Below are 122458 nucleotides of genomic sequence, written 5' to 3'. Positions count from 1 at the left end.
CCGGTTTCCTCCCACATCCCAAAAAACATGCATGAATTGGAGACTCTAAATTGCCCGTAGGCACTGTGAGTGCGAATGGTTGTTTGTTTCTATGTGCCCTGCGATTGGCTGGCAACCAGTTCAGGGTGTACCCCGCCTCCTGCCCGATGACAGCTGGGATAGGCTCCAGCACGCCCGCGACCCTAGTGAGGAGAAGCGGCTCAGAAAATGGATGGATGGAAATGTTGTCTCAGGATGCTTATAATTTATGCAATTAGTGTATATTTTTGAATTTGGATTATTTGAAATTCCATCGGGGCGATCAAAAATGTCCAAATCTGGAATGGCCCGTACATCGTGTGGCTTTACATCCTGTTCTGCTGCAATGTCAGGAAGGGTTCCAGAAGCTTCCATATGTCATGTGCACGGAAGTATCAAGACATTTTATGTGGGAAAGGTAATAGAGTTGGACTTTTACATTTAAAATTAGCCTACTGAGGCAACAGTACTCAAGGAAAATGTTCTATAGAGTCATGCCACTCACTCACAGGACACTTAATTAGGTGCACCTGCATTGATGTAATACATATTTACAAAGATAATTGACAAACACACTGTCAGAGAGGTACTAATTTAACAAACTGTAAGGTAAATGTAAACACTTTTGATGCAGTGCAGTTCTACGACCCCAAAAACTAAGATCTGTATTTACAATATTTCCTTTGTAAAGGCAGCAGATTTTCATCTGGATCCCATATTGGATCCAAATAGATTGTGTCAAAAGCAGTATATGTTCATTGTGACTTACTGGTAGTGAGGAGAAGCGGTACGGAAAATGAATGAATGAATGAATATAGATGTTTCTGTAATGTAAGGCAAAGAGTTGGTGAGAGAATGCAAGGTGATGAATGGATTTATTTGTTTATTTATTTTATTTTTTGCATGGACAGCATTATTACTATTAGCTTTGTAACAAAAACAGACATGACAATATGGAACACCATCAATCAACAATTATTCAAAAGCACTTCAAGCCACTTTTTATCAAGATGTAACAAATGTACTAAAAAAATATACTTTTTTATGGCTTGTTGACAAATAGAAGTGTCTGCCCAATCATTAAGTGAGAAATTAAACAACTAAGTACACTTTTTTTTAAATCTATCTATTTCTAAAAATGTCCCTGTGAGCAAGCTGTTTTGAATTTCAACAAATTATGACATCACAATAGGGGTAATTCACTAAATAACTAACATAATAATACAATTCTTCCACATAGTTATTTAAAATGTCACATTAGGTCAAACTATTATACTACAGGTATGTTGCACTAATTGGTCATATCTGATTTGAGCTGCAGCTAGATTTAAATCATTTGATGGTTATCTGACTATATGCCTCATCTCACCACAATAACAGATTGTTAACTTTAGCACAAATGTTTAAGTAATAATAAACTCAATGCTAAAGGTCCTTTAAAAGAAAAGAGACAAAAGAAGTTTGCTTATTGGCTCCATTCTTCTGGAAAATCACAGGAATTCTTTAATGGAGGAAAATCAAAACAAACGTTTCTTTTGGAGTGTTGATCGATGAATTCCCATCATTTGCATTTTAGTAATGGCTTCAGCAGATAAACCTGCTCTTTAGTTCAGCTCAGGCCAAAAGAGAGCAGAAAAAAGAGGAGTTGTTGGTTAAAATTGAAGTGCTTACATGCACTTCTCAGAGCAACTTAATTTTTTCCACTAAAATCCCATTTCACTTACAGGAATTAAGTAAAACATTTTCCTAATGAAGGTGAAATGATTTAAAAATAGAGCATGGAATATAGTTAAATCCTTTTTATCAGTGTATTTAGTTCACAAAGTCAACACACCAAGTAGATGGTCGTTTTCGTGTGCTCCCTCACCCTAACTGGTGATGGTCATGTGGCGCGTCAGTTTTCCCTCCTTTCATATTTGCAAGCTGTCAGTCAAAGCAGGAAAAAGCACAACTGTAATTACATTATTCATGGCCACATTCCATTTAGGGTGCAAGCAACCTTAGCTTCATGGCTTCCAGCAGCACTTAATGGAATGGAGCCTTCGCTTACGTGACTGTGCAAAATATCCAAAGGGAACAGGTTCTTTACTGTGGAGCCCCAGACGCCCATGGGGTGGAAAAAATGGGACACAATACATATATAACGTGTGCACAAAATGCTAATTGCCACGAAATACAAATTTGGGACCACAAAATGCAAAATTGTGGCCATGAAGTAGGTGTGCCCAAAATACAAATTAATAATTTTAATACCATCCTTTGACAGTTGAGTAAGCGATTTGAGTGCAAAAAGTATTTTGTGCGCACGACATACCCATTTCATGGTCACACGTTATATTTTGGCCACAAATGAGCATTTTGTGCATATGTTTATATCTACATGGTGGCCAGAATTTAAAACATTTTACCCCCATGTCAGAAGTTCAACACTATAATACAACTAAAATAAAGTAAAACTAATGGAGTGGGAACAGGAAGGTGTTTGTAGAGCAACATTGTAAGCGAGAAGCAATTAATAGGTTTAAATGTTGTGCATAATAGGTGCATTTATGTTAGCAACCGCTTGGTAAAATGAGTTTGTGTATTTGAGCTTTTATTAATTGTATTGCTCATTGTACTATGGGTCTATATGGTTTCATCCCACACTCTTTGCCATCACACAAAAAAACACGGAGCCAAAGGGGAAAAAAAAAAACTGATTGAGACTATACAAGATCAGAATAATTTTACCTCTTGACCCCATCCAAAACAGTACTTTGTTGTTTACTACTAAAAGAAGCCCAACAAGTGTTCAGTTTCAATGTGCATTGGATTGTTTCATGAACAATGTACAATCATGAGTGGTTATGATAGCAATGGACACCTGGAAGGCTGGAAAAAGTCAATATTGATCGTTCTGGTTTGATTCCAACAGCAGGACTCGGCCCCAAATGTCCTGGAGCGACACTAAAGCTCAACCAAATCCCTCTGCATACTCAAACTCATCTGTGTGCTACTTCACTCTCACAGAACTGTAACAGGAAGAATGTTGTCCTATAAATGGTAAAAGGACAACTTGATTAACTTGACACATTATTGCCATCTACCTAGCAGAGGTACTGAAAGCAGTGGAAATAGGAGTGTTAACAAAAATCAGTTTCTTTAGCCCGCAGGCACTGGAAGAAGGAAGAGGGGAAGAAAAAAAAAAAAAAAAACCCAACCATTAACATTGATAAAAATATTTCCAAACGCTAATAGAATTTAATGAAGTGACAAATGACTTATGTAACAGGAACATTTTACAACTGCATTTCTGGAATTTCAGTAATTAAAGTAATTGCTTGATATGAAGGTTACTTCGCACTGATGTGTTCAGACTACAGGTGTTAACGTGGCATAATTTCATGTACATAAAACATTAACAGAGATTCACAAACATGATGTAGGTCAGCGGCACTGATTAGTTAAACAAGTTAAGGCCGTGAGGCTGTGAAGAAGTGTTTCTCGTGGACGAAATTGCACTCTCACTCATTGATAAGAGCACTTCTCTTTCTCTCTCTCTCACTTGAACATGGCATTGAAGGATCGTCCGATAATAAGGCGGCGGATTTCACTCGTGCCTGCGCCGATTTCATATAGCTTTGCGTCCCGCAGGTAGCGTCCCACGGGGTAGTCATTGATGTAGCCATTACCGCCTGGTGACAGAAGAGTGACACTGATACAGTTGGAAAATGTGGCCTTGCTCCATGGTCGTGGAGAAGTTGTGTGTAATAAAAGAGCTTGAGATGTTTAATTGAATCATTGCATTGCCTGCATTGGCTTGTGTCTGTTCGTTAGGCTGTTTGATATGCCGCTTTTTCATTGCACAGTACTGGCACGGCTCGGTTGTTTTCCACTTCAAAATATAGCATTCTTCCCAGCTCCTTCCCTATTCTGGGTCACCCTTTTGAATAAAGTTTTGGCCTTCCCATTCATCTGGGCTTGGGAGGAGCACTGAGCTGGGCTGGCTTGCGCCCTCGGAGGCCAGGTAAATTTACAACGCCTGGTATTCCAAGGTGGTTTCCCATCCAATTACATTGAAGCCCCAGACCAAGTAGTATAAATGTATCTTTGGCCAATGGAAAAACTTCGATAGGAGAGTAGGTACCATGCAGTGGAAAAGCGTCATTCCTGGTTTATAGATGGCGATGTAAAATGTTATGAAAAGATAAGTGGTCTTCCAATCCTCACCATAATGTCCTTTATCAATAATGGAAGAAAATACTGCAATATTGACGACAATTTTCCTATTAAATATTTATTACATTTCAATAGCTTAGCTCAAAATCAGCCCACACCCACTTTTCTCTCCTGTGTGCTTTCTCTCTTGATTTGTATGGAAGGCCATTAAGGCATGAAACTAGTTAGTCTGAATTCATTGCACCCTCTGCTGGTTGTGTCAACTAGTAAAATCTATTATGCCTCTTTTGCAGTAAGACAAATAACACACAACCTCATGATATGAAGGTTCAATCAATTCAATTCACCATGAATTGATTAAAAGATCAGGCCCATCGCTTGCTTGTACATAGCAATACGTGTACAATCACTCTGTGCATAAGTTCTGTCTCTTTTTTTTTAACGACAACCTAAAATGTCAGGTGTGAAATGTCATGTTCATCTTTCTACCAGCTCTAATCTATTAGTTGCATGAAGAGACACACCTCCCCGCCTTCCTAATCAAGTCACTCCGCAATCATTCATTCATGTGCACAATATGCTTAACTATTAGAGCAACCAGCATCTGATTGACGCAATTGTTTTTTTTAATGTCAGTCGCAGTCCACATGTACTGTATGATTCTCATTTACCTTGAGTTCCTATTGTTGTAATATTGTATGGTACTTGATGGTTAATGATAAAGCAGAGGTCTTATGACTCACCCAAACACTGAATGCCATCCAGCGCGACCTGGGTGGCGTTCTCGGCACAGTACAGAATGACTCCGGCGCAGTCCTCCAGTGGCAACACAAAGCAGAAAAATCACTGTCAGTTGTCAAGTGTTGTTGTCAGGTGACGATATTAGCCAGACCAAGGCTAAAATGAATGTCAAGATCTAAAGAAAAACAGACTTTACGTTTGAAATTAAATATTAATATTATATACACACAGTACACTATGGTATGGTGACAGAAAAAAAACAAACCTTATTGTTTTTTGTAAGATGATGATGGTAAGAAAACCGGTAACACTAACACCAGTTGCAACCAAGCAACATTCTCTGGAAAAAAATGTGTCTCAAAAATCAAACAAAACTTAAGTTCAACACATCATTCTGACATGACATTATGAAACCTCAGCTCAGTCAACATCTCAAAGGATTAATGCCATGATGCCATTCTCTGAAAACAGATATACACTGTGACCCCAATGATTATGCACATAGGATTTATGTAAAACATTTTTTTTTAAATGAAATAAAAACGTACTTTTTCTGGGGAAGTTTTCACATATGTTGTTTCTCCAGTCTTGAGATTAACGATATTGATTTCAGGTTTGATAATTAGTTTCCCTGATGAGCCTAATCCGCTCTATGCGGAATGTCACGTGACCAACGCAGAACACGGAATAGCTGACTTCCTGTGTATGCTTTGCTAACGAACATAACTAGGATTGATGACATGATTGTTTGAAACCGAACAAAAACTTTCTTTATGGCTGGTGTCTTCGGACAAAGTTAAGCACATGCATGTAAACATGAACGAAGCCCAAACACCTCTATTGTCATATTCGGTGGCTCTGTGGTGACCAAAGTAACCTATGTAAAATATTTGGAGTTTCTAACTGACCATTTTGTGCCATAGTACAACAAGAAGAACCTTGCCTTCCACAGTAAAATCATTCTCATCCAAGACAACACAGCAAACCACACTGAAGAAAATACCATTGGCGCTGTAGCTGCTAAAAGGAGAAAACTTATAGTGTGGCCACCATCATCCCCTGACCTCAACACTATTGACAAACCCATGGAGCAAAGCGAAAAGAAATGTATATAATGGTGGATAGCAATATACCACCAAACAGTGATTCTGAGAGGCAATTATCGTATCCTCAATTGATATTTTGGCAGAATCTATCCATGGATTTAAATTCAACAGATGAGAGTAAAGGTGAACACATTTAACTTGATTTTGGAACAGAACTTGGTTTTCCAATTAACTCAGTGACAGAAATGCGCAACTTATCTACAACCCTTTTTTTTTTTTTTTTTTTGTGCAGAATACATTTTTCGTAATTTCTTCTTGTCAACGTTGTCATCATTGTAGTTTTGTTCCATAAAATCCCAAATACAGTATTAAAGCAAATAAAATTGTTAATAAAATAAAAGGAATTATCTGTAAATCACACTGACTAGGAAATAAGCAAAAACAGCATATGTCTAATAATTTGGACTCCAGTGTAAAGTTGATTCATTTCAGTGGTACCTTTAAATGCAACCTGGTGAAAGTATTACATCACTGTGAGGTGTCTTCAAAGGGTGAGTAGTTCTACTCCAATTTAGTGGGATTATATAGAGTTAACTTCTTATACTTCTATGACAGTTAAAAATGTTACAGTTAATAAAGGTTTTATGGTGACGACTGTTTGAGCCTGGAATTAATTCACTTCAAATTATATCTAATAAAATGTACAAAAAAAAAAAAAAAAAAAATAGTGTTTGACTTCGGTGATTACATTGTAATTAAGAACTTCTTTTTCCACAATATTATGTACACATGCATAGTCTAATGAGAGCCAATACAAGGGCTGTATTACAAACTACTTTTTTTAACGATAAGACTCATTCATGGTTGACATAGTAATTCAATAGTTTGTATTATTGTAGTTTGCAGTGGTATAGAATTCTGGATTTTATTATAATGAGCAGGGGTACCTAATATTGTGGATGGTAATTGTACAGATGCTCAAAAAGAAGTAGATGAGAGGCTGACCATGGCACTAAAGTGTCCTTTGTCACAGGCCCGGGCCACGTTGTACAAATATTGCCGACAGGAGCTCAACCTGGTGTACATGTCAGCCATCTTGCCTTGCATCAGCTGTTTGAAAGACAAGCATTAGGTTCATTTCACTCAAGGGCAGATTCCAACAAATTCTTATGTGCTCATTGTAAGTGGTTTTTTTCCCTTGTATAAGAAGACAAAAAAAAACAAAAACATAAAAACCTGAAAGTGTCCAATCTTCTCTCCGAAAGCTTCTCTAACATGTAGGTAGGGAATTGCAGAGTCCAAAACAGCTTGCATGATGCTGAACAGAAGCAATTCCGTTCAAGGCTACCATCTACATTTCAATACACAAGGTCAAAGCCAGTCAGCGTTAACCCATTGAAGTACTGACCCAACAGGTCCAGCTGCGAGTACCAGCCTCTCCAGATCTAGACCGCTCATCATCACATAGACCCCTTTGTTTAATGGACCCAGGATGTTCCCCTCTGAAAACAACAACAAAAAACATGCATGATTAAGAACCAGAAGCTTTTTTCTCTCTCCTCCATCACACGTGCTTCTTGGACGCACACCTGGGACTTTGCAGTCCTCAAAGATCAGCTCACAAGTGTTTGACCCCCTCATACCCAGTTTGTCCAGCTTCTGTGCTGTGGAGAAACCCGGCATCCCCTACAGGACAGGAGCACATAGAAGTGTGATGTGTGATGATCACATCAATAAGAATAGTTGCACTAAAACGTCATTCGACCCACCTTCTCAACAATGAACGCAGTGATGCCTTTCTGATAGGCCTCTACGTCTGTTTTAGCGTACACAATGAGGACGTCGGCGTCTGGTCCGTTTGTGATCCAGAACTTGTTACCGTTCAGAACGTAGTAGTCACCTGGAGAACAATACAGATAGAGATAAACAGTGTGGGTCACAAGGGGGAAAAAAACCCCAAAACAAACAGAGTGAACCCCCGTTCGTCACTGGGGATACATTCCTACCCACCCGCAAAAGGTGAAAATATCTTATATGAGTATGGCCATTGTGTTTGTGTTTTATTGTTCTCCCAGTGTTCAATAAAGGGCTGAAAAGGGCATAACAGTAAGTGTTCTGTAAAAACCCATGAAAAATGATCACTATAAATCACAGATTTCTACGATATCATGGGAATTTCTGCGATAAAAAAGATACATTCCACTCCCCCCCCCAAAAAAATCTGTGCTGTAGCGTGCTGGGATATAGAATGGGAACACTGTACAGTGGAACTTCTGACGTCAAATACCCTTGATGTCGCCCAATTTCAAAACATTCGAGAATGCCAAAACTTCCGTTTGAACCACTGTTATACATTACAGATGATGTCAGCATATTGTGCAAAACCTGAACTCTGAAAACATGAAAGTGGTTCATTCTTGGTACAGTATGTGTTGTGCTTTTTTTTTTTTTTCCCCATAGATGGATCGCCATCATGCATGCGTCACACAAGAACACTCATGAGAGCTCAGTGCGGCGAGTATAAAAAGGATTAACTCTGCCTGTTGTGTTTTTTTTTCTTTTTTTTGTGACACTTGAATATACATCAGGGGTTACATCAAGTCAACAGACTCACTTTAAAGCAGTAAGACTCCTTTACAGTGTTTTTTTATGTGATTAATTTTTTTTCTACACATACACAATACGAATGAGAATGTTAAAAAGTGAGATGGCGTGTTGCATTTGTAACTATTATGCCTTTTTTAATGCAAGACTTGAGGTTTAGTTTTAAGCCTAAGGAAGAGTGGTTAACTTTGACACTTGCTGACAATCAAAAGTGTTAAAATAAGACTTCAAACATTATTTGGACAGATAATGAAGGTATATGATGAAAACAACATTTGTTATAGAAAAATAGAGGTTCCACTGTTATGTCAAAGACTAGACTCTGAGGAATCCTACCTTGCTTCTTCGCCTTGAGTTTCATGGACACGACATCAGAGCCAGCGTTAGGCTCACTCATGGCCAAGGCGCCCACATGCTCTCCTGTCATTAACTGCAAATAAACCACAAATCTCAGATAAACATTAACTTTCTTTTCCTACTCCATTCTTTAACCAGTGTACGAACCTTTGGCATGTACTTCTCTTTCTGCTTCTCGTTGGCGTGGCGCACCATCTGATTGACGCACAGGTTGGAGTGGGCGCCGTAGCTGAGCGCGATGGCCGCCGACACACGAGATAATTCCTCCATAACGATGACGTGTTCGAGGTAGCCCAATCCAGTGCCTCCGTATTCCACTGGAAGACATACAGAGTGGAAAAACTCACTTATTAACAACAGTAAAAAAAAATAATAATAAATAAAAACACAATGAAGTTCCCTTCATGATTGGTCAGTATTCAAACTGTTAAAGAAGCTGAATAAGAATGGATGTACCAGGTGCAGTAATGCCAAGCAGCCCCATCTCACCCGCATCTTTCCAGAATTCCTGACAACATAAGACAATAAATTGCAATATGCTCATCATCATCGTGCCAACCTTCTTGCACTATAAAAGCGTTGAAACTCACCCGCATCCCTGTAAACTCATTCTTCTTGTCTATCTCCTCAGCATGGGGCCCAAGTTTTTCTGCACAGAATTTACGAACACTGTGCCTGAGCTGTGCAAGACAAAGGGAAAAAACATTAATTTATGACATGTTTATCAAAAATTATTAGGATACCACATTTTCTGATTAAGTGCCTTTATTTACTCAAAAGCAGAGGACCAGGCAAGGCATTTATTATGGGGGAGGGGTTTATTTGTACAAATGTACGCTGTCAAATTAAAAGTATGTGTTTCCAGATTTTATGAGGTTTTCCTTTTCATCCAAAACTCAAGAAAAATGATTTTTCAGAACCAAAACAAACATCCATCCATCCATCCATCCATTTTCTGAGCCGCTTCTCCTAGCGAGGGTCGCGGGCGTGCTGGAGCCTATCCCAGCTGTCATCGGGCAGGAGGCGGGGTACACCCTGAACTGGTTGCCAGCCAATCCCAGGGCACATACAAACAAACAACCATTCGCACTCACAGTCATGCCTCCGGGCAATTTAGAGTCTCCAATTAATGCATGTTTTTGGGATGTGGGAGGAAACCGGAGTGCCCGGAGAAAACCCACACAGGCACGGGGAGAACATGCAAACTCCACACAGGCGGGGACGGGGATTGAACCCCGCACCTCAGAACTGTGAGGCTGACGCTCTAACCAGTCTTCCACCGTACCGCCCCAAAACAAACAAACAAATTAAAAAAAGAAAAAAACAAAACAAAAAAAACATTTTGGGGAGACCATGTTTTGCAATGGACAGTGACGAAATGTTTCTAATAAATTTTCAACAAAAATGACACCCGATTGATTAAGTGTACAAAACAGCAATGGAACATGCAACAATAATTACAATCAGAATAAATATCTATCCATCCTCTTACTGCTTGCCCTTAGGGTGACGAGTGACTTGGAGCCTATCCCAGCTGGAGCATAGATTTTAAGCCCCGACCTCAGAACAGTTAGGTGGATGTGCTAACCAGTTGGCCATCATGCCACCACTTACAAAGAAGCAGAAATATGACTTAAAAGTGATGTTTTGGCAATAGTGCCTCAGTTCTGAGGTTCTGGTTTCAAATCTCACCTCCGGTCCTCTTGTGTGGCATTTGCATGTTCCCCCCATGCTTGTGTGGCTTTTCTACAAGTACTCTGTCTTTCTCACGCATTTCAATAACATGCGTGTTAGTTAGGTTCACTGAATTTTCTCAATTGTCCATAGGTGTAAATGTGAGTTTGAACGGTTGTTTGTCTTAGGACAAGCGCTACAAAGGATGGCTGTCTGTTTGCAACAATTCATCCAAGTGGAGTCTGTGAAAACAAAGGCATGTACTGGTGCATCGCAATAAATTAGAATATCATACAAAAGTTCATTTATTTCATCAGTTTAAAAAAGTGAAGCCCGAGTATTGAGATGTACCTGATTAGAGGATACAGTCTGCTGCCACGACATTAGGTTATGTACACATGCATCTAGGATCCAACAAGTATAACTGTATAAAATAAAAGATAAGAATGCTCACTTTTATTAACAATGTTATAGATTATTTTGCAACATTTAGAGGAAAACCGCCTCTTACTGTGATGCAAAGATAGGAAAAAGTGCATTCTACCACCATGAAATAATTATGATTTTGAAACAGATGCATTGTAATCTAATTTTAAATGCCTTGCGAGGAGCAGGGCAGACTGTCATCCAATCAAATGCTAGTTATGAAGCCCACCCACTCCGTGTCACCTTGCTGTAAATGTTTTTATGAACATGAGCTAGTTGGCTATATTTTAATACGTTTCCCCACAACGACACAAATGAGCAATAGTGTTGTGCTAGGACGGCTACTCTCCAAGGTCTCGAATGTTAGTGTGTTTAGCAGTTATGTCACCTTGTCACGCGTTCTGCGTTCATAATTCGTCTTCTATTGCCAATAAAACTCCTCACAAGCAGCCAAAAGTTAAAAGTGACTCATATCTTGCAGCAAAATTACGATATTTGTAGTGCTAGCTTGCCCCATGTGGCTAACCTGGATCTGCTCGTCTGTCAGCCCGTTGACCACATCGTCCACCGGGATAGCAGCCCCGGCGCACCCGCGCCTCGCCAACGCGGGAATGAATAGCTTCGGACCCAGACGGAGAGCGCTTCTGACGGCAAACATGGCGTCCGTTCCCCTTTGACGTATGAACGGATCGAGTGATATCAACGCGAGCGTCCCCGGAGAGAAGTATTCTCGTGCGGGAACACTGGAGGTCTCACTTTTTCAACAGTACATCAAACCTCAGTCGAAGCGGCTTTTCTTCTACGGTACATAAAGATAACAGTTGGGTGGAACAGGTGGATAGCAGTCAATTACCGCCATCTGTAGGATGGGATGGGTAATGATTGAAAATTGGGTTGTTCCCCCCACCCCCACTTGCATTCTAACTAATACTATTAATAATGTATGTTTGCATTTTTTAGTAGTAGTAGTAAAAAAACTAGGTATTTATGAAAGTATCTATCTATCTATCTATCTATCTATCTATCTATCTATCTATCTATCTATCTATCTATCTATCATTTGTTTTTATATTATTATTATTATTATTATAGTATTTGTATTAGTGGTTATATGAATACAGTCGGCCTGCTCCGAACTTTGATCCAGCCCACAACCGAGCATTTACATGATTGGTGTCAAACTCAAGGCCGGGCGCCACACATAGTATGTGGCCGTTGAAAGGGAATCATGTGCGTCAACTTCCATGATTCTGGCTAAAATCTACAAACATTTAAAATTGTCATATGTAATAAATGATAACGTTGAGGTGTAAGTATTTTTTTGTTACCAAACCCAATAGTTAAAAAAGCGATTATCCTCGACTTCTGATTTAAAAAACTAGTTATCCATCAATTTGTTTTGTATATGTAATAATATGATGAGGTGATTAAACATTGTATATGTTTTCAGTCATACCAGCCCTCTGAGGAAAACTGTAACAACAATGGGGTCTGACACCCCTGAGAGTCATGTGATATTTGTTGCATTAATTTAGCCCCCCCCCCCAAAAAAATTGTTTGTTAAAAAATGTATTTAATAAAAAAAAAAGTGAATTCATCATCTAAAAATAATAATAATATAAAATATTTAAACCAATGAACAATTATATATATATACCTTTAACATTTTGTTTTAATTTTATTAAACAATTGTTCAATTAATTATAATTAAATTAATTATTAATAATAACAAAAACGAGAATAAATCATCTTACAACAAAACTATTATTTTATGTTCTATTATATTGTTACGATTATAACTACTAACTAAAACTATAAAACGTATTTTACATGAATATATTCGTTTTGTTCTTTTATACTTTTAACATTCTTTTTATTTATTTATATTCATTTGTTTTGGTAAATGAAGTTATTGTAATCAGTAAAATATAAAATAATACTGTAAATAAAAAATAATTTTGTATGCGTTTCTATTAAATAATTGGCAAATTAGTCATGAATTAATTATAACAAAACAAATGCTAATAATAATTTTATGATTCAAATATCTGTTTACATACACATTTAACCATACATTTTTGTCTTTCATCTACGAATGGCCAGTGCCTGGCCCATCTACCCGTTTTCAAAATGATATGCGACCTTTGAGCACCGAGGTTCGCTCACCCCGACTGCACACAGTCAGTGGACTGAGTGCGCAGGCGTGAACCACAAGAACGCGCGTCGTGCACCAGCACAGTGAGCAAACGGCTCAGTGGCGGGGATGCTTGCTCGGAAGCAACGAGGAAGTTGTGTGGACCGTTCGAATATTGGAAGTCTTCGCACAAGCCCGAAGCTCCTGAAGGCAACACGAGCCTCGAGCTGGTTATTGTCGTGCTCCGTCACGACGCGTTCAACGCCACCCAAAAGAGCGCAGGAACTCCCATGACTTCGGGCTGACTTTTTTGACAAGTGATTCCCACAGAGTTGCGATGAACTCCCACAGTGGGTCTCGCGAATCGAACCGGCGAGCGCATCCGGAACTGTGATGGACGCACCCCGGGTACCGCAGGTGACCATCACCCCGGATGGGGGCGGCTTATCGCGGGAGATGCAGCAGCAGGACTGGGTGGAAGCCGAGAAGGTGGACGGCAGCCTGCGTAGAAAGCTATCCACCTCCTCGGTCTCCTCCACCGGCTCCTCTGCAGTGGAATCAGAGGATGACCTGCTTAGCGACAACGAGAACAAAAGTAAAGGCATCATCACTCTGGAGCCCCTGGTGGACACTGGAGAGGTGAGTCCACCATTATGGATTCTTCTTAGTAAAGTGCAAATAGTTTGCCTTCTTTTTAGGAAATGGAAAAAGAAAACAGTTTGATCAGTGTGAATTATTATGTTAAAAACAAAACTAATAATTACATTTGTTTATTACCTAAGCTTTATCTGTCTGGTTAAATGCTCATAAAATTGCATTTGTACATGTACCATGACGTCTACTACAGCTAGAAGCTGAGCTGCACTGTATTTGTTCACTTACTAGGTGTGGTGCGGCTAGTGCGCAAGCCAGTTACATGCCAAATATGTTCTCCTTTGGAACGATTAATCATATTACATAATAGCCCTTGCATTTGGCTTGAAATGTTATTAACCCCTTGTGCCCTATACTGGCCACTTTGTCCACTTTGTTAATATTGATTTGCTTTACACCGCTACTGTAATTCATCATCATCATCATCATCATCATCAGGGTGCAGCACTAGTTTAAACTAGGGATGAGCGAGTATAGACACCAGGTATCGATATCAGGACGATTCGTGTATTCGTGAAGGCTGGCGATACCAGCCTCCGACACTTAAGACAAAAAAAAAAAACTGACATTGACTCCTAGCAAGTTCTCAGCGCTACCCTGCGGCGGTTCGACACATCAGTGAATCTTCGTGTACGTCAGACAGAAAGAAATGTCTTTGTTCACAATTATATGTCATTGTTTTAATTTAACTTTTATCTATCAGTGAGCACTCGAGTGAATACGCATACCGGTATCGGTAAAAAAAAAAAAAAAAAAAAGTGGTATCGAACATCCCTAGTTTAAACTCTTAATACAGGCAACTGTAATCAATTTTAGGGGTGCGTCAATTATTTGCGAATATTCTCTATTAATGGTCGGGTTTGGTCCCTATGTCCGCGAATACCACGGATCTACTTTCCTATTAGCAATATAAGAAAAAATGATGGTACTGAGAATATACATATGAAAATGTCACTTTTTGAGGGTGTATTACAACCTGCAAATTGCATAAACAAGCTGGAATTTAAAAGGTGAAAAAATACAAATGAATGGATATTTTCGTAAGTTAAAAACTTTATGCTGTAAAAGAAGCAAAAAACATGAAAAATCTCAATTTAAATAACAGACAATGCCAAAAATGTCCATGAACAAGTTGAAAGGGTAGTAAAGTCGAACAAGGCCTGCGTTAAAGTGTTTTGGAATCAAAGTTTAGGGTACATTTAGTGTATCGTTTAAACCATTGATATTGGCAATTACAAAAATGTTCATGTTATTCCCAATTTTTTTGCTATGTGGGTCTTGGTCGCTAACCCCTAGAATAGCGAGGGTTCATTTTTATGCCTCGTTTCGAACAGAGGTCAGCAAAAAATTGAGCCAAGCTTTCGCGGGCCACATAAAATGACTTGGGGGGGCCGAGTCTAGCCCACGTGCTTTGAGTTTGAAGCGAGTGACTTTTATGGTAATAATATGCATTTTTTTCACGGCCTAAAAAAAATAATAATTACACGAATGGGCAGATAAAATTCATCTCCATATGTAGGTGTGTATGTGTGTGTAAGTGTGTGTATCTGTGTGTCTGTATTCATATTACTAAATGTATGCTTTGGTGAGGGCACGGTGGCCGACTGGTTAGAGCGTCAGCCTCACAGTTCTGAGGACCCGGGTTCAATCCCCGTCCCCGCCTGTGTGGAGTTTGCATGTTCTCCCCGTGCCTGCGTGGGTTTTCTCCGGGCACTCCGGTTTCCTCCCACATCCCAAAAAACATGCATGAATTGGAGACTCTAAATTGCCCGTAGGCATGACTGTGAGTGTGAATGGTTGTTTGTTCCTATGTGCCCTGCGATTGGCTGGCAACCAGTTCAGGGTGTACCCCGCCTCCTGCCCGATGACAGCTGGGATAGGCTCCAGCACGCCCGCGACCCTAGTGAGGAGAAGCGGCTCAGAAAATGGATGGATGGATGCTTTGGTGAGCAGATGGTGCTTGAAGAGTTATTTTATTTTATTATTTTTTTTAAATCTCCAAGTAAGTAGCATCACAGAAGTAGGGAGAGCGTTCCAAAGATGGGAGACTGCCCATCTTTGACATGTCCAACTGTTCCATTGGGATTTTCCTGTTCGAGAATCATTTTACACATGTAGATTGATATATCTTCATTTCATTTCACGCATTAATCAACTGAAAGCAACAGTGCTAATGAATTGATTGAGATACTTGACCTGTGCTGTCATTGCTACGATTACTCACACTACAGAGGGCTTAATTTGTGAGGCTAACCCCAGAATAAGTGAAGCACATAAATAGCAGTAAGCAAACAACATCCCCCTGAAGGATCTCTTTCAGACAATAAACAAGGGGCCAATTACACAGTGATACAAGTATGTTTGCCTGCTTGATTTCCAAGTGCCATAAAATGTCAATGTGAGCGCTTCAGCAGAGGTGTCATGCAGGAAATAAACCACTTCTACAATTTTGAGGTTCTAGACCTCTGTCCGTCCTGTGCTTATGTACGTTTTGTCTTGTTTGACGTCATAATATAGACATATTGGACAAAGGCGGAGATACTGTTTCCCATTATAAAAGATAATCATCTAACAATGTCATTAGGTCTTAGCGAAGGCTTTCATCACCTTAACGAGCCGAGCAGTGCGCATGAACTGAAACAACAAGTTTTGTTCACCTCGGGGCACCTTTTGAGGAGAAAGCCACTTCATGACAATACAAACACGTCCTTTAACTTCTTTTTTTGGAAATACAATGCAACCTTTCAACTCAAATGCCCCTGATTGTTTTGGACATTTTAAGGACAAATACGCATCAAAATCCATGTTTACACTATTTTACCGATGGCCAGGGGATCCCCGCTTGCCCGAAATGTTGTGAGCCAGGGGATTTTGGCCATTTTTTTACATATTCAGGTCTTTCTAAATTGTTGCACAGTCTAGGAGGACATCTGCGACGGCTGAGCCAGAGCGTTGTCTTCCGGCTTGTCAAACTCTGATGTGGTACCTCATGTTTCTCATGTTCTTTCAAGGCTTTCCACAGATGAAATGTGGACCCCAGGCAAGTTAGAATCGAATGAAGCACCCTCGGCAAGGCCCCAGAGTCTGCATCAGTGTGGCGGGTGCTAAAATGCTTAATTTCTGCAGGGGTCTAGATGGAGAAAAGTGGTACACTGTCCTGGCTGCTCAGTATGGCTAAAGTAACATTTGTGACAAAAAAGAAGAATGTCCATCAATCCATACATTTTCTTGAGCACTTGTCCTCATTAGAGTTACAAGTGAGCTCGAGCCTATCCCAGCCAGGATACGAGTTGCCAACTCCTTTGATGTATATTTATTATTTACTTCTCCCGTTCAGCTGCATGGCCATGCGGATTGGTTGATTTGTAGGCCTTTTGTGCTGGAACAGTTTTGCTCTGCAAAAGGGGAGTTTGAAATACTCCCTTTGCTTATTTTTTTATTATTCTGATGTTTATTGAAAATGCAGCCGGACAGAAAGAGTTGTAGGGGACAGATGGATGGACAAAACGGACAAGAGGAATCGTGGTGCGAACCGCTGCAGAACAATAGTTAAACGGTCTAAACATTTGACTACAAGTAAACGTTACATAGTCAAGTCGCGCTCTTATTTGTGGACGGGGGGGGGGGGGGACACCCGGTGAGGACATATATAGGACTTTACACCGATCTGATCGGCTTGAACGGTATCGGACGATAATTAGCATTTTATGCTGATCGGCTGGTCAGCTTTAATGTCATAATTCGCCGATCCAATCAATGACATCATTGATCTGCTCCGCAAAAGACATTTACTCCACGTCGCCTTCATGTACAGGATATTTGAATCCAAAAACGAGTTTATTTTTAGTCTTGTCGCGTGTCTCTTGACATACTACTGTAAATGTCTGACGGCCAATAAAGTTATTTAAAAAAAAACATGTCAGCGGTGTGGGACAGACAACATGTCGGAGACAAACAGCATGTAATGCCTGGATCAGACTACAAGACAAATTGGTCAGATTACTGCAATAAAATCTTCGCATCCCGTCTTTTACGACCACGGGGCTTAATCTTATCAACTCAAATGTGACCGGATACACTCGTTACCATGGGAACGACGTCGCGACGCGTGGATTATAAGAACAAAATGGGGAAAAACGTGTGGTGGTGGTCACCGGTGCTTGGGAAAGGACTTTCATTTAAGGCTTGCTTGAGGTATGTTCACGTACTTTTAATACGATACGGCTCACAAGCAGGCAACAAAACATTATGTAGTCTAGCAAGCTAGTGCTAGCACTAACGGTTGTATATAAACATGCCGGCGTTATGTCAAATCATGCTGTAAAGTTTGTGTGTGTGAAGTAATTTAATTACAATAAAGTACTTCAATTACATTAAGTTAGCACCCATTATTTCTGTCATGTTGTAATGTTGGTTTTACCTGACTGATTAGAATGCATAACCTCACTAGAGCAGTGATTTCAAACCTTTATGGAGCGAAGGCACATATTTTACAATTGGAAAATCTCATGGTACACCAACAAACAAAAATGTCACAAAATGTAGTTACACAGTAATTACTGTATGTACTTCCTGCCATGTAATAGAAGAGCATTTATTTGTTCTGTCTGTCACAATGCCTCACTGGCATAAATACAGGAACAAAGATGCATTATTTCTTGTAAATGAATAATTTTTTGAGCAGTTAAGTAAAATTGGATAATTTCCCAGAGCACACCTGAAGAGCGCTTATGGCACACTCATGTGCCACGGCACACTAGTTGGGAATCACTGGACTAGAGAATACTTTTGAAGTTACTCAGTATACAGTACACAAGTATATACAGTAATTGAACAAGTCATTTAAATAGACACATAGCTCCATCTTGTGATCGGATCGGTGATCGGTTATCGTTTTTTTTTTTAAACTCGCTGATCAGCCCCAAAAATCCTGATCGTGTAAAGCCTATTATATATATATATATTTTTTTTTTTTGGTTTTGTTTTTCTATTGGTAAGAAAAAATGTCCAGCAATTGTGTTGGACCTAAGAGGTTCCACGCTAATAGAATATCATCAGCCTTTTGAAGTTTAAATGTTCCTTAATTGCTCCCCTCCTTAGGCACACATGCTACAGGTGTTGAGGGCGTGGCCTCAAGTTAACAGAAGCCGAGGGTGGAAGTGTGTTTATGTTAACGTTCTTGGTCGAAGAACAATTATTTGTAGACGCATCTTAGTCAGACAATATTTGCTATGAAGAGTTAGGATTTCTCTCATAATAGTAGTTCAGACTCAGAGAATTGTGAGGTAGAGTGTGCTAATAGACACTGCAGTGTTTCATCTTCTCTATGTCAACACTGTCACCACTAGACTTTACCCTTGCACTCATTCTCCTCGCTTCTCCATAAAAAGGTCTACACTTGTCATTTTCTCTTAAACATAGTCAATACAAATGACATTCACACGTTACTACCATCCAACATTCCTCAAAATTCTATAGAAATATCGCTTCAAAGGGAATTGTGTGGATCAGCGGATCTATTCAGTGGCCTTCTCCACCCACACAAATTCGCACAAGAGAACACTAACATAACATTGTGTAATAATGCCCCCCCATAAAGCAAATGAGCGTTGACATTTAACAAGGCACCACTACAGGAAGTGAATATTACATACACATCACTATTAAGCTGCAGTATTTCACAAGTTCAGCAATCAGAAGAGACTCGTCATTTCTACTGCTAACATGCTAATGAGTTTGTATTACCTCCTCAAACGTGCCAGCACACTTTGATATGCCAGGTATTAGTCATAGAGTGTGTCTGTGTGTCTGTCTAGTACCTGGCTGTTCACTTCTCTCCTTGGAAGTGAGAGCCTCTGCAGCCTGTGCTGGCAGTATTGCCATGGGCAACCGCTTGGATCAGCTTTGCTTTGTCAAACTTGTTGTCCCACACGCCAGGAATCTCTGGCCAAACACAAAGAGGACTGCAGTGCTGACTGAAAAACATGCCGAGCACACCATATTTACCAACATGTCGTAGAATTATCGCATGGTTGTAGTGTATCGCATGGAAATCTTTTGGCTTTCGTCATCCAATTCCAATGTGCAAGTTGGTGAAAACAAAATGTCAAATTACAAATAAATAAGTACATCAAATTGTGTTTTGAGTGTACAGTAGTTGCTCTACCTTGTGGAGTTACAATTGCACAGAAATCCACAGTGCAGCCCCATCTTTTGGCTTTTTTCATTACATTTGCAATGCGCAAGTTGGTAAGGCAGGATACACCCTGGACTGGTTGCCAGTTAATCACAGGGCACATACTGAGAAACAACCAAACAACCAATCACACTCACTTTCACACCTATGGGCAATTTAGAGTCTTCAATGAACCTGACATGCAATGTTTTTTTGGAATGTGGGAGGAAGCCAAAAAAATGCATGTTAGCCCTTAATTCCTTGTATTATTGAAACATTTTGCATATGAATTACTCGACAAGTAATTAGTGTAAGACAAAAGTCCCTGTTTCATTTCCTGTTGCCATCACTTCATGTAGAATAACATGACCTCCCCAATATGTCAATAGAGAAAGACAACATGTCAAAAGTGCATATGACCTTATCTACCACAGTGTGTTTGTCATGTTTTATAGAAGTGTGATAATGTCACTGTTTTAATGTATATATCAGATTTCAGCTTTTTCCGCTTTTATGGCGGGGAAATAAAAAAGCGCATTGAATAATGCGCTTATGAAATATTTTTTTATATGTGTTAAAATGATGCAAATGACCCCACTATTGGAACAATTAGGCCAATTCCTTTATTTTGGATGTAGACTGAAAAGCTTTTAGGTTTGACATTAGCATATGAATGAGAGAAGAGAGCACCAGCTCAGCTTCTATTTCCAGGTATTTACATCTGCATCTAATACACAATTTTTGAGGTTTCTTCTTCAGTACATTCTCAATGGTTGAATTGGGTACGCGCAATGTTTGCCATGATTCTGATATATTTTTCTTCATAATCTCTCAGCCTCACAATTGTTTGGCTGTCTGGTTACACAGCTGTCTGGTTTTCATGTTGTTTACACCTCTAACTATAGCATACTTGGAAATGTAGTCTTCACAGGCAAAACCCAAATCTGAACTGAGGATAAACCATCCATCCATCCATGTTGTGGTTTGGAAATGTCCTTTGCCTTCAAAAAAAAAGGAAAAGAAAGAATTTAGATATTTTGATGACATGACATCTTTTTTTGTAATCATGCATGTGTTCATCAGACCAAGACATGGTGGAAGTTGAAGACCATTGTCCACTGGCCATTCAGCACCGTCCAGAGAAGAAAGCTAAACTGGGTGCAGCTCGCTGGTCATAAAGGTAAGGTTGGCCCACCTGAAATTCCCCCCCCCCCATCAGTTTACTTCATAATCATAAAACCAGGCTGAGTGAAGGCTTAACGTGTTATCTCAGGCAACTTTAAATCGGCAGACGAGGGCAGCATTCTGAAGAAATTTTCCGAAAATGAGGTGCAGTGTTTTGAGAGGCTGAGAGGTGACGCGCTGTTGCCGTTCGTGCCTGTATACCATGGCGTGGTGGAGAGAGACGGGGAGTCTTTCATCCACATGGCTGACCTGCTGGCAGCCTTTGACCTTCCAAATGTCATGGACTGCAAGATGGGAGTGAGGTAGGCTTTGCTTTGCAATGTATTGGTTATTTTCCTATAAGTGAGAAATGTCTAAAGGGACAGTTATTTTCTCATTTAAGATTGACATTTTATCAAAGCATGTTTATACTAATAGTTCATGCTAATATGTGTAGGAGGTCATCAGTTTACAATGGTCTTCTGCTCCTACGGTAACCCGAATTTGTGCAAAGTCAATATCCTCCAAAACACAGTAGTATAGCCTTAATTACAGTAAATATTTATTCGAAAAACTTAAATATAAAACAATCAAAGGAAAAACAGTTTAGTGGTAACTGAGCGTGCCGTCTTGTGCCGTGTGACGACGCATCGTACAGTAGATCATTGCGTGCCGTTCGTAACCTCAACGTCGAACCCCTGTTAAACCAAAGAACCCCGGTGTTTTGTTATATTTCAAGTATTTTTCGACTACAATTGGGAGAAATCATGTAATTCTATTGACTTACAGTCAGATGTGGTTGTCCAGCTTGAACACTCATGTATCCTAGTGCTAATAGGAGCTGTAGCCTGGCTGGTCCACTATTATAGGCCACTAAAGTCATTGATACATCCATCCATCCATTTTCTGAGCCGCTTCTCCTCACTCGGGTCGCGGGCGTGCTGGAGCCTATCCCAGCTATCATCGGACAGGAGGAGGGGTACACCCTGAACTGGTTGCCAGCCAATCGCAGGGCACATACAAACAAACAACCATTCGCACTTACATTCACATCTACGGGCAATTTAGAGTTGTCAATTAACCTACCATGCATGTTTTGGGGATGTGGGAGGAAACCGGAGAAACCCGGAGAAAACCCACGTAGGCACGGGGAGAACATGCAAACTCCACACGGGTGGGGCCGGGGATTGAACCCCGGCCCTCAGAACTGTGAGGCAGACGCTCTGACCAGTCGTCCACTGATACAAGGTTTCTTAAAATCCACCATCCAGCCATCCTTCCATTTTCTATACTGCTTGTGTTCATTAGGATTGCGTGTGAGCTGAAGCACCTCTCAAGTGATTTTGGGCAAGAAGCAGGCAAAACCCTGGACTGGGAAAAATAAACAACCATTCACACTCACATTCACTCCTATGGACAATTTAAAGTCTTCATTTAACCTGCATGTTTTTAGAATGCGGGAGGAAACCAGAGTACCCGCCGAAAACCCACACAAGCACGGGGAGAACATGAAAACTCCACACAGGAGGACCACAGCTTAGACTTGAACTGTGAGGCAGACGTGCTGCCAAAAATCCATCATACTTTGGAAGTTCAGATTGTTAGGTACACTGTTGTTGCTTTAAATGAGATGTAGAGACTAGCGATAGTATTTATTGCTTAAAGTTGAGTGCTCTTTAAGGGAACACCTGTTATAAGTGCACACTTTATGCTTGACTTCCTGGCCTGCCACAGCATCATGTACACATACACGTAAATACGCACAAACAGATTGGCCTCTCTACTTCCCTTTTCTTACAGAAAACACTTCATGAACAAGGTTCCTGTCCACACACTAGCTGTATGATGGCATGCTTGCATTATATTCACAAACTCGGGGTGTCCCTGGAGACTCCCCTTTGTTTGTTAACCGCATACTTTAAAAACTGCTCACTTGCACAAACGCTCTCTGCTGAACAATACTCGCTGGAGTTTCGTCTCTGCTCCCCTCTGCAGAGAAGAGGAAGTGGAGCTCAAAAACTGAAACTGAAAAGTCACATGCGCTTGTTTATAGCTATCGAGTGTGAAAACACTGTCAATGTGCCAATGTAACAAAGCATCACTAGTCTTGTCAATAACACAGGGAGTGAAAGTAATGCACGCCCTGAATGTAAACAGCCTCTGCCATTTTGGACTGTTGCCCCTTTTTAAAAAAAAAAAAAAAAAAAAACTGCCGACGGCATGTAAACATACTCCTCCTGTCTGCAGAACTTACTTGGAGGAAGAACTGGTTCGAGCACGGGAGCGGCCCAAGCCGAGGGAGGACCTGTACAAGAAGATGGTGGAAGTGGACAGCGAAGGCCCGACCGCCCAGGAACACTCTCAATGTGCCGTCACAAAACCTCGCTACATGCAGTGGAGGGAAAGCCTCAGCTCCAGCAACACCATGGGCTTCAGGATAGACGGCATCAAGGTACAGACAGAGGGCCACAATATAGTCCCTCTTAAAACACATTGACATAATTAACCTTGAATTCAGAGGTGCTAAAAGTACTCACCCTGTATTTAGGTAGAAGTACTTGTTTAAAAAATGACTCTGGGAAGTAGTAGAAGTACTGATTTAACTCTCAAACTGAAAAGTAACAAAGCACAGACTCTGAAATATACCGAGAAGACAGGGGGGTTGAATTACATGTCACGTTACATGTCACATGTTGCTTTTAAGCGCTAGCTAGCATTGGCTCAACTTTTATGCTATCAAAACAAAGTGCTCCCAAAGCTTCGCTAACATTGTTAACAGAGTACAGTTGAACCTTGATTTGTAAACAACACAGTTCACGAACATTTCGGATTACAAACTTAATTTTTCAAGGAAAATTACCTCGGTTCACATGCTATTTTTGCTTTACAAACAGTCTTGGCATGGCTGTGGAAGGCTGTTGTTTTTCGCACATAACGTAAACATCACATTGCAGGTATCTTCATTTTGTTTTGCTCGATATTATGAAAAACTTTCACTCCAAGAAGGAAGCACCGGTCCCAGCCAGCGAGTGTGACCCCGCACTGAGAGAAGTAAAAGTGTGCCCGGGTTCCACCTTCGACCACAGTATGAGAGCTCGCTGGTGATAGTGTTAGCGAGGCTTTGTGGTCTAATGTTACCCTGTAATTCCCCTCCCCTTGCTGCTACACGGTGTTGTTTACATTCGCTGTGGAAACTGCGAGCGATGCGGTTCCTAAGTCATACAGAATGTGACAAGGCAAGATGTTGAAAGGTGATTTGCGAGGGAACGCACCATGTTATGTCCCCATAATAAAGTTTGTTTTGACTTATATCTATATTTTACAATATTTTTTTTTTTTTACCACACAGCAAAGTATAACTTTGTTCTAGGGCTGCAATGGATTAATGGTATTTCCATTCATTTCAATGGAAACATTACCTCAGTTTGGAAAAATTTGGGTTCACGAACGGAGTCACAGAACAGATAAAATTTGTAAACCGCGGTTCCACTGCAACAACAACAACAACAAAAAAGCTAATTTAGCTAATAATAACAACTGAAAAAAATTACATCACATTAGACGGACAATTTTTGTACGCCAGAAGTTGGTGGTTTTTAGGTTAGCACAAGACATTCACCAGAAATAATTTTATAAGCCGATATCAAACAATTCTCTTAAATAAGGCAACGGATGGGAAAGAGCTTTCTTCTCCAAATCTTTTGGCATCGTCGTTAAGTCGCTTTGGCTCATGTTACTCCACATCCCCACTGTCCGTTTTTTCCTCCTTATAAGACCTCAAGATCATGACTCGAGTTTAAAAAAAAATAGTTTTTTAAAAAAAGCCAATTTTGAAAAAGTAAGGAGTGAAAAGTACAGATATGTTTTCAAATGTAGGCACCAGAAGTAAAAAGCCATCAGTAAAATAAATACTCAAGTAAAGCACAGATACTTGAGAATCAACTTAAGTACAGCAATGAAGTATTTGCACTTCGTTACTTCCCACCACTGCTTTACTTTCAAAGTGAGAGCCTTGAGTTCAACTGTGTCAAAAATCTATTAACAAAGCTCATTGTGTCATACCTCATATGAAAAGGTTTGATGCAGGCTTTCCAAATCTGTAATCAATTTGTCAATACACCATCATATTATTAAGTTATCAGAAAAAGTGTTTTTGTGTTTCTCTTAGGTCAAGCCAAACAAAGTTTCAAGTTTGCTTGACATGATCGTGTTCATCCTGACCTTATTGTGTCCCGTTCTTGTGTTCAGAAATGTGACGGCACATGTCGGACCGACTTCAAAAAAACCAGGTCGGAGCAGGAGGTCATGGAGTTGTTCAAGGACTTTGTCGGAGGCAACGTCAACATTATAGTATGTGGCAGCCGCACAACTGCAAACAAAGATGACAACATCAGAATCTTGCACGGAATGACGAACACATACAAGGCAAACCTGCAGGCTTTTATGCTTGCTGGAAAGTAGGACGCTTGACAAATGCTAAAGAAAATGGGAATTTACAGTAGTAAAATGTAACTGCAGTGAGAAGAAAACATCTTGCAGCATATACTTAAAAGATAACCAGGCAATAAGAGGATTTTTAACTTTTCAAGTTTTTATCTTTTTTGAAGTACAATTTGACTCCATTTGGGTGAAGTCCGTGATCCTGGTATATTTCTGTATGAAAGTCAAACGTAGCTACAGGTGGAACACATAATTAGTGTTAAAGAGCTTAATGTATTGGAGCTCATTTAAGTTTTTCAAGTGTACGTAATGTTGTGGGTGGTGAGTGTGTGTATATCTGCAGGATGTGGTTGCACATCTGCAAACATCTGTCAGGCTGTGGAAGAAAGTTAAATAAATGAAGCCAAGTCATGCTGTTTGAACTGCGTGAGCAAAACCCCCGAAGGATTCCAAGCACAAAGCAAATATAGATGGTGTCCACATCTGCTTCTGTTTTATCAGATACAGCGATATATAATATCTAATTACCGTTGACGCTCCAAAATCCAACACAACTGTAACACTGATTTACTTCCAAGTTGTTCTCATTTCAAAATAATTTTCCCATAGGGAAAAATGTAGTGGCGGTTCATTTGTTTCAGCCTCAACCTTCACAAATATAAAGACCACGGTCACAAAAACACAGATTTGTTCATTAAGTTAAATACATTTTGTGGACTCATTATGTGCATATCTGGATTTCTTTTCAACACAGAAGTCCTACCTGAGCAGACTGATGGAGATCCAACAGGCGCTGAAAAAGTCACAGTTCTTCAAGCAGCATGAGGTGATGATGATGAAGACGATGATGAGCACAAACATTTTCCCCCTCCTGGTTTACATGATGACTGGCACAATCTAATAAGATGCAATACAAGAGCAGTTTACAGCAAAGCTCTTTTCCTACGGCAGCGGCGTGACCCGAATTTGCACAAAGGCGGGAACAAGTGCCATAGTCGTTAATAAACCTACGCCAACGCAGTAGTGAAGTCATAATTACAGTAAATATTTGTATGAAAAAACATTTGTAGGTCATAAACGTGAAACTACCTTCCTTTGGTATTTGTACGGGCTGCGAAGCGCCACCCTACACGCCAGCATCTTTGTACTTCTGGTGCATTTTTTATTTTTTTAGATTCAAATATTCTGTAAATTGCTTAATTTTCAGGGTGATGATGTAAAATGAGTTTGAAATTATATGAAAGTGTTTTGGGTTATATTTAGGGCTTCAACTATTACTTTAGGCAGTTGTTAACATTTTAGGAGGCAGTCAATTTTCCCCATGGGGCTTGGTCCCTATTCTTGCGTGGGGGTCAGTGTATATCGCTTAGTTTTACACCACTCATTTAACAATCTGTTTATTATTGTGCTGTGGAGCTGCACTGTGTGATACCGAGAGGTGTCGTTTTCCCTCCTCCAGGTCATCGGCAGTTCTCTGCTTTTCATCCACGACCACACTTGCAACGCTCAGGTGTGGATCATTGACTTTGGCAAGAGCACGGCGCTGCCGGAGGGCCACGTGTTGAAGCACGACGTTCCCTGGCGAGAGGGCAACCGCGAGGACGGGTACCTTTTGGGCCTGCAAAACCTCATCCGCACCCTGGAGGCTGTGAGCAGTGAATAAGCCTGGCTTGGACTGTGGACATGCAAGTGGGGGAAAGGTCGCCAGGCTTTTAATGAGCAATGAAAGTGGAACAAGTGGTTTTTATTTGGAGGAAAGCAGGAGTGCACACTGTGTGGACAGAAATATTGGGACACCTGGTCATTACGCATCCAGTGACAAAATACAGCGTTGGAAGTATACAATTTTCCTAAAGGGCTGTTAAGGGAACTAAGGGGATTGCGTAATTGATTATTGTGTCTCAATAATTTTGCAAGTATGGTTGACCAACATTCCCCACGGTCATCTTGACCTTTTACATTCATCTAATTGACCCGTTTATGTAAACTGTCATGAAGGTTACTGAGAACAATTTACTGAGCAAACAATGTGACACTTTCAGTTCAGCCTTTCATAACATATGAAAAGTACAAACGTTTGCTGTTCATTTTAAAATATGAAGGAATCATCTACTAATATGAGCAACACGTGACCACGACACTTTGTTTTTACAGAGGTGCAGTGGCATCCACCGGAGGGGGTGGGGGGGTCATGACCTCCCCGCACCCCCTACCATGTTAGAATGGCTCAGACAAATGTTTGTGTAACTACAGTATAAAGGGAAATGCTGTTGATTTTTACCTTTGAACAGTAAAACACTATTGTGGCATCCTGACAGGTTTAGTCGCCTTTATTTTCAGCCTCTGGGTGTAAAAAACGAGTTATTACACGCAACAAATACATACTAATAAGGTTGTTATACGTTTATTTGGGCACATTTTGATTAGATGTGTGAAAGACAGGTACATTGCATAGAGTTCACACTCAGCAAATATGACAGCTCAATTGGAAATAAAATATATAAACAGTGTTAGACAATGTTAAGGGGACCGAGTTTTACCGAGTCACGGACTTTGTGATTGTGACGTGAAAGGGAACAATAGCCAATTAGGAGGCTCGCTAATTGAACAACTCGTCGTGTGACGTGTTTGTATAAAATGTCTCACAAGCCATTCCCAATGAAAATGACAAGAACAGTTTACAACCTCGATGCAGTGACTAAGTAAGATAATTGTTAGGCTCGCTTCTTCCAGTTTCCTTCCAGTACTAATTAAGTCACTGAGACTAAAGTTGGCGAACTCCATTTAGCCCAGCCTAGTTTATATTATATCTTTAAGATGAACACAGGTATAAATCCATCATAATTTGACTCAGCACTTTTACTGTCTAATCAGTGCAAGAAGTGGGCCAACTCCCATTTCCAAGCTAGCACTCCTGAAACCAGGCTTCACCTCGTGCAAAAACATCCCAGGAGGTTCAGACATGGATAAAGTAGTACTTTAGCTTGAGTGGATCTACATATTAGTATACCTGATAGTTATTTATTACCTTTCATGAAATGTTTATGGATTTGACAGGTATTTGGATGAACAAAAATCTGAGGAAACCCAAAGTTTCTGTAACATTTTCATAATAAGTAATAACTGCAGCTTGCATTTATTGCAGGCATAAAACTTGATCTCTCGCTCCTGCAAGAAGACAAAAATGGAGTTAGCCTTTCGATTATCGGTGGATACAGTATATGGTTGTGTGTCTGACGGGCTGTTAGTCATCTTGAGTTAGTACACCACACACTAAAAGAGCAGTAACATGCCGATTTTCTTTCCTAGTGATGTTGGGTCTCACGTTTAAAAAAATCGGTATGTGTGTACCCCACTTAAGGTTGATCAACTTAACATACAACTTAACAAAAGTGCAACCCATATTGTAAAGATACAAAACAATTTACAGATGCAGATGATTATCGATTCCCGACGAACAATCCACAAGAATAATCATAACTACTCAACATATACATAAACAGTATCTATATTTTTTGTGTGAAATAAAGTACACACACAAATGAGGCAGCTCGTTTGGTATGCCACAACTGAATACCTCCCCCTGCTGAGTAAACGTGGCTATTACAACAACTCTCGTGTCATAATATCCAATGGCAGTGATTGACTACAAATACAAGGCGATATCATATACATTTATGACAAGTAAAAAAAAAAAAAAAAAAAAATACAAATGTTAGTCCAGTGTATAGAGGTGAGTACAAAAATAGCGAATATTTCACAGCTGTCATCAGCCATATTTTTAAGTCCATAATGCTAAAGCTAAAACAACTTATCAGCTGCATGCTCCACCAAAGATTTAAATAAAAAAAAAAAAAAAATAAATAGCACAAAATGTCTCTTTCCTTCAAGTGTGGTGTCATTTTTCATTAAACATTTATTGTCTTGCTAGAGAGGCATATTTAGAAAGATTAGCTTGAGTTCTGTGTAGTTATTAACTTAGCTTAGCTTAGCTCAAGGACTTAAAAAGAAGCTCATCTGGCTTTGCCAAGTAAGTCAGGTTGACTTGCACATATCCCTTCTAAAGCTCACAAATAAACATTTTTGTTTTAGTCAATAAGTATAAAGTTAATTTCAAGAAGAAATAATAAAAAAAAAAAAACAAGACATTGAAGTTAGAGCAGGGGTGGGCAAACTTGTGCTAAAGGGCCACATTTGATTTTTAAAACATACAGATGGGCCAGGTCATTGTTGTGATGTAAAACATGTAAAATTGCTTATTTTAACAAAATATTTTTTTGAAATTTTTCAATTTGAACACTTTTTTGATAAAATGAAAACATGTTAAAATGTCCATGTAAAATTAATTTATTTTAATAAAACAAATGTATTCTCATTTTTACATTTTAGTATTCATTCAAGTTATTCATAATCAACTAATTCTTAAAAATGTTGATTATTTACAGTAAATCCATTAACCGATTATTTAATGAGATAAATGAATAGAAAATGAATACATTTGAACTAGCAATTTTAGATAAACCTGCAATTAATGCAACAAATACAGTGGCACTTTAACCTAGAAATGTACCAACTTTTGAGTTTTCTGAGTTTCACGTTTTGTTATGAGTCAAAATTTGAGGTGCGAGGGTGCTTCAGATACGCCAGCACTGGCTTGTAAGTCAAGGTACCATTGTATTTCAGGATTGCTGATATTATAAACGCTCAGTGGGTCAGATTAATGAGCGGAGCAGGTCGTGTTTGTCCCACCCCTCGAAAAATCCAGCAAGGAAAGGGCTATATATGCTGTACAAACTGCTACATCATCGTAGTGAAGTCATTGCCATGACAACAATGCCAGGAAATGTGGCTGAATGCTCATGCTTTCTCCTTTCAAAACCAGCTCTGTATAAATAGAAAAATACATTTCAGTAGTTCTTAAGTAGGGTGTTTTTCACATTATTTCCACAGAACGAGACCCAAAAAGTCAGCCTTAAATCTTGAATGTGTCACTTTTCGTGGATTAAAAATTCCACCAAAGCAAAATGCTTGGAGATTCTTCAACTGGACGTTGAGCGCTCCAACATCCAAATGATTGGTCACAAATGCAAGTGCCAAGGCCTTCCAGGAGACAGAAAAACAAAAAACAAAAATAAGTGGAAAATATTTCAGGATTTTGGAAACTGTCTCATTGGAATGAGAAGAACATGATGAAGTCAACTCCAATGTAACCTTGTTGTTGTCATACACAGTTATTGTTCTCTGTTGCTTTTGCTCCGTTCTTTTTTCTGTCTGTCCCTCTCATGCATCATTCTGTCCAACTGCATTTTCAATAAACCATCTTAAAACAAACAACAGCAGAAGAATATCAAATTGCCCTGTTGCACAGCAAAACTGTTCTGCGATAAAAAAAAAAAAAAAAAATGGCATACAGATCCCCAACACTGCATAACCAAGCAGCCAAACAGAAGAGGTTAAAAAAATAAATAAAAATAAAATTATAAGAGGAAGAAATAAAAAAAAGGTTCCAGCAGGAAAGAGTCCAGCTCTCTGAATCACAGTGCAGAGGAGTGTATGAGGGCGTCCTTCCAGCATTTTAATCATCAGAACCATTACATGAGTTCAAATCATTCACTACCGAGCTGGCACAGTGGATATAGAAAGTCAGCACTTCGCTGTCAACAGAGCAGGTTTCTATGATGTAAAAAGAAAAAAAAAAAAAAACGATACCACGATAAATAATTTCTACAATTTCAAAATGTTTTCAATTATTATGTTAACTGCACAAGGCATCCATCCATCTATTTTCTAGACATCCTATACCAGTGGTCCCCAACCTTTTTCCACCGCGGACTCTCCCACAATAAAACATTAAAATAAAATCAGAATAAGAATTTTACATTAAAAGCTGTGCGGCCTGGTACTAAATGGCCCGTGACCACTGGTTTATACTGTTCAGGGTTTTACCTCAGAACTGTGAGGCAGACACGCCCACCACAAGGCCACCGTTCTGTCAAATTGTTTTCTTTAATTTAGTACGGCCCTTGGCCACTGAAATGCACCTTAAAACATTGCCTGTACAGGTAATCATGGATTTACAAAGGCAACTCTGGACCAAAGTCACTCAAATTCAGTTGGAGAACTTTCAAACTGGCCAGCGACGAGATTTGAACACTGAATTTCATAATTATCTTATCTCATTTTCAGGTGTACAGCCCTGCCACAAGTAGTAAAAACCTGTAATTGATTCCCTGCCCTTAAAATTGTTGTACTTGCCTATAGATGCCACAAGATGGTGACAAATGACTACTTAGGTGTAAATAGAACTCCTCAACTCACTTGCACATCGCTCTTTTTGTGCTCAGGCCAAAGCAATAACTGTATACAAAAACAGTGAAGAGGTAAGTTTTTGAGCAAATAACAGAAGAAAAATATCTGCAGATAGGTGAATAAACGAATGCTGAATGGGAAGTATGCAGCGGTTCACTATACACAACTTATGCTAAACAAGGAATGGGTCACACTATTTAAAAACCCCGAAAAGTTTTGTAATGATTTATCATGGTCTCCTTTATTTCACATCAGGAAAACCTGCTGTGTTGACTCTCAAAACCTAAAAGCTAACAGAGGTTTAGTCCTCAGGTCGGGGTGACGCTCAGGTCCTCGGACAAAGAGAAGCCGGAGTCTCGGTCTCGTGCGGGCTTCTCAGCTTTGGTGCATCTCCTCACGTCCTCGTGCCCGTAGCTAGCGTGGCGCTTGAGCAGCAGCTTGGGCATGCAGGAAGAGGATGAAGAGGACGCGTAGAGACCCAGCGCCAGCCCCAGGCCAGTCCCTGAGGACATGCTGGGAGCCGAGCTGGTGTTTTTGATGGCTTCAGGGCCTTTGGTCTGGACCACCAAGGGCAAGCTCTCTCCCTCGTAGCTTTGCTCATCGTAGGCGTAATTGACGTTTCCACAGGGAAAACTCTGCAGCTTTGCCAGGTCAATGCCCCCCTTCGAGGGGGCGCCACCGCTTTGGCCCTTATTGTGGGGCACGCTCAGTGCGGCTTGAGCCTGGCAGGGAGGCGACGCAGAAGTACCGAGGCTGGGGGGTTTGAGGTGGGAGCAGTTGGAGTTTTCACAACCTGCCCGGTTGCATTCTGAGGCGGCCACGTTGCACGAAGGGGAAGGAGAACTCGAGAGGGGCACGGACTGAGTGTGAGCCAGGGTCTTCTTGCCCTTGAAGCTTTCCAAGACCCAGGAGCCATACGTCGGGTTCCACAAATTCTTGGTTTTGTTCGTCAGCTGTTGGCTTCCCGAGCAAGAGTTGTTTCTGGAGCAAGGTTGATGCAAAGGAGGCTCAGGGTGCACCCAGAGGCCCCCCGTGCACACGGCGGCAGCCGGGACTGCCTCGGGCCAGGAGGGCTCTGGGAGCGCCTCGCGGCCTGACGTTGCCTCGTGCTGGACAGGTGGGCCTTTTTGAAGGAGAAGATGAGGTTTAGCGGGCTGCGGAAGAAGCGCCGGGGGCGCCAGGATCAAGGGGGTGGAGGTGTCCAAGGAGACGGGGAGAGGAGCGAAGCTGGTGGGTCTGTGGTCAGACGGGCGGATCACTGCGGCACTATCGTCGTCCGTGGTGGGCCGATATTCGACTGGGAGAGGTGTGTTGATCACGTCCGGATCCTGATGTGACGAGTGAGATAGAACGGTGGAAAGATGAATCGATTGTATCCTCGCAACAGACATTTCATTAAGTACACAGCAAAATATAAAACGTTACACACCAACTGGCCACAACATACCGACAACTTAAACCATCAAACTCCATCCGGTCCACCAAATAAAGTGTGTCTACTTCGTATTTCTTCCTAAATGTATTTGTTCTTTTCATTATGGGAGAAAACCTGTTGATGTAGTCGTTTATATTACAAAAACAAATGCGACTTCTACTGGAGACCGAATGCGTCCATGACTTCACACATCATCTTTCCGCCACTGACTGTTTTCTGCTCCTTTGTCTGCCGTTTGCTTTTATGGCGTGTCGAACAACTGTGACATTTGTCTTTGTTTGATGATGTTCAGGTCAGATAAGCGTGCCGTGAGCATCCATATTGCATTTGCGTCGGATATATATCCGATTTATATCCACATACGAAAGAGGCCTGGGTCGGCTATGGGGGGAAAAAAAACAAACAAACAAACAAACAAAAAATCGGAATTGCACTGTTCACATTGACATGAAAAACATTAGATACATGTCACACTGGGCAAAACCGATCGGAATCGACCTGCAGTGTGAACGTAGCCTAAGCCGCAGGGTTACGCAATCGAATAGGAACTTTACTGTCCTTTTATGGACATTTCTCAGTTAAGCCAATATAACAAACCATCGACTGGAACCAGAATAACAAAAAGTTTACTATAAGTGCATCTCAATAAATCTGAATGCCCTAAAAAAGTAATTTATTTCAGGAGTTAAAATATGAAACTCATCATTTTAAACAGGAACATTTGTTCAGTGTGATTGTATTTTGCAGTGGTGTACATAAACATTTGAAGAAACATTAACATGAACAGCTCTTGTATTGGGCAGGTGTACCTGATGATGTAATATTAAAGGTACCTGAGTGCAGTAGTTGATTCTCTCAAGTATAGTGGAGAAGTTGGGTCGGTATTCAGGACAATGCTGCCAACACTGGGTCATGATTCGATAGCTAAACACAAACACAAATAAGAATTGTTTAGCTTGAATGTGGTTGAAAGGTTGTCTAGTGAGCTCAGTTTGCTTCGTGAGCACTCACACTGGGCCGGGGCAACCCTCTGGGGGGTCCATCCTGCCTCCACTGGTGACGAACTCCAGCACCTCCTGGTTGGTCTTGCATGGGTATGGCATGTAGCCCAAAGAGAGGATCTCCCATAGCAGTACTCCAAAGGACCTGTTGGGGGAGACACATGTCTACTTTTGAGTCCATTTCCAGGTTTTATTGAATTGGTGCTTGTTAGGGAACATTGTCTTTTGAATTGCTTGTATAACACATCGAGTGTGTAATTTGAAAGCCCTGTAATTCTTTTGCCTGCCTATTTCTGAAAAGACTTCTACCTGATTTACATAATAACCACCCCAAACTGAGTTTCTCCATCCATGACATGATCAGCGAGGCAGGGCGCAGATCCAGAGCCATTTTCAAGCTGCGGCTGGACTACACTGTGTTAAGCACTATTATGCAGGAACACTATTTGGCACTTGATTTGGTGATGTGTCTATGTGCCATATACTGTGCACGCACTATGGTGTATGGAAGTGTTTCCTCCATGAATGAAAATGCTTTGTCTTTAGTCACTCTAGATCAGGGGTGTAAAACTCATTTCACAAAATATTGACCAAAGCATGTAACATACAGTAATGTTTGAAAAAAAAAACGTTTTTTATTCCCCCCATATACTGCATTAAGACGTGGGAACTGTTTTAAATTGAACCAAAAAGTACAACGTATCCTTTAGAAATGCTTCCATGCTAAGAAAATACTTAGTAAAAACTTTAAAAAAAACCCAAAAACTTCATAGTTAAATTCAAGGATGTAGCTTTTGTGTATCCAAGCTCAACATGGACTGAATGTTAAACAATAGCGTCAAACTGCACTCATTTGTTGTGGCAGTCATGTGGAGGCTGAGTCACATTGTCTGCAGCTCTTCATTTGCTCCTTTGTTCATTCAAGCATGAAATGGACACTAATACAATACACAGACCACAACAACGGAAAGCGGACTAATGAGATCCAACACAAAAGCTGTTTTATAAAATGCCTTATTGTCATGATAACAATAACCATAAACGTTAGATGGCAATGGAGCTATTAATTAATTTCTTTTTATTCTTGAGAAGTATTTCCACATCCTGTTGTTCTTTGGTACTGAAAGCTCCAACTATAATAATGAACATATTATTCAAATCATAGCCGTTTGTGTGACTCAGAACTGAGCATTATTATATTTGTAAAGACACAATGTGTGATACTGATACAGCTCTTATGGCAGATATCATTCGATTTTGCAGATGTACCTAATGTTGTGACCACTGTGGCAATCTATATTTAGTGCAGATGTTAAGTTATTGTACTTTCTACAACTTTCTTTGTGGGGGGGGACAAAGAGATTGTTGCAGGTCCTGGATGGGTGTAAGAATGTGTTTTGAAACAGGACTACCATTGGAAAAAGTAAGAGAACATTGTTGAATGTTCTCGTGAAAATTGGAGGTCACGTGTTGCTTTTTCTTTTGTTCTTGTCACTACGGTATCATCACTACAAAGCTGTTAGGCCCAAGGCATTAATCATATTGTTTATATGGTCCAAAGTCCCCCCCCCCCCCCCCCCACTATTCTTTTGCGCATTTTTGTAGCCTTTGCTTTATGTCTGGGTTGTTTTTTTACATTTACTCCCTGACAGTTTTGTCCATATGGTTGTAATTCTTTAACATACAATTTTCCCCTCAAGCAACACTTGCCCTCTTCCAAAAGAGGCTAATCCTGGATGCATGTAATTTAATGGAAGATAAAAGATGTTCTGTCGCAATGATGAAGATTTTACTTTATGATGCAACATCTTCCCATAGGATTGCATCCCTTCAGCTGTTTCTACAGGCATAAAAAATAGTTTGTTGTATGTTCTTAATTAAAAGCAAAACCTCTATTTAGTTATAATGTGAACGTATGGCATTGATGAACATGACGCCTGCCTCAGTGGGACACATTTACAAATAGTGATGGCTTAAAATTAATAAGGTCGACTCCAAGGGCTTTGTAATAAATAATTTGATTCAGGCTTTTCAAATATAGTGTATATAAAGAGAAAATATTCAAAACGCTTCTCAGTATAATGGATTGGATTTTATACCACCTCTGAATAGTAAAAATATTGTTCAACAACAAATGCAACCACAATGTATTCTACAGTGATTTGTATGTGCAGGTGTACCGAATGTTGTGTCTGGTGACAGTATAGTACAGTATATTATGGTGTGTGTGTGTGTGTGTGTATGCACGCGTGTGCACGCGTGCGCATGTTCACCATGTATCCGTCTTGCAGGTGAAGATTCCCTCCATGAAAGCCTCAGGTGGCATCCACTTGACTGGCAGCATGGCACGGCCACCTTTTCTGTAGTAGCTGGCTCTGGACACCAGAAATAATGAATAATGAATAGATAAAAGGAAAGTAACAAAAATGAAATTGAAACTGGAAAATTGACAAGAGAAGGAAAAGTCGATATGTCAGCGTGACTCTCGTATCTAAGTACAAATCTAGCAGCTCGGTATTTTGACCATGTTAGGCTCAGTCATCTGATGTTTTCTTTGACCATATTTTTCATATTTCCCACACAACTAACTCAACAGTCTGAGACCACCATACTGTCTTTCCAGACCCGCTATATTTTTTTTTATCAAGTTTATCATTAGAAATTCAGATGAACAACACTTCTGTTTAAATGATACATTTTTTTCTCGTAAGAATACAGCTTTATTGAGGGTGAGATGGGGTTTAGCATTCGCACATTCACGTACAAACCTGTAAATATCTCTGGCCATGCCAAAGTCTCCGATCTTGGCCACCCTTTCCGGTCCAGGGCACGTAAGAAGGCAATTTCTAGCAGCAATATCTCTATATAAATAGATGAATGAAAACACATGACATGTTTTAGAAAACTGCAAACAAACACAGCAGGCTCTATTTTCCTGACTCATGTAAATCCAGCATGGCGCGTGGCGTAACTGGTCAGAGCTGGGTTAGACCTGGTGTTTATTTCGTGGCCTAGTGCACATCTGATGCGCCGACTTCTGCAGCGTTGTGGGTGTGAACACAGCCGACCAATCGAAGCGGCTCCTCCCTCTCAAGATTCCCAACATTAGCACCGTTTCCCTCGATTTAACACACACTGGTAAATCTAAAATCCATTTTCATAGACAAGGGTCAAATTTATAGCCCTTGTACAAAAGAATGACATTTCAAAATATTCTCGTCTCTGTGTAATTTGGGTCATTTCGGAAAGATTTCAGGTTGAAAGAATGACATTGTCAAATATGACCCAAAACAGTAGGCAAGGGTTAACAATTGTGGCATGCTTTCAAGACGGTTGTCCATTTTATCAGTACCTGTGTATGAAGTGATTCTCCTCCAAGTAGCGGCAACCACGTGCAATGTCCCTGGCCATCTGCAGCAGCTCGTGCATGCTGAGAGAAGGAGCTTGGCCCTGAAAGCAGCACAGCTCACTTTCAAAATGGTGCAGCATGCATCAAGTCAAGTGCGGGCGAGATGACGTACGCGTTGAGGCCTGTTCTGCCTCAGGAAGCTCTTCATGTCTCCTCCGGTCATGAGTTCCAGCAAGATGAAGCGTGGCAGGATGTTGAGACTGACGCCGATGCACCGTACAATGTTCTCATGGTTGAACTTGCTGCAGGCACATACGTCATTGACAACCGGCACACATACTGGATGTCCTTAAGTCATGTCACGAGGTCCCGCGTTCGAATGTCTGCTCAGTCCCCGCTGTGTAAGGGTTTTCCCAGCGCTTGTGTGGATTTTCTTCAGGTACTCCGGGTTCCTCCCATATTCCCAAAAACATGCATTCGGAAACTATTTACATCGAGTACCACCTCAAAATATACTGTACATAGCTCTCCAAGTCCCACCATAACGACCAACAGTAGACAGTCTGTGTCTCGCCTTACAAGAAAAATAAGAAACTAATGAATAAAACAAGAAAAATAGAGTTCATCCCAAGTTTGCGAATAACCACAAAAGATGAAATCAGAGTAAGACAGAAAACAGAACCAACTTGAATTTCTGACCCAGTTCAGAATCATTTATAAGGTAGGCAGGTTTTCCGTTGAATCTGCAGAGCTGATGATTTCAGTGCAGCGAGACAAGAAGGAACACCTTTGGACTCGTTCAGAGATGGAAGGAAGTCCCCCCTTGAGTACTTTTTGCCATGTCTGCTCACAACAAAGATGTCCTTACTGTTACATTTTTAATATTCCACTTGGTGGCTTTCCTGTGTGGCAGTGTGTACACAAATGCATGAAATTCTATTTAAACAGCATTTATGCGGACTGCTTATTTTTCATGTTTATGAAAAACACTGCCATAAGTCAGTTATCGGACAAACTGCGCATACATAAATTGAAATTTTGAACACACTTCACTTTACAGATATTTCTCAAAGTGCTTCCATAAAAGCAAAACAGCAATGGATTATTCATGAAAATGAGCTCCATCTGCCAAAAGTCTTCTTGAGAATATACAGCGTGCAAACCTGGAGTGAATGTACAACATGTGCATGCCTATTATTAACGCTGCCATGAGGCCGCTGGAGCACTGACAGGAGTATTAGAAACGAATCTTTATGTCAGTCGGTGGACGGGAGCAAAGCAGAGCACCGCGGCGCACATGGAAGTTATTATCCAGCAGATACCGTATAGCTCAGAAGGTAAAAAGTCAAGATCACATTAGCAAAGGTCCCACCCACTATGCACAGAAATGCTATTAAGGGGACGTCTCTATGAATACGAAGCAGCCCTAAAAGGTTCATGTTGATGTTGGACCATAGCGAGAACGTGACAGATGTGTTTGGATACGAAAATGACGTGTGGCTGTGCAGCAAATGATGAGGCCAACTAAGGACAAAGGCTGTGATGTAAAGCAGAAGCATGTGATTAGAAACGTGTGACCGATGCTCGGAGAGGAGATCCGAAACAGCTGGAACAGACTGTTTTATCTTGATGCAGTGAGCCGTCGCGTATTCACGATTCCGCATTTGCTGATTGTTTTGGGGAACCTATCCTCTGATATTCTTGGTGCTGCAGTGAGTTGAAGAGCCTCATTTGGACAAAAGTAATCCCGTGGCACCATCTTGCTGTAGACAATTACAGCATATTTTTAGTTTGGCCGTCAATTGCTTTCAGATGTTCGCTAGTCACAGCAGGGCTCGGTCCATATCCCCCCGCGGATATGAGAGGAGATTTGCTCACATTGTGAATGTCACCAAAGGAAGATGCCTACAGGGGGTCCTCAGCGTACGACATTACCCCCGTCCGTACCTTTTGATTGTTTTATGTCTCGGGCCCGGAAGTGGATTTCATCCAAATATCTATTGTAATTCTGACTTTACTAGTGTATTCGCATAGATTAGTGTTAGACTACAGCACATGCCCACAAATGTGGGTTACGCTGCCACCGCTGGAATGGAACTCCGTCGTAAACCGAGGACCTGTATTGAAACAAGCGTTGCGCAAAATTCACACTGGATTTGTCCACAACCCGAAACAATAATGAATAGTTCAATATTTCAATACCTGTATACCACTGCTTCCTTCCCATACACTACAACAGGGGTGTCAAGCTCATTTTGATTACCGGCCACATATAGTTCGAGTTACCCTCAGAGGGCCGTTATGACTATGAAACTTACGATAGAATTTCCCTCATCATATTATCGTGCATGCACAATTGCCATTGCATTTCATTGCCATCATATATTTCTGACAACAAATTGAATTTGAAATCAGATGTTACGATCAAATATAAATGACATTGTTACGCTGCAAACGTAGGAACAGAACTCGTCATAAACCGAGAATTTCTGTATTGTATCCCGAGTGCACTTTGTGTCATTAAGCAGATGCAGGACGTATACCTCATAATCAGCGCCTCCATGAGGAAATCCATTTCATCCTGCTCAGAGCAGATTTCCGGAAGAGTCTGCGGAAGAGAAAGATTTTCAGGTGTGTGTCATTGAATGAAATGCATCGTATCCATGTGTCTCCTCTGCACGTGTGACCTTTCCGTGAGCAGGAACACCCCTGCTGAGTGGATTATGTGTAATGAACATCGCTCCCGCTGATGAGTTGTCATCGAGCGTTTCGGTGCACATTGTGAATGGTAGCTGACCTTTATAGCCACTCGCATGGGGCCATTATCGGCGTTCATCCCGAGGACCTGACCCTCGTACACCTCACCGAAGGCGCCGTGGCCGAGAGCTCTGCAAGCACAAAGTGTGAAAAATGAGCACAAGCAGGACCTTTAGAGACCGCAGGTGGGATTCCATGATGTGCTGTATAAAAAAAAATTACAAATTACATTTTGGCGCAGATCGGATAAAAGTGCAGACGAATGACAACTAAATAGTCATATTGAGGGCTTTGTCGTACTCTCAAACTCACCAAATATTGCAGGTGTGTGCATCCTGGCGCAGGTGTGACCTTATAACGCCCCCAAGAATTTTCTAAAAAGTCACTCATAGAAAGGCATAGAAGTGGACATCCTCGAAAACGAATTGGTCGGTGCGTGGTTCAGAATACCTGACATTTAGTTCCTTGTTAGAGAACAGTAAATCATGCAAAAAATACTGTAACGTGTGCATGCAAAAGTTGAGAGAAGGCCTGATTAAGCTCACCTGCAAAGGTTAGCATGCATTTCAGGGTCATCCTGAAATTTCAACCCAAAGCCGAATATCGCTAACCTTTCGTAAGTAGTACGTGAACACTTTTATTAAAACTACCTCTTAACTGTATACGTCAGCATGATGAATGTATGAAAAATGTATGGTGCCTACTGTGTAGCAGTGATTCCTAACCAGAGTTAAAAGATCATCAGGGGTGCTGCAGGTAATTATTCAAAATAAAAATTCTTTATTCATGATAAAGTTCTCATTTTTCCTCTATCTATGCCAGCGATCAGCGATATGATCATAAATCTGTCGGTTCCTAATTAATAATAATAATAATACAAAATGTTTGACCATAAAACACAGTGACAGACAGAACAATTCAATGCTTTTCCATTGCCTGTTACCATTTACACAACTTCAACTTCAAGCCATTTTATAGTTGAGTTACTAAACTTGGGATTGTTTTAAGGCACTCCAGAATCATTTGTAACGCCTGTTGGTCATCCTTCGCAAACCAGAAAGTAGCCTGTAATTTTTTTCCTCACTTTTTTTTTGTGGCTTTGTCTACTAGTTTTGCTTCCATGATTAAATTAGCGGTGCTAAAGCCTCACTAAAAGTCTTAAAAGACCTCTGTTTGGTGGACAAGTGTGCAGAGGAGCTGTACCTGAACAGTGTGATGTTTTTGCGCGGTACTTCCTTCAGCTCACTGAGCGTCGAGGCCTTCCCGGCAAAGCAGTAGTTGGGGTTGTAGTCCGTCATGATGGTAGAGGAGCGGATCTTACTCAGCTTGTACTCGGGGCTCTGCAGGCGGCCCCTCACTGCTTGTAGATCGTTTTTCCAGCGATGCCACACTAGGGACAATAACAGAGCGGAAGAACAATATTTGAAATGTGTTTACAGCCAGGAAAACCATCATTTCCCTTGTATTGATTTTGGATAAGGAAGCGATAACGCGAGCAACCCTTGAAAACATTCTAATGCAAATACAGTGAACCCCCATTTATCGCGAGGGCTACGTTCTAGACCCGCCTGCTATAGGTGAAAATCCACAACACAGAGAGGCCTTTTTTAAAAAAATAGATTTTTACACCTTCTACATTCATAAAACACATTTAAACTTATTAAAACACACTTTTTAAACATATTTTTAACGTATTTGACCCCCCCCCACAAAAAATTGCAAGCATAAAATGTAGAGGAAATACTGTACATATTGTAGTGTCTGTGTGTTAGATAAGTGCCTTTAAGAGGCGGGGCCTCGTGGGGTGGGGTGCGAGCATCTGGTCGTGAGCTGTGGTCGACAGCAGTCCTACGTGAGTGTGCTCATTGTATTTATGCATTTTACTGTTTTGTTGGCTTTTAATAAACAACTCTCCTTTCCCACATGCAAGCACATTACAGTAAATAAGTGCAGTGGTAAGAGTTGAATTCGTTCTGGGAACAAGCTTGTGGCTCAATCTACTCAAATGAAATCAATAGTCACCACTGAAATGAGACATGCCATTAATCCGTTTCAAACCCCCCAAAAACACCACCATTGTTCGGTATGTGCTTTTAACAAAGAAAAATGTAATAAAAGAGAATGTACTATAAAGGAATTTAACGAGCCTAATTATTGCATTTTGGGACAAGCTGAGTCAAAACGACAACATCTGTATTAATGAATGTGTGCCTCTAAGGGGCGTGGCCTTGTGAGTGACTATCGTGAACTGAGCTGGTTTGTCCTCGTGCGAGCGCCTTGGCATGAGTTTGAGTCTACTGCAGCTTTGTGTGTCTGTTTGTCCCACCACTGTATACTGCAAAAACCCGTAAAAAATAACCTGTATAAACTACAGATTCCCACCATGTAGCAGCGATTTCTGCAAAAGAAAGATAAGTTCCACAAAAAAAACTGCGGTATACTGTAGCTGGGGGAAACACTGTATTGCCACGTATTCCACGTTATATGTAAAGGGATGCATATGCGGGCGCTCCTCCTTTGCTACAAATCCTCGACTACACTCGTGACCTGGGACTCACCCGCCGCCGCCCCGATGCAGGTTGGTAGTCTGCCAGGGAGGGGGGCGTTGCGTGCAGGTAAGAGGTGCCGTCGAGCCACCGCCCGGTGCAGATGCGAGGGTCTCGAGGGAGCGGGATGAGGAGGGGAGGGTAGAGATGGCGGAAGGAAGGGGGTAGAGGAGGAGGAAGAGGATGTTGAGGAGGAGGTTGGGGATGAAGTGGAGGACATGGGGCAGGGGTCAGGGGTCAGACTACCTCCCTGCATAGGGGAGAGCTCAGGTGAAGAAACACCATTAACCCATGGAGCTTTGCTTTGCTTTGAAATTACACAAGTAGACAATAAACGTCATCCTTCTTGGTGTACGTTTAGTCACTGTCACACAATTACAAACTTTGCTGTTAGCAGTGGGCCAAGCTACCGTTGTGTGTATACTGTAAGTTGTACTTGATTTATAGTTATACATATACCTGGATCGAGATGACTTGAGTAGTATTACACAGCCTGGCCTTTGACTCCTCATGAATATGTATTGTTGTCACCATCTTATTTGAGTTTTCATATTACAGGAATATCATTATGTGACTCCTTTCTATGGTAAATATTAGCAGCGTCAGTCAAAATACAATACATTCACTGGCCACAACAATAGATGCACCTGATCCAATATAAAGTTGTGTCAAAAATGAAGCATTTACATAGATATACGATAATAATAAAGCACTACAATATACTAAAAGTGTTTCTAATGTTTTGCTTGCCTCCTCAAGACACATTAGAAGGACAAATCATCAGAAACCTTGCATAGTCTATCAGAAAATGAATAGCTACTCGAATAAAGGTGAATGCAGGCGATGTACAGTGGAACCTCCAAAGTCGAATGCCGCAAAACTGGCAAAATTTTGAACCAAAGTGTTTGGGGAAAATATGCCGAGGAAGTCAAACAAGCTTGGAGTGCAATTCATCATCATGTGTGCAATCTTGCAAATGTTCAGTTCAGTCAGCTGCAATAACCCCAACAAGTGTGGAGTGACCTGTCCAGGTCAGGAATGAGATCCTGCCCCAAGTGGAGGAGTTATAGTATCTTGGAATCTTGTTCACGAGTAAGGGAAGAATGGACCGCGCGATTGACCGGCGGGTCGCTGAAGCGTCTGCGGTGATGCGGACTCTGTATCGGTCTGTTGTGGTAAAAAAAAAGGAGCGTAGCCAAAAGGTGAGGCTCTCAATTTAGTGGTCAATCTACGTTCCTCCCTTCGCCTCTGGTCACTAGCTGTGGGTTGTGACTGAAAAAACAAGTTCGCGGATACAAGCGACCAAAATGAGTTTCCTCCGCAGGGTATCCGCGGTCTCCGTGCGAGATAGAGTGAGAAGCTCGGTCATCCGGGAGGGGCTCAGAGTTAAGAGTTGTTCCTCATCGCATTGACGGCAGCCAGATGAGGTGGCTCGGGCAACTAGTTAGGATGCCCCATGTACGCCTCCCTGGTGAGGTGATCCGGACACGTCCCACCGGGAGGAGGCCCTGGGGACGACCCAGAACACGGAGGGATTATGTCTCTGGCTTGGGAATGCCTCAGGAACCCCTCGGAAGAGCTGGACAAGAGAGTCTGGGCTTCCCTGCTTAAGATGTTGCCACCCTGACCCGACTTTGGATAAGCGGAAGAAAACGGATGGTTGGATGGATGGATGGATGGATGGATGGTAAACATCCATCCATTTTCTGAGCCGCTTATCCTCACAAGGGTCGCGGGAGTGCTGGAGCCCATCCCAGCTATCATGGGGCAGGAGACGGGGTACACCCTGAACTGGTTGCCAGCCAATCGCAGGGCACATAGAAAAACAAACAACCATTCGCACTCACATGCACACCTACGGGCAACGACGAGTCTTCAATTAACCTCGCATGCATGTGTTTGGGGTGTGCGAGGAAACCGGAGTGCCCGGAGAAAACCCACGCAGGGACGGGGAGAACATGCAAACGCCACACAGGCGGGGCCGGGGATTGAACCCGGGTCCTCAGAACTGTGAGGCTGACGCTCTAACCAGTCGGATTGTAAATATTTTGTCTTTAATTTTGACCTGATCGTGGAACAGATTTTGTTCAACCTCAAAAGTTCCACTGTGTTTATAATCACATGATGGTTGCTTTTCTAGTTTGTTTATTTGCAGTTCTCACCCCCAGAGACTTTAACCATTCATGGCATCAACTGTGCATATTAGATTACAGAATAATTGTTTTTCAAACTAAAAAAATGGCAAACAGAGGTGGAATGTGTCATGTGTTTGTGTCGTGTGTGCGTGTGTGCGTGAGTGTATTTTTTCTGCTTGGGTTCTGCCAAATTCTCCATGGATGATGATTAAATAGCGGGTGTCAGAGGAGTCATCTATTGCGGTGCCTGCTTTGTCAGTGCACGACTTTCAGATGCCGGTCAAACAAAGAAAACCTCACTTATGACTCCCAGCTGTACTCCAAACAAAGACAGGTTATATGGTGCCGTGGAGATTCGATTTAAGCAGTGGTCGTTTAAAAGGTGCACAAAATGATAACAGTGGAATCCCTCACGGTCGTTTGCAGCTTCATGCAGTACATGTGCGGAATATGAACTACAAAAGTGGTAAATATAATCTGGCGGTCAATATATAAATTAAGAGCATATCAGTGTACTTTAATAATAATAATAATAATAATACCTCATTATAAGTCTTAGCAAGAGCATTATCTTAGAGCATGTGGGATTCTAAAGCATCACAAGTGGCTTTTTGCAAATGGTTCTGATCGACACCTATTCGAAAACATCAATGACATGTAATCCAGAAACTGACAAATTGTAAAAAAAAAAGACAAAAATCATTGTTTTTCCTTCCTCTTTTGTGAATAACGATCAGCGCCACTTCATAAACTCGGAAGCTCTCTCTCTCTCTCTCTCTCTCTCTCTCTCTCTCTCTCTCTCTCTCTCTCTATATATATATGCCAAACTTTTGTTGTTGTTTGTAGACTGCTCAGTGTGTGCTGCTTTCAAAATGGAATGAAAAAGTGGTCGTTACCTAAATGGACTCAACTTCCCAGTACGGTTTTGTTTTTAACATGTACATAGTGTAACAGTCCGTGAACAAAGACCATTAGCATTTCCACATTGTAACGCAAGGCCCTCTTTCTAAAGACACCTTTTCCTCTCATGATTTGTGGAGGAGATCTGCTTGAACAACCATTTGCTCAAGGGCGTGTTTGTGCCCACGGATGTGTGCAGACACCTCACAGCCGATGAAAGCTGGCGAACACCGTGTCGGCACAAAACTGCACGAGTCTCTTACTGAGGATGACTCCGGCGCAGATCAACACCACGCCGCTGACGACGGTGGAGACGACCACGGCCAGGACCAGCGTGGTCGACATCTGGACCGGAGGAGGCGGGACTGGAGGAGCTGCAAGAAGAAGAAGATGGAAATGTCAAGGCGATATCCCAACAGTGTTGGGAGTAACACATTTTAAAAGTAAAGACATTTGGTGATACAGTTGGACATTGACACGTGTGAGTCATAATGAATTTTATTGCATCTTTATTGCATCTTTTCATCAATCATGGTCGTGATGTCACTCTACTTAGGTACATGTTCAGCACGTAATACCTGCTAAATGAATGCTACATATTGTTATTTGTTCTTGTTTTTAGTTTACGCTGGGGCAGCATCGTGAGATAGTGGTTTGCATGTCTGCCTCATATATGACAGGTTTCCGGTTTGAATCTCAGCTCAGGCAATTTCTCCCTGTGCTTGCGGGGGTTTTCTCTGGGTACTCAGGCTTCCTCCCACATGACAAAAACATGCATGCATGTTCACTTAAGACTGAATTGTCCAAGGTGTGAATGGTGGTTCACATATTCTCTGCAATTGTCAATTTAAAACCACCTCTCGCCCAAATTCAGCTGTGATAGATTCGACCCTGAGCTCAGGCCTCTCCAATGAACCTAACATGCTTGTTTTTTGAAAGGTGGGAAGAAGCCGTAGGACCTGGAGTAAACCCACGCAAGCACGGGGAGAATATGCAAACGCCACACAAAAAATCTGCAGCTGACATTCGATGCCCTCAAAATATTGAAGAGATGAAAATACTGTACATCTGGAACAAGGCCATGGTAAAGCATATCAGGAGGGCTGAAAGAAACATGTAAACAAATTTAGCAACTGACTCTTTATCCAAGTCTGTATACTGCTTCCCTCCAATGACATTTGACCAAGACAGAGTGATTGAGAAAACTGAATTAATGACTTGAATTAAGATTTAAGCCTTCTTCTCTACCACCAAAATGTCTTCCACAACTCGTAGATTGAAATTTAGAAATTTAGACGAGTCAGTCTTGAAATCTTTTTAGTACATTACTATTTATTACTACTATTTCGATTTATCCTCCTCACCCACCGGTTCTGGATTCATTTAGATTTAGAAAACGTCAACATTTATCTGGCAGTGCAACCCCAAAGACAAGTTTTTAGAAAAAGTACCCATCCTTTAGAAACATTATGAAAAGGTCTATAGTCATGTATAATCTTGTTTTGCCATCTGTAAGCCAAGGTCATCACTGTATTAAATGAAAGTCACTCGAAAGTATTGCAGAAGGAGAAGTATTACAATTCAGAGAGAGTAATACTGTATACGGTCACCAATACTTGAAGGTATTTCCTCACCTACTGTATCAACGCACGTGACGTTGTCGCTGGCCAAAATCTCGTCGTCGTGGCACAGGCAGAGGATGAGGTGTGTGTCTTCATCCTGCTTGCAGCTCTGGGACTGACAGTGGCTGCAGTTCAGCTGCACTTTGATTTCACACTCGCCATGACTCTCCATGGCTTGAAGAAACACGTAAAACCAATTCATATTAGCTGTGTGCGTTCAGGGAGCTGAGACAGTTGCTAAAGAACTACAGTCAACACTGATGTTTTTAATTAGCATACTTTTTTTTTTTAATTATCTACAGCCGGGGTGAGCAAACCTCTGTGCTTAAGGGCCATGTTTGAGTTCTAAAATGGGCAGATGGGCCAGGTTTTTGAAAGATAGGGTAAAAAAAAAAAAAAAAAGTTAAAATATGTAAAAGAGTTTATTTTAATAATAAAATATGAATTCATTTTCATATTTTAATATTTATAATCTTTATTTACAGTTATCAAAATATTAAGTGTGATTTTTTTCATTTTACTATTTCTTATATTATTTACTATAAATATATCTATCAATTATTTAATTTATTATTTTTTTTAAACAATTTGTAAAAAAAATAAATAAAAATCATTCACAATAAATGCATTAATTTAATGAGATAAATGAATTTTAAATAACAAACACATCTTAGGAAGACAAACAAACAGTGAAGAACGGAACTGGCCTTATAGGTTTGCCCATCCCTGATCCAAGAGTATTGGAACAGTGAAGACAAATATTCCTTTAGTTTTGCATTATGCTGAAAACATTTATGTTTGGGATCAAAAGATGAAAATTATTTCTACAAGAACATTACTGTTTTGATTTCAGGTATTTACCTGTGGATCTGATACTCAGCTTCGAAGAGCAAAGCATTATTCAGAACAAAAATGTACATGTCGAGAATGTGAGTATGAAAGGTTGTTTGTTTATTTATTCTGGTCAATAACTTTAAGAGCGAAATCAATGCACGCCCTGAATGTAAACAGCCTCTGCCATTTGGACTGTAGATTTTGGTCCCTACATATTCTGGACATAGAAGACAGACAGATGGTTTAAAAGAGCTTGAGAAATGTTAATGTAGAGAAACCATCTCTAAACAGAGCAGGGGGGCTTACGACATATACGCCTATACCCCACCTACAATCCTGTCCATAAATCCCTTCCAAAGACATTAATAATTTATCCTCAAACTAATAACAAACAAACACACACACAAACGCAGACACTTTGGGCCTTCGGGTGCTCTTACAAACGTATGGAACATTAACAGGGGTGAGTCCACCCAAACGCCTGTCGTTAGCTGGCAGAGGCCTCTCCAGTGTATCTTAACGACTGTCATTTGGCATCCCAAAAGAGTCGTACTATTCATAGATGGGGTGTGCCTCTATACTTGGGCAATGAATAGTTGGGCTTCCACACAAACACACAAAGCTGTTCTATCTACCCTATGGGTATAAACTAAAAAAGCGCCCTCGGATAAGAGGCGAAATGTCTTCTCAGACAACCAGAATAGTCCAGTTGTGACCGAATCAATGCACTGAGAAAACAAGAACACGGATGGATGAGAATATTCACAGGCATGAATAAGACTACAGTAATCACATGTGAGTACAAAAAAATGATCAACAAAATATGACCTGTGTATATTGTGTAATGTAATTGTTTTCCCCTCATTGGAAATTATGAAAAAAGCACCAATACTGTATGTTCTATCCACAAAAACAGATAACAATAATCGAAACAGCAAAACTATTACGTCTGTAAAGCCACAGTATTGGTACATATTTGGTTGTGGCGGTGGGTGTACCTCAAACTTAAATCATAACATAAAAAACTTTAACTATTGAATATGTTTGAAGCAGATGAAATTGACATTAATTGTTTAGTTTTGCCCGAGGTCGTACTCCTAATGCCTTTCATGTGCCGTGGACTCTTAACTTGTAGATTAAGCATTGTAGCAAGGACAAGTAGCTGCATGATGTCGTGAATTAGTCATGTGCCAGCCATTAGATAATCACAGTCAGATGGCGAGTTGTCTCATGGAGACAAAAACAAAGCTGTGGTACACAAGCAAATGTGAGCATGTCAGACATTTTAACACAAACGAATAACAGAATACATCTCTTCTGTGGAATGCTGAGATGGAGATCAGGATTTCATATTTTCGCTTGACGGGCCAGTGTCTGGACGCCATGGTGGAAGACTGGTTAGCACATCTGCCTCACAGTTCTGAGGACCGGGGTTCAAATCCCGGCCCCGCCTGTGTGGAGTTTGCATGTTCTCCCCGTGCCAGCGTGGGTTTTCTCCAGGCACTCCGGTTTCCTCCCACGTCCCAAAAACATGCACGGTAGGTTAACTGAAGACTCTAAATTGCCTGTAGGTGCGACCTGTGAGTGCAAATGGTTGTTTGTTTATATGTGCCCTGCGATTGGCTGGTGACCAGTTCAGGGTGTACCCCGCCTCTCGCCCGAAGATAGGGAGATATATATATATATATCTCATGGGGCCCTAAAAATGGAACATGGCCCTCAAATAGCCCCCACGTGTTACTTTGGACACCAGTGCCCTAAACAGATGCATAGCACAACATAGAAGCGCAGCATCAATCATTCATTTGCATTTCAAAAGGAAGGCAAATTCCTTTGATGACAACAATGTCCAAATTCTGGACAGAATGGACAAGATGTCATCAACCCTTCAATCATCTATCTTTCTGTACGATCTAGCACACCTTCACACTGCTATGATGCATTCAAACTCACCTGCCAGAGGCTGCAGGTAAATCTCGCCGTTTGGATTGATGAAGGAGATCCCATCACGACCATCGGCTTTCATGTCATCCGTCAGCGCAGCATCGCCGCCTGTCACAGAATTGATGCACAAGGATGGTTTAAAACCTCCTCTCGTCGGAACAAAATCTAGGGAGACACAAGCCCTTTTCAATTTGTTCATTTGTTTCCCCCGAATCGCAATTGAGACATTTTGGACAAGTCTATGCTTTCCACTTTGTGGGAAAGGCACTTTTCTAACCAGTAGGGCAGTGTTTCCAAACCTAAACTTGGCAAAAGGCACGTACTGTGTTTTACATAAGAAAAATCTTATGGCACACCACCAAATACAAATGTCACAAAAAGTACTGTTTATACCCTGATCTCATCTTAATTTACGTCCGCATTTTCTTCCTCAGTGTGGAATATTGGCCCGTTTTAGTTGAACACAAAGCTACTATGTGTGGCAGCACCTCGAATACAAAGGTTCATTGGACCTTGATGTTCTGTCCGTCACTGTACGTCACTGGCGTAGATCGTTGAACAAAGGTTTTTCATTACTTGCTTCAGGTGTAATGGTCAGGTGTCCCAATACGTTTGTACATACAGTAAAATTTTCACAACAGTTATATTTCTGTCTCGGTCTTTGAAAGCAATAAGTAAGTAATAACTGAATTTTTTTTTGTTTGTTTTGGTTTGTTTTTTTTTACCTCTGTAGCCAGCTCCGCCTCCTCCGGCCGTGCAGGCGCCACCTCCGCCTCCGAACCCCCCGTTGGTGGACCAGCCCAGTTTGGACTTTGACAAAAGGCACGCTGCACCCCCGTCGGCACCTTCTGCCAGGGACTTGCCGGCCACCAGGTGAGCCGTAGGAGCATCTTTCCAGCCTCCACCTCCACCTGGGAGGACACCAACATAACACACAAAGAATGTAACTTATTAGTTATGCTAGTAATGTTATTTACAGGCTGACGGCAGAACCGCAAGGGCACTGTAAGAGTTTGGTCTAAAGATACAGAGGCGGCACTTTATTTTCTAGAAGTGGTTGACTTCTTTTTATACTTATATGACAGTTAAGAATGTTTTAAAGTGAAATGCATGAATTGCAACTTTCTTTCCTCTTTACGCATAGTCCCTGTCTTCAAATTGAAAGTATACAACGCATTCTATTGTTTTATGTTTTACTATTGTCTGCTAAAGCTTCTTTTTACACTGTGATAAAAAGTACTGTAATCAAATTGAAATGTTACTGTTAAAGGTTTTATGATAGTAAAGGCTGTCCACTAGAACGCATCACTTCCATTTCCCCTATATTCTGTCCTGGGAAAATTATAATCTGGCACAAATTGTTGGTCTGGAAAGGATTGTGTTCAACCTTAGAGGTTAGTACCTTACAAGAGTTTGTGAACATTCCCGTCTCAGAGTCTCCAGAGGTCTCCAATACCACCATTACATGCAAGTTGCTCATCACTTTTATTTATTATATAATTTGTTTCAATCAACAAAGTTGCGAAATTGGCAACACCTACTAGCCGCTCACTCTGTCTGTCGCAAAGCCCTAGCGCTGCCCTGGAAAGTCCTGGTAACAAAAGCCGCATTCTGCATTTAATTGAGACATAAACACACCCCCAAAAACCAAGTGATGCCCAACCAGAGTCTTAGTAGTAGTATTTGTCATTCTTTAACCTAAGTATACAGAGTGTCCATCTAGTCTCTTTGCAAATGTTGAACTATTAAATGAGGCAAGAAAAACTTCAACATCTGCTTCTCATTTTGCCATAATTTCCACAGATCTGTCTATGCATTTGCTGTTGTAATAAATGTGTTGAATTGTAACTCTATATTTTATAGTTTGACAGGAAAATGTCAGCTAACTTGAACTGTTTAAATTTGCGGGAAAATTGCCCAGTAGATCTTTAAATTGAAGGTACTATTGAACCTTTTTTGCTGAATATTTGGCGCCAGCGCTGCTCGTGAGCCCCTTATTGGTGCTCTATTGAGAACATTAAGAAAGTTAAACTGGCTCCAGAGGCATTCATTGAGACATAGCACTAGAACTGAGAGCTGTGTGTGACAAAATTGATGTTTCTTGCAACTGCATTCAATTACGTTTGCAGACAAAACCTATTTTTCATTCTCATGTAATTAAGACAATCATATGGCGCCAGTAGATAATGGGATCCTCCACAGAGGATACACAGATTAAAATGTAACTGATGCGGGAATGTGTGCACTATGCAATCCACCACAATATATGAAAGCCATACACATGAAGTTCTTTTTGCCAGAACTTCCTTGCTGTGAGAAAACAGGCCTGACCGCGACACAACAAGCTCTGCATACATTAGTTTTGCGAGATACAAGCTGTTGTTCAGCTGTATGGTGGCAGTGAGCTCCACTCAACCCACTTCACAACAAGCAGCAGTTTGGCAGATAGTGTACAATTCAGAAAAAAAAGAGGCTTCAAGCTGTTTGTTGCCACTCCCAAATGAAGCGTACTGTCAAAGTAACAAAAATAATTATCCTTATTTTGTTGAAAAACAATTTTAAAACAACATTGTGTGCTTAAATTTCAAAACAATCACACAACTATGCTTTAAGGTCTGTTAGCTCACTGCTAACACATAATGGGAAATGCAATAGATGGGCTAATGAACAGCATTAAAAAAAAATGCTGAAAAAAATGCTGAAAAAAAGAAAAAAAAGAATATATATATATATTTATAAATTTCATTAATATTATAAATAATTATATATTATAAATCATTATAACATATAATATAAATATTTCTTATCCTTTGCGGAGAACGGCCAATATTACTGCTGCTTACTGAGGAGCTGAGACTGTTTCCACGTACAGTACTGTATATCCATATGTTTGTATTATACTGCCTCCAGTATAGATTTGATTTGAGATTTGAGTGTTTTGAGTTACGAGCGTACAGAGCGAATTAAACTCGTATCTCAAGGCACCGATGTATGAGGAACTGATCCTGTAAATAATCCACCCCAAAGATAAACGTGTCCTAGGTAGTCAGACAGGCCGGGACAAAACAAACAAACAAACAAACAAACAAACAAACAAAAAGACACCCAAAAACTTAAAAATGCCAAAACAACTAGATGTTGGAGAGATGCCAGTTTGCTGGCTGGCCATTGTTGAGATGCCCTGGAACAAGGCATCGTCTCAACTACCCCAGTTCAAGCGGTGCAGCACTCTTTGCACACCTCTTTCAATTTGAATTTCTCCGGTTCTACATTCAGCGTGCAATACTAATTCAGCTAAGTGTGAATTGAGTTTCCCATTGAGTGACTATAATACCGTAGGTATAATAAATCTAGAAGAAGAAAAAAAAAAAAAAAACTCATGTTGTTTCTGGCAGTACGGTAGGTGTAAATTGTGATTGGTGCAGGGCAGACACATTGTTCAGGGAAATGGAAACACATGGTACCAATAAGTCCAAGTCAGTACATCGATGTAAAACAAAATTGGGTCTAATTTGAGGACCTTTGTTGAACTAATTTTCCACTTCCATTAGCATCTGACCCAAAACTAACAAAGAGGCAAAACTGAAAAATTGTGTGAATGATGGTGTGGTTTCTTGTTAAAATATTGAGACTACAAATTTGCTGCTCGGTTTTGATTGACACAATCAGAGAGGTATTCAATCAGCCACGAGTTGATTATTTTTTCTAATCAGGATACATGGAAAGTTATTTGGCCTCCTCTCTCCTTGGACAAACGTGCTACAGACTGAGTGTCATTCTTTTCGTACTGTCATCCACTGGCTGTATGTGTTGGAATACAAGCGTTTATTTTTGCCACAAGAATCAAATATAACATACACTCAAAATCCCGCAATATGGCAAAGTAATTTATACTTAAGTGTGTGTACATTGTTTGTTGTCCTTATTATGTAAAATGTCAGTAAAACCACACATTTGAAGCCAGCTGTGCATAAAACGCAGCCTCAGTGAAAAGCAGATTTGATTTACATTGATTGCACGGGTAAGCAGGACGAAATACATGATGGTTAAAGTGATTCAAGCTAACATTTCAGAACCCGGTCAGAATGAATGCAGTTAAATGAGAAGATTTGGGGTTTTCTTTTGTTTCACATCCATACCTGCAGCGCCAGTTTGACCGTTGGTGCTGGGCGCTGTGGTGCTGTTCTCAAACTGCTCCAGTGGTATCTGATCCAAACTGGACTCTGGGTCTTCCATGTAGGCATTTCCTCCTCCGCCGGCCGCAATCAGCAAGGGAACCAGCTCGTCGCCCTGCATCTGATAAGACAGCATCACCCAAATGATTTGGCATTTTTGGCTATTTACGTGTGACGTGCTGCGCCCACAGTTTTCGATAACCTGAAAATTAACTATTTCAGCAAATATAGTAATTTGATACTGCCAAAAAGGTATTAATTTAACATGATTTTTGCTGAGTTGAGTTTTGAGGGGTTATCTTCAGTAAATTTTCACGGCGATGTGATTCCAAAAGAAATAATGATAAGGATAATAATTATTATTATTAGGGAATCTTATTGTGAAAATGTGTGAATTTTAGGAAAGTTATTAATAGTTTAATGTGTGTCCTGAATGAGCTGAACAGTTTTAAGTTGGCATCGATTGAATTGGTTGAGAAATGTGGAAGGAGGAGGTATTATATTATATTGGGAATGTTGATGTCTGTTGATGTTGATGATGACTTTTTTGTTGAATCTATCATCCATCGAGTATCTTTTTTTATGTGGAAAATGTGGACATGTTTGAAAACTAGGAAATGTAAAAAAAAAAAAGTTGGAATGGTTTGTCGGTCACCTTCCCCACAGCAATTGAGATGTCATTCAAGCTGATCATGACAATTCCTCTTGCACTCTTTTTCAGTAAGCCTATTGAAATATTCCTGCAAATGAGGCTGCACATGGCGTTACCTTAAAGACGAAGGTAGCTCCTCCCCCTCCGCCTCCCCCTCCGGACCACTCTGTGTCAGCCTCTCCTCTGGTGTCGATCACAGATGACTCCCCCAGGCAGATCTTCTGGGTTTGTAAATTTCTCTGCATAAAAAGATAAGAAGAGGAATCAAAACTGTGAATCCAGTATTTGAATCCAGGTCCCCCTCTTGTCTTTTTACACTCAAAGATATTCATTCAGCTGGTCGCCACGCTCACCCCCGGGCATGCGTCCTCTCCTTGATGGCCCACTAAGATGTAAAGTAATTCCCCTTTCTCCAGAGGAAAAACAGCCGATATGAAGATGCCGTGGTTGCGCTTGTTGTGGTTTTTGGCCCCTTTCCCTCCTGCGGCTCCATAAGCCGAAATCCTGAATGAAGGAACGATTCAGACACTTAATGTCTGTGGTGGAAGGTAATGTAGTAGAATGGTGCCCTGATATACAAGTTTGATTTGTTCTGTGACCATGCTCGTTACTCAAAACTGAAATGAATGGAAATGCTATTATCCCCCAAAAAACAACAAACATATTATACTGTTTTTAAGCAAGGAAAATAGTGCTCTATACTATTTTACTTTATAAAAACATACAGTAAAGACATTAAATAGAATATAAATAAATGAAACCATTTTTGCAACATTTTTTTGCTTCGATTCAATGGACACTGTGGTGCTCCTTCTAGTGTGTGCACCTTGACCACCTGGGGCCGGTATAACATGACTCTACATGGCAACAGTCTCAGCTCCTGAGTGACCACACTCATATTTGTCATTCTTCGCAGAGGATAAAGAATATGTGCCTGTGAGTATCGTTGTTTGCTTTATTTGCATGTGTTACGACTGGTTGTGTTCGGCTGTCCCTTGCCATCGTTGTGTATGGGGCTTTAACGCTGCGATACGACATTGATGCTATTCATTAGCCCATCTATAGTGTTTCCCATTGTGCTTGCATTAAGCTAATTGACTGCAAAACATTTAGTAAAATGAATACCTCTCTTGCAGTGATGATAAAAACCTTTGGAGATGCAGAATTTCATTAGACTGTACAAGTGTACTTAATGTTGTGTTGTATGGTGTGTCTATATACTGTTTTTGTCATGACAAAAACAGTATATAGACAAAAAAATAAGCGATGAACTGTTGAACACACTACCCGTATAAAAACTTCCATCCATCCATCCATTTTCTGAGCCGCTTCTCCTCACTAGGGTCGTGGGCGTGCTGGAGCCTATCCCAGCTGTCATCGGGCAGGAGGCGGGGTACACCCTGAACTGGTTGCCAGCCAATCGCAGGGCACATACATACAAACAACCATCCGCACTCACATTCACACCTACGGGCAATTTAGAGTCTCCAATTCATGCATGTTTTTGGGATGTGGGAGGAAACCGGAGTGCCCGGAGAAAACCCACGCAGGCACGGGGAGAACATGCAAACTCCACACAGGCGGGGCCGGGGATTGAACCCGGGTCCTCAGAACTGTGAGGCTGACGCTCTAACCAGTCGGCCACCGTGCCCGTATAAAAACATTTTATTTCAAAACTAATAATCACAACTCATTTGCGCTCTACTTGGTTCTCCATTTGTAAAATGTAAGAACATCTCACATCTTGTGTGGAGTTGTGGTTATTGTGTAAACACGATCCAGTCTGCCCAAACAGAAGTTCATGTCATTATAGTATGTACTCTGGTGCCTTTATTAGCACCATAATTTGTGGTGAGCTCACATCTGAGATGCACATGGAGCGACATGATAAGCGTGTCAGAGCTCTCAGAATTGCATGTTCGTAACAGGGTCTTATTTTCTGTGCATGCATGTCCATGTTGCAATACAAATCCTGTTATTAGAATCCAAACCAAGGCACCCATTTTACATGAGAAACATCTCATGGCACAACACCAAACAAAAAGTCACAAAAAGTAAAAATGCTGAAATAATGATGATCTTGTCTCTATTTACTCACAATTTGACTTAGAACACAAACCTGATATACTCGTAAGAAGCGATGACTTATTCTTTTGTATCAATGGCAATAGGAAGATTGTACACGTTTATTGTACTTTCTGCCATCTGCGGTACCAACAAGGATTTCTCAATGGACATGTGACATGAGCCATGCCGCCCTGGTTGGGAATAAATCACTGTGACTTACAGGTATCTGTTGGTGGCAGGGACCCTCCACATTTGCACCCCCTTCAAAGGTCCTTCCTTCCCCACGGTCACGCTGACATTTTTGTTCCTGTAGGTGCTGTCACACTGGGCCTGGGTCGGCCCGTAAGGACCGCTGGCGCCGCACGAGTTGAAAAACCACATCATCAGAGACATTTCTAGAAGACGTTGGGGAGGACAGACAAGAAAGTTCTGCTCTGTGGTTTTAAAATTCCAAGACGCATGTGGAATATGAATGCTAATGCAGAATGGATTAACAGAACAGTTCCTTTGGAGGCTTCATGCATCAAGAGACACGGCAGCTAAACAATCCATTACACGCTAATAAGATTTTTCATTCATAATGGATTAGAAATGACACGCTTTGGAAAATCACCTGAAAATGAAGGCTCAGCGAGGGGGCTAAAGAAATCCCTCAGGTCAGCCATCGGCATGAGTGAGCTGAGATCTGAGATGAGACGGGAAGGAAAGGTGGCGTTAAGTGAAGAATGACATTAAACATTAAATTGATTGACTCTGCCCTTGAACCCGCAGAGGGTCAAAATATTAGAAATAGCTCTTTATAAAATCCAAACTGAATGGAAACTGACTGAAGAGTGGTTGCATGGGAGTGTTCACCATCAAAATTACAATCCCATAAAGCAGGGGTTCTCGAACTGTGCCATAACTTGCGGGGTCTACAAAATAATTTGCAATAAATTATTATGTCGTATCATTTAAAAATAGTGCATACCTACATACATTTGGGTATCTGTGCATCAATAAAAAAAAAAATAATTAAAAAAAACCACACTAAACCAATTATTCCACTCGACCTTCACTTTGGTACAACAGCAATCAACTTCTTAAACAGCTAACCTACAATTCCATTGCAACATGCTGCCAATTTTTTTGTCTTGAGTTTGTTGTCACATTTCTGTCGGGCCAATTATATATTACTCGTGCACTCGCTGTAGTAGTGTCGCCACGCTGCACTATTTGCATATCTGTTGTTGACCAATACTGGCCACTCATGCCAGAGGAGCATCTGCCCCACTTGCACACTGACTGAGGAGTATCTGCAACATTTGCACAATCAACATTGTCCCAGATTATCGCGCGACTCGTCACTTTAAACCGCATACACTCCTTGAAGTCTCGGCGCCCTTTGCACAATGGTCATTGCACCGGACTATTGCAATATTAGTCATTCGAACTGCTCTAAGTGTTAGAGGACTCTGCATCTTTTTGCACAATTGTCAAAAAAAATTAAAAAATAAAATAAATTGTACCGGCATTACCAGATAACTAGCAACCCTTTATTTTTCAAAGTCTTCATGTCTCAAAAGTGTTCTCTGTCAATTGACTGTCTGTTGTTGTACAGGACCGGCTCCAACTACTGGAGACAAATTGCTTGTGTCTTTTTTTTGGACATACTTGGCAAATAAAGATGATTCTGAGTCCGATTAAAATGACTAACAGGATTGTGACGTATAATATAAAACTGGTATCCTGCAGCATTTCTCTCTCTCTCACGCTCTTTTCTTATATAGAGTTGTACAGGTGAGGCAAGGCAACCTTCTAAGCTTCTAAGCACTTACCTCAGGGAAAAAGGTTCCAAAATGATAATAAAATCACGGCTTTGGCAACATATAAAGGGGCACCATGTCTTTGGAAATGTTCAGCGCCATTGATGCCGTAATTGCCTTTCACCATGCGCCTTTCTTGTCATACGCAAAACAGTTTGCATGTTCTCCCTGTGCCTGCGTGGGTTTTTTCCGGGCACTCCGGTTTCCTCCCACATCCCAAAAAACATGCGTGCAAGGTTAATTGAATACTCTAAATTGCCCGTAGGTGTGAATGTGAGTGCGAATGGTTCTTTGTTTGTATGTGCCCTGCAATTGGCTGGCAACCAGTTCAGAGTGTACCCCACCTCCTGCCCGATGATAGCTGGGATAGGCTCCAGCATGCCCGCGACCCTTTGATGAGTTACTTTCTATAAAACAGGGCATGAATATTTAGGTTAGAACGGAACAAAATCCTATGGAATACTTGGGTGCACATGGTAGTTATATTGAATTGGTGTTAGGATTATGAGGGGTTCCTTGGAAAAATGACTCCCCTCTAAGGGGTCCCTGGACCCAAATGTTAGAGAACCCCTGCTTTAAGGTGCTTTTGTCAAGTAATTAAAAGGGTTCCTATTTTTAAGTACTTTAATCCTGTAAAGCACATTGAGTTACGTTGTGTATGAAATTGCTTTGCTTTGTTGATGATAAAAATGTGAGGGTTTGAATGACTTTTCACCTGTGTCGAAGCAGGTTGCACCGATTGCAATGTCATCCAGGGCTACATCAGCATGGGAGCCCTGGAGCCAAACAGCTGTCACCTTAATGCGAAACCTGCAGAAAAATACATTCCATATGTGTAGGCTCAGGGTTATATAATCGTTGCGTCATACAATCTTACATCAATTCAACCATATATAAAGCGGACTTTAAAAAAACAACCACATAAAAATCAAACATGGAACAGAAAACAATTTCAAAAAATAAAACCATAATAAAGTTGAAAGCAATAAAAACAATCAAACTTTAAAACAAGGCCAAGGAATAAAAATGAGGCGGCTTAAAATAAAAGTGAGCGGGCTTGTCTGATGTGCACTAGAAGTTCGTTCCATAGTTTGGGACAAGCAACAGAAAAAGCTTGATCAGCTGGTCAGCTGACCTTATGCACCGAGCAGGAGCGTAAGGATGGAGCAACTCAGTGAGGTAATGTGGGAAAAGCTTTTTTATAGATTTAAAAACAAATAAAAGAATCTTAAAATCAACTCTAAAGTGTACAGGCAGCCAATGGAGGGAGGCTAGAACAGGAGTTATGTGCTCCCTCTTATGTGTTCCAGTTAAGAGGCGAGCAGTAGCAATTTAAACCAACTGGAGATGTTTGAGGAAGAACTAGCTGACTCCAAAGTAAAGTTCATTACCATAATCCAGCCGAGGTGTGATGAAGGCATGCATTACTGTTTTAGTTTTTTTTAGTGCAGCTGTGCAAAAAAACAAACAAAACAATTTAAAATAAAAGGACTTCATTGCTGCACCTATTTGCCAATCCATTATGCAGTTTTAAGTCAATGTCCAATTTAAAACCCAACTTTACATAGTCATAGTGTCATAGTGCATATTAGCCAAGTTGTGGGTTTCCAAGGGCCACTTCGAACCAAACACCATCACTTCTGTTTTCTTCAAGGTTCGAGGCCATCCAGGCTTTAATGTCTTCAAGTCAATATAAAAGTGGGTTTAAGGAGAAAGCATCTTTCTTTAGTGGCACGTGACTTTCATCAGAATAGCAATGGAAGGAAAATATCTTGCTTTCTCAAGATGGAATCTAGGGACACAAAATATATAGAGAAAAGCGGGGGGCCTAAAAGTGAACCCTGTGGAACACCATAAAACAGCGGAACAGAGAGGGACTCAGAACAACCAAGGTTTACACACGGGTTCTGTCTGCAAGGTAGGATCTGAACCCATGCATAGTGCTATCATTAATGCCCACAATGTGCTGTAATGTCCACAGTATCAAATACTGCAGTTAAGTCCAGCAGGACAAAACACACATTATCCTCAGAGTCATTTGCCAGGAGAAAGAAAACAGCGGACTCTGTGCTATCCAGCATTTTAAAACTTGATTGGAAGGCCTCCAGAAAATCATGCACATTCAGAAATTACTGACATGACAGAATTATTTTCTTAAACAAATGGTATCTTGGAGATGCGTCTAAAATTGACTAACACACTATGATCGAGGCCAGGTTTCTGAAGTAGGGGTTGCACCACAGCATGTTTTATACTTTGGGGGGGTCAAGACCAAATGAGAGGCTGCTGTTAATAATGGCCAGAACCGACTATCCTATTATAGGGAAAACCGCTTTAAAATGGTGAGGAGGGACAGATGTCATGAGGAGAAACTGATGGCTTCATTTGGCCACGCATATCTTCTCAAAGTGTGATAGTTGCAGACTCAAATGAATCAAATCAAACAGCTGAACAAGGATCATGCTCACAAGGGTCAACTACAGGTGGTTGAAATGTCAATCTACATCTGTAAAAATGAAAGGTCTCAGATTGTGTTTCACTCCCTGTGGATGGAGAAGAGGATATCTGAATGTGAAGGGTATCAAATCTTTAAAGATGGGTTAGAGCAGCACAAGACGACACCGGTGGCATGCTGTCCGTTGTGAGAGGAGGAAATTGAGGTTCCATTTTTTGCTCAGCTAAACGTTGTCTGGTCTGATAAGACTTGATTCCTGCCATTGTTTTGTGCCATCAGACTACTGCATCTGCTTTTATCCAACTTTACGAGAAGGAATATTGACTTCAGTGGGATTCAATTGCACTATTACAAGACAAACTGCTACTGTCTGTCAATAACCAACTCGAGTCAATGTCGCTGATGTCCATCCCTTAATGACCATGTACTATCTAATATTGAACATTTTGAGTGGAGCAGGTCAACATGACCCAAAATCCAATATTTGTAGCATGTTTTTGTATCTGTGCCATAAAGACTTAAAGCTGTGTGGAAGGCACATGAGTGTTCAACACAGTATGAACAATGCATCAAATAAAAGTCTGTGGCGTGTGAATATACTCTTAAGTACCCATGATGAAGGTCTGTCAGCTGCAGGACAACATCCTCCCAGTCATCCTTCCACTGACCATGTCCCTCCCAGATCAGTGGTGCTGTGGAGGTCCCGTTCTCTTCTATTACCACCGACAAGGAGCCATTGAAGGAGCCAAACAGGTAAAAAGAAAAACGCATCTGCACAAACAAATGTCATTTCAAACAAACAGTTGGCATTTAAAGTGTATGGCAGGGCAATAAAAGTCTGAATAGCGTACCTGGCAAGTATTATTGGAGACAGGAGGAAGGAAAAATGGGCTCTGAACAAATGCCTGTTGCAGGGTATGTGTCTCTCTGATCTCCAGAAACAAAAAATATCCTAAGGGTAGAGAATAAAAATTGACAACAAAGTGTCATGCACTGTTCAAAATGGAGGTTCACTTCTGTCCCTTCTCAACCTTTATTGGGCCAAGGCACATATTTGAATCATGATAATCTTCCATCCATCCATCCATCCATTTTCCGAGCTGCTTATCCTTACAAGGGTCGCGGGAGTCCTGGAGCCTATCACCCTGAAAGTGGTTGCCAGCCAATCGCAGGGCACACATAAACAAACAACCATACGCACTCACATTCACACCTAGGGGCAATTTAGAGACTTCAATTAACCTACCATGCATGTTTTTGGGATGTGGGAGGAAACCGGAGTGCCCGGAGAAAACCCACGCAGGCACGGGGAGAACATGCAAACTCCACACAGGTGGGGCCGGGGATTGAACCCCGGTCCTCAGAACTGTGAGGCAGACGCTCTAACCAGTCGCCCACCGTGCCGCCTCATGGTAACCTTGTCTCAATTTATTCATAACTTTACTAACTCAGTGTGAAAGCTGGGCCTGTTTCGAACACAAAGCTATTTTTATGAATGGCAACAGGTGGCTACAATGGTTAATTGTACCTTTTGCCATCTATTGGAAGTATTTAATTGTTCAACTAGTCACTATACATCACTGGCATGGATACTGTAGACTCAAAAAGAAACATTATTTAGAGTGAACAAATAATCGTCTTCAGACTAAGTAAGAGAAATTGGATAATATCCCGGTCACACTTGAGAATCTCTAAAGGTACATGAATGGTGGTTTGGAGATACTGTCTTGAGATACAAGCTACACTAATGTATCCATCAATCCATTTCCTATATCACTTATCCCGTTGGGGATTTCTGGGAAATTGGAGCCAAGTCGAGCTGATTTCTGCAGAATACACCCTGGATTATCTACCAGGCATTGTCCGGGAATCAAGTCACGTCAGCTATATGAAGCCTTACAGTGGCTACCCTATCGATGGACATTTGAAATGGAACATGTTGAACAGTGCGTGGTAGATTTGGTTATGGGATGTACGCACTAAAAGTAGTTGTAATAGTCATGAGACTGTAACCCCTAAAGTCCAGTCATTATTCTGTTTTGTGAACGAGCCACTATAAATAACTTTTGTCAACATATATTTTAACTTCTTTAACTTGACTTTGACTCACTTGATGATCAAATTTCTGAATATGCTTATTTTATTTTTATGATTTTCCATTATGTTCTCAAATGATTAACAGTTTATTGAATGAAATATGTTAATTGTTTTCTTTTTTCCCCACCAGAATTGAATTAGCTATGCCACAAGCTCTGCTCCCGCCTATTGCATACTGGAGCGATCTGCTTAGCATTAAGACATTTGAGACTGTTTGCTCAGCAGATACTGTAACCCGCTTTGTGTACGTAATTTTCAGTGAGTTTTCTGCTTCACGAGGCCTTGAGACGAATATGTTACACATTTGATATTTTTCGCCTTGCGAGGGGGAACAAAACTCTCCGCATGCGCGTTACTTGAGCTACATGTGAGCGCAGAAATTCAGACGGCTAAACAAATCAAATTCTCCGTTCACGATTTCAGATTTCATGAATGAAACTGAATACACTGATGCAATGTTACTCCTTATTTTATTGATGAATCGTCACCTTCGCTGACGTTCAAAAGAATGTACGTGTAATCGTGTGAACGGGGGATGCATTTCGATTGACCGCCTAAATTTCTTCTAAAAACTTGTGGGGCGAAAAATATCAAACATATTAGATATTTGTCTCAAGGCCTTGTGTGGCAGAAAACTCACCAAAAATGACCCGGACCCAGCGAGCTATCTACTGAGCAGTATGACTTTTTGCTCAGCAGATAGCTCTTGTGTGCAGCAGGCTTAAACTTGCTGAGTTCCACCCCTTCCCCTGTGTGCGTATGTGTGTATTTGCAGCTTTGTATGTGTGTATTTGCACCTCATCCAACAAATTAGCGGCTGCCTGTTCTTTGAGCTGGACTTGGACTCCAACCACATCAACCAGCTCGACAACACTCATCGAGTTTGTTGCAAACAGCCACTTTGAATATTTACACATATTGCTTACCAGGCGTACTGCTCAGTGTGAGGCCCTGCATGTCTTCTCTCTGCAGCAGCTCATCGCCGGCCACCCTCTTCCAAGCTGATTGCTGCTTAGAAATTGACCAACCGCAAGCATCCTGCTCAAATGAGCAATGTGAGCCAAATGGCATTGAACCTGAGCAAGACAGCATTTTGTTGTCAGAACTTATTGAAACAAGACACCACAGCTGCCATCAAGACCCTCTCTTCTTCCCTCGGAATTCTAATTTCCCAGTAGACGAAGAGTGTGTCACAAATTTAGAATTAGGACACACGCAATGCTTCGGGGATGCTGTGTTATTGGTATGTTTATTGCATTTAGCATCATCAGTTTTTCTGATCGTGTTTACACAGCACCGCAATGGAATCAAAATAATCAAGATATGACTGTTTATGTTGACTTTCAGCTTGAACTGACGAGGTCCCCATGGGCTCTTGACTGCAGGCGCCCGTTGACTACTTCCTAGGATTACAAATTGTGGTGATGTTCAATCCAACTGCTCTGCATAAAAATGTCTATAGCCTATTTCTGCCAAACCTCTTATATGAACGCCGAGAGGCCATTTTACCACAGCTTGATTGTTTTGTTTCAAATTCACTGTGGTTGTATATAAGGGCAAAATCATGAAAAAAAATGATATTGTCCAAGTTTTAGCTGTAAGTACACAACCTTAAAAAAATAAGACCATCCGGCCATCACGGTGGCGCGCATCCTCGACGTCAGGCCTAGAGGCAGGGGGTTCCAGTACCTTGTCGACTGGGAAGGGTACAGGCTGGAGGAGTGTTCTTGGATTTCCCGGAAGCTCATCCTAGATCCTACTCTTCTACGCGGCTCACTGGGCGGAAGCTTGGCAGGACGTCTGCGTCCGTTGAGAGGGGGGTACTGTCATATACTACCCAGCAGTTCCATTATTGGAGCCTGGAGGGTGCTTTGCGTCCTCTCTCTCTCTCCCCCCCATCCCCTCTCTGTTTTCAGCACCTGTCTCCAATCAGCCTAATCACCACCGGTATATAAGTCTGCCTGTTCCCAGAAATCCTCGCTAAAGTATTGCAGCTACCTCAAGCAGTACCACGGCCCACTTGCCTCTCGTAAGCCACTTTATTTCTCATTTCCCTTTTGACTCCTGTGTCTCGGATCCACATCATTCTTGTCGCCAAGCCAGCCGCCTGTCCTCTCCACTGCCTTCCACCATTCCACGCCACTGCCTGCCAACCCATCAAGGACCACATCCATACCCTTTCCTCAATAAACTGTTCATCATATTACATCTGCCTCCGCCTGCTCTTGGGTCCAGCTCCTGACACTGGTAAAACAAAACAACAAGCTGTCGATGCAGTACTGTGTGCTTACACTTCTTTGCGCGACAGCTCAATCTAAGTACTCAAAAAACCTTCCACTTTAGTTATTTAACTAGCAGTACTTAAGATAAACAGCTTCACTCTGCCCCCTGCTGTTTTGTAGGATTATACTCCATACTGTAATGCGGTCCTCCACGACATGTTAAACCGGTTCGTGTTGGTATACCTCAAGGATATCCTCATTTTCTCCCACTCCCCTGAAAAACACTGAGTCCATGTACGCCAAGTCCTCCAGCGCTTCCTCGAGAATCGTCTATACGTCAATGATCATCTCCGGAGAATCCAGGCAGTGTGGAAAGACGTCTGAGCGGCGTTGACCCGGTCCACCGCACGCAAAAACAGCTCACGGACCGTCATCGCTCCCTGACGCCCAAATACAAGGTGGGCCAATCTGTCTGGCTTTCTTCTCATGACCTCCTGCTTCAAACTGAAGCCCGTAAGCTCACTCCCTGTTTCATTGGCCCTTTCCCAATTACCAAAGTCACCAATCCCACTTCCGTCCAGTTAAGGCTTCCACAGTCCTTAAAGATTCACCCAACCTTCCACGTCGCGTTGCTCAAGCCTGTCTCCACCTGCGCCCTTACATAAAATCTGCTGTGGGATAGAGAGTCCCTTGAGGCTCTTTCCCTCAGGTAGGCGCTACTGATCAATGCAAACTAGAACTAGTAGACATTCCAACAGCTTCTTCCCTCTTGCAATCAACTTCTTAAACAGCTAACCTACAATTCCATTGCAACATGCTGCCAATTTTTTTGTCTGAGTTTGCTGTCACATTTCTGTCGGGCCAATTATATATTACTCGTGCAGTCACTGTAGTAGTCTCGACACGCTGCACTATTTGCATATCTGTTGTTGACCAATACTGGCCACTCATGCCAGAGGAGCATCTGCCCCACTTGCACACTGACTGAGGAGTATCTGCAACATTTGCACAATCAACATTCTCCCAGATTATCGCACTACTCGCTTGAAGTCTCAGCGCCCTTTGCACAATGGTCATTGCACCGGACTATTGCGATATTAGTCATTCGAACTGCTCTAAGTGCTAGAGGACTCGGCATCTTTTTGCACAATTGTCAAAAAAAAAAAAAAATTATAATTTGTACCGGTATTACCAGATAACTAGCAACCCTTTATTGCTCAGTGACTGTTTTTGTCAATGTCTTTATGTCTTCAAAGTGTTCTCTGTCAATTGACTGTCTGTTGTTGTACTAGAGCGGCTCCAATTAGCGGAGACAAATTCCTTGTGTGTTTTTTGGACATACTTGGCAAATAAAGATGATTCTGATTCTGATGTCTGAGTCATTTGCTCGTTGTAATCAAAATCCCAACAATTTAACAAGGATTGTCAATAGGTCATGAAAATGCATTACTGTCAAATAAATCCTCACCGCAAAGGAAACCCTCATCCTCTCCTAAAGGGCAGTCTGTGTGGAAATCGCACACATGTTTTTGGTCGATGCAATATTCAGAGTGTTCACAGTAGAAATTATCGCCACAGTCCACATCCGGTGGGATGACCTCTTCCTCTCCGTCTTAGCCAGGGGAAAAAAACAACAGAAAATCATGCATCCCAGTTAGAGGATAAGGTTATAAGAAATGTGTTTCATTTATTAATCTCCTGATTTGTCGTTCTGCTCCATATGGTCAAACATGCTGAGCTAAAGAGAACTTCCATTTTATTTACTTTAAATATTAACACATAAAAGTCTATGACGGTGGGCAGCAATGTGGATAGTGCTTAGCATGTCTGCCTCAAGATTCTGCGGTTCGGCTGTGTGCACTTTGCATATTCTCCGCGTGGGTATTCTGTGCAGGTTACCGGCGACCATATTGAGGATAAGCGCGATAGAAAATAGAGTCTTTGAACTTACCCGGATCACAATTTATGAAGCGCAGTGAGTCGAGAGCCACAGTGGATCCGTCCTGCACACATCCGGTGTAGCTCAGAGTCACCTGGAAGGGCTCATCCACTGGGCCTATTCCAGTCTCCACAGCTTCCCACTCCGCCCTGCAAAATAAATTCAGTTTTAACTACAGTGCCCAAAATCAAAACAAAAGCCAATAAAGTAAGGAAGTCGTGGAAAAAAGCAAGTAGGACACAACAGTGGAAGAGAAAAAAAAATAACCTTGGAAAGAACCTAAATTTAGTGTGTGGTTGGGTCGAGACAGAGAGAAGTGAGATTACCACTTATTATTCAACTGTGGTAATTCTGATGTGGTATAATGACATGCAATAGTAAATAACTCTTCTATCAACAGGACAACTACTAAATTGTTTTACTACAATTTACTGGAGCATCCAGGCTGGCAGTGCATGTCATTACTGCTCAAATAATCCATTCCACTCTAACTGTGGCCACAGCGGGGCTTTTTGGGAAGGATTCTTTTTTAGCACCGACCCAAAAATCTGCACGCAAATAGAGACACTAATCTGGTGTCACACGCTCAAAGTGGAAGGCAGCTACAGAGGCACAAAAACAAACAAGAAGAGGAAAAGCTGTTTGTAGGAGTACATCCAGAAAAGTCAAAACAGTGCATGATACGCTGCATATCACGATTAGTGAACCGCCTGTGTGGAGTTTGCATGTTCTCCCCGTGCCTGTGTGGGTTTTCTTCGGGCACTGCGGTTTCCTCCCACATCCCAAAAACATGCGTGGTAGGTTAATTGAAGACTCTAAATTGGCCGTAGGTGTGAATGCGAATGGTTGTTTGTATATGTGTGCCCTGCGATTGGCTGGCAACCAGTTCAGGGTGTACCCCGCCTCCTGCCCGAAGATAGCTGGGATAGGCTCCAGCACTCGCGCGACCCTTGTGAGGAGAAGCGGCTCAGAAAATGGATGGATGAATGGAGGAATGTTTACATGTTGGGATGATCACGACAATACATAGCATGCTGTGTACGGACGGCTAGGAATGAATAAATCTGGACAGATTTGGTTGAGGGTCATTTCCAGTACAGTATATGCAGAGATTGGCACAACAGTGCATGGTATGCTGCTAACAATAAGAACATTTGCAGAGATTTGGTTTAGAGCAGTTTGGAGAAGAACCAGTTGGAATAGTCATAAAAGTACATGATATGCTGCATATCATAGGAATGAAAAAAGAAGGAAAGATTTAACAGAAGACGATTTGCACATTGCAATGGTCAAGGAATGACGGAATCTGTCATGATCCTTGTATCTGTCTTTTTGCTGTTTTGTGTTTTTTGGTTCCTCACTCGCCTGTGTAGTGTGGATGGGCGGAGCCTCCTGCGCACACCTGATCTCCATGATAGTCAGTCAGATTCTTTTGCGCAGGAGAAACAAAACATAGAAGCCGGCTGGATTGTTGCCTACTTGCCATCATTTATCTGTATCAAGGGTTTTGGTCATCGTGTGCTAGTTTGCTTTGTCTCGTTTGTATTACGGCTTTTTTTTTTTCTGAAAATGATGCTTCTTAGTTCCTTAGAAACTTGTACAGTTTAGATTCTGTTTTGTCTGTGCTTTTCAAGTAAATACTGTCTTTCTTGACTTGCAGTCAACATTATGTTCCTTTCGTTGTGCTAGCTATAGTTAGTTCTTTACTAAAAATTCTGACATTTTGAGTTAAGCAACATCTTTCTCGTGTTGTCACTCCGTCCATCTGTTTTAGAGGTGTAACAATTAATCGATGAATCATCAACTAATCGATCATCAAATGAACTGACAACTGTTTTGATAATTGAAAAATCTTTGAGAGCCATTGTTTAACTTCAAATTCTGTATTCGGCCTTTCGACATTATAGATATGGGAAATAATGAGAATTGACGGATACAAATTTCAAGTGGAAAGTGTCAAACAAATATTTCTGTCCCTTTACATCAATGGTAGAATGTAGTACTGCTTTTACAGCTTTATCAGCAGGAGCGCCAGCAGGATGGGTACACAATCACAATTAAATGTGCAGTTTTCATCCCACACTTGTGCTAATACGATATAGTTAATCTACATGCAACAGTGTGACACATCTCCAAAAATAGACAGACGAGTTGACCTGGTGTGTGTCTGTGTGCACAAAGGGATTGTTGAGTCCATTAGTGAAGACAAGAATCCCACCATCATACACACTTACTGCATATGGCCATCCATCCTTCTTCTGTCCAGAGCCATTATAGAAATTCATTTCCAGAGTCCACATCGGGAGAAAGGAATGCTTTTAGAGATGGCTGCACTACAGTATTAAATCAATAGCAAATACCTGTTCCTATTTCCCCAAACAACACTACTGACTTTTTACCCACAGTGCATTCTGCTCCACAAAGGCGGGAGGAACATGACTTCCTTTATACTTGAGAACCACAAAAGGGAAAGGCATTACTCCATGTGGTCTTGTCTGGCCTGAAAAGCCGCATGGCCTTCCACTGCATTAAATCCAAAATTGTATTCTCTTAACAGGGTGCACGGGAAATTGCATCCACCCATCCATTCATTTCCAACACCGCTCATCCTGGTTAGGATTGCGGGGCTCTGGAGCCCATGCCGGCTGACTTTGGGCAAAAGGCAGACTACACATTGAACCGGTCGCCAGTCAGTCACAGGGCACACACACACATAAGTGCTAGAGGACCTGTCGCCAGTCTATATATATATATATATATATATATATATATATATATTGTGCTAGAGGACAAAAAAAAATTGTACCGGCATTAGCAGATAACTAGCAACCCTTTATTGCTCAGTGACTGTTTTTCTCAATGTCTTTATGTCTCCAAAGTGTTCTCTCTGTCTGTTGTCGTACTAGAGCGGCTCCAACTACCGGAGACAAATTCCTTGTGTGTGGTTGTATTTGGACATACTTGGCGCAATAAAGATGATTCTGATATAGACACGGACAACCATTCGCACTCACATTCACACCGTCACTGAGTGGGAACTGTCAGGCGAGTGTACCACTACACCATCAGTGACGTGGGAAATCGCAAAGCATTAATTCATTCAGTGGAGGTGTAGGCACTAATGAAATAATTATCCACACTGAGCAGCCACACCATTATGACCATTTGCACAATCTAATGATACCCAATACAAGAGCTGTATCAGATATTCTCCTCCTCCAAGCATAATAACCAGGGGTGCGCATAACAATTTTAGTCTGGTACTCAATGTACAGCCCGCGGGCCACATCTAGCCCCTCCACAGTTTCTGATCGGCCCTCGCGGCCTATATAGAGTAATATCATTATATTGGGCAAGTAATCAGAATGTTGGCAGTGGATTTTATACAGGGAATATTTGCAATATTATAGTGCAATATTGGCAGGGGGGGTATTTCGCTGTAACCCACATTTTCTATTTAGTCCAGAGCAGTCATTTAATTTTAGAATTCTAAGATAAACCCATAAAATAAATTGTTTTGGAGTAATGTGTGTAATTTGTTTTGCACAATTCCCATCTGCATTCAGGAACTAAAGTGGTTGTGGCAACTAGGGGCATTTTATTCCCCTGGGCCTTGGAACAAACAGGATTGCGCCCCACAAATTCTGCCTAGCAACAGTATAGCCCCTTTCAACAAGCCGGCTTTTTGTCAGGGTTCATTTTCATATCGCTGTCCTGTCTCCTGCAAATTTGGAGATTTCCGAAGCTGCCTGTGTTTTTGGGGCATTGATGTTGCCACGCATCGAATTTTCTGAACGTTATATATTCACAGTCCTACCAATTCGCCCATAACCATTCACACCCAAATTCATAACTTTGGACAATTTAGAGTTTTTAATGAATGTAACATGCGTGTTTTGGGAGTTAAGAGAGGAAACTGGAAAACCCTGAGAAAGAACAACCCTGGGGACAACATGGAAACCCTATTGGCGCATTACCAAAATAATAATAATAATAAAATTTAGAAATAATTGTTCCGGCATTACCACATTACTGGTAACCTTTTATTGCTCATTGACTGTTTTTTTTATTTTTTATTTCTTTACGTCTCAAGAGTATTCTCTGTCTGTTGTTCGTACTAGAGCAGCTCCAACTACCGGGGACAAAAAGTTTTTGACATACTTGGCAAATAAAGATGATTCTGATTCTGATTTCAGTCATATAAAAACACTACATCGTTTAGCGTGTTTGCTGACCTGGGGTCCTCTCTCCTCTCAGGCTCGAACACGACGGCATCAACAAAGGAACTGGAGTAAAGTGGCTTGATCAGGACTGTGAGATCCCCTGCTGATGGTGATGTCTCATACAGGGCCAGATGCAAAACACACTGGTGGTCACATCTGGGCACGATCGGGCTCGTTAACTGATACTCGCATCTCCTAGAGGCCTCGGCACCAGGGGAGGGGCTTAGAAGAAGAAAGTGACCTTCAAGAAAAAACAAAGTTTGACATTTAACGGCTGATATAAAGTTGTTTCACAACCCTGTCACCGAAACGGTTTGATACACACTTGAAAAGAAACAGCAGAATTGTATATCAAAGACAAAGGGCCCTGATTAAAAACTGCAAGATCTTCCCCTATGAATATTTGATGTTGTGAAGCATGGAGTGGTGAGATTCTCACCATCAGAGCTCCCCTCCGAGTAGTCAGCCTCAGGCATCCAACCTGCTCGCTGCGTTTCCCGTGCAGACACTGCCAACCAGTCACTTTGCTGACTGTGATTTGATAAAGTCCAGAGACACGGCGACTCGAAATCACAGGAGAAAACTGCAAGATGAGAAGCACATATAATTTGGCTTCTTGTTCAAAATGAGCAAATCCTGCATCAATTTAACAAGCTTCTACAACCTAAATGCATGTATGCAAAAATACTCAAACACAATAGTTGCCAACATGTTATTTGTCATAAAAAAGGGGGGGGGGGGGCTAAGAATCACCTTGAGTTCAAGACAGCAAAACAAATGTACACAAAACATTTTATTAGCAGGAAATATACTGAATGTTAAATAATTACCAACTGAGCACTAAGCGCTTCCCTGGGGTCATGCTCGTAAATTCCTTTCAATAAAATCAGAAAACGTAACAGACAGACAAGGCACTCTGTTCATGTTGAGTGATTGTGTGTGTGTGTGTGTGTGTGTGTGCCCATGTTAGATGCATACAAGAATGTCATATGACGGCTGGAGAGGAAACTGGCACTTCAGTGAATTTGGCAAACCGATTCCCTGCGGGGATAATCCGAGCGCAAGGTCCATTATGAAAGTTTATCTTTTTTTTAAAAAATGATTTCCTTCATGATTTAATTACAGCCAACGCTTTGCTCACAAAGGAGTGAAAACAGTCAGGTTTCTTCATCTGTGCTAAAGTGTTATATTGCCTTCTGATGCAACAGGCAGCCTTTTTTTTCTCTTATAGTTTTTCTTTGAATGGAATACTGTATTTAGATGTTTTCATTAATAACTAGATTCATGCATTATTCACTGACAAACTAGAAAGTGGCCCACCAGGTACTCTCTAATTCTTTTTGATATACTGTATATGAACCATAAAAAAACAACAGTAAAAAACAAACAAAACTGGAATCCCATAAGGTTATCTTAAATGAAACTGTCAACTGTCTTTTGAACAACATTTAATCCAGTGTTTCCCCACCCTTATTGAACCTAGGCACATAATTTACATCAGAAAAATTTAACAGCACACCACCAAAAAAAAATGTCGCAAGTAATGGATACATGGATTAGTTATGTAAGTGGAAGAGCCTTTATTTCTTCTGCCTGTCACTACTTCGGTGGCATAGATAGATGAACAATGATACATTATTTGTAATATATACTGTAAATAAAGAGTTTGCATGTTCTCCCCGTGCCTGCGTGGGTTTTCTCCGGGCACTCCGGTTTCCTCCCACATCCCAAAAACATGCATGGTAGGTTAATTGAAGTCTCTAAATTGCCCCTAGGTGTGAGTATGAATGCCCCCCCCCCCCCCCCCCCCCCCCAGCACTCCGCTTGGCTACCCACGTGGCCCCCCTCAAAATTTACACTCCCCACCACCACGCTCGCCACCCCCCCACCCGTTGATAAAATTGAACGGACGACAAAAATTTGCAGACAGGATTTGTATAACATGTCTCCAATAACATGTCTCCAAAGTTATTCACCACACTAAAAATGACAAGGTGTCATGAACGTAACAGAGGATAGGACCCAAAAATGCACAACTCCTAAACAAATGGACAGTTTCAAAAAGAGAGGTTTAATATACGGGCAGGTCGGTACACAGGCAGGCAATCCAAAAAAAGGCAACAGTATCCAATAACATGAGGCAAAAAGGCGAGGTCGATAATCGGAACAGGGTTTAGTCTTACTGTGAGTCTGTGACGTGGAAACAAGGAATGCTGGAACGCGATGACAAGGTACAACAAACTGGCGACGAGAAAGAATGAGACACGAATTTAAATGCAAGGGTTAATTTTTGTAGGACCATCCCTGGCGCAGCAGCATCTGGCGGGCTCGCTCCCAGGTCCTCCTGCAGCGTTTCACCAAGGTCAATGCCGCTGGAACTTTGGACTCTGGGGCTATGGCAAGAAATAGAGATGGTTGGTAACTATGCACAATGTGAAAAGGCGATAGACCAGGGATGCAGAGGGGAGGGAATTGTGAGAGAATTCGACCCAAATCAGTTTCTGAGACCAGGATCGTGGCTCCTGTGAAGCGAGACATCGGAGCCCAGTCTCCAGGTCCTGGTTCAGCCTCTCGGTTTTTCCGTTAGTTTCAGGGTGAAACCCAGATGACAGACTGACGGTAGCACCTATGAGATTGCAAAACTCCTTCCAAAATTGTGAAATGAATTGGGGACCCCTATCGACTACCACATTTTTGGGGAAACCATGGAACTTGAATACCTGGTGTATCATTAACTCGGCAGTGTCTTTAGCTGAGGGGAGTTTCGGGAGTGCGATGAAGTGTGCCATTTTAGAGAACCTGTATACGACTGTGAGAATGGTGGCATTTCCTTTCGAAGCCGGTAATCCCGTCACAAGGTCTACGGAGATGTCTGACCAAGGACGTTGTGGTATTGGCAGGGGTCACAACTCCCCAGAAGGACGTTTACGAGAGGACTTGTTAGCAGCAAATACCTGGCAAGAATGGACATAATTGGTAACATCCCTTCGAACATTGGGCCACCAAAAGCGCTCTTCGACCACAGATTGAGTCTTGGCAATGCCTGGGTGACATACAGTCCGGTTAGTGTGAGCCCAGTGGATGACTCTTCCTCTTAAGGTCGGAACCACATAAAGCCTGTTTTCAGGGCAATTTTCAGAGCTAAGAGTGTTCTTCAGAGCCTCCTTTACCGCAGTCTCAATGTCCCAAACAAAAGCAGAAACGAAACATGACTTGGGCAAAATGGTTTTAGGGTTGGACAAAGAATTCTCTGCGCAGATAATGCACGATAAAGCATCTGGCTTACCAATTTTAGAACCAGGTCGGTAGGATAACGTGAATTTGAATCTAGTGAAAAACAGAGCCCATCTAGCCTGCCTCGCATTTAATCTCTTATCAGATTTAAGATATTCCAGGTTCTTGTGATCTGTCCATAGTAAAAACGGAGTATGTGCCCCCTCTCCAGCAAAGCCACCTTGACTACCAGCAGTTCACGGTCACCAATGTCATAATTTCTCTCGGCTGTGGTCAGTTTTTTGGAGAGATAAGTACAAGGATGTAATTTACCATCCTTGAGACATTTCTGGGAGAGCACTGCTCCTATACCGGCATCAGACGCATCGACTTCTACCACAAACTGCTGTTTGAGATATGGCATTGTGAGGATGGGAGCGCAGGTAAAGCTCAATTTAAGTTTCTGAAAAGCTGCCTGACAAAGCGGGTTCCATGCAAAAGGTCTGTGTGGCGAGGTAAGATCATGCAAAGGCGAGGCTATAGAACTGAAATTTCTCATGAACTTTCTGTAGAAATTAGCAAACCCTAAGAACCTTTGTACATCTTTGCGTGAGGTGGGAGTGGGCCAATTAGTCACGGCATCAACTTTGCAAGGTTCCATTTTGATTTCACCTGGAGCCAGCACGAACCCCAGAAAAGAAACGAACGCCTTGTGGAACTCACATTTTTCAGCCTTGACATATAGTTCATTCTGCAGTAACTGCTGCAACACAGAGCGGACATGAATGATGTGAGTCTCCTCATCCGGGGAGAATATCAAAATATTGTCCAAATACACAAAAACGTACAACATGTCACGCAGGACATCATTGACAAAGTTCTGGAAAACAGCTGGAGCATTAGTTAGTCCAAAAGGCATCACCAAATACTCGTAATGTCCCGTTGGTGTGTTGAATGCAGTTGCCCATAAAACTGCCGTCTGCAGAATAGGTTTTGCGGTGGCGTTGTATTTGAAAGGTTCTAAGGTGCATCCGTCTAACGAGGAGGGAGTTGAGTAAGTTTCCGTCAGAACCAGAGTCAATTAATACAGGTGTATACATTTCTTGATCAGGAGAGCATAGTGTCACTTTAGGAAGAACCCAGGTAGGGTCTTCCTTAATGAAATTTAGACTCACCGCTCCGTGCCCTTGCTACCGGCACCGGCAACCTTGACGTGACAGTTGCTCACGGAATGACTCAACTGCCCGCAGTAGAAGCACCGCCCTTCCCTTAGCCGGCGTTGACGTTCCTCAGGGGAGAGACGGAACCTGCCCAGTTGCATGGGTTCATCTGTGGTGACGCGAGCCAGTGGATTGAGACCAGAAACAGGGGATCTGCCTTGGTTTGGCTGGTCACCGAGGCTCGTCCTTCAAGTGCGCGGTGACGCAGTGCCCTATTATTCCACTGACTTTCAGCTGCTAGAATGCGAAACTCAATCGCGTAATCTGAAACCCTGCGCTTGGCTTTTTGTAAGGTGACAACGGAGCGAGCTGCCTCACGATCTGGTGTGGAAAACGGAAAAATTTACTCCATAGTCTTCACGAAAAAAGCCCACGAATGACGTGCGGCGGAATTGCGGCTCCATTCAGCAGTAGCCCACACCTCCGCACGACCAGTCAGGTGGGAAAAGACGATATTTGCCCGCTCGGTGGGGAAGGCAGCTGCATGCACCTCAAAGTGGAGTTCACACTGAGTGATGAACGGTTTAATATTCCCAGAATCTCCAGAGAACCTCTCCGGTCGAGGGAGCTGTGGGCAGACAGCAGCGGAGGTGGCAGGTGGTTGCATGGTAACTGCTTCACATGAAAACATTGGTACAGTGGCTCTATCGGCTGTTGTGCCAACTGGTTCCTTTTTCTGAATCATTTTCATAAGAACTTCAAACTGTGAGGCCACCTGTCTCATCATAGTGTCCTGATGCTCTGACAGTTCCTCTAGATGAAGGTGGAGGGAAGCAAGCTGCTCATCCTGCTTCAAGAGGCGTTGACCCTGTGCTTGAAGGGCTTTGCGCACCGGGTCTGAGTCTGCTGGTTCCATGTTATGGCCAGTTCATTCTGTCATGAACGGAACAGAGGATAGGACCCAAAAATTCACGACTCCAAAACAAATGGACAGTTTCAAAAAGAGAGGTTTAATATACGGGCAGAGGTCGGTACACAGGCAGGCAATCCAAAAAAAGGCAACAGTATCCAAAAACGTGAGGCAAAAAGGCGAGGTCGATAATCGGAACAGGGTCTAGTCTTACTGTGAGTATGTGATGTGGAAACAAGGAATGCTGGAACGCAACGACAAGGTACAACGAACTGGCGACTAGAAAGAATGAGACACGAGGTTAAATGCAAGGGGTAATTAGGGTGAATGAGGCACAGGTGGTGAAGATACTCTCAGGAGCAGGTGTGTACGAGACAGGGTGAAAACAACAACCGGAACACACACCCATGACACAAGGAGAGTTTGCAACTGCAACGTAGTTACCAATAAACAGTTAGCCTAGTTAGAAATCCTAGTTAGAAATTTGGTTTAAGGAAGGGATGGGACTCGCATCGTCAGTGGCGATGTGTGTGTAGTGTGCCGTGTGGCATATCTTGAATACACCACACACTTTAAGAGCAGTAACAGACATCACAGTACAACATTTTTTTCCCTTGTCATGTATGGTTTCTCTCGCTCTCTCTCTAAAAAAAGAGGTTCATATGTGAAAAAACTGTTTGTGCATACCCCGCTTAACTTAAACTCTACATAGACAATTATGACTAGGGGCACGGTAAGGGGGAGAAAAGAGAAGACAATAGGTCTACGACAGACAGGGGCCCTCAAAAATATATATTTGAAATTCTTGGCATTTAAGTGAAGGAGACCAAAGTGATTTCTTTTTTTCCCCACAGAGCCCCAAATCCATGACAGCATCTCTGACTGTGACAAAAGACAAGAGTGATACTAATTGAATAGTAGTGTGTGTCTGCATGTCCTCAGGTGTATAATTCTTACATTGACTGTCTTCTTGTGAGTCAGAGTGCCGAGGAAGCAGCTGATCTGACACGTCCCCCGGAAAACTGTCCAGAAGACCGTGGCAGTGACTGCAGACTGAGGAGAGAGAGACAGAGAGAGAGAGAGAGAGAGAGAGAGAGAGAGAGAGAGAGAGAGAGAGAAAATAAGGAAGTCAGAGCTCTTTCTAAACCATTATGACTATACCTGTATGTGAAAGAAACCTGACATGAGCACATAGTACTTTGCATAGCTTAACATCCAGTCGTTGCACTTCGTTAGTTCAAAAAGTAGCGGCACGGTGGCCGACTGGTTAGAGCGTCAGCCTCACAGTTCTGAGGACCAGCCCCGCCTGTGTGGAGTTTGTATGTTCTCCCAGTGCCTGCGTGGGTCTTCTCCAGGCACTCCGGTTTCATCCCACATCCCAAAAACATGCATGAATTGGAGACTCTAAATTGCCCGTAGGTGTGAATGTGAGTGGGAATGGTTGTTTGTTTATATGTGCCCTGCGATTTGCTGGCAACCAGTTCAGGGTGTTCCCCGCCTCCTGCCCGATGATAGCTGCAGCACGCCTGTGACCCCAGTGAGGAGAAGCGGCTCAGAAAATGGATGGATGGATGGATGGATGGATAGTTAAAAAAGTATATTTGGTAAAACAAGTTAACAGCTCGCCACGCTATGACCCTGTAGCTCAAGGGTTAAATTACACCAATTCCATGCATGCATCTTCAAACTTAAACAGAATCTTAATCTAACAGTTCGCTGGCCTACTGTCGGATATGATAATGAATTAGTGATCATTGTAAACAAGTCAGGACTGCAGCTTACCAGGGAGAAAATCATTACCCAGGAACCAATTACATGAGTTTGCATCATTACCGTCAAGTTGCCTTTCTTGTCAAATGCAGCGTGATATCAAATTAATCAGATTCAGTTGAAATGTAAAAAAAATGAAAAAATAAAACAAATAAAAAATGTCAAATATGTTAGTGGAGCAACATCTCCTGGATGCACTGGAAAGCTTCATCTGTGATGTATCCTGGAGTTCATTGGGTCTCACAGCATTGTGGACTCTCTCCCAGCAGTGACAGGGGTCAGTGGCCCTCTGACAATGAGTCTGGACGCCCCTTATGCCCCCCAGTTAGCTAACTACGTATATGAACTACAATAGCAACCTACCAGATGGGTTGAATGCTTGCTTCTAGCTAGCATTAGTTAACCTTCCCACAACACAAAATAACACAAACTAAAGCAAGCAAATAACAGAAGCCGATTTTACAGTAATACCACTAGGCTCTCAGCAACTGACTTAAGCACCTGGCCATGGTGCCAGCGATAGCACCCATCTGCCAGAGGCTTTGGTCAGCTGCTATAGAGATGTTCTAATCTAATGAGCCTCTTCTCGAGCAAAGCGGGCAGGGGTGTATCTCACGCTTCCCCCAGACATGGAGGTTTGCTGGTCTTGGCATGGTTTCGTAAAGACAATATGCCACAGGTTGAGCCACTCCCATTCTGTTGTCCTTGCACTGGCTCCCTGTTCATTTTAGGGTTTAGTACACAATTTTAACCTCATTTAATTGTCCTGTTAGGTGACTGTCTGCTGACCACCTTTTACTTATTGTCCCTCACACAAGGTTAAAAAGTAAAAGTGATAGAGTCTGTTTGCCCCCAAATTGTGGAATGTTCCATTTGCACTAAGAGCTACCTCTTCTGTAGACATTTCTTAAAAAGCAATTAAAAACATATTCCATTAGACTAAGACTTAATTGTTTTGATGCTTTTAAAGTATTAAGTGTATAATGTTTGTGACTCTGTATTATAACAAAGAAAATAAAGCACTTTGTGAGTCCTCACTGTGAGAAGTGCTTTAATAAATAAAAGTAGCTTGCTTACAACGGACTGGAGTGGAGTCTGATTTTACACTCAAACAAGTTAGAGTCAAATATGTGAGGTTCCACTGCTTCATTGTGAAACCCCACTTGGGGTATGTACTAAAATGTTTTTTTTATAACCAGCATCTTTCAAACTTCCAATTCCTTGTGTAATGCAGGATTCTCAACACAATGAAAATTCCCTTTAACGTGCCAACGACACTTTTTGGATGCTGCTATGAGTTGATCAGAAGCATAAGGCAACACGGAGACAATGTTTTCTTCATACACCTAATCGTACAGAGAGATTTCACTTTCTGACTCGTCCTCAATTTATTTTATATTTAGTTTATAGCACTGCATAGTCACGAGAATTGATTGATTGTTAAGAATTGTGTTGTGTGGAATTGATTGTTAATGAATGGTATCTTGAATCAAGTGAGTCAAAATGGAGTGCTCCGCTTTGCTGCATCCTGCCTGTTGTTTCGGTCTCAACTAGCTGAAAGAAGAAGAACAAGAAATCAACTATTGGAAGTAGAGCTTACGCCCACGCTATGAAAAACACCACCGGAGGCAGTGTTGTTCTGCACTTGGTGTGAAAACTGGATTCAGAACCTTCAGAGACAGATTCTCCAATCCAATTTAAAAACAACATTAGCAATTTACAGTGAACCTAACCGATATGTGGTTTGCTATTCAAGAATTAACATGCGTTTTCCCCCCCACGAAACCTATCCTCAGCTATTCTCTGAAAAGCTCACCTATTCACGTATTTTGTGCTCTTTCTGTAACTGCTTCAGATGCGCCAAAGCCCTGGCTAATACGAAAGTAGTAATTGGTGTTGTTCACATTAGCATGAAAATGTGTTTTTCATAATTGTCAATAGGTACTCTAATTATTTCCACTTTTGACTGAATCAGCATCAACGCTTTTAAATCAATATCAAATCGAATTGAAAGAATCAATCGAATTGAATCGCAACCTGAAGAATCGAAATTGAATTGAATCGTGAGCTTCTTAGCAATACTCAGCCCAAGTAATAAGACTATAATATATTCTGACCATGCAGTGGTATATCAAGGTTCATACAAATCCAATTCGATTCACCACAGAAATGATTTTTTTGGTAAGGTGGATAATTATTTATGGCATAAATTTGTTGGTTGTCACCAATTTTTCGGGCCATTCATTGGAGTTATAAATCCCCAGAAACTCTCATAAACAGCTGACATAAGCGTATAAACTTGATAGTATACAATTCAGTGAGGCTTTATTGTTCTAAACATCATGTTGCTTGGAAGGTTGAGGACGAGTTGACGGAAGACTGGACGCCGCACGTGATACGGTTGACATTTAAGGAGCGTGACTGGCAAACCGTGAAGACGACAATGGCAACGCTGTAGTTGACTGCAACATAAGCCCTTGCTACTGCCTCTGAACAGTCTCGTTACTGTGCGAAGACACCCCAGGGGCAAGGGCAAAAGGGGCAAGCATGTCTAATGAAATTATTTAATAAAAGCAGCCAGAGAGCTAACAAGGGGGTTAAGCTATTAAATGGTAGTTATGCATGTAGAATAAAATGAGCTATGGAGCCTTCTGAATCCAAAAAGCACGATGTCATTGTTTTAAAAAGAAAAAAAAAAAGAGGGGCATTCATTAAATATAAATACTGCATATCATAAAGCACTTATGGGTTATTATTAACATTGAATGGCATCTGGAATCCCCCTAAAATCCCAAACAACTTGCTCCCACTTCCACCCGCTGATCTTCTGCTTTGCCTTCAGAAAATGTGAAATGGAAAAAGTTAAGGAAATAATCACACTGGTTTGAGCCATTCAGCTGAACCACATTTTGAGCCTTCATTCTCTCATTGAACATGAAATAACAGGCTGCTTTGGGATGAATGTTATGGAAAGGTGGTTAGCCCCAAACTACCTAGCGGGGCGAACATGCTTGCATGGTTCTCATTTGATTTCGTTCAAGTGTTTGGCTCGGAGGTAAAACGTACTGCTGGTCCTGACCACCAGTAAATTGCTCATCTTCACCACAGAGGATAATGTTCAGAAGATTGCGTTGTTGTTTTTTTCTTTTGTTTTGTTTTTTATCCGCGAGACATATGAGATTAATTTAGAGATTTGGAAGAAAATTCGTGTGGCTAGTTGCCAGCCGTCAAAGAAAGCTAGGTCATGTTGGGTTATACACGTCACTAAAGAGACTGAACTTGCCATACTTAGTGTTTTTCATTTTATTTTTTTATATTTACGATCCCTGGTAAGGTCTCTTCAGGGGTGCTGGAGAGGAGGGTCCGTCGGGAAGTCGAATCTCAGATTCAGGAGGAGCAGTGTGGTTTTCGTCCTGGCCGTGGAACAGTGGACCAGCTCTACACCCTCGGCAGGGTCCTCGAGGGTGCATGGAAGTTCGCCCAACCAGTGCACATGTGTTTTGTGGACTTGGAGAAGGCGTTCGACCGTGTCCCTCGGGGAGTCCTGTGGAGAGTGCTTCGGGAGTATGGGGTACCGAACCCCCCGATACGGGCTGTTCGGTCCCTGTACGACCGGAGTCAGAGTTTGGTCCGCATATCCGACAGTAAGTCGAACTCGTTCCTGGTGAGGGTTGGACTCCGCCAAGGCTGCCCTTTGTCGCCGATTCTGTTCATAACTTTTATGGACAGAATTTCTAATCGCAGCCGAGGCGTAGAGGGGGTCCGGTTTGGTGGCCTCAGTATTGCATCTCTGCTTTTTGCAGATGATGTGGTTCTGTTGGCTTCATCAAGCCGTGACCTCCAACTCTCATTGGAGCAGTTCGCAGCCGAGTGTGAAGCGGCTGGGATGAGAATCAGCACCTCCAAATCTGAGACCATGGTCCTCAGTCGGAAAAGGGTGGCATGCCTTCTCCAGGTCGGGGATGAGATCCTGCCCCAAGTGGAGGAATTCAAGTATCTTGGGGTCTTGTTCACGAGTGAGGGAAGAATGGAACGGGAGATCGACATGCGGATCGGTGCAGCGTCTGCAGTGATGCGGACTTTGTATCGGTCCGTTGTGGTAAAGAAAGAGCTAAGCCGAAAGGCGAAGCTCTCAATTTACCGGTCAATCTTCGTTCCTACCCTCACCTATGGTCATGAGCTGTGGGTCGTGACCGAAAGAACAAGATCCCGGATACAAGCGGCCAAAATGAGTTTCCTCCGCAGGGTGTCCGGGCTCTCTCTTAGAGATAGGGTGAGAAGCTCGGTCATCCGGGAGGATCTCAGAGTAGAGCCGCTGCTCCTCCGCATTGAGAGGAGCCAGATGAGGTGGCTGGGGCATCTGATTCGGATGCCTCCCGGACGCCTCCCTGGTGAGGTGTTCCGGGCATGTCCCACCGGGAGGAGACCCCGGGGACGACCCAGGACACGCTGGAGAGACTACATCCTTCGGCTGGCCTGGGAACGCCTCGGGATCCCCCCGGAAGAGCTGGATGAAGTGGCTGGGGAGAGGGAAGTCTGGGCGTCCCTGCTGAAGCTACTGCCCCCGCGACCCAACCCGGATAAGCGGTAGAAAATGGATGGATGGATATTTACGATCGCCACATTTTTTCAAACAAATATTTACTGTAATTATGACTTCACTACTGCAACTTATGTACAAATTTGGCATATGTCACCGCATTAATAGCAAGTTGTCAAAGATCTTGTTTGAACGTCTCATTATGAACCGGTTTGTTTACATTTACACTTGTGCGACAGGTGGGAATGTTGAATTCTTAGTTTGCCTCTTGTCACTTTCATCATGGCCAAAGTTTGAATTTATCTCAACATAAAAAATGGTTCAGCGTCACAGAAAAGACTGCGTTCAACTGTACTTAAATTCAGTATTTTGAGTTGAGTAAAGGATGACCAAATGTAAGGGGGCTCATCACCATTATTATGACATCATCACCTTGAGGACCCACACTTCAATTAATTTCTCCTCAGTCTGTCACAGTATGGCAGTTGCAGGCAATTACAAGTACAGTCCTTAACATAATATCCTCAATGAAGTAGAACTACAAGGGCACAGCAACATCAATCTTATTATATAGACTGAAGCCATACTTTGCTGTCTTTTTCTCTCCACCTGCTTAACATATCCCTGATACATAAAAATTCTGACAGGTCAAATCCCTGGCAAGCCACTGCTGCTTAACTGAGCCATCGTAAATTAAAACTTCATCTGACAACTTTGCTGCATACTGCAAGTAAGCTCCCGGCAGAAATGGATGCTTACATGTGAATTGACCAGGAAAAGGAAAACAAAACAAACAAACAAACAAAACATGGTTGTTCATTCAATAATAAATTCGATTGAAACACTCAAGACTTGTGCTGGGAAAACTACTAACAACGAAGGTTATACTAAACATATCAACTCACAGGTTCATACAGGTATTTAGACACTAAAAAAAGAATCCCTCCGCACCACTCACTCAACAGTAGCACTGCCTTGCTCATTTTCCCACATCCTGTCCTGCCCTTTTTTGTCCTCTCTTATCTGGTTCTCTTGGTTAGTTATTGCATGTCCTCATCGGGTCCGGGTCCCCGCCCCCAATCTACGCATAACTGTTGAAATGTTACTTGTGTTCAGATATCTAGACTGTCTCACTATTGTTCTGCTGTGCTTTTCACCCCTCGTCCCCATGTCCACTCTGTCCCTCTGTCTGTCCCCTAAAACCCTTTTCTTTCTAGCTGCATTTTCAATAAACAGCAGAATAATTAAAAAGTGTAAAAATAAGCCGTGGGAGTAATTGAAACTCTCCTGTCGCACAGCAAAACTTTTCCAGCACAAAGGCATACAGGTCCACCATTCTGCAAGGCCATGCAGGTGAACAGGACAGGTTTTTTTTAAAAACTAACAAAACAAAACAAACAAACAAACAAAAAAAGAACACTCAGGGCAGTAACTTCCTTGTATCCATGCTAAACTAAACTAATAACTCAGGTAAATTGTGCAGTTTTTGAGAGATACTAAAGCCATGCAAGAGGGTAATAACTAATGTGAAAGCTTATTACTTTGGCAAGAAGAACAAATATATTTCTATTACAGCGCTTTCTCAGTGATGGAGCCCAGCTAACGACAGTAAATGATGCTGCTAAATGACATTGTCTGACTTGATCATGCACACACATTAGAATGTAACTAGAATACTTCATGACACGCTCGACTTCTTATATTAAATATAGTCTGAGACGTAGCAAAGACAAATGTTAATATTCCCGCAGGCAGACACTTTTTCTAAAGCGGACAGAATAGCTTGGGGCCACTTGCTGAACAAGTTTACATGCAAGGGAGGGGGTTTGCGTGGGTATCTTTAGGGCCTTGTTCGAGACATAAGGGCAGCTGATAACATCACTTTGCAAAACTTGTCACTTCGGCTGCCAAAAATGTCTTCTTGCTCGTGCCAAATGACAAGTCTATTTTGGTAGAGTTGAGGGAGAAATCAGAAGATCAGTGATTCCAAATTTGGATGGCCCTTTAAAAGAGTAAATGTGCCAGTGTAATTTATATTTATGAAGATTTTGTGGCTTTATTCCAATGGAAAGTCCCATCAAAGCAATAACAGCCAGAGTCAATTGGCATGTTTTTCCTCTCTAATCCCACGAATGGTTGGCCTGATGTTTGCCCACAATCTGTGCTCTACTTTACCCTTAATGTTGTTGAGGAAGCCCGTTAATATCAGCCTCCCAAGCATGCCAGGATGGATCTTGCTTTGTAAGCTTTTTCAAAATGCTTTTGTATTTGATTTGACTTGCATTTTGATTCAGGGGGAACTAATGAGTCTCATCCAAACCTTAACTGATTAATCAATTGTTTAAAGTCCCTGTAAAGTAAACATAAATGTTATAAATTTGACACACTACAGAGAAAAATGTTAACAACTATGCCAAATGTGAATGATTTAAAAAAAAAAAAAAATTTCAAAAATCATTACAAAAAAATAAAAAATAAAATCACGTTGTTGTCGCCGCTCTCGAATGATGTGGGTGTATCCATTAAATGCACTGAAACAAAGCCCCGCACAATTGTTAACTTTCAATCAAATAGCAGAGACATTTCTCATTCCTAAGCAATCCCTACATGTTTAAACCATGAAAATATATCCGATTTAAGCTTCAGGGTGCTGGAGTATATCCCACTGGGTCGTTGTGGGGCTTTCAACAGTTGAGTTTAACAAAAACATTTCCGTGGTAACCAGATACAGCCAGTCGGCGGTCCACACGCCACACTCTCTTATTTACTCTTCTTTTTGATCATTCCCTTCTTCTTTGACAAATGCACCCTGTTTTTGTTGTTTAATAAATATAATACAGTAGAGTATATTTTATGTTGCTTTTTAAAACCATATAAAGGGCTTAAGTTTTTCTTTTGCAGCACGTCGGTCGATGTGAGGTAGTTAATCACTTCGTGTGTGGCGAAGAGTTGCCTACTTGCGATGGTCCACTTCAGACACCTTCGGCTGCGTTGCTTGGTCTGCGGTGGGCCTAAATACAGTCCCCTCCAAAGGTATTGGAACGGCAAGGTCAATTCCTTTGTTTTTGTTGTATATTGAAGACATTTGAGTTTCAGATCAAAAGATGAACAAAGTTCAGAATTCCACTTTTTTTTTTTCATGGTACTTACATCTAATTCCACAACTCAGGACAGCACACCTTTTTTTTGAACCCACCCATTTTTCAAGTGAGCAAAAGTACTGTAACAGACATTATGAAATTCATTTTAAGTTAATAACATTTAATATTTGGTGGCATAATCCTGCATCAAGCCTGTCGACCCATTGACTTCACCAAACTGTTGCATTCTTTATTTGAAAGGCTTTTCCAGGCCTTTACTGCAGCCTCATTCACTTCTTGCTTGTTTCTGGGGGTTTCTCCCTCCAGTCCCATCTTCAGGAGGTAAAATGCATGCTCTATTGGGTTAAGGTCCGTTGATTAACTTGGCCAATCTAAGACCGTCCACTTTTCCCCCCTGATAATGTCACGATACTAATCAAATCAATTTAAGATTGAACCCAAAAGCAGAATGACACGGCGGGAGTAGATTAGAATTAACCCGAAACCCTAACACTGGAGAAACTATGTATCCTGTCTGGCCTGGGAATGCCCCGGGGTCTCCCCGGAAGAGCTGGTTGAAGTGGCTGGGGAGAGGGAAATCTGGGCATCCCTGCTAAAGCTACTGCCGCCACGACCTGACCTCGGATAAGTGGAGAAAATGGATTGATGGATGTATGGACTCAACTGGCTGCAGCTTGACTTTAGAATGTGCCTAACCCTAACCTAATGCAGTTGTTTGTGACAACCATTGCTTTTTGTGTGTGCGTGCATCTGTGCGTGCGTGCGCGCGTGCGCATGTGAGAGTTTGTGGTCCCACGTCTATGACATTCAGCTATGATAAGAAACAGCAGCACAAGATAATACTGTAAACATTTAATTCAAGGTGACTCAGAACAAGTACTGCGAGCTGACATGTTGTTATTGGAAACTAAAGGCTCAGAGGGAAGGTGACGGGCCCTCTTTACATTAATGTGATGCTTTTTACATGTTCATCGAGGTGGCTTAAATTTATAACACAGGAGTGAATGTCAAGTGCTTGGCGATCAAATATCAAGCGTCTCAACAAAAGAGCAGAAGAGAATAGCAGAATCCCTTTTGCGAAAGAACTCACTTTTGCAAATCTATCCATCCATTTTCTATATTACTTTTCCACATTAGGGTAGCGGGTGAACTCGAGCCTATCCCGGCTGACTTTGGGCGACAGGCAGGGTACACAATGGGCAGGTCGCAAGTTAATTGAAAGGCGTGCATCTAAAATGCAAAACTTAAAACACATCTGGGAGCAATTTATATGAAAAAAAGGGGAACCAACAAATGAGTAAAATTAGAGTACTCTTTATAGAAATTGTCAAGTCCAAGTCAACATGATATAACTTGACTGATAAAAAAAAATTCGCTAACATCTAACAGACACAAAAAAACTTGCCATTTGTTGCCAAATACAAATCATTGCAAAGAAAATTCCCACTTGCGATGCTGTCTCCATGGCAACTTGCATGACACGGCAGTGAAAGGATAGTGACATATGGCAGGAGCACAGCAAGACAATGTCAGACAGGCACACTAATTATTCCAAAAGCACCACTGTAACGATAACAAAGCAAAGCACTATTTTGCAATACAATGACTTAGGGTTGGGCAACATTTGAACTTGAGCAATTCCGGTTCCTCATTTCGATTCCGGTTCCAAACGATTCTCAATTCCGATTCTTTTAGGGGGATGGATCAAAAAAAGTTTGCCAAGTTTAAATAAAGGGTTTCCAAATTATGAACATCCATTTTCTTAGCAGCCTGCAGCAGAAACTACAGTGAACATTTGACTCGGGGTTCTTTAAAAACAGTATCAATATCAAACCTATCAAATAAAAGGCAATGTGTGTGAAACTAACCCAATTGATTAATATTCATTAATTATTGTTTCAGCTAAAAGTTAAACATAGCATCGTTAAAATAATTATTTGCGACTGTTTTATCACGTCAAATGGTGTATATGTGCATGTTTTAACTTGACTTACTGTTTTAAGCATGAAGGCTTTTATTTTGAAGGGTTCACACCGGAACTCAGCATTTTGGCATGAAAAATAACTTAACACACCGGTAAAATGAGTAATGAGTAATGAATGGAACCAAATGCTCTGTAAAACCTTTACCTACCCACCGATGAGACACAAGGTTAGTGTTTGTGATACTGTGAGACAACGTTTTTGTGATTTTTGTCCCAATGCATTGTGATGTAAAGTTGCTAGTGTGACCTTTGGTGAAGTATTAGCTCAATGTTAAGCTTGTAATGCTACTTTCTTTCCAGTATGGTTAAGTAATTTATACTTTATTTTTGTGTCCGTCATTTTTGTGAGGCTCGGAGCGGCAGGGAGCGCGGCAGGCTTCTACACATCATGAAAGATTCTTTTGCACAATATAATTTTAATCCAAGTGTTGCACTGAGGTGACTGGTCATTAATTTTAACATAGTTAAGACACACTTTTGTCCGCCGCTGCGCACAAGCATGTCTTCGTGCGCGTACTTCTTCGTTGGTTTTCGCCGCTTCTTCTTCGGTGTCGGCAAATTGTAGGCATCGAAACTGGGAACCGAAATATTTTAATTTGAACGATTCCAGGAGAACCGGAATGTTAGTCCCGGTTCAAATCATTTCACGATTCTTGATGCCCAACCCTACAATGACTGCACACTACTAGAGTAAATGAAATGGAAGTTTTCAAGTCAGACATCCTTCAAATTTCATAATTCGGCAAATCTTTTGGGAATGGCGCAAAACTTTGAGCGTTTTGCCTGCCGTCAGGCATAATGTTTTTCAATTGTACACACACAAAATAACTCAATAGAAATGAGGCAGGCAAACAAACTAATGTGCAAAAAAAAAAATCCAGACACTCTTTTTACAGTCCACTGGTGCAACTTTGTATGATTAAGCAGTTATGTTGAACAATACAATGCAGTGGTCTATGCAAATGTCACCAATTACTACTACGTTTGAGAGCTGCAGGAGCTTTGTACGCATTGTGATAGCCAACAATGGCCTGACATCCCCTCATAGAGCCAACAGCATTGTCCGTGACAGTCGCGCATACCACCATTATGTCTTTGAGGCTGGATTTACACTGCATGGTTCACGTGACACAATTTGGATTTTTTGCTCTCAAGTGGTACAATTGGGATATGTGTCATGGCAGTATAAAGGGAAAAAACACATTGATACTGATCTCTTCCGATCAGTATCAGGCCTCAATCAAATGTGGCTGAAAATCCAATATGTATCGGATAAATGCCAATTAGTGTGTGGCGTGAATGCGCATATTGGATGTACAGTAAACCCGTCAATGCGACTTTGACGTCATCAAAATACACAGATTGTAAAAATTAGTCAACTCTTCACTGTCAGTGAATAAAGATTATTATAAAGCGTTCCGTGGCACGGTGAACGACTGGTTAGAGCGTCAGCCTCATAGTTCTGAGGACTGGGGTTCAATCCCCGGGCCCGCCTGTGTGGAGTTTGCATGTTCTCCCCGTGCCTGCGTGGGTTTTCTCCGGGCACGCCGGTTTCCTCCCACATCCCCAAAACATGCATGGTAGGTTAATTGAAAACTCTAAATTGCCTGTAGGTGTGAATGTGAGTGCAAATGGTTGTTTGTTTGTTTGTTTGTGCCCTGCGATTGGCTGGCAACCAGTTCAGGGTGTACCCCGCCTCCTGTCCGATGACAGCTGGGATAGGCTCCAGCACGCCCGCGACCTGAGTGTGGAGAAGCGGCTCAGAAAATGGATGGATGGATGGACAAAGCGTTCCCTCCTACTGGGATTTTCTGACTTACAGCACTCAACTTTTGTCACATTAGTGTTGACTTAAAAAAAAAAAAAAAAAAAAAGTAATGCAACCCCTAGTATACACACCACTGTCTGCCCAAGCAACACAAATAAACACATGAAAAAATATCTACTGTAAATTTAAAATACGGCAAAAGCGTAGACAATTAAATATGGTCTAAATATGCTACATTGGAGATAAGTTGATCATTAAATAAGCAAAATAGACTGGCCGATGGCGGCCAGGGACCAAAAGGTGAGGTTACCATCATTTAGAGCCCGTCGTCTATAATGAAAGTAAATGTCTTCAAATTTGGCACACCACAGAGAAGAGAATGAGGCACTCTAAAGCAGCCATGCCAGCCTGAAGCCCCTGTCCACAACATTCTTTTAACAACATTCAATAAACGTTTGGGAACTGAGGACACTAATTGTTGAAGCTTTGTAGGGGGAATTCGTTCCCATTCTTGCTTGATGTAAAGCTTCAGCTGTTCAATAGTCTGGGGTCTCCGTTGTCGTATTTTACGCTTCATAATGTGCCACACATTTTCAATGGGAGACAGGTCTGGACTGCAGGCAGGCCAGTCTAGTACCTGCACTCTTTTCCTACAAAGCCACGCTATTGTAACACGTGCAGAATGTGGTTTGGCATTGTCTTGCTGAAATAAGCAGGGGCATCCATGAAAAAGACATTGCTTGGATGGCAGCATATGTTTCTCCAAAACCTGTATGTCCCTTTCAGCATTAATGGTGCCTTCACAGATAAGTAAGTTACCCATGCCATTGGCACTAACACAGCTCCATAAAATCACAGATGCTGGTTTTTGAACTTTGCGTCCATAACAGTCCGGATGGTTCTTTTCCTCTTTGGCCCGGAGGACACGACGTCCACAATTTCCAAAAACAATTTTAAATTTGGACTCGTCGGACCACAGAACACTTTTCCACCAGTCCATCTTAGATGAGTACGGCCCAAAGAAGCCAGCGGCGTTTCTGGGTGTTTCAAAATACCTTATGGTTTTCATAATGGAGTTTTAAATTGCACTTACAGATGTAGCGCCGTACTGTATTTACTGACATTGGTTTTCTGAAGTGTTCCTGAGCACATGTGGTGATATCCTTTACACATTGATGTCAGTTTTTGATGCAGTGCCGCCTGAGGGATCGAAGGTCACGGGCATTCAATGTTGGTTTTCAGCCTTGCCGCTTGCATGCAGTGATTTCTCCAGATTCTCTGAACCTTTTGATGATATTATGTACTGTAGATGATGAAATCGCTAAATTCCTTGCAATTGTACGTTGAGGAACATTGTCCTTAAAAAACTGTTCAACTATTTTCTCACGCACTTGTTCACAATGAGGTGAACCTCGCCCCATCTTTGCTTGTGAATGACTGAGCAATTCAGGGAAGCTCCATTTATACCCAACCATGGCACCCAGCTGTTCCCAATTAGCCTGTTCACCTGTGGGATGTTCCAAACAGGTGTTTGATGAACATTCCTCAACTTTCTCAGTCTTTTTTTGCCACCTGTCCCAGCTTTTTTGGAACCTGTTGCAGCCATAAAACTCTAAGTGAATGATTATTTGCTAAAAACAAAGTTTATCAGTTTGAACATAAAATATCTTTTCTCTGTAGTGTATTCAATTAAATATAGGTTGAACATGTTTTGCAAACCAATGTATTCTGTTTTTATTTATGTTTAACACAACGTCCCAACTCCATCGGAATTGGTTTTGTATTATTGTTTGATTGAATCTGTGTTGTTGCTGGCTGGTGTTGAACTTTTTTGGAGTTATTTACGTGTAATTTGGGCATCTACGCTTATGGGTTTTTCCATGTCTACAGTCAATGTAAAACAGAAATTTGCCACTTGGACCTGCAGTGTAAACCCAACCCATGTCTGGTTCTGACGTTTGACCAGAACATCACTCTGACCAATCAATGTCCACGGCATGTCCCAAGTATGAGAAACTGCTTGCGATTCAGTATGCATGAAAGAGCGTGTCTACTTCCTATTTTACACAACAAAACCAATAGCCTCCACAGTAGCCTCCACCTTGGCGACCTTTGCCTTCACATGATGCAGCGATGAACTGACTTACACTCGAGTCTTGTGATGCATCATGCGGCCCTGGAGCCCTCAACATTGGCCCCTTTGTTAGCATCTTGTGAATAGGTGCTTCCTGATGAAAACAGGTGATGTTTTCATTGTGCATTGCTAAGTCACTCCAGTGTCTTAAGTTATGAAATTAGAAACATTTTTGGGTTGTTCCACAAGCCTTGTTCAATGTAATGTATTATGTGCTTGAGTCAAAAAGGATGGCAGAAAGTTCATCTGTCTTCAGAAGTTCCTATCCCCCCTGCCAATTGTTAGCAGGCTTCAATGAACACATCAGCCATCAACACTGCAACACATTGTGTTCCTGGGACTAACATGAGGCCTCAAGCAATTATCTCATCTAATTTACTGAAGACATCAATGAATTGTTAGATTTGCTGCTTGATGAAAAGGAAAACAATACCCAACAAGTGGTTGTTTGATATTGTTTGCTGGCATTGAATTGGCAGTGGCGGCACGGTGGCCGACTGGTCACAGTTCTGAGGACCCGGGTTCAATCCCCGGCCCTGCCTGTGTGGAGTTTGCATGTTCTCCCCGTGCCTGCGTGGGTTTTCCATGCATGCATGAATTGGAGACTCTAAATTGCCCGTAGGTGTGACTGTGAGTGCGAATGGTTGTTTGTTTGTATGTGCCCTACGATTGACTGGCAACCAGTCTCCAGATAGGCTCCAGCACGCCCACGACCCTAGTGGGGAGAAGCGGCTCGGAAAATGGATGGATGGATGGATGAATTGGCAGTAAAATGCTTGCTTTTCTTGGCAGAATAATGCCAACAATTCAGCTTAGCACAACATAAAAGATCAAGATTTGCACGACCCTTAACTGGTCAACAAATAATCACAGGGCACATAGAGACAAACAACCAAAACTGCTATGGGCAATTTAGTCTGAAGTGGGGTACACAGATATCTGCCTTACAGTTCTGAGGTTAGGAGTTTGAATCTCATCTCAGGCCTTCCCGTTTGGAGTTTGCGTGCTCTCCCCATGCTTGGCAGGGTTTTCTCCTGGTACTATTCCCACATTCCAAAAACCTGTTTGGTTCACTGAACACTAAATTGTCCATAGGTGTTAATGTGAGGGTGAATGGTTTTCTAAATGTTCCCTGAGATTGGCTAGCGACCGGTGCAGGGTGTGCCTTGCTTCTGTCCGAAAATCAACTGGGATAGACTCAACTGAGGAAAGGCCAAAATGGAAATCGATGCATGCGTTTTGCTGGTTTTCTCTACATCCATTTGAGACTTTTTAAAATACATCTTCATATGGGTAAATAAAGAATCATCCAACATAACAAGCCCAAATGCAACCAGGGCGATAAACTAATCACAAAGTCCAATGTAAAGGAAAGAAAAAAAAAAAGAATAATCCAGACAGGACTGCAACACTTTTGTCTGAAATGGAAATTGTGCCCTCAAGTATTCTTCAGCCGTCAGAACTGCTTACTTTTCATGCTTTGTTCCTAAATACCAGAATAAAGAAAAGCTCCTTCAAGTGCATGACTCACGTGGGGAGCAACGCACCTCCATGCTAGCTCACATGTCCGTGGCGTAGACGGCCAAACGATGCCTCGGAAGCGCCGCTTTCGTCTGCAGCATAAAGCTGGCTCTCATCCAGCCACTTTGCGGGCCCGCTTTTGCTGCTGCTGCTGCTGCTGCTTTAGGAGCAACACCGCTATACAGCGTGAAAGTGAGCGCGGAGGAAGCGACCGGGACAGCTCGACGCTGAGAGGACGAGGCAGCTAGTTAATGCAAAGTCATCCAATTCATGCAAAGTAGGGACACATGCTCCACTTTGAAAAGATAAAGCTTGGTAATAACATTACAAATGAGCACCATATTGGATAAGGGGCAGTGAAATGTCTGAGGAATAACGATTGTACAACACAGACAAGTATACAGAAATATGGTACACGTTTGACTTTCTTTGACGTTTCTATTTTTTTCGTGAAACACAGGGCTATGACTGGATGAATGCGCACCGACAGCTGCAAAACGCCAGCGATTTAACAAGATTGTGGTCAATTTATGTCACTGACAAAAAGTAATAATCTTACAACAATGATAATAGAGTCATCATATTATGGTAATCCCCGCATATTTGTCTAGTGGTGAGCACGTCTGCCTCACAGTTTAAAGATTTGGTTTGGTACCGTATATGTGGGTAGATTTCTGTGTGATGAAATTACCGTTAGTGGCGAGTCCGCAGCTGCCACGGTTGTTCGGTGAATGAGTTTCTCATTCAGTTAGCTAAATGTCAACATCGGTATCTGGTTTGAGTCTTCTTACTGGAATCCGGGGGGAAACCGAAGCACCTGGACAAATCCCAAGCAAGCAGGGAGAGAGCTGCGAACTCCACACAGGAAGGCTGCAGCTGACATTTGAACCCTGAACCTCAGAACTGTGAGGCAGATGTGCTAACCACTAGTTCTGTCCCCTGCATAATCCCTTTGAATTAATTACTCACTAAGAATTTGTGTGGAATTTGTTGTTGATTAATTACGTCTCGAGGCCATTGGCTCAACTTGTTAGCTGTCTAAAAAAGCCAAAATTTAAGTCGACTATGGCTTTGATTCTCAAAGTGTGGTACGAGGACCACTTGTGATATGTGAAAGAATCACTGCCCGAGTACAGTTCAGTTGTATTTCACTTTTTTTTTGTTTTTTTTTTGTTTAACAGACCGTTTGCATTTCATCTGAATTGTTTTATCCTTTTATAAAGGAATAATATTTACCTAATATGCAATGCATTGCAATATGCAACGCACGGTGGACGACTGGTTAGCGCGTCAGCCTCACAGTTCTGAGAACCGGGGTTCAATCCCCGTCCCCGCCTGTGTGGAGTTTGCCTGTTCTCCCCGTGCCTGCGTGGGTTTTCTCCGGGCACTCTGGTTTCCTCCCACATCCCAAAAACATGCATTCATTGGAGACTCTAAATTGCCCGTAGATGTGAATGTGAGTGCGAATGGTTGTTTGTTTGTATGTGCCCTGCAATTGGCTGGCAACCAATTCAGGGTGTAGCCTGCCTCCTGCCCGGTGACAGCTGGGATAGGCTCCAGCACGCCGCGACCCTAGTGAGGAGAAATGGCGGAGTCCCATGGTTTGACTACGCCCACAACTCCCTCACCAGCTCCGCTACCGGTATGTCTCCGTTCATGGCCTTCTACGGTTGCCAACCTCCGTTATTTAAGGAAGAGGGAGCATGCGGTGTAAGTTCCCGCGGTAAGGGATCACCTTAAAAGGGTCCAGTCCGTTTGGAAGGATGTCAGGGCAGCCTTGGTCTGGTCTGCAGAGAAAAATAAACAGCTCGCAGACCTTCGTCGTTCCCCTACGCCTGAGTACAAGGTCGATCAGACCGTTTGGCTTTCCTACCGTGACCTCCCACTCCAGACTGAATCCCGCAAACTCACTCCGCGTTTTATTGGTCCGTTCCCCATCACTAAAATCATCAATCCCACATCAGTTCAACTTAAACTTCCGCAATCTCTGAAGAGTCATCCAACTTTCCATGCGTCACTCCTCATGCCTGTCTCCACCTGCGCTCTTAGCCCTCCGGCCGTGCCCCCTCCACCCCCCCGCATTATCGACAACCATCCGGCCTTCACGGTTTCGTGCATCGTCGATGTGAGGCCCAGGGGGAGGGGTTACCAGTACCTGGTAGACTGGGAGGGGTATGGTCCGGAGGAGCGCTCCTGAATTTCCCAAAAGCTAATCCTTGACGACTCCCTTCTTTCAGACATCACCCGGGGAAGCCAGGCAGGACGCCAGGAGGGGGGTACTGTCATGAGCTACGCCCTGCAGTACTTTTGCTGGAGCTCGGGTGGCGCTTTGCGCCCCTCTCGCCCTCTCTCTACACCAGTCTTAGATATCCTTCTGACCTCAGTGTTTTTCCTTCTCCTCAGTGCTCCTTCCGTGTTCCCCGCCTTGCTGACCTCCTCCGCCACACCGCCAAGCCATCCAACTCCACTGCCACACCGGCAAGCCTTCCCCCTCTCACGCCACCACCTGCCACACGTTCCCCATCTCGACGACCTGCCAATACGCCCCAAGGATCCATCTGTATATCCCCTTCAATAAACCTTTCATCACAACCCTCAGCCTCCGCTTGCTTCTGGGTCCATTTAAAATCAGATCGTGACAACTCATTTGCAGCTGAGGGAGGAATTCCACTTGGAATTTGGGTCTTGAGCTGAAAAGGTTCGGGAAAGCCTGCTTCATTAATAGAGCTCAACAAAAATTGACCACGCTCTCCTGCTCTGTCATGTCGAAGGATCCAACTTGTCCCAGGTCCAAGAAATTTGGCTAAATCCTCCAAATGTTCTGATCAGAAATCTAAAGAGAAAGCCAGTAGCTGCAAGGATTCCACCTCAATGCAAAGAGGCCTGAACAATTAACAGTGAAATGATATCAAGTATTATTACATGTGTGCATTTGAACCCTGTATAATATTTAAAGCTACAGCTACCCATGACCCGTCGATGGTAGGGAGGAGGAGAGTTTTGGCACAAATCAATGCTGGGGAAAGATTGCAGAAAGCAATTATAGAGACTACGTTCCTCTCCATCCTGTGGCTTATGTACTGAGGGGGCCACCTGCATGTGTGCCAGGGTGGGTGATTTTCAATGTGAATTTGAATTTGCAGCGCCAGGGTGAATGAAGCCTGCCACTTGAAATAAAACAATTTCATAAGTCAGCATGCATGGAACAATTGACATACAGCGCGTGTACTGCATATGACCACAAAAACTCAAGCGTTTCACGGATATCACGCAGGAAAAAGTGCTTATGTTTTCAAAGTGAATGATGTGCATTCACTGCCCTGGTTTTTAGATCAATAGATTCGATGACTGCCTCCCCCTAAATTGACATACAGATTAAAATATATTCAGTATTGCTTTTTTTCAGGTTACAATTAAAAATGCAATGCAAAAAGGTCTCTGACAAATGCCTTGACCCTCTGGAGTTTAGTAAATAAAATCACTATAGCGAAAATACAATATTATATACACACATACATATAAAGGCATTATATACATCATAAGTGTGCACGTATTACATGTATATATTACACACATACATATAAAAACATTATATACACTGTGTATACATATAAAGGTATTTATATATGTATAGGTGTGTGTAAATATAAACAATGTACAAACATACAGTGTGCATATACAAATTATGAAGAAGAATAAGAATCACCTTTATTGTCATGAACATGCATGCGTGCACATGAAATTTGTGCTCTGCATTTCACCCATCACAGTGAACACACACGCTTGTTAGTGGAACACACCGGAGCAGGGGGCAGCTGAAGCGCCCGGGGTATCAGTGTCTTGCTCAAGGGCACCACAGCAGTTATATATACTGTACATACTGTGTATACAGTATGCGTATACATATAAATATATACACTATATATATATAGCGTGTATACCGTATACATTATAGAAAACTATATGTACTGTATAAAGCATTACTAAGGTTCAAAAATATATTTTACTTTTCAATATATACAATTATATATATGCTGTATAATGTATTAGCTTAAACAAGTAGTTTTATTTATTTACATTTTTTTTTTTTTTTTTGGCTTTTCAATCAACTTCCTGTGACTAAAGTCTTGGAAAGCAAATATGAATTCATTTAATTACAATCCTGTCAAGTTGGGCTCGTACATATAAATGCCGACAAGTCTGAAAGTGCGCCTCAAAATGAGAGTTTCAATATTTGAAAGTTCCAAAACAGGGATGAAATAACAGCCACTCGTTAAGAGAGAAAAGTTTCAGATTTAGGAGTCAGTCGATTGCTTGAACTTGCCACTTACTTAAGAGAATGGCGACGTGAAGAAGAAGAAGAAGAAGAGGAGTAACAACTCTTGGCTTTTTAACATCGTCCATGGCTCCGTTGTGTTGGGGGCAAATCCACCCCTGAAAACAAGAGTCCGCGCTGGTTCGGGCGCCTTTAGCTCCTCATGAGACGCACGCAAGCAGCCCCGAGAGAGGCGGCGGGCTGTTGCGGCTTTGAGTTGCTCGCTCGCTCGCTCGTCGCGCCGAGTTGCGCAATGGTCGACATGAAGTGATGTTTTTATTTTGATTGTTTTTTTTTTTTTTTTAAGGGATGCTGATGCTGCTGCACTGACGTCATCGCCGCGATCCGGTCCGCCCTCTCTGCGTGTTCGTCAGAGGAGAGACGCCAATGTGTTTTCTTTTGACCCTACATTGACTAGATGCGTACATTTGCGATTTAAAAAAAACAAAAGAACAGTTTCAAAGTGCTTCTAAAAAAAATTATTCCTACATTTATATCATTTAAAATCATTTTGATTGTCTTATATTCTAATTTCATGATGACGTTTTCTTTTACATTTTTTTGTTTGATGAAAGCTCTAATCACCACGATTTAAAAAAATAATAATTATGAATCTGTGTGTTTCACTTCAAATAAAAATAAACTACTGAACTATAGAAAAAGAGACCACTCCAAAATTCTTAGTTTCACTCATTTTGCTATTCATATGTTTGATTAGGCGGCACGGTGACCGACTGGTTAGCGCGTCTGCCTCACAGTTCTGAAGACTGGGGTTCAATCCCCGGCCCCGCCTGTGTGGAGTTTGCATGTTCTCCCCCGTGCCTGCGTGGGCTTTCCCCGGGCACTCCGGTTTCCTCCCACATCCCAAAAACATGCATGAATTGGAGACTCTAAATTGCCCGTAGGTGTGAATGTGAGTGCGAATGGTTGTTTGTTTGTATGTGCCCTGCGATTGGCTGGCAACTAATTCAGGGTGTACCCCGCCTCCTGCCCGATGACAGCTGGGATAGGCTCCAGCACGCCCGCGACCCTCGTGAGGAGAAGCGGCTCAGAAAATGGATGGATGGATGGATGGATGTTTAAATGAGCAAAATAATAATAACTAATAAGGTGCAATTCCCGGAGAAATTGCGTGTGAATGCTCCAATGCTGATTGCATTCATGCGCTTGAATGAGCTAAACACGTAGAAGTTGGAACGGTGGGAATCGGTTGAGAAATAAGGAAACGGCAGCTAAAAATGTAGAATTTGTCTTATTGTGGCTAAAATACGGGTATTTTAGTGTCGCACAGTGCAGAATGTAGTCAGTGGAATGGTTTGAATTGGTGAAGAAGTGTGGAAGAAGGCAGAATAGAGTGGAATGGGGGAGAATGTGGGTGTTTGAACAGTAAAATGTGGAATGTGGGTAATATGGGGAATACGGGAATGTGTGTTCTGGATGAGCTGAATGTTTTATCAGTGAAAGAGAATGATGTGAAAGTATTTTGTTGACAGTGTCCTTGGGAATGAATGGGCATTATTTGGGTGTAAAACGGGGAATTGTGGGCAATGTAAAAAAAATTTCGAACACGTCAAAGTCGGAACGGAGTGAATCGGATGTAAAATGGCGAAGGAGAAGCCCGTCAAAAAACACGGCGGAATAATGAAAAGCAGAAAAATAAAGATAGAATAACATATGCCTTCAGCATTCGCACAATCATGCATTTAAGAAAGAAATATCAATTTTCCCCACTGGGAATCTTTTATGAATGCAGCAACCTAGATCATATCTTTCCTGGTCACCTCGTTGCCAGGAAGAGTTATGATTCTCTATTCTTATTGATTTCACCATTTAATCATTACTTTTGTATTGAAGGGCACAAAATGGACTTTTTAATTGGTTGCATACAAAACGTTTTTATACAAAAGTAGACCTTTTGTTCTCTGCCTATTCCTGTAAAAGTGTATGCGAGCGTCTGATTTCCCGCCCTCCTGTTACACAACAGCAAATTAACATAACCGCCCCCGCACCGAGTTTGTGCACCCATGACACAGTCAGCTAGGCTGGGTGAAGATCCACAGTCACTATCAAGCAACGGCCAAAGTACACACTTTGAAGCATTGTCATGCAGGGGCACAACCATGCAGAAACACGAACGTCCCTCACGGATGTGACGCCCCTGCTATCCTGTAAAAAAAGCCAGCAGGTAAGCAGAGCTGCATTGAGCTTTGGTGAATGCACAGATTTGGTCAATTTAGCGGCCAAGATATATATTAGAAAGAAGAGAAATAGTGCCATCTAGCAGGGAATTTCACATCACAAAGTGAGAATTGTTACACTGCTCAGTGGCATTTGATTTCAACCAACAATTGGTTTGTTCACACGTGTTATTGGAACCAGATCATTCACACGTTTGCACTTTCATGACTCTTTTGTCTCCGTGGAACAAAACCGCTTTCGTAAATGCGCGCCATCCTCGCAGCTTTGACTTCAGCAGTCCTCTGTGGAACATTCAAATACCGTCACCAAGTGGTTGCTTAGTAATGCAAGTGAACATGTCGCAGGCACAGTGTGAAGATGGAATGATAATTAAGGAAGAAGAAAGGAAGCACGTAATGAAGAAAAGGACACGGCGAGGTATTAAACCTCATTATGCTGGCAGTGAGGGGAGCAATCAAGTCGACAAACACTCGAGTCAATGATCACACTAACGTCAGAAGACTGGTAAGGGCGGCTGGTTTTTCAGCATTTGAAACACAAACATAGTGGCAAGGTGTGTGTTTAGTGGCTCAACTGCAGATGGACCGAAGCGTGTCTGTTGTTATCAGTATATCAATTCATGTCAAGTAAGTGTCGTTTTAAAAAGATGGGGTGGAAAAATGCAGAGCAAAGCCAAGAAATGGCAACGCACGACATAGAATGCTAATTACACGACTGATGATCATCTTTGCATTCAGATAATTATGTGTCAATTACACCAAACTTTCATTCCAAACCTTTTTTTTGGTGCTGCCGTTTTGGTTACGTTTGCCCAATGAATCCAGGTCAGAGCTTGAGGTGGGTTAGTTCACCGCTATTTTAGACGAACACATATTTCGACAGTTTCAGCATTGGTCATGTACTTGTAGCTCATCTCACAGTTACCACTATACACAATGAGTAGTTACAATTGATGTTATCAATACCTTGGCTTTATCTTTTTTTTAAATCGACGCAATTCAAAGGTTAACGGCAGACCTGATTTTCAACAGCGTGCATTAATCAGGCTCAAAACATTCCATTCATGATCCAAGGCTGTCAACACTTGGGTTATTAAAACAAAGTAACAATGATGGGCTCCATTCTTGGCAGTGATGCGAGTCTGATATTAGTCAAAACAAAAGTAGCAGAGCAATGATTTGTGGAGTAGCCAAATACAAATATTTTTAAAAAATATGACGCTGTAAAGAAACACCAGAAGTATTATCTGATGCTTGGTGACCTGATATTGTGGCGTGAGAGATGAAGCATGCTTTATCGCCGCTGCTTGCAGGCCCGGTGGAAGCACTAACGATGTGGCTGACACTTAAGGGGACCTGAGCTCACACAAGGATCATGTTTAAAGATCAAATTCCGCCTCATCAGAATCAGAATCATCTTTACTTGCCAAGTATGTCCAAAACACACAAGGAATTTGTCTCCGGTAGTTGGAGCCATCTACTCTTGGACAATTTGACTCTATTAAAACTCCAAATCATCTGTGCTTGCAGACACATTGACATTTGAGGAGGATTCTTGTGATGTTTTATGAAGGTTAGCACAGCATTTCGGACAAATGAGGTATATACTTGTCAGCTTTGAAATATTCAGACTATTTCCTAATAAGTCTTAAAGGGGTACAACCACGGGCATGTTAGGCAGAAATGAGTACTTTAGTAATTGCTCTGTAAAGTCTTCCGAATTTTACGTTGTTCCCGTAATAAAAGACATCCAGCATGTCGTTTTTAGAAAAGGTCTTACTCTCTTTTAACACAGAGTCTTGCTAGGCACGTCAATGTAACCATTAAGATCGAAGGGACCACACTGACCCCGTATATGAAAGATCACGATAAAAGGCAGGGTTTTTTTTTTCCTGCTTCCCCGCTGACACATCACCTCCGAGACGCAGATTGAACTTTTACCCTCAAAGCATGCGGTCGAGACGGTGGAGAGAAAGACATAAGGTCTCCTTTGTCCCTGCCGCTATGTACAGTAATTGTTACGTGGTCGCTCTGAAGTCTGGTCCTTGCACAGACAGGATACCTGACGTTTGTACTGTGGCCTTGATTAACTCTGCTTGCCGCTGTTTATTGTGCATTAAAGGTGTTCAAGGAATGGACCGTTGTGTTCAGAATAATAGCAGTACGTTTAAAAAGTGCATTACGCTCGGAATTATTAGAATAGTATATATTTCCACGCACTTGCGCATTGGAAACACTGCACAATTATTAAAAAAAAAAAAATGAAGAAAAATCTAGCAAATGTATTATTCCTTTCCAGAACATGAAGAAAAATAGATATTTGTCTGTCCAATTTTTTTTTTTTATATATATATATATATATATATCTTTTTTTTTTTACAAGCTTAAACATTTACTGAAAAAAGTAGGGGTGTAACAGTTCAAAGAAGTCACAGTTCAGTACGTACCTTGGTTTTGGGGTCATGGTTGAGGTCATGAAAGAATGCGCGATACTCAAGTAGCGTATAACAGTATGCCTACTATAAATATACTTTGTGTTTTGTAGAAAATGACAATCAGAAAGCCAGGGTCCTTAGAGAAAGATCTGGACCAGAAACAGTTTGCAAAGGGCGCCGGCACTAGCTGACTTTTTACAGTCAATAGTCAAATGATGACAGCCGAATGAATAGAGACGCACGCAGTTGACGACAAGACACTGATAATGGAGCACGACTTCAGAACTCCGCTTCAACTAATACTGCGGTCCATGTAAAAGCACAGAATGAAGACTCCCGCCAAACCACATCTAATCCAATATCAGTTGTGGCTTTGTTCAAAACAAACAAGCCCAACTTCAAGCTGTTACGACTTAAACTGCTTGGAGAATTTTTCGTAGGCATCTTTTATGTTTTGTGCGGCCGATCATCGCCTGCCATTGTGAGGGACCCAGCTTCCAGACCCCAACCGGACCATCTGCCATCTGCGGACAAGTGACTTTATGTAACCCATTGGTTAATAATAAAAAATGTTAAGTTTTTCCTCATACTTACTGTTGTTGATTATTGTTCTCGGTTTGAGTAATATCACTTAATCAAGCCTTTTCTAACATTCCATACTACAAAATAAGTCAAGTATGAACGATTGTTGCTGAGATTGGGTCGGACCGATATTGGTATCGGCTAAAATTCAAGGCTGCAATATTGGTATGGGATCGGAAGTGGAAAAAGTTGGATCAGGACATCCCGACTTTGTGGCTGACGCAGATCAGTGCACCAAAACGCTACAGCGATCAATTTTCGATAAAGCAAGCTTACTCAAATATAATCTAACCTAACTATTTTCACTCTTTATTGTTTAAAAAAAACAACATCCATACTCTCAGTTTTTGAGTGACAATTATGCCGCACACACAGCTCCGCAGTGTGAGGGAAAAGGCAGAGGTTTACAACACTTTTCAAACAGTGGAGCGTTAAAATATTGGGTTTTTCTTGAGCTATTTTCATCCTTTTAAAATTGTTAATAATGCATAAAAAGAAAAGACGATGCGGGGACAGATTGTGCAATCTGTCAGCAGACATAGTGGACGGGCCCTGTTAGCGGGTAACTCTCTTCTGGTGCTTTGACGCCGCTTCCAGTCTGCTGCTAATAATGATTTCGCCCAACATGGCTTATGTTGATTAATTACTCTGTTCAGCTCTTTTTCCACAAACGCAATATAAATCAGAGTACTTTGTTTCGACAAGTGTCGGCACATACTGTAAACATTTTTTGCTCAAGTCCGCCTTATATTAAAATTTTCAAACAGTATCTTAACTCCGGTAATAAGTGATGACACGTGTACTACTCTTAAAAAGTTAGGGATATTGGAATTTCAGGATGAACCTAAAATCCATTATATAACCTTTACAGATGAGCTTATCCTTCTCTAAAGCTTTATGCACATGTCCATGTGTTCCATGTTTTAGTACTTTTTGTCCAACTTTCTGTTCTGGTGCTGTAGTGTACCATTTTAATCAATGGCAGCGTAGCAAATAGCGATTTTGTATTGTATTAAATTAACAATTGAATATGATTTTTGGGGTGGCGTTGTGTTGATGCTGGTGCACAACGATATCGCAACAAGGTTGAATGATGACGCGTTTGGTAACTCAAGCAACAAGGAGTTTTGTTTTTTTGGTTTTTTTTTCCTGAAAAGCACTTATTTTAGAGATGCGAGGATTCCGCCTGACAAAGGTCGATGCAATGTTTTCAGCTTATTTTGTTGAACAAATATTTAGTAGACTTAAGTAAACAGAAGCTGATAAAGATGTACACATTTAAAATCTAAAGTTTTGACATCTTGGGTTTGGCTCCTCTTTAACTTCTTTAACTCCCATTAACTTGAACTGTTACTAAAACCATACAGTTGAAATATTTTATAAAAAGTAACCCTGACAATGATCATTTCTATTTTGATTATTTCGGATTGGGAAAACTGGGGGGGGGGGGGGGGGATACATTGGAGCTCAATCCGCTTCCCAGAAGAGATTGTGTTGATTCACACTGAGGTCCAACCACACTGTCCAAAACATTTGATTCAAAGCAGCGAGGCAGGTTTCAATAAATTTAAATCCTCATCGTCACAAGGCAGATTACAGGCCATGTTGTCGACACATGCTCCAATCAACTTCATCTCACATTTGTAAGTTAAGAAGCAAGTTCGCCGAAGATAATGCACCTAAATTGCATCTGCGTTTGAACTTGTTACCACCTGAACCTTTACTAAATGGCATCTCAGCTGCAGCTTCTGGGTTTACGTTGAATGCATTTACGGTAGTACATGTGCTGTCCAAAAGCACACAACTGCAAAACATCTTTGACGCAGAAGGGTCAGGAAGGAGATTTATTTCGAAATGGGGAATTGTCCAGATCATACAACTGACGGTCCGGTATTTAAACATTAAATATTTTGATGCGTGTACCTCCGCCAAAGACAACATCACCTCACATTTATTTTGATCTGCTCACAGAAAAGGGAGAAATTCCTCACATTCACACGGATGATATCGGTTTGCATTCAGTGTTTCCACGCAACATCGTCTTTGGACTTCTATGCAAAACAAATGGAAGTAGACGCGTTCTCTTTAGAGGAGCCGATTCTAACAAGGCTGCAACAGGCAAACACTTATAAATCCAAGCTCTACTTGTCGGCAGCGTGTTATCAATACGAAATGTGTTTCTTTTGCAAAATATGCAGGAAGTTCCTATTCAGTTTTTATGAGAGTCCGTGCAAAAAATTCTTAATGGTATCAATCGTAGTGTGTTATGTTTGTACAGGGAGCAAGTTTTGATACAGAAAGACCGAGCTGGACAGAACAGGAGAGGAAGCAATACCAGGTGGAATCACCGTGGAGCAACAATTAAGCATACACGTTCAACATATAGTCATAAAAAGGCGCAGAAAACAGAAAAACTGCGATAATAACATGAATGAATCCTTGATCAAATGAAAGAATTTGTGTTTCGGGAGACATTGCGAGCAAAGCACGGGAAAATGTGTCAGGAGACAATGAAGACAACCCCAGTAAACCTGGCTTTTGGCTTCTGCACGTGTGGGGGAAAATGCTGTCATACCGCAGTTATTTTGGGTCGAATACTTAAGTCAGCAACGTTATAACTCAACTGAGTAATTGGACATGCTACAGTGATTAAAGAAGGTTGTAAAAAGAGTGACAAATTAGGTCAATAACCTATCCTTGATGACACTTAATGGCTAAGCAAAAAAGAGGCAATGAATTGCTGAAGTGTCAAATCTCTCTCTCGCACACACATTTGCTTCAGTTTGATCTAATTCCACCTGGCAGCAGACGTGGTTCAGGATAGGGTGTTTGTGGTTCTATCTTATATTGGGCTGAGGTTACTCAGGGGGAGGAAAATTGGGGGGTTTGTTTGTTAAATCAAAAAACATAAATCGACAGGTCCAGGTCAGTAATTGCGACGTCTTTAGGAATCAAATGAGATCAATAAGGTCTGTTTTTCTGATGTTATCAGAGAGGATTTGTTTATTTAATGTGATGCCTGTTAAGCATGTTAGAATTCAATGATTTGCCTTGACGGTTAAATACTAGAATTCTCATTTACCAACGCGACCTGCAAGTCATCATGCCTCCTACTTACCTGCAATGCAAGTCAACCTATGCCCCAACATAAGACCTACCCGGTACCTGCTTATCTTGCAACCAACAAATCTCTCTCTCCAGCCTAAGGCGACCTACCAACCAACCAACCAACCATCTACCCACCTGTCAAACAAGATGCCTACTACTACTATCCTGCTAACCAACCTACCTTCACCCAGCTGAGTCATCCTTCCTTACCTGCTTACCTACTAAACAACACACCAGACCGGTTTCTTCACTCTCCACCAAATCTTCTGCCTGCCGTACTACCAACCAACTGTGGGTATAACAAGTCGACAGACCCCTAATGAAATGCCAAGTTTTCGTGATCTAAAGAATTAGACTAAGATAAATCATTTCAAAACTTTTCCACATTTTCTTTTCCCTTTGAGAGGGGAAGTCCAAATAAACAACTGAGATAATGTGGTTGCACAGGTGTGCACACACGCGGCTTTGTAACTTATCAAATTCAAACTCATTCAAATGGGAGTCAGCACACACCTGCCACCATTTAAATTGCCTCTGATTAAACCCAAATACATTTCGGTCGCTCTAGTAAGAGTTTCCTGACATTTTCTTTTTTCTCCTGAAGGTTTTGTACTAACACCGACGACTGGTATTTGGAACTGTTCATAATTCGCGCTACCTTGTCTAAGGCCCCCAGTTCCAGCTGACGAAAAGCAGCCACAAAGCATGATGCTGCAACCAACATGCTTCACTGAAGCTAAAGTGTTCTTTTGGTGATGAGCAGTGTTGTGTTTGCACCAAACGTACCTTTTGGAATTATGGCCAAAAGGTTCAACCTTGGTTTCATCGAACCACGACACATTTTCCGATATATCTTAGGGAGATTTTGTTATGATCCAATGAAACAGAGGTTGACATTTTTTGCCATAAACCCATATATATAAAACACCTATATATAAAAATACAACAGTCTTGCATACCCGACTCCCATCCACCCATCTACTGCCCGAGCCTACACCTCCGCCTGGCCAGCAACCAAGAGACCTGAACTGAGACTGAGGCCGTTCACTGCCATGCGAGGCACTTCAACAGTACTCAGGAAACAGACTAGCATCTCTCCGGGAACTCGTTGCAATTTATTTTACACGAGTTTGAACTCATATATGTCGTCAAGCTTATATCGTAGTCATGAATTATTCTTATCCATATCAGCTTGTAAATATGACCCTTGGCCGAACTGGCGCAGATAGATAATCAGATTTATGTGCTCTTAACTTGACTTTGTCAAGAGGAGAGGAATGTCAGATCTTTCTTTCTTTTAAGTATGAATAGCACGTGCTTTCCATAAATAATCATATTAAATGGCTCTTGATGTGAGGGTGACGGGTCATGCTACTACACACGAGATAGCTCCAGCTTTTACATTTATTTGGGCAGACTTGAAGAGTAAGTCGTTTCTTGCGGTCAGTGGAGGGAAACAACAGCTGCCTGACAACATTTGACAGTAATCGCTGCTTAACTAATAAAGTCGGATGCGTTTCCAGAAGGCAACCACGACCAATAAAAAAAAGAAAAAAAAAAAAGAAAATCAATAAATCAGATTTGGAATGCTCAATGCTTACTGAATTGCGTTCAGCACAACAAGACATCAAATTATTTCCAGACCTCTGGAAAAAAAATCACTGGAAATATCTATCCCTCATTTTCTAATAAATGGACATGAGACTAGCAAACAGAAGCAGATCAAAAGGACCACAAGAAGTTGCAGCGCAGAAACGATTCAATTTTGATTCTTTAGGCTGCAATTTGATTCGATTCAATATCTATTTAAATGCTCAGATATTGCTTCAGCAAGAAGTAGAATTACACAAATGAGTAAGAGTAAATTTTGACAATTGTGAACTATTTATTTATGATGCCATGTAAACATTTTGTATGTCACGTTAAAGCCAATTAAAAGTGGCTGCAAATTGGTACCCTAAATTTACTGGGTAAATTCTATAGGTTGTTTTTTGACAGTGTACAAACAATACATTCCACTGTTGTGTTTCCGTGATTTACGGGTTTAATTTGTTTCATGACCAAGATCGTAACTCAATGACTTGGCTACAAACACCAGTACAAATTAACAAGGTCAAATTAGCCCAGTGACCTGATTATCTGCAATTCCTATCAAACTGCTCCATTAAATGATCGATGGAAGAACAGCCGCTAAAAGCGTCATTATGGCTCCTCCAACCATACTGAGTGCAAACACAACACAACATGCCTGCCTGCCTCAATAGCGTCAAATCGGATTTCGGCGGGGGGAAAAAAAAACAATACACTTAATATATAGTTTTTTTCTAACCTCACCATCAGCTCAGTACAAATAAAATGATGATACGGAAGAACTTCCAAGCCTCGGCTGCGTATTGTTATCGTTGATGTTGCTAGCGAATGATTGCATTGTTGCAAGAATGTTCGCACAGCTACAGTTTGTTCTTCTTACTTCTGATTAAAAGATGGAAGGTGGTGAGACAGATGAAAACATTTACAATGGACTGCAATCATTTTTTTCAGTAAATGTCATTTTAACAAAGTTTTTTTTTTTTTTTTTTAATGACAGCATGTTTATTTGAAGCCACTGGTGTGTTCTCTTTGTGGAATGATTCTCTAATAAGAAACACAGTCAGAAGCAACTTCAATCTCATAATCCTACCAAAAACAAAAAGGACTGAGCTTTGGCAACGGGATCTCAAGTGACATTACCATCACCAGGGTCTGACATTACTACACCGCTGTCTCGGGCCACACCCTACGTATACATTTCTAAGTCCCTGAAAAATTCCGCCTGCCAAAAATGGCCCAAAACGTCGGTCTGAAATTCTTTAGTCACCGAAATATCCCGTCCAAGACGTACTGTGGTACGTCGGGCTGTGCCGGGCCTGCAGGAGTCAAGCCTCTCACTTCACACACTTTTTTACTACTCACACCGTACATATGTCGCACATTCACATCTCATTCAGGGTCCCCTGGGGGGCTGGCACGAGGCATGATGTACATTTGTCTGTAGAGGTCATAGTCAATTTGGAGTTTAGTTTTTCTCCACTTGCATTCTGCTTTCCTACACTTTGATTTAGAGGTCTTTACCATCATTGTTCTCCTCCACGGTGTTCTAGGTCGCCTCAAGATTGTCTTAGTTTTAATAGGAGCCACGGCATTCATGACATTTGAGATTTTACAGGTGAAATTATCCAAAAGTTCATCAACTGTCTCAGCATTCACAATTCAAAGAACGCACAATAACGGTCAGAAATACCCATATCCTTAATGTCAACTGATAGAATTTCAAGATCCTTAGAGATGACCAGGTTGGAATGATGTCATTAATCAACATTGATTTATTACCCAGTGACCTGATATTGAAAAGAGCTAGTATCGCAGAGATAACTGGAGACAATGGTTTGATAGATTCACATTTTATCCCCACCAAATTTGTAGTTCTACTTTTTTTGTGCCATATTTCTTTGACCAACTTTCTGTCCCTTGTAATTACAGGGATCAAAAAAAAATCCCTGATCTCCGTAGGGGTCGGACTTATTCTGGAAAAGACCCCGCAGATATCAGTCAGATTCGCAGGTAAGGTTCTTCGTGAGCGAAGGAGGGGGCCTTCGCATCTTGGTGGACGGTGGTTTCAGGCGGGGGGAGGAAGATCTTGGCATGGTATGCATTGGATTCCAATATTGACAATCGTCTTCATCCGGTCCGTCACACCTGGCAGAGAATTTAGGCTAGTCGAGAGTGAGTTTTGCGTTGGGCTTTGCGCCAATGGGGCAGGGAGGTGTGTGGGAGATTCAACGTGCTGGCTCATCTCATTTGTCATTCGCTCCTCCGATTGTTTGGATGACCCTGATGAATCCGTCTGCGCCTCATGTCACCTTATCTCCTGTTCTTCCGATTGATTGGGAACAACTGCATCTTTTTGTCCTTCACCAAGGCCAGTGTTTTCTTTTTGGGCCGCTGAATGACGTACACAGTAAAATCATGTTGGCAGTTATTAACTTAAACCCTTGTCTATTTAGACAGAAACCGTCTGCCTTGTAAAGATGTCTGCACTCCCCAAAAAAATAAAAAATGCAGAAATTGTCAATGAAACTCACGGATAGTGCCGTACACACTTCTTTGAGCCACTTATTTAATTGACTGAGCCTAGAGAAACGCTCATCTCCAAATTGTACAAATGGGAGAGGTCCACTAATAAAAACCTCAGCATCCAAACATGCACTTTTGTGAGGAGATCAATGAAATCTCGCTTCAGTACCTCTGATTGCTGCTTGAGAACATCCAGGGTCCCTGTGTGTATAATGACATATTTCACAGTTGGGTGCCGATTAGTGATCTCCAGGATTTTTTTTTAGAGATGTCAGACACCATGTCATTGGTAAAACGTAGTACTTTGGTGGTGTTCTCACTGCAAAAACGTTTCACATCCTTGACAACTCCATCACCAACTACTAATGTTTGGGGTGCCATTTTTTTCTTGTATGATTTAGTTTCATACCTTTCACCTGTGTGGAGTTTGCATGTTCTCCCCGTGCCTGTGTGGGTTTTCTCCGGGCACTCCCGTTTCCTCCCACATCCCAAAAACATGCGTGATAGGTTGATTGAAGTCTCTAAATTGCCCTAAATGTGAGTGCGAATGGTTGTTTGTTTCTATATGCCCTGTGATTGGCTGGCGACCGGTTCAGGTGGTACCCCTCCTCCTGCCCGAAGATAGCTGGGATAGGCTCCAGCAGCCCGCAACCCTAGTGAGGATAAGCGGTAAAGAAAATGGATGGATAGATGGTCTTGTCCATTTGTGAGCAGGTCACTTCCTGGTTAATAGAGGAGAATTTTGCACAAAATTCGAATGTACTATTCTTAATTCTGTGGCGGTTCTGTCGCGACAACCACAAAGGAAGTGTACAAAGTGTTTGTCGGTCCATTTGTTAATTAGCACGCTATGTTCTAGTTCAGAGGGAATGAACAATTCCAGCGCACAGTCAGCTTCCTTTCACTGGATAATCATGGAAGTATGGAAGAGTGCAATATTTCACTTTGTCAAAAGGAAAGCGGTGACAATAGGGCGGAAAGAAATGCAAGAAATGACTGAGTGCTCTTTATATACATCCATCCATTTTCTGAGCCGCTTCTCCTCACTAGGGTCGCGGGCGTGCTGGAGCCTATCCCAGCTATCATCGGGCAGGAGGCGGGGTACACCCTGAACTGGTTGCCAGCCAATCGCAGGGCACATACAAACATACAACCATTCGCACTCACATCCACACCTACGGGCAATTTAGAGTTGTCAATTAACCTACCATGCATGTTTTGGGGATGTGGGAGGAAACCGGAGTGCCCGGAGAAAACCCACGCAGACACGGTGAGAGCATGCAAACTCCACACAGGCGGGGCTGGGGATTGAACCCCAGACCTCAGAACTGTGAGGCAGACGCTCTAACCAGTCGCCCACCGTGCCGCCTCTTTATATACACCGGCTGTAATAATTATTTAAAAAGGTGCTATTGACATGATTAATCCACACAAGTAGAACAAATAAGATCAGAAATTGTATGTAATAATGTGAAATGACACAGGGAAAAAGTATTGAACACAAGAAGGGAGGTGCAAAAATTCATGGAAAGCCAAGACAACACAAAAATCTATCAATAACCAAAGAGCAATCCAGCCCCTTGTCAGTACAAATGAATATCAGCTGGTTCAGTCCTAATTGATGGCCTACAAAAAGGTCTCATTGCCAAGGTGTGAGTCAAGACACAGCTCATGATGGGTAAGAGCAAAGAGCTGTCTCAAGACCGTCGCAAACTACTTGTTGCAAAACATAACGATGCCATTAATTACAAGCGCATATCTAAGCTTCTGAATGTTCCAGTGAGCACGGTTGGAGCCATAATTCATGAGTGGAAAGCCAATCATACCATGATAGAGTTGCCTCGATCAGGTGCTCCTCGCAAGATTTCTGAAAGAGGCGTGCAAAGAATAACCAGAAGGGTTGTCCAAGAGCCAAGCACCAGCTGTGGAGAGCTTCAAAAAGACCTGCAATTAGCAGGTACTGCTGTCACAAGGAAAACTAAGTAATGTACTCCGCCGCCACAGCCTGCATGCACGCTCATCACGCAAGATCCCATTACTGGAAAAAAAAAAGCATGTCAAAGCTCGTTGTCAAGTTTGCTGAACAACATTGATACAAGCCAGTTAAATATCGTCTGGTCTGATGAGAGCAAAATGGAACTGTTTGGAGGAGGAATGGCACTGCACATCACCCTAACAACACGATACCATCAGTAAAGTTCGGAGTTCGGAATGTGATCTCACATTATGGTGTGAGGCTGGTTTTCAGCAAATTGTACTGGTAACTTCACATTATTGAAGGAAGGATGAATGGGCAAATTTACAGAGACATTCTTGACAAAATTCTGCTGCCATCTCCGGGGATGATGAAAATGAAACGACGGTGGACATTTCAGCACGATAATGATCCAAAACATACTGCCAAGGAAACTCTCAATTGGTTTCAAAGACAAAAAATAAATAAATAAATAAAGCTGCTAGGATGGCCCAGCCAATCACCTGACTTGAATCCAATCCAAAATCTATGGGAAGAACTGAAACTCAAGGTCCATAAGAAGATTTAAAGAGTGCTTGTGTGGAGGAATGGGCCAAAATCACACCAGAGCAATGCATGCGACTAGTTTCTCCATACAGGAGGTATCTTGAAGCAGTCGTTACAAACAAAGGCTTTTGTACAAAGTACTAAATGAATACCAGTCGGCGTGTTCAATACATTTTCCCTGTGTCATTTCACATTATTACGCACAACTTCATTTCTGAACTTATTTGTTCTACTTTCTTTGCATGTATGGATTACTTGGGTTGTTCCCAACATCTGGTGAAATTTTCATTTTCAATAGCACCTGTGGAAATATATTTTGTGAGAAAAATAGTGACATGTTAAACATTTATTTCAGCCGCTGTATAGAGGTCTGATAGTCTGTTTTATGAATGTGTGTGACATTCACATGCCAATTTAATGATTTCATTTTTCCAGAGAATGATGGATGAACGTGGCCATCTGGCACATCTTCCACAATACATCTAAGACCTGAATCTGAAGTGTTTTTATGATTAGATAGTTTTAGGTCAGCTCCATTATGGAAAAATCTGAGAAAGGCATGTTTTTTTTATATACAATGAATTCAAAAATCAAACATTTTTGACTGACAAAATATCAAGCGACAGCTAAGATTTGATCAAAACAATCAAATCTGAGAATTATCTCCATCAACCAGTAAAACGGAAAGGTGAGAGGTATTTTTTGTTTGCCTGCTTTGCCTGTTAAAATGAAAGACTAGATTTGACATTTATCTGCAGCACTTAGAAAACTGTGCTGTTTTTTTTCCCCCTTCTACATACTCTGGCTTATATTGCAAAAATAAATCAAAGCTATAATCCCCAATTTCTGGTACCACATTACGCTGGAATTCAGCATTACATCAAAGCCTTCTTCACGTCGATATGAAAACATGATTTGTGTGTGTTTCCCACCCAACCCCTTTTTTTTTTTTTTTTGCAGTGAACCGCCCTAAAAAATAAAGTCAACAATATAATGTGTTGTTATTGCTGCGCCAATCAAAATCTGTGTGGCACGTCACAGTGTCGTGCGTTAAGTTATATAAACTTCACCATTATAATGAACAAAGTAATGTTGCTCAAAGACATGTTTTTTGATGTGGAGTCAGATTTAGGGGTCTCTGTACACACGTTGGCGCCCATGTCTGAAGGTTCACCACAAACATTTCATTTTCATTCGCTTGAAGCAAGATTAGTGATTTACTGATTATTTTCATTCCCTGGCTACTGACATCTTTCAACCAGATGGTGGACTTACAAACATTTGTGATATTCCACAAAAGATATTTTTGAATGAGAAAAAAAATACTTTATATTGTAGCAACAATAAACTAGACCAGATCTCATATGACTTCGGTGTAACATTTTTAAAGACAGGGCCTCTGTTTTTTGCTTTGTACAGACTTAAGAAGCATTTAGAGTAAGCGCATGTATAAGCATGTGGAAGCTCCTGTATTTTTGCAAGACTAAATACAAAGAAAAACATTTAAGTGGATAAATCAAATGAAAAATGGACAGTTTGCATATTGCATAAGGTAACATGATACATGATTTACTTTCATTCAGACATGTTAAGAAAGATGGTGTTTGCATATTTAGGCTTGAATAAGATTTTAATTAGAGCACATTTTCAATGGATTGTGTTCAAATGTTCGGCGCGTGGGTTTTGGCACAACAGCCGTATAAAGAGATGTGACAGCCAGACTGCACAAATGACTTGTGGCCACTCATCTGTTAAAATGAACACAGCAGGGACAAATGAGGGGGGTCGGGGGGGGAAATGGGTCGTCAACACTGCCACTGATACAAGGACAATGCCTTATTTGGTCTGTCGTTTCCACATAGGTGAACATGTCACAGCTTCTCTTTGTCCAAAGTCTTGATTTTTTTTTTTCATTATTATTATTTATTAGTTTGGGGTTTTTTTTGCTTAAAAAAATTGGTACTTGGACACAAATGAGGTAGCCCTTGTTTACTGGTAATTTACTTTTCTAAAGACTTTCGAACTTTTAAACCCTTTGAGAGTCCGGACTCTATCATACATTGATGTGTTTTACAGTAATGGCATCATTGGTAAGCTTGAAGCTTTGTGCCAATAATTAATGCTTGAATGCTAAGCAAAAGACTCATTGCTTCCTTCTGCCAAATAAGCTAACTCGTGACAGTGATGACTGCTTGACCCTCCCCTCACAACCGTGTTAAAAGCACATGTACGTCCACGCCAATAAAATACGGCACAAGTGGCAATTAAGTGTCACCATTACAGCTATTAACCTACAATGGGGTCAGCATTACATGCAAGCAAGGCTGAATCCATTGGCTCAAATCAATTAGAGCGCGTGCCATTTTATACCCATTAAAACCATCAATACTGAAGTAATGTGACTTTAAATGTTACCTCACGACAATTTCTGGGATGTATGACCAATGCGTTATTGTCATGTAGTCTCGGACACATTCAGAAAAGCTATCGTCAAGCTATCCTCTGTGTGAGTTTGAATGTCGAAAAAAATCAAAAATACATCCGAGTTTGGCGAGATTCCAGATGACAAGTTCATCTAGGATGAATGCTTGAATGCTTTGTAAACCTGAAATGGGGCTGCATGCTTACCTGCAAGAATTATGACAATCAATTTACTCTGACGCCATGAGCATGACGCCTCTGTGTAATATTGTGTGGTTCTGACTAGTGCCAGGTTCTACCAGAATCAAGATGACGATAGTCAACGCTAAGGACGGGAAAGATTAATCAATTCGTTGCTTTTTGATCATTTAGGATTTTGTCACGGAACAATAGATTTTAATACAGCAGGCCCGACTATTTTGGTACCGTAATTGGCTGTTGTAGAAGCTGAAACACAGAACAAAAGAAAAAGTTTAGCATAAGACCTAGTGGCAGTCCTAGCTTGAATGGCAGCCTGTGCGAGAACCCCCTTAGGCACCCTTGTCATTAAACTATCAATAAAGGGATAGTGTCAATAAGCAGTAAAACAAAGGGCACATTTAAATGCGCACTGAACTGTTAAACTTTCAGTAGACATGAACACTACCATTTTTGTCGAACAGAATACTTATTTAACATAAATTATTCTTACTTAGTTCTAATGTTTGAACTTGCATTTGTTGATTGTTAAGCAATAACGCAACCTCTGTCGCTGGTTAGCTTGCATTTTTAATGAATTAACCACTTAGCAAAGCAAGAACACAACACAGCAGCCACTTTCTACTACCAGCGAGATCACCTTAGCTCCTCCCCCAAATAGAGATCTCTGAACAATGAAGTTGTTAAACTTCCTTGACATTGATAACCTCTCACTTAAATGATTACTCGCAAAGCCCTTGAAGACCCAGTTATAATTTCTCCACAAAGGGGGACAAATTCCCCAAACAGACAATGACTTAAATGTCACGATGCCAATAGAAAACCATTTCAAGTAGCATTTGTCTGTGGACAAATGCCACACATATTGCACATAACAAGGACCACCACTGATGAGATTATTTTCAACTTTTAAAGACTAAAGGACACGGAAGTAAAATGAAGGAAATTACCGATTACTGCTCAATACGTGAGCGGCATCTCTTGAACTTGTACCATCCTATTTCAAACACTCCACCATCATCCCAGTCCCCAAGAAACCTGCAATCTTGGGTCTGAATGTCTACAGCTGTGGTCATGAAATCCTTTGAACGCATTGTGCTGGACCGCCTCAAGAGCGTCTCAGGACTCCTGCTGGACCCCCTGCAGTTTGCCTACCGAGCAAACGGGTCTGTGGATGACGCAGTCAACATGGCACTTCATCCTAGAACAACTTGACCGCGTGGGGACCTACGCGAGGATCCCGTTCATGGACTTCAGCTCTGCGTTCAACACCATCATCGCCGAACTCCTCTCCTTCAAGCTTCTACAGTTCAGCGGCCCGGCTGTCATCTGCCAGTGGATTTATAGCTTCCTGATGGGCAGGACACAGCAGGTGAGGCTGGGGGACACCACCTCATCCACATGCACCATCAGCACCAGGTTGCCCCAAGGATGTGTACTCCTTCTGATGCTCTTCTCCCTCTACACGAACGACTGCACCTCAACGCACCCAGGTGTCAAACACCTGAGGTTTGCAGACGACAACAGTTGACACCACACATCAAAGACTGTGGCGAGTCTGCGTGACGGCAGAAAGTGGAGCGGCTGGAGCTGCGGTGCGGCCGACACAACACGCTCAAGACTGTTGAGATGGTCATGGACTTCAGGAAGCATCCTTCGCCACAGCTGCCCCTCACGTTGTCCAACTGCCCTGTGTCAACCATCGAGACCTTCAAGTTCCTGGGAATTACAGTCTCTCAGGACCTGAAGTGGAAGATCAAAATCAACTCTATCCTCAAAAAGGCCCAGCAGAGGATGTACTTCCTGCGGCTTCTGAGGAAGCACGGCTTGCCACGGGAGCAGTTGAGGCAGTTCTACACAGCAGTCCTGTGTTCATCCATCACTGTCTGGTTTGGTGCTGCCATAAAAAAAAGACAAACTCCGACTGCAACGGACAATCAGGACTGCTGGAAAAATTGTCAATACCCACCCTTGAGGACTTGCGCGCTACCAGAACTAAGACAAGAGCATGCAAAATCCTCTTGGGCCCCCCACATCCTGGTGACCACCTCTTCCAGCTCCTTCCCTCAGGTAGGCGCTACCGATCAATGCAAACTAGAACTAGTAGACATTCCAACAGCTTCTTCCCTCTTGTCATTAAATTGCTAGGGGCTAAGTGACTCTCTGTAGTGTTTTTTTTTTTGGTTTTTATGTCTCAAAGGTGTTTGTCAAAATTGCATCTATTGTCGTCATACTAGAGCAGTTCCAACTACCGGATACAAATTTGTTTGTTGTTTTTGACATACTTGGCAATAAAGAGGATTCTGATTCTAGCAAGAACCTCTGTAATTCATTTTCTTATTTAACTTGTTCAGAACTTGTGTAGATGTTTAGCTCGGAGAATCATTGTACCTCCTAGTTTGTTTGTTTGTTTGTTTTATATATATATATATATATATATATATATATATATATAAAACCAATATATGAGTTTTCTTCAAGTACCTATTCTACGTATATCCTTTCGTTATGGACCTGGTTAGTATGAAATAATTTTATAGTATATGACTGTGGTTGATCAAAACATAGATAATACTCAGTTATTGCAAATACTGCTGGTGGTGAAAGGCACATTGGAGTCTTCATCTGCAATTCATCTAAGCTTACATATGAACTTTGTTAATAGTACCGTGTCATTAGTGAAGCCACCTGACTTTTCAATAACTGCAGCTATTCGGTCTTTTCCCTGCCTCTACATTTATTAGTGTTTTTACTATCGTTCCATGTTAGTCAAACCCCTAACACACACACACACACACACAAAACTACACGTACAGATCCCAGATGCCGGAAATGAAGGAATTCCCATGTGGTGCTGCGCTACAAACATTAAAATGAGCTTCTCATCGCTCACAGGGCCTTTGAAAAAGTGATCTGGCGAATCCCGCACTCTTGCCCTTTCATGCTGGGACATGTCATTATAGACATCTCAGCCTGGCTCTAGAGGCATGGCCCTCATTAGTGTTAATAATTGTGTCATTCAGTGTTAAATATTTAATCCTGCCCCAAATACAAAGGAAGAGCAAGGCAGCGGACGAGAAAGGGCAGCAGAAGAAACACAAAAACACACAATGGCAGAGGGCCTGTTTTTCTTGGGATTTTTCAGCAAAGAAAGCTTAAGGTGACAAGGATTTTTTTGGGGGGGCAATCTGGTTTGTTTTTTTAACTATGGCCCAGAACATCCAGGCTAGCGTGTTTTTGTTTTGTTTGTTTTTTTAAACACGCATGCATGAAAGCACCGGGTCATGCATTAAATAGAGTATTCCTTTTCTCGAGCGAGTGACTTTCAGTAAGCTGAACTGTTAGTCAACACTTTAACCATTAAATGAGTAGCAAATTGAATAGAATATAAATTGAGGTGTTATGAATGCGAAGTTGATATAACAAGGAGCATCAACAACATTTTTGTGCAGGCCTAGTTACGTTTGTAGCCTCCGGTGGCTTTCAGTCTACCATACAGCAAAAGTCTAAAGGCACTCTTTGTTAGCGGAACATCGTGAGACATCATGTCCTCCCTGTAATTAAATCAGTTTCACTAAATCATACCAGTGCCTTATGTCATTAGGAACTGGTGACACTCATTTCGTCCATTTAGCCTGCGTGTCTCTCTTTGGATAGTTGAAGGCGAGCAAAAAGACTGACAGCTATGGAAAGACATTCCTGTCTCGAAGACGGTGAGTTTTGACCTTTAAGGGCTCAAGTGCGCTTCATAGGAACAACATGCCTATTGGTTCCCATGTAACTTGAAACCTAGGTAAGAAACTAGGCAGTCTAGATCAGGGCAGACTGGTTGCACCTAATATAAAGGCATGTTGCTACTCGAAACATAAAAATGGATGCGTACAATATTGCGGAGAAAGCACATAGGCGACTGGACAACCAATCACTGGAAAAGAGGCAGTCTCCACATAAGATTGTCTATAAATTTGTTGACAACATCCGAGTAGAGTCTACTTGGATAGATGCTGCTCTTTTGGTCCCTAATGGAGTTCAAATGAGTTCAGCAGTTAACTACTAGGGGCTGATTGACTAAATGCTTTTGCCTGCAAAAATGGGCGCAAACTTGATTGCTCATGCAGACAAATTTGGACACTGAGCCACTAACACGGCGCACCTACGATTGCGTCTGCCATTTAGCACGAGCATTGCGATTTGTCAAACGTGAGATACAGTCAATGGCAATGGCCGATTTTGCATCTTTATATTGCACATCTGAAAGGCAAGTGCAAATCAGCACGCAAAGCGGTGCCACGGTAGTTAGCGCACGCAACACAAGACGCGACTTGGAGCCAGTCACAAGAAGGAGTCATGCCGAATAGATGTTGACAAAACTCTATTCAAATGTGCATTTCCTTGCAATTGGGTCATTTGATTTCAGCGCAATGTGACAATTGGTGTTGGAGTCTCCCAGAGCAGTTTTTCTGTCCCAAATTTTAAACAACGTTATGCAGGATGGGAACTCAGGATGCGTTCAATCAAACAAAACATGCTGTCTTCCCCAAAATTATGAGTGATACAAGTCGTTTCTGTATCTCAGTAGTATCCAATCCAATGTTTATCTTCCACTAACACTTCCAATTGTATCATTTCAAATGTCCTTTGTCCTTGCAGTGCTCTCCCAAAGAAATGCTCCATGGTGAAAACCATCAGTTACTTAAAGCGGAAAACCCTCTTTTCAATACAGCGGTCTCCACCACTTATTATTACTTATTATACTGCACAGGTTGTCAACAGCACACGCAATCTATTAGACTGAGTGAACATGCAACTTAGCACCCGCTATGTGGGACCTTAATCAAAGGCAATCTTATTAAATCACCTGCAACACACCAACCGACAATGCGCGCAGTCTGTGAGAGTGAACACGCAATATAGTGCCCACTTTTTAGGATATTCGAAGATCAGACCATTTGTGTCTGTGCGTGAATAATAGTGTCTACAAACATTTACAAATACAAACTTTTCCCTGGAGGAGAAAACGATCCTACTTCAAATTCATGATTTCATTTAATTTATGCCCATCAACTCAACTCAACCCAAGTCTAGTTCCAGTAGAAAGCACTTTAACACAGATAAGCGGAATAAAATGGAAAATGAAAGTGTCTATTTGGGGAGAGGCAGTTATTTCTTTCAATTGGAGTCAGTGGACACACCCAATTATAATGATAAATGCAAAAAATATATCATATTAAATATCACTTTAGATGGTTTTCCAGAGAACTTTTGTTTTTCCAAATGACTGAATCCAGTTCTACTGCAGGTACTGCCACAACAATCATTCAGTTATCAATCGAGTGCTGGATTTCCCAACTAAATTTTAAAGTTGATGGATCCTTAACCATGACACTGTGGGGGAAAACCGGTCAGTGAGAGTTTTCTTAACTCATAAACACAAATGGGAACCACATTGGCAGTTTTGCGCAAGAGGGAAAAGTCAAGATGGATAATAGCTTTAGTGAGCGTTTGACCCTTGGTCGTCATGCTTGCTTTGATGATAATGCACTGACATTGCACAGGATGCTTTTAAAACTTTGACTATATGGCACCACGAGGAACGTCAGGAGATCATCACCACAGGAATCCCCTCCAAAAGTACCATAACAATAAATCAATAGTTTTTTTTTGTTTGTTTTTTTTTTACATTCACCAATACAAACATTTGGAATTCCCTGAAGAAAAAATAAACTGGTGGTGTATGAAGTAACAGACGTCGAACGGGTAGACCAAGAAAAACAACAGTAGTTGACATGAACAAAAGCACCGGTTACTTTAGATTGGATCTATCAAACTGCTGGATGATGTATGGTGTGGTCAGTTAACAAAAACACTTCTCATTAAGCGACGTCTTCATTCCCAACCTTCCCGCAACAGTTGGGTTTTGCGTGGCCCGACTGGTCATGTCTGCAGACTGGTGTGCAGGCATCACCAGTCGAACCACGCCTAATCCAACAGCCATACATGCATAAGTAGTGCTTTTTGTTTACATTTTTGGGATGTTTTAGTTTAGTATATATATATATATATATATATACATACACACACACACTACTGTGTTGTCAGGTGCACATAGAAATAGTTAGGGAATAAGATGCAGTTTACCTTTCGAAAGAGTTGTTTAAATAACGGTTAACTTGAAGTTACATTATTCAGTACAAAATACATTTTTTTTGTGGACAAGCAAAAAAATAATACACAAAATGTACCAGACTGACACAAATTCTGAGGTATTGACTTTATATATATATTTTCAGGGGGCTTTGCAACATGTTCATCATATTTTGGATTTGTATAATTTTGAGATATTGCTATGCAGAGCAAAATGTTTTTTAAAGTTATTTTAAGTTTAAATTGGTTTGTTTAGGAAAAAAA

At 41.7% G+C, this 122458-nt stretch overlaps 3 protein-coding genes across 5 annotated transcripts; 1 reads left to right on the top strand and 2 right to left on the bottom strand.

Moving 5' to 3' along the window:
• Positions 1 to 884: 884 nt before the first annotated feature.
• Positions 885 to 11834, bottom strand: ivd (isovaleryl-CoA dehydrogenase). 2 transcript variants are annotated; one of them, XM_061795461.1, is made up of 12 exons: positions 11551 to 11833; positions 9515 to 9604; positions 9381 to 9432; positions 9072 to 9241; positions 8904 to 8997; positions 7733 to 7863; positions 7553 to 7649; positions 7372 to 7465; positions 7200 to 7281; positions 6969 to 7073; positions 4920 to 4992; positions 885 to 3692 (listed from the first exon to the last, which is right to left on the bottom strand). In XM_061795461.1, exons 1-12 carry the CDS (start codon positions 11680 to 11682, stop codon positions 3559 to 3561), a joined length of 1254 nt encoding a protein of 417 aa, XP_061651445.1. In that variant the 5' UTR covers positions 11683 to 11833; the 3' UTR covers positions 885 to 3558. The 2 variants fall into 2 exon arrangements, 1 of the variants encoding a protein (XP_061651445.1); XR_009791540.1 differs by having other exon boundaries at positions 3617 to 3692; positions 4920 to 5092; positions 11551 to 11834.
• A 1388-nt stretch (positions 11835 to 13222) lies between these two features.
• itpka (inositol-trisphosphate 3-kinase A) lies at positions 13223 to 27906 on the top strand. The gene is made up of 7 exons (XM_061794818.1): positions 13223 to 13797; positions 21071 to 21167; positions 21261 to 21474; positions 23399 to 23603; positions 25400 to 25501; positions 26346 to 26417; positions 27051 to 27906. The coding sequence occupies exons 1-7, from the start codon at positions 13552 to 13554 to the stop codon at positions 27252 to 27254; spliced, it is 1140 nt and encodes a 379-aa protein (XP_061650802.1). The 5' UTR covers positions 13223 to 13551; the 3' UTR covers positions 27255 to 27906.
• Positions 27907 to 31091: 3185 nt separating this feature from the next.
• On the bottom strand, positions 31092 to 98749 carry ltk (leukocyte receptor tyrosine kinase). 2 transcript variants are annotated; one of them, XM_061794815.1, is made up of 29 exons: positions 98491 to 98748; positions 78299 to 78394; positions 72498 to 72641; positions 72071 to 72299; positions 67848 to 67984; positions 67365 to 67508; positions 64601 to 64750; positions 62429 to 62529; positions 62188 to 62348; positions 59838 to 59932; positions 57931 to 58002; positions 57538 to 57712; positions 55604 to 55754; positions 55367 to 55489; positions 54563 to 54719; positions 51149 to 51334; positions 50433 to 50531; positions 47658 to 47819; positions 46287 to 46397; positions 41646 to 41832; positions 40483 to 40573; positions 40229 to 40293; positions 37858 to 37987; positions 37689 to 37786; positions 37105 to 37197; positions 36610 to 36711; positions 34347 to 34481; positions 34169 to 34259; positions 31092 to 33228 (listed from the first exon to the last, which is right to left on the bottom strand). In XM_061794815.1, exons 1-29 carry the CDS (start codon positions 98561 to 98563, stop codon positions 32209 to 32211), a joined length of 4578 nt encoding a protein of 1525 aa, XP_061650799.1. In that variant the 5' UTR covers positions 98564 to 98748; the 3' UTR covers positions 31092 to 32208. The 2 variants fall into 2 exon arrangements, with proteins under 2 accessions (XP_061650799.1, XP_061650800.1); XM_061794816.1 differs by lacking the exon at positions 47658 to 47819 and having other exon boundaries at positions 98491 to 98749.
• Between the last annotated feature and the right edge of the window lie 23709 nt (positions 98750 to 122458).

This window comes from Phyllopteryx taeniolatus, chromosome 13 (genome assembly GCF_024500385.1).
Source record: "Phyllopteryx taeniolatus isolate TA_2022b chromosome 13, UOR_Ptae_1.2, whole genome shotgun sequence".
NCBI classification, from domain to species: Eukaryota; Metazoa; Chordata; class Actinopteri; order Syngnathiformes; family Syngnathidae; genus Phyllopteryx; species Phyllopteryx taeniolatus.
The sequence above is the reverse complement of the archived record's forward strand: the minus strand, read 5'-3'. Positions and strand labels throughout refer to the sequence as shown.

Excerpts from the sequence above, each read along its gene's own strand:
- itpka (XM_061794818.1), top strand. The coding sequence starts at position 13,552 with ATGGACGCACCCCGGGTACCGCAGGTGACCATCACCCCGGATGGGGGC. Across the intron at positions 21,475-23,398 it reads GACTGCAAGATGGGAGTGAG|AACTTACTTGGAGGAAGAAC; the intron begins GTAGGCTTTGCT and ends TCCTGTCTGCAG. Across the intron at positions 23,604-25,399 it reads TCAGGATAGACGGCATCAAG|AAATGTGACGGCACATGTCG; the intron begins GTACAGACAGAG and ends TCTTGTGTTCAG.
- ivd (XM_061795461.1), bottom strand. The coding sequence starts at position 11,682 with ATGTTTGCCGTCAGAAGCGCTCTCCGTCTGGGTCCGAAGCTATTCATT. Across the intron at positions 7,074-7,199 it reads AGAAGATTGGACACTTTCAG|CTGATGCAAGGCAAGATGGC; the intron begins GTTTTTATGTTT and ends TCTTTCAAACAG. Across the intron at positions 4,993-6,968 it reads AAGGACACTTTAGTGCCATG|GACTGCGCCGGAGTCATTCT; the intron begins GTCAGCCTCTCA and ends TTGCCACTGGAG.
- ltk (XM_061794815.1), bottom strand. The coding sequence starts at position 98,563 with ATGGACGATGTTAAAAAGCCAAGAGTTGTTACTCCTCTTCTTCTTCTT. Across the intron at positions 64,751-67,364 it reads GGATGAGGGTTTCCTTTGCG|GTTCAATGCCATTTGGCTCA; the intron begins GTGAGGATTTAT and ends TGTCTTGCTCAG. Across the intron at positions 46,398-47,657 it reads CACGTGCGTTGATACAGTAG|CTCCTCCAGTCCCGCCTCCT; the intron begins GTGAGGAAATAC and ends TTCTTCTTGCAG.